This window comes from Mycena indigotica (genome assembly GCF_014461135.1).
Source record: "Mycena indigotica strain 171206Taipei chromosome Unknown Mind.scaff0002, whole genome shotgun sequence".
NCBI lineage: Eukaryota > Fungi > Basidiomycota > Agaricomycetes > Agaricales > Mycenaceae > Mycena > Mycena indigotica.
The window spans coordinates 5,671,946-5,778,230 of record NW_023503001.1 but is presented as its reverse complement, the minus strand read 5'-3'; the positions used below and the strand labels follow the sequence as shown (position 1 = coordinate 5,778,230).

General features: G+C 51.7%; 30 protein-coding genes across 30 annotated transcripts; 17 read left to right on the top strand and 13 right to left on the bottom strand.

Moving 5' to 3' along the window:
- Positions 1–5,281: 5,281 nt before the first annotated feature.
- MIND_00282900 (ATP-dependent DNA helicase) lies at positions 5,282–6,151 on the top strand (the record flags this gene model as incomplete). Its single annotated transcript, XM_037359698.1, has 4 exons — positions 5,282–5,390; positions 5,437–5,487; positions 5,531–6,054; positions 6,110–6,151. The coding sequence occupies 4 exons, from the start codon at positions 5,282–5,284 to the stop codon at positions 6,149–6,151; spliced, it is 726 nt and encodes a 241-aa protein (XP_037224793.1).
- A 4,198-nt stretch (positions 6,152–10,349) lies between these two features.
- On the bottom strand, positions 10,350–11,550 carry MIND_00282800 (actin; the record flags this gene model as incomplete). The annotated part of the gene is made up of 5 exons (XM_037359697.1): positions 10,350–10,545; positions 10,604–10,675; positions 10,723–11,328; positions 11,378–11,443; positions 11,498–11,550. The coding sequence occupies 5 exons, from the start codon at positions 11,548–11,550 to the stop codon at positions 10,350–10,352; spliced, it is 993 nt and encodes a 330-aa protein (XP_037224792.1).
- A 293-nt stretch (positions 11,551–11,843) lies between these two features.
- On the bottom strand, positions 11,844–15,329 carry MIND_00282700 (NB-ARC domain-containing protein; the record flags this gene model as incomplete). The annotated part of the gene is made up of 8 exons (XM_037359696.1): positions 11,844–13,006; positions 13,053–14,016; positions 14,067–14,502; positions 14,550–14,581; positions 14,627–14,740; positions 14,788–14,926; positions 14,978–15,123; positions 15,174–15,329. 8 exons carry the CDS (start codon positions 15,327–15,329, stop codon positions 11,844–11,846), a joined length of 3,150 nt encoding a protein of 1,049 aa, XP_037224791.1.
- A 636-nt stretch (positions 15,330–15,965) lies between these two features.
- Positions 15,966–18,132, bottom strand: MIND_00282600 (uncharacterized protein; the record flags this gene model as incomplete). Its single annotated transcript, XM_037359695.1, has 4 exons — positions 15,966–16,097; positions 16,148–16,658; positions 16,705–17,620; positions 17,670–18,132. 4 exons carry the CDS (start codon positions 18,130–18,132, stop codon positions 15,966–15,968), a joined length of 2,022 nt encoding a protein of 673 aa, XP_037224790.1.
- Positions 18,133–18,743: 611 nt separating this feature from the next.
- Positions 18,744–19,294, top strand: MIND_00282500 (uncharacterized protein; the record flags this gene model as incomplete). The annotated part of the gene is made up of 2 exons (XM_037359694.1): positions 18,744–18,934; positions 18,985–19,294. 2 exons carry the CDS (start codon positions 18,744–18,746, stop codon positions 19,292–19,294), a joined length of 501 nt encoding a protein of 166 aa, XP_037224789.1.
- A 200-nt stretch (positions 19,295–19,494) lies between these two features.
- On the bottom strand, positions 19,495–22,676 carry MIND_00282400 (uncharacterized protein; the record flags this gene model as incomplete). The annotated part of the gene is made up of 5 exons (XM_037359693.1): positions 19,495–19,858; positions 19,904–20,052; positions 20,097–20,526; positions 20,572–20,720; positions 20,769–22,676. The coding sequence occupies 5 exons, from the start codon at positions 22,674–22,676 to the stop codon at positions 19,495–19,497; spliced, it is 3,000 nt and encodes a 999-aa protein (XP_037224788.1).
- A 175-nt stretch (positions 22,677–22,851) lies between these two features.
- On the bottom strand, positions 22,852–23,691 carry MIND_00282300 (Pyridoxal phosphate homeostasis protein; the record flags this gene model as incomplete). The annotated part of the gene is made up of 3 exons (XM_037359692.1): positions 22,852–23,330; positions 23,372–23,438; positions 23,479–23,691. The coding sequence occupies 3 exons, from the start codon at positions 23,689–23,691 to the stop codon at positions 22,852–22,854; spliced, it is 759 nt and encodes a 252-aa protein (XP_037224787.1).
- A 156-nt stretch (positions 23,692–23,847) lies between these two features.
- MIND_00282200 (Protein kinase domain-containing protein) lies at positions 23,848–26,653 on the top strand (the record flags this gene model as incomplete). Its single annotated transcript, XM_037359691.1, has 7 exons — positions 23,848–23,997; positions 24,052–24,205; positions 24,253–24,617; positions 24,668–24,816; positions 24,871–25,024; positions 25,479–25,880; positions 25,931–26,653. Exons 1-7 carry the CDS (start codon positions 23,863–23,865, stop codon positions 26,651–26,653), a joined length of 2,082 nt encoding a protein of 693 aa, XP_037224786.1. The 5' UTR covers positions 23,848–23,862.
- Positions 26,654–31,445: 4,792 nt separating this feature from the next.
- On the top strand, positions 31,446–34,251 carry MIND_00282000 (Zn(2)-C6 fungal-type domain-containing protein; the record flags this gene model as incomplete). The annotated part of the gene is made up of 13 exons (XM_037359690.1): positions 31,446–31,565; positions 31,620–31,636; positions 31,685–32,048; positions 32,095–32,427; positions 32,476–32,633; positions 32,680–32,748; positions 32,799–32,946; positions 32,991–33,108; positions 33,153–33,307; positions 33,357–33,461; positions 33,511–33,707; positions 33,756–34,133; positions 34,182–34,251. 13 exons carry the CDS (start codon positions 31,446–31,448, stop codon positions 34,249–34,251), a joined length of 2,232 nt encoding a protein of 743 aa, XP_037224785.1.
- Positions 34,252–34,496: 245 nt separating this feature from the next.
- On the top strand, positions 34,497–38,697 carry MIND_00281900 (DNA-directed RNA polymerase subunit; the record flags this gene model as incomplete). The annotated part of the gene is made up of 12 exons (XM_037359689.1): positions 34,497–34,565; positions 34,609–34,780; positions 34,835–34,905; positions 34,952–35,128; positions 35,185–35,442; positions 35,490–35,715; positions 35,766–35,919; positions 35,970–36,043; positions 36,096–36,114; positions 36,165–36,218; positions 36,266–36,332; positions 36,382–38,697. The coding sequence occupies 12 exons, from the start codon at positions 34,497–34,499 to the stop codon at positions 38,695–38,697; spliced, it is 3,657 nt and encodes a 1,218-aa protein (XP_037224784.1).
- Positions 38,698–39,182: 485 nt separating this feature from the next.
- MIND_00281800 (FAD/NAD(P)-binding domain-containing protein) lies at positions 39,183–40,456 on the top strand (the record flags this gene model as incomplete). Its single annotated transcript, XM_037359688.1, has 2 exons — positions 39,183–39,218; positions 39,269–40,456. The coding sequence occupies exons 1-2, from the start codon at positions 39,198–39,200 to the stop codon at positions 40,454–40,456; spliced, it is 1,209 nt and encodes a 402-aa protein (XP_037224783.1). The 5' UTR covers positions 39,183–39,197.
- Positions 40,457–41,492: 1,036 nt separating this feature from the next.
- MIND_00281700 (uncharacterized protein) lies at positions 41,493–42,450 on the top strand (the record flags this gene model as incomplete). The annotated part of the gene is made up of 3 exons (XM_037359687.1): positions 41,493–41,799; positions 41,838–42,085; positions 42,133–42,450. The coding sequence occupies 3 exons, from the start codon at positions 41,493–41,495 to the stop codon at positions 42,448–42,450; spliced, it is 873 nt and encodes a 290-aa protein (XP_037224782.1).
- Positions 42,451–43,474: 1,024 nt separating this feature from the next.
- MIND_00281600 (MYND-type domain-containing protein) lies at positions 43,475–44,291 on the top strand (the record flags this gene model as incomplete). The annotated part of the gene is made up of 3 exons (XM_037359686.1): positions 43,475–43,624; positions 43,675–43,940; positions 43,994–44,291. 3 exons carry the CDS (start codon positions 43,475–43,477, stop codon positions 44,289–44,291), a joined length of 714 nt encoding a protein of 237 aa, XP_037224781.1.
- A 281-nt stretch (positions 44,292–44,572) lies between these two features.
- On the top strand, positions 44,573–45,218 carry MIND_00281500 (uncharacterized protein; the record flags this gene model as incomplete). Its single annotated transcript, XM_037359685.1, has 2 exons — positions 44,573–44,825; positions 44,872–45,218. 2 exons carry the CDS (start codon positions 44,573–44,575, stop codon positions 45,216–45,218), a joined length of 600 nt encoding a protein of 199 aa, XP_037224780.1.
- Positions 45,219–45,626: 408 nt separating this feature from the next.
- On the top strand, positions 45,627–47,030 carry MIND_00281400 (uncharacterized protein; the record flags this gene model as incomplete). Its single annotated transcript, XM_037359684.1, has 9 exons — positions 45,627–45,685; positions 45,733–45,788; positions 45,841–45,970; positions 46,018–46,104; positions 46,151–46,287; positions 46,339–46,435; positions 46,485–46,544; positions 46,593–46,679; positions 46,736–47,030. The coding sequence occupies 9 exons, from the start codon at positions 45,627–45,629 to the stop codon at positions 47,028–47,030; spliced, it is 1,008 nt and encodes a 335-aa protein (XP_037224779.1).
- Positions 47,031–63,469: 16,439 nt separating this feature from the next.
- MIND_00281300 (uncharacterized protein) lies at positions 63,470–65,318 on the bottom strand (the record flags this gene model as incomplete). The annotated part of the gene is made up of 3 exons (XM_037359683.1): positions 63,470–64,937; positions 65,004–65,045; positions 65,095–65,318. 3 exons carry the CDS (start codon positions 65,316–65,318, stop codon positions 63,470–63,472), a joined length of 1,734 nt encoding a protein of 577 aa, XP_037224778.1.
- A 704-nt stretch (positions 65,319–66,022) lies between these two features.
- On the bottom strand, positions 66,023–67,527 carry MIND_00281200 (F-box domain-containing protein; the record flags this gene model as incomplete). The annotated part of the gene is made up of 2 exons (XM_037359682.1): positions 67,505–67,527; positions 66,023–67,448 (listed from the first exon to the last, which is right to left on the bottom strand). Exons 1-2 carry the CDS (start codon positions 67,513–67,515, stop codon positions 66,023–66,025), a joined length of 1,437 nt encoding a protein of 478 aa, XP_037224777.1. The 5' UTR covers positions 67,516–67,527.
- A 157-nt stretch (positions 67,528–67,684) lies between these two features.
- Positions 67,685–69,244, bottom strand: MIND_00281100 (F-box domain-containing protein; the record flags this gene model as incomplete). The annotated part of the gene is made up of 2 exons (XM_037359681.1): positions 67,685–69,164; positions 69,225–69,244. 2 exons carry the CDS (start codon positions 69,242–69,244, stop codon positions 67,685–67,687), a joined length of 1,500 nt encoding a protein of 499 aa, XP_037224776.1.
- Positions 69,245–69,912: 668 nt separating this feature from the next.
- On the bottom strand, positions 69,913–70,765 carry MIND_00281000 (Cytoplasmic protein; the record flags this gene model as incomplete). The annotated part of the gene is made up of 2 exons (XM_037359680.1): positions 69,913–69,944; positions 70,000–70,765. 2 exons carry the CDS (start codon positions 70,763–70,765, stop codon positions 69,913–69,915), a joined length of 798 nt encoding a protein of 265 aa, XP_037224775.1.
- Positions 70,766–73,028: 2,263 nt separating this feature from the next.
- On the top strand, positions 73,029–74,299 carry MIND_00280900 (VWFA domain-containing protein; the record flags this gene model as incomplete). Its single annotated transcript, XM_037359679.1, has 7 exons — positions 73,029–73,084; positions 73,139–73,551; positions 73,599–73,651; positions 73,705–73,743; positions 73,796–73,842; positions 73,887–74,199; positions 74,249–74,299. The coding sequence occupies 7 exons, from the start codon at positions 73,029–73,031 to the stop codon at positions 74,297–74,299; spliced, it is 972 nt and encodes a 323-aa protein (XP_037224774.1).
- Positions 74,300–74,393: 94 nt separating this feature from the next.
- Positions 74,394–75,681, bottom strand: MIND_00280800 (Translation machinery-associated protein 46; the record flags this gene model as incomplete). The annotated part of the gene is made up of 6 exons (XM_037359678.1): positions 74,394–74,729; positions 74,778–74,969; positions 75,019–75,098; positions 75,149–75,497; positions 75,553–75,570; positions 75,628–75,681. The coding sequence occupies 6 exons, from the start codon at positions 75,679–75,681 to the stop codon at positions 74,394–74,396; spliced, it is 1,029 nt and encodes a 342-aa protein (XP_037224773.1).
- A 103-nt stretch (positions 75,682–75,784) lies between these two features.
- Positions 75,785–76,548, top strand: MIND_00280700 (uncharacterized protein; the record flags this gene model as incomplete). The annotated part of the gene is made up of 2 exons (XM_037359677.1): positions 75,785–75,997; positions 76,045–76,548. 2 exons carry the CDS (start codon positions 75,785–75,787, stop codon positions 76,546–76,548), a joined length of 717 nt encoding a protein of 238 aa, XP_037224772.1.
- A 2,199-nt stretch (positions 76,549–78,747) lies between these two features.
- On the top strand, positions 78,748–80,274 carry MIND_00280600 (FAD/NAD(P)-binding domain-containing protein; the record flags this gene model as incomplete). The annotated part of the gene is made up of 7 exons (XM_037359676.1): positions 78,748–78,846; positions 78,897–79,022; positions 79,074–79,148; positions 79,197–79,391; positions 79,438–79,702; positions 79,748–80,140; positions 80,192–80,274. The coding sequence occupies 7 exons, from the start codon at positions 78,748–78,750 to the stop codon at positions 80,272–80,274; spliced, it is 1,236 nt and encodes a 411-aa protein (XP_037224771.1).
- Positions 80,275–80,532: 258 nt separating this feature from the next.
- MIND_00280500 (uncharacterized protein) lies at positions 80,533–81,676 on the top strand (the record flags this gene model as incomplete). Its single annotated transcript, XM_037359675.1, has 2 exons — positions 80,533–80,553; positions 80,612–81,676. The coding sequence occupies 2 exons, from the start codon at positions 80,533–80,535 to the stop codon at positions 81,674–81,676; spliced, it is 1,086 nt and encodes a 361-aa protein (XP_037224770.1).
- A 1,176-nt stretch (positions 81,677–82,852) lies between these two features.
- On the bottom strand, positions 82,853–83,534 carry MIND_00280400 (uncharacterized protein; the record flags this gene model as incomplete). Its single annotated transcript, XM_037359674.1, has 2 exons — positions 82,984–83,534; positions 82,853–82,931 (listed from the first exon to the last, which is right to left on the bottom strand). Exons 1-2 carry the CDS (start codon positions 83,517–83,519, stop codon positions 82,853–82,855), a joined length of 615 nt encoding a protein of 204 aa, XP_037224769.1. The 5' UTR covers positions 83,520–83,534.
- A 4,023-nt stretch (positions 83,535–87,557) lies between these two features.
- Positions 87,558–88,421, top strand: MIND_00280200 (uncharacterized protein; the record flags this gene model as incomplete). Its single annotated transcript, XM_037359673.1, has 3 exons — positions 87,558–87,936; positions 87,989–88,158; positions 88,218–88,421. The coding sequence occupies 3 exons, from the start codon at positions 87,558–87,560 to the stop codon at positions 88,419–88,421; spliced, it is 753 nt and encodes a 250-aa protein (XP_037224768.1).
- Positions 88,422–89,704: 1,283 nt separating this feature from the next.
- Positions 89,705–90,210, bottom strand: MIND_00280100 (uncharacterized protein; the record flags this gene model as incomplete). Its single annotated transcript, XM_037359672.1, has 2 exons — positions 90,007–90,210; positions 89,705–89,953 (listed from the first exon to the last, which is right to left on the bottom strand). Exons 1-2 carry the CDS (start codon positions 90,202–90,204, stop codon positions 89,705–89,707), a joined length of 447 nt encoding a protein of 148 aa, XP_037224767.1. The 5' UTR covers positions 90,205–90,210.
- A 126-nt stretch (positions 90,211–90,336) lies between these two features.
- MIND_00280000 (F-box domain-containing protein) lies at positions 90,337–91,916 on the bottom strand (the record flags this gene model as incomplete). Its single annotated transcript, XM_037359671.1, has 2 exons — positions 90,337–91,861; positions 91,909–91,916. The coding sequence occupies 2 exons, from the start codon at positions 91,914–91,916 to the stop codon at positions 90,337–90,339; spliced, it is 1,533 nt and encodes a 510-aa protein (XP_037224766.1).
- Positions 91,917–92,643: 727 nt separating this feature from the next.
- Positions 92,644–94,255, top strand: MIND_00279900 (uncharacterized protein; the record flags this gene model as incomplete). Its single annotated transcript, XM_037359670.1, has 3 exons — positions 92,644–92,842; positions 92,896–93,408; positions 93,459–94,255. The coding sequence occupies 3 exons, from the start codon at positions 92,644–92,646 to the stop codon at positions 94,253–94,255; spliced, it is 1,509 nt and encodes a 502-aa protein (XP_037224765.1).
- A 1,706-nt stretch (positions 94,256–95,961) lies between these two features.
- On the top strand, positions 95,962–97,361 carry MIND_00279800 (uncharacterized protein; the record flags this gene model as incomplete). Its single annotated transcript, XM_037359669.1, has 2 exons — positions 95,962–96,317; positions 96,362–97,361. The coding sequence occupies 2 exons, from the start codon at positions 95,962–95,964 to the stop codon at positions 97,359–97,361; spliced, it is 1,356 nt and encodes a 451-aa protein (XP_037224764.1).
- Positions 97,362–106,285: the final 8,924 nt, after the last annotated feature.

Below are 106,285 nucleotides of genomic sequence, written 5' to 3'. Positions count from 1 at the left end.
TACCTTTAGTCGCGCTGCTCTCAAACAGCACCACCATGGTGTATTGTGTTGTCGGGCCTTGAACGACATATGATTGTTGAAATGGGTGGAGAAATACAACACCACCAAGAACACGGTTGGGCGACTGGAGAACAGAGACGTCGAATGCTGGCCTAATCCAGTCGTACGTGCGCAGATCGTCGAGATGGCGATAAACCGTAGTATGGTCGTCCAAGGGTACCGGTACAATTGCGGGACAGGTTTTAGTGGAAAGCAGCATTCCACAGTACAACGCAGGAAAAGGCTACAATATTGTGAGAAACTATTAGTTCATACAATACCACATACCGGTAACCGATGACTAATTGCAGCAGCGTTCGCAACGATTCTTTCCCACTCGACATTGAGGGCGAAGAAGCGATAACTGATCAAGAGAGCAATCAAAGGGCTAGGCCTGAGTGACGAGAGAGGCGAGCGATAAGAGGGACAAGCGATGTTGCTACATTTCGCCCAAACCCACACAAGGCTGTATTCGGTCGAGTTGAATCGCCGCAAGGCTGCCGTCCCTAGCCCGTCATGGTCGATTTGCGAGTCGATAGGCATGATGAGAAAACCTCGGCCTCCCCTCAAGCGACGGGGATTCGAAAGGCAGCGACCCGGGCAAGGTTTGGTAGAGTTAGGGTCGGTATCGGATGCGTGAACAAGTTCAATACCGCGCGTCGATAAGGAATGGGCCGTCCAGTTGCGGGTATACACAGGATCGCCATTACAGATGAGGCCTTCGCGTGCAACAGCTTGTCGACCACTCCACAAGCGAGGATAGACAAAAATGAGAGTTGTGGGAGTAAGAACGGTTGTTGACAATGTGCTTTCTGCTCCCAAAAGAGTTCGCATGATGTTGGAGTCGCGAGTTTCGGTAATGGTGACACGGCGTCCATCGGGCCCAATGAGGAGCTTAGTCTTGTTTGACCAATGACTGATAATGGGATAGGCGAAAAGAGGGAGGGCGTCATACGAGGTTGCTTGGAATACCATCGGCACGAAGGATGAGATGCCGATAATGCGATAACCGGCAAGGCGGAAGATCGAAAGCAGCTGGTCCAAACCATCTTGAGCGACGAGAATGTTCAGATCGTCTGGTGACCATAGACCATTCGCCGGGAGCACAAAATCGAGTACAGTTGAACCTACGATCCCGCCATTGGCCTTTCCAAGTTCAGTCCAGAAGGTATGGTGCAACACGACAGGCAGATAAGGATTTAGGAAGGTTTTGAATCGATCAGAGAGGGCGAACCGAGCGGCAGCTGCGCCTCTACGGAATGTGCGAGCGATGGTGTGGATGGAGAAGACATCGGCGTGCGATAAACACTCGCTGACGAGCTCAGTGGGAAAGAGACGCATTGCGAATCAGAAGGTTAACACAGGCAAGTTTTTCGATTTATATCGACCCCGAGGAGCCAATCATAGAGTAATTCGTAATGTAGGCCAGGATCTCCATTCCTTGGGTAGAGCATTTGGCATTGTAACAAGCCGACCCAATCCTCCAGCGAATGCGCCGATCTTGTCCGAAGTATGTCGAAGGTAAACGTGGGTCAAAGACAAATGATGCCGTTCCCTTATCGGAGCGTAAACAGCGCCATATACGGGTACATTCTGTACCACATTTGCGATGGAATTCGAAATTTTGCGGGCGGAAGTCTACCATTGGGTGGAAACTAACGCTGTCTTGAATACCGCGATCACGCCATCGCGGTTGAGCACCAGATGACCAACAAGGCAAACTGATCGAGTCGCATCCTAAACGCGGATACAAGCACATCATAGACCCGCCTGAAACAAAAGACATGTCGAGGGTCTGTCGCGCAGCATATAGTGTCGGTAATACTGAGAGCGAGAAGGTCTCAAATATGACGACTATTGCTGCCTGTATAAGTCGTCAACATACACCGCTAGGTCGATGCAAAACATACTCCTCGTTTCAGTTTGATTACAGAAGCCAAACCCCGTAATCGCGCTGGGGGGTCTTGAGCAGACGATCTGGTGCTTGTCAGTATGATCAACAAGACGTAAATGAGACACAAACTCTTTGAAACCCAGGCGGCGGACTAAGAGTTGCATCCATTCTCGGACAAAAGGACTTGGAACCAAGATATCGAGCCGCGCAGTACATGAATCGTCGCACGCAAGATGGAAAAACAGCTGGATAATGGCTGGTCCTGTAAGGACAGCCGACGACAACTGGGTGAGCGCTAAAACTTCACCGAGTATGGTGTCGCTGCTACTCGTCGTCGTTGCCAGCAGCTTTCCTACCGCGTTGACCAAACGCTCGCGGACAATTTGTTGGTACACTGTTCTGATTTGTCTCTTGGTGCCGCTGAGGGGCAGAGCGCTGAACCATGAGCAGTTGAGCAGCAATTGTCGAATGGTAGGGTCGTTGTTGAAGAGGAACGCGGCCATGATGGATGAGGGTAAGAATTGTGAGTGACATACTACCACGTGTACGCTTCTCGTCCTACTAAACGATTATTAACAACACTGTAAAGCTATCAGTTACTTACGGATGCAGTTGACTTCACTTACTACTTGACCATTTCCTTGCATAACGCCTCGTCTTCCAGCGTAATATTCCCAATCCCATCAACACCACTATCCGACCGCACTACCAGAAGATTTCCCCACCATTTTCGATTATCTTCAGCTACAACCTGAGTGACAAAGCGATTTTCGGGAGCCAAGAAGTCGTCTGGGTGCCAGTCGTGAGGTGGTTGTGAAGCCGAAAACACCGTGTAGACGTAAGGAAGAGTTGAGTCGCTGTGTACAGGCCATCGTTTGAATTGATATGAGTTATTGTCCCAGTCCACAGACGACGCATTAGGCCGACATCCAGGTGGAATCCAATGGGTGACATCGAGGTCGTAGACTGATGGATTCGAAGGAGAGCCCAAGTAAAGTGATACTTCAACTAAACGGGTTTGCCATGCGCCAGCTGCAAAGAGCAATCCGCTCCATGAGCCTTTTTCGTACTGCAAAAGGAGTTGTACTAGATACAAAAAACGCATTCAATGGTCCTTACCGCCTCGGTCCGTTCTAAATGCTTTCTCACAACGTCGCAGTTATTCTTGTTGAGAATTGGGAGAGAATCCCCGTAAGGCATGACTGGAGAGAGCAAAGAACGAATGATTCACGTGACAATATTACATAACATAAACGGTGCTTCTCCTCTCGAACTCAAGCGATCATGCGTCGATGCACACACGCGTTGACGACGCGCTGCAACTGTCCTGCACATCCAATTCGATCCTGTTGATGGAGGGTTGGATACTTTTGACGGTTTGCGCGGCTACTGTGAAATACTGACAATGTAAGTCATGCTGCACGTCAACCTGCACGCACTCTGTTTTCGTCCAAACATACTGAAAGCCATTATAGTGGAATGCAATGTGGCTTGAACAACCACAGTCGTCCCAATAGCGAAAGGGAATGCGCGAGGATGTGCAACACCTGAGATTGGACGATATTCTCCAGGTATGCTTAGTCCCAAGTAGTTTGTAGTCCAACTGATTTCTAGCAGTATTTCGTCCTTCGTGGTCCACTCAAATACATAAGGCTGCTGTTATTGGTATTAGAACCACTCGGAGAAGCAGTATTGCACGCACAAGCCCATCTTCGTTGTCCGCCACTCGCGCAAGAAACGCCACTTCTTCCAAAGTGTCGAGTTGCAACTCCCAATCGTGTCGAAAAATGTCCAAGGGATACAGGTAGGCAGTCCAATTCGGCATCTTCAGTCGCACATGATATCCTCCAGAGTCGGAGCGGTATGGCAATGAAGCGATTTCACCAAACAACATGAAACGCGCAACATGCGATGGGTCTGGTGAGTGCTGGACGTTTGTATACGCACTACCCGTATAATTGGTACTCGCAGGACTGAAGAACGTATCTTCAAACTTTGCATTCGCGATATAATCAGCGCCTTTCGACCGCAATATGAGCAGGAGATGACCAGCTTGCAAAGAACAGTCAGGAACAAGAACATCCTTTGGTGCGCGCGAGATGTTGCGATGTTTATGGCGGCTAACGCGTTGAGACTAGCAAGAGACATAACAAGGGGAGGCGTACAGCATTAGTCATGCCAATGTCGTCTCCATCGCTCCAACAATGTCTACAAACGTTTACGGTCCCTCAACTCGTAACATTGATCACCCTGGTGGGCCCTCCAATACCGCGGAAAGTCAAGCGCAACCGCACACAATTACTGGCGCATATTGCATCTTTACCCGACAATCAGCGAGCGCAATTGCTCATTCATGCTTCAACGACCGTCGGAACAAAGAAAATTGCGCGCCAACCAAGGAAAAAGCATCGCGTCAACGATGAACAACATTCGATGACTCATCTCAGACTGGATTCAAACTGGTCAGCTACCCAAGACATACAAGAGGTTATATCGGGTCCTTTTTTGCGACCAGTCCAAGACGAATTGTTAGAGGATTGTATCGTGAGGTGAGTTGGCATAAACATGTACTAATATGCTTACAACGCTACATAGAGGCATTGATCGTACCAGCAACCAAGCGCTCTTAAAAGGTGTTTGCATGAGTTGCAGTCGGGAGCGATTTGTGTCCCAGATGGTCGCTTGCTCGGTGGACAATATTCCAAATGGCGCTCTACTTACTCCGACACATCCCCATCCTGCTCATCAACTTACCGGAGATCTACTGTTGCATAGAGTGCCAAATGCATCGACGGAATATATCTGCGACGAATGTCACAGATCGCTTGTCCGTGGTATCAGGCCAGCCCTATCCCTTTCCAACAATATGTGGATTGGAGATATACCACTGGAATTGCGAATTCTATCCCTTCCCGAACGACTCCTGGTGTCGCTATATTTTCCTGCGGCTTATATTGTCAAGTTGTTCCCCGCCAAAATGCGAAGAAATCAGCAGGTCAAATCTTCCAACCAGGCCCTGCGGGGCAATGTATCATCCTACCGCCTCAACACCGATCGCATCGTACAAATGGCGGATGGAAAAATCATGCCACATCCTAGTTCTCTACTCGCAGCCGTTATTGGAGTCACTTTTGTCGGTACAGTGAACCGTTCCATCGCGGGGTATCCAGACATGCTCTATGTTCAACGGCATCGTGTACTCAATGCGCTTCGCTGGCTCAAACAATATAACCCACTGTATAGCGACATTCAGATATCTAACGAGCGATTGCTGTGGAGCTTCCCGAAAACGACGTACCTGACGAGATTACCAACAACGCTCGTTATTCCGACGACATAGGTGCGGTTATGGACGAGCACGCGACATACGTAACCCCCGACGATCAAAGCGATGATGAAGAAGATGATGGCGAGGGAATGGATGAGGATAGAGGAACATATACGGGCACGTTTCCAGGTAGCGATATCTTGAGTATATACCACGCAATACTGACGACTTATAGACAATCGGAATCACCGATCCGAAGACGACAACGACGACGAGGACGAGCAAGGTACTATCTTAAATCATTATAGAAACATGTTCATAAATTACAGACCCCGACGTTTTTCCTATACAAGCAAGCGGCGTAATCGACACTGTCGGAGACGAGGTTACGGACTCAGACCTATTCTCTCATGCGACAAGCAACTTGCTGGGGGCTAGGAACTACGGCGTCAGACGAGGAAGTGCATTTGTGAATGAGTATGCACGCACTGATAAGCAAGGCAATCGATTCGATGGGGGTCCCGGGGATGCAAATCATATCCTTGGAGCATTTCCATTCCTATTTCCGTATGGCATGGGAGGTTTGGAAGTTGATCGAGAAAGAGATGTCCCATACGAAACGCACGTTCGCTGGGCCCTCCAGTATCACGACCGACGGTTCCGCAAAGATATCCATTTCATGTTTATGACATTTGGAGTCATTGTGAAGCGCCAAATGTGTCGCGCGGCAAGTTTGCAGGTCAAACGGAGTTCGTTTGCTGCGTTCCAAACATCATTCCTATTACTTCAGCCCAAGGATTTGTTGTTGGCGGCCGAAGAAGAAGCGAAGAGAAAGTCGTTCAGCAATCCGACTGTGCGAAACCTTCGCCGACAGATATCAGCCGTTCGCTCAAAGGTTGCCGGGACAGATGAGAGCAGGGTCGCCATACGTGGTCAAATATGGGGAATGACACTCCGGTTCAATCCACCAACAATCTGGGCGACTCTCAATCTGTCCGATGTTGGTGACCCAATCGCTCAGGTTTTTGCGGGTGAAGAAATTGACTTGGATGCATTCAGCAAGACTTCGGGCCCGACTGCTAAGCAACGTCGATATATTATCGCAAACGACCCTTATGCCTCCGCAGAGTTCTTCCACGTTGTCGTCAACATAGTTTTGGAGGAACTATTTGGAATAACATGCACCACAAGAGGCAATATCAAACGCAAAGAGGGTATAATTGGGGTCCTAAATGGGTATATCGGAACTGTCGAAGCCCAAGCTCGGGGCTCTCTCCACTTGCATATTTTATTCTGGGTACGGGGGTGCACCGACAGCAGCGGTTATGAAACAAGCACTTCGAAGCGACGCGTTTAGGGAGAAGATCAGGACCTTCATCGCGAAACATATCAAAGCTACTTCTGGTCCAAATGACGAACATCTCAAATCGATTCCCAAAGTTAAGAACGTTGCATATTCCCGACCAGAAGATCCTCGACTACCGAATTACGCTCAACGACGCGATGAAGCTGAGCAGATTATCGCGCGCGCGCTACTCAACCACACGATTGCTATGACCGCACATGCATGCGAATGCGGAATGGACAATGGGTATGCAAGCGGAGAGCCCCATGGAAAACCGCATCCGAAGCGTGGATAAATGAGAATGGGGAATGGGGTCCGCATCGAGTTTGGTCTCGCATGAATGCTTGGAATCCAACACTCTTACAGTTTGGTCGATGCAACCAAGATATGAAACTGATCACAAACGGTGGCGAAACAAAGGATATCACATTCTACATAACGCTCTACATTGCCAAGAAACAAAACCAAGCGGCCAACGCCTCCGCATTGCTCGCAAAAGGAATAGCATTACATAAGAAGCTGACTGCGCGACAACAACAAGATGTGGACGAGAACAAGCTACTTCTTCAAAGATGCGCCAATACTCTCAGTCGGCAACATGAACTCAGTGGTCCGGAGGTTGTTGGATACCTTATGGGGTGGGGCGATCGGTTTATATCGCACAATTTTGCTCGCATATATTGGGACGAAGTTACTTGGGCTATCAGACAATGCTACACTGGGATCGCTTCTCTATCGTATGCGCACCTATAGCTCGCGGATACTAAGCTGATACATTTCAGATCGTCTTCATCGACCGCACATTCCATACTCAGCGAAAGGGAACCAGGGGTTGAGTGCGTTTAACAATGATGAAATATTACTTACTAGGTACTAGGAACCAGCAGTGAGGGTGTCATATGAGAACGGACAGTTCATTCTCAAGGATCAATTGAAAGAGTATGCGGATAGAGGGCATGAACTTGACGACACCAGCTTCTACGACTTTCACACATTCACCTATCATGGAAGTCTACTATCCAGAGAGTCGGCAGCAGAGCAAGCAGTCGAGAATGAAGATAGTGAGGAAGAAAATGAACCCGTCATCCGAAACGCAGTCGGAAGACCGCCGAGCATTCGCGTACCCTACCTCCCTACGTCCAAACGCACAGGTTGTCGAATCGTGCGATCAGCTGACATGGAAACAGTTGTCAATATTGTTGGGCGGTGGCTCCCTAGTGCAAACGATCCGAATACCGAGTACTACTCGGCCCAAATTCTCGCCCTTGTCAAGCCATGGAGAAAGTTGGAAGATCTTCAAGGAAATTCACATTCGCTGACAATCGCCCTTGAGGAGTTCAAAAACACCACAAGCCAACGCATTCTAGATATCATCCAAAATATCCAATACTATCACGATTGTACTGATGCAGCCAAGGAGCGGCGAGATGCGGACAGCGTTGGTGAGACGAGGCAACAAAATAGTCAACGAGCGGAGGTAGACAGTTATGACGAAGAAACGGACGACCCTCTACGACCATTAACAGAAGCAGACGTAGAACTGGCCCGTCAAAATCGATATGCGGCGAGGGAAGAAGCATTTGGTGCCAGAGCCATGGATATCGCCTTTCGCACTGGAATCTTTTCAGAGACATTACCAGGAAGTCCACCTGAATGGAACGATGCCGAACAAGCGACGCTAGCTCAATCCCGCCAATATGAGACCTGGGCCGAAAGCGTGGCAGCCATGACGAGAAATTCTGGTGTTGTTGACAACAGTGATCTAGTCCTACCGCGGACCGAAGATGTATTCGAAAACTTCACCGCTCAACCGGCCGATGTTGTCGACTTGGGAGATCCATTAACGGCCCCAAACGACAAATACAACACGTTATTGACCATTCTCAACGAGGAACAGCGACTCGCGCACGATATTATCGCGGACCACCTACGCGACACTATTGCCGGCAACCAACCAAGACAACTTCTCATGATGCTCCAAGGAGCAGGTGGGACAGGTAAAACGGTCGTCATCAACGCAATTGCGGCTTTATTTGAATCCCGCAATGTTAGTAACATGTTAGCCAAAACAGCCACGACCGGGGTGGCGGCAAGTCTGTTTGGCGGCCAAACTGTGCATAATTGGGCCGGATTGTCCATCAAGAAAACAACCATTAATCCGAGTCAAGAAACCCTCGACAAACGCCAACGTAACATTCTTCCCACCCAGTATCTGATCATCGACGAAGCGAGCATGTTGACGAAGCGCTTGCTGTTGGAACTTTCTTGCGTCATAGGAGTAGTGAAAGGACATGATGGTCGCGCGGACAGTTCTGTTGCATTCGGAGAAATTAATGTCATCCTATGTGGCGATATGCACCAATTCCCCCCTCCAGCGAATCCGACAGGTGCACTCTACTACATCAACGATGACAAGCAAGAAGGGCGATTGGGTGCAAAGCTATATCTGCAATTCGACACGGTTATTACGCTCACACAGCAAATGCGCATGCGCGACGCAGGATGGATGGAAATTCTGAATCGCTTGCGAACGGGATCATGTACTGCCGAGGACATTCGGGAAGTGGACAAGCTTCTACTGCAAAATCCAGAATGCGATGTTCCTGACTTTTCATCAGCACCTTGGAACAACGCAGTATTGGTAACTCCGCGTCATGGTGCAAGAGTGAAGTGGAACATGGCGAGCTTAACGCGACATTGCTGGTCTACGGCAAGCCGCTTCTATATTTCACCCGCCGAAGATATCATCTCTCCACATCGACGACCACTTACACTGCGCGAGCGGGTTGTAGTCGCGGCAAAGCCTCAAAAGCAGACTGGCAGACTCGAAGAGCACGTGAACATCGCGCTAGGCATGCGAGCGATGGTTCTTTTCAACATCGCAACCGAAGCGGACCTCGCGAATGGGACTCGCGGAACAATTGTGGACCTGAAACTTGATCACAGAGAGCCGTATCCGTTGGTGACCGACGAAGAGGGGAAAGTTAGGCTGCGATTTCCGCCGGCGGTGTTGTTCTTCAAGCCAGACACTAGTACCTTTGGCTCAATCGGTGGCTTACCAGATGGTGTTCTACCTATTGTCCCGTCGGTGATGTCCTTCCAAATTCCTACGGGCGGCACTCCGAAGACAAGAACAGTGAAGCGACGTCAATACGCAATGACTCCAGCATATGCATTTACCGACTTCAAGTCTCAAGGGCAAACTCTCGAATATGTAATCATCGATCTTGGTGACCCACCTACCGGGAGACTGACACCATTCCACGCGTATGTGGCGCTGTCGCGCAGTAGAGGACGAGATACAATACGAATTTTGAGGGGTTTCAACACTGAGCTCTTCACCAACCATCCGTCTGAGCAACTGCGAGTGGAAGATGAAAGATTGGAACGATTGACAGAGCAGACTAAACGAGCTCAAGAATGGAAAAGGTTTGGATTACATCGCGCTTTTGGTGTGACTAATAATCTCCAGACACAATCGCACTCTCGGTGGTCCTCGTTTATGAGCGTATTTGTTTATGAATATTTACATATGTTTGTATATGTTAGGAAATGGCAGATGTGTGTAATTTAGCACTTTTTTGATTGGAAAGATTTCCTAAAGGAGCGAATAACAAAGGTGGGGGACCTTGCCAAAGCAAGGTGATAGCTTACTTGAAATAATTCCTTCCGGACCCATTTCCTCGTACTCCTGCTTCGTCATACAGCTCCGGTGAAACATGCTCTGTTCCGCGAATATAGAACCACCGAGCCATGTCAGGTACTTGCGCTCGGGCAAGGCATGAACTCTGATCTGTGACAAGTTAATGGCGACCCAGAGAACAAGATTTTAAGAACAGTTGACTTGCATGCGAGACAAGATCTGACGGAGCAGAACGCGCAATTTCGTTCATCAAACGGCCGTGGTAGCCGGGAAACAATGTATTGCCACCGGAGAGGACGATGTTACTGGCAAGGTTTGGTTGGATAGACTGGTCAGAAAACGCTAGGGAGGCAAGGCTACCAAGCTTGACGGTCAGAGACTAGAACGGAGGTCGGAGACCAGCGAAATACGCACATGGTGTCGTGAACCGGTGTTTGATTCGATCCCATAAGTGATGGCTGAAAAAGTGCCTCAGGAGCAACGAATCTACCACAAAACAAGCACGAAGCCTTGAGAGGACAAAATCAACTAACCTTGCAGTTCCCATCGTGATAGTCTGGCCGTCAGGCAGCTCGTAGCGAAGCGCGTTGGTATGTTCTCTTGGTTCCAGCTCAGCGCCGTTCGCCATCTCTACAGCAAAGTCCTCAGTGATCAAACACAGCTTCTGCTTCATTTCGTCGATAATGGCACGTTCCCCGCGAGTCTTCAATTCGTATCCGCGGTTTTTAAGAAGCAATACGAGGAAATCAGTGATGTCGCGACCACCATACGCAGCCTTGCGAACTCCTTGCCGAAGCACTTGTCCTTCGTGGACGGGAACAGACTGTGTCATTCCAGCGCCCGACTCCAATACCATGCCCGTTACTTGCCCAGCACCCTGTAGCGCTAGCATTGCAGTTGGTCGAATGCAGAGTGCGGGAACGTTGAAATCTTCAAACATAATTTGCGCTACCTTTTGCCGAATTGGGGTATGAATGTCAACTGGTTCGGTGAGGAGTACAGAGTTATCGCCCATGGCGATATTGAGCTCATGGTCGAAGGCATGCTTCCAGAGCATTTGAGCGTGGTCCCAGTTTGTAATGACGCCTGCTTCGATTGCAGAATGTAGTGTGCCTTCGGAGCGGGAAAGAGCTGCATCGCTAGGTTCGCCCATTAGTAGCGAGGACAGTCGTGAAAGGAGGAAGGAACCCGATCAAGATACCCGTATTGCCAAAGATGTCGATTCCGCCATGACGAGGATAACCTATAACAGAGCTAGAATAATTTGTGAACCCTCTGCTTCTGACAAGTTACGATCGTAGTTCTTACCGAAACACCGAGTGCGGGGCATCGGAACCTAAGAAATTTGAGTGGAAGAGCATAGTGGATGCAGGAGACATCTTAACCAGCAACTGTTGTATTCAGCAGGGCCCTGGAATCATGAGAGAGCCTTACAGCCTGCTTTAATCGTGTCTGAGCCACAGTCCAAGACCTGAGCAAGACTATTAACGTGCTCAGCGAGGGAGGAGTACCACCCACTATTGGAACATCCACCCAGGCCATCGAGGTAGCCTGAGAGAGGATTTGTTGAATGACGAAATTTAAGTACTACACAACAGGACAACCTCGATTGTGACAAGTGATCAAGATCAGTTCCGAACGACAACTTTTCATGTCAAGCGAGTGCAACTACTCTATCTCGGCCACCGTCAGACAACACGAGTTTAGAGAGCGAGGTGTTAATGCGCTCTACCTGGTCCAACTGATGGCAACGCTCAAACAGTGGCCGTGCAGTCCGCCACAACTCTTCCGCCTTCATACGATTGCCCATTCGAAGTTCAAGCCTTGCCAGGGAGCCCAAACACTGTGCTCGACTGTGATGGACGTCCATCGCAGTAAACCCCTCCAATGCAAGTTGGAGCAGATTGAAGCCCTCGGTTCTGTCCCCGCCCCAAATCGCGACCTCAGCGAGACATCGGAGCGCTTGGTGTATTGCCAGTCGATTGCTTTTGCGCTGAGCGAACGCGAAAAACACAGTAGCCCAGCGGACAGCATCCGCCAAGTCATGAAGACGGTTGGTTGGATCGGCCAGTCTCGTGAGACACATGAATGTACATTCCTCGTCGTCAGCACGGAATTCACCAAAAAGACGAGTAAGGGTTTGTCGGGCGTGCAGCTTATTGCCCTCCCGCAATGAGAGGCAACCCTCACAAAGGTCTACTATCTGCGTCCCTCGAAGATCATTCGACCGATGAAGTGGCTCATGGGCAGTCTTGATGTGAGCGAGAATCAAGTCAGGGTGAACGCCAATCTCAATGTCGACAAAAGCAAGGCCTATGACGGCGTATGCGTATGTCTGCGGACTAAACACTGCCGAGGACTGTCGTTCAATTTTCGCATACAACTCGCGTGCTTCTTGATACTCGGTCTTGACTAGATGCATTTCCGCTTCGACGTTCATGAACATACTGTCGTATTGTGAGTTGAGCATATGAGTCCTGATTATCGCTGCGCGTCCTTCAGTTAGGGCCCTGGCGCTTTCCCGGAAATCGCCAATGGCCGTCAGGGCCATTGCACGGAGCCGACTCCCACTGATTTCAGCAATGGTGTTGTCCATTAAATATCCCAATCGCTGTTGCTCCCGCGCAAGACGGATGCATTCCTTATGATTTCCCTGGAACCATTCGAGCAAAGCCAATCCACCAATGGCACGTGCTTGAGGGACCATCTCGTCCGATTTGATGCCCAATACAAGTGCACGTTGAAAGAACAGTCTTGCTTTTTTAGAATCATGCGCGCAGTCGAGATAGTATTCCCCAGCCGCGTTATATAATGCAGCTAGAACAGCAGTCAGAAACTATTTGTAGGGAGGATCTGCACAGACCTTCTAATCTTGGTCGCTCCAGTCTTGGCAAAAGGGAGATTGCAGTCTCAATTAGGTTGTCCGGATCGGCGATTTTGATGAATTGCCAGCTGAGCAGCACCGCGATGTGATACTGCAAAGCGATGAAGTCGTCGTCCAATGAGGGAAGAATGGCGGGTATTCGAGAAAATAATGGAGAGATTCCTCGACTCATCAGCCGGCTGAAGTAATTCAGCCTTAGAATCGTCTGCGCGGTGATTTTTAGGTCCACCGGATCGTCATCCAGACCACGGATCAGTAATTGGTGCATGTTTCCCATGTTCAACGAGAGCCGGAGGTAGAGGTCGGTCATCAGGCTGCGCCGGTGAATGAAGGCATCCCACAACTCCGACAGGATGTGGAAGTGGAGGCGGAGGCGACGTAAGGTAAGAGGCATTGGCGGATGAGCAACTTGGATGTATTCTCGAATGGGAGCCAATACACGCAGCCTTCCTGAAGGGTCTGCATAGGCAAGCGAGGTTCGAATCAAAATAATCTTGTGGGAAAGGACATCAGGAATGGGCAGCCGACTTTGAAGAAGATCAACATCAAAAACCCCGTCAGGTAAGAGTGACACAAGACTGAGAAGCTCTTGTGCGTGAGGAGATGATTTGATTCGCGGACTGGATAGAGATATGCGGATTGAAGTCTCGATATTGGACCGCTTGTCGTTTCCGTCGATCAAAGTTGCTGTCCTCTCTACCTTGAAACGTTCAAGGGTTTTTGCGGAGCCTTCAACTGCGGCAACTCGAGCGACAAGGTTGACCGCAAGGGGGACATTGTCCGTCAGGGCGAGAAGATCATCGACAATTCCGGGTTCATCCTGTTCATCAACAATGTCGAGGAAAGTTTGGCGGGCAGCAACGTCTGACAACGGTTCGAGAGGAGGCATGAATGGCCGCGTCCAAAGCGTCTTGCTAGGCCGCTCGGTACCTCGCATGGTCATCTGTACAAGGTTGTTAGCATATGACCAAGTTCAGCGAGCCATAGGCATACCACAAGGGCCACATGTGGAATATCAGACAAGGCAGAGACAAAATCCTCAACGCCGGGCCTATTTTCTTGGGGTTCCCATGGTGTTTCGAAGTTGTCCAAGACGAGCAAGGATGACGATTTCTCCGTAAGGTGCCGTATGATTCCCTGGCGCGTCCGGAATGCGGGTTCAAGGCCAAGGTTAATGCCAATGATCGTGGTAAGATGGGAAACGGTGAATGCGGAGTCGCATGGAATGAAATGTCGGTTTGGATATTTCTTCACTATATCCTCATCATGCAGTGTGGCGACAGCAAGACTTGTCTTTCCCATCCCGCCGGGGCCTAGGATGGCCACTCGTGCAGCTTGAGTCAAAAGCAGATGGATCAATTGGCGGAGTTCGCGTTCACGGCCATTGAAGAGCTGTGGAACTGGTGGTAATAATGACAGTGACCCAGTACTAGGGAAGCTTGTTAAAACATCAGACTTGGTAGTATTGAGGCTTACCTTCCCGCAGAGTAAGAAAGAGAGAATGGTGCCTGTCTCGGTTTGAGATGAAATATGCGTCTCTTCTTTGTACCTACCGAATAAGAGCTGTCGGAGTCGGAGCCCATTAACTCAATGAGCTGGTCATGTCTTGCTTGAGCGTCTCGAATCATCGATTCCACGTTGGTAGAGACCGCTAATTCAGCGTATTTCTGGGATAAATCAATGGGTCGCTTGTTGTAGATGTTGCTGGGCTCACCTTGAAAATATTTAGAGCTTGTTGAACTCCCTTCTTGCATGCCTGCAGTTGCACAGATTCCTCAGATTGACGGAATAGGCGACGGAGTTTGCTGGTCCGCTGGTAGGCATCGAGCCACAGTTGGAACTTGCTCATTGTCCTGTGGCTATGCCTGAGTCCTCGATAATAGCCAAAGAAGAGAGAAACAGACTCTGCAAACTTCCCAATTTCATGTAATAGCTCGGGTTCAACCATGCTGTCCTTGTCGCGACCAACTTCGAGGGCAACAATACCACTCAGGATTTGTGCCACATCTTTCGCAAGTTGGCCTATCTCCTGCTTGTTGGTTTTCAACGTCTGTGGATGCACAAGTCCTGTGCAGGAACCGGACAAGAAAACCCACATACCTGTAGACTTGCCAGCACGGATTGACTGCTAGACGCGGTTGTCGCAAGAAACGGGGTTGAAGATAAGGAAGCGACTGCTCCTAAAGTCGCTGCCGCAACCTGGGCCGATCGAAGACCGACTAATTGCACGTTCGTACCGGTTAATGCGGAAGCCATGTTTTTTCTCAGCGACAAAGATTGGCAGCGTTATAAACGGGCAAAGGCGGCTTACTGGCTCCACGGTTGTAGATCAGCATCTCATCGGCTGCCACATAACGAGTCAGGGTCTGCAGGCCGGGACCAGGTGTTCAACAGCGGAAGCGCAGAGGGCTAATATTGACCTCCAGGTGGCCAATGGCACGTAGATTGTTTCTGATCCACTGCAATCCAAACGTTAGCAAGGGCCAACCGTAGAGCGTTCTGGTCTGACCTTTCATTGACAACAGGAACAATCGATGGAAAACGTTAAGAAGAGTGTCTAAAAATGCTTTTCTGGTTGAAACCCTTCTTAAGAGACGCGTGTGGCTTCGCAATGATTTGCTTCAAGAGTTGGAAGTGGAAGAGGGAGAAAACGTCAATGATCACATGATCTCGAATTTCCTGCTCTGTCACTGTGGAGCTTTTCTACTAGGAATACTTGCAAGTAAGTAGCATCCAAGGACTCACCCTTGAATGTAAGTCTACTTGCACACTGCCAATGTACCGAAAGACTCCAAGAAAACAAGTCACAGCAGGCTTCAAATTTCTGCTGACCGGTCCTCAGAATTCTGATAGCGTCCCAGCACGATCGGTTAGTATTATAATTTACAACAACTATGCCTGCAACCTCCTCTGCACAACCTCTTTGACAGAGTTGACCACCTTTTGCACATCGACGTTTCGCTGAACGCCGATCTGAACATACTCATTTCCCATCATATGGGCCATATTGTGGAAGTGTTGGTTCTGGTGTCGTAGATGAGCTTCTTAACGAAGGGGAAAAATGACAGACATACCCCGTAAGCGCCCGTTGGCACGAGTTCAATAACACTCGACCGCCCCGTTGGTATGAAGAGCGTCAGGCCCAGTGCCCCAGCATGGACACTGATGACTACATCTGCCCGCCCAACCATTCCTAGCTGGGCAGGAAGGGCCAGCGTTGTCGGGTCAAGGGTGGCGAATCGTAAAGCTCGAGCGCCTGAAGCAGCTCTCTCGGACAACACCGAACGTGGTCGTCGTCTTTCCGGGTAATGAGAATGGTCGGGGGCTGGGGTGAGGTCGTGGCTCAGCCCAAGAGCCTTCGCTTCCCGCCTATGCATGGGGACACCCCACGAACCAGGTAACATATCGGCGTCGGTATATGTGCAGTCTATATTGCCTGCTGCGTGATCAGGCGAAGTAGCGCCAGGGATGTCAGTCGTCGTCCGACATAGTTCCGCCAACCCTTTCCGTAGTCCAATCAGTAGATCGCGCTCATTGTCGATGTGTCGGGCATTTTGCCAAGCTGTAAGTTGTGCATTTTTGTGACTGCAGTCTGCGTCAGTTTGAGGGAAATCAATCCAAAAACGCGCACCGGGTATAGGCATCGAACTTGTCCCGTGAAAGGAAAAGCACTTGCACAGGCTCCGCTCCGCTAAAAGTGCCTTGTAATGGTAGACGAGGCTCCAGCGCCTCTCGTTTGGCCAGCCCTTGAAGGAAAGCCCCACCCGGGACGGTCTTTTCAAGACCCCACATCCATCTCAACCATAAGCTTGCTCCCCAAACCAACTCACTCGCACAATCAAAGTTGTGCCCGACTCCTGTTCCACTGAGTAGCGAGGCCCCAGCTCCGACGGAATGCATCGCATTGGTAAAGCAAGTTGGCGATCCAGAAACACCGAGGGCTTCAGCCGCCTGTCTCCTCGCAGTCCACGCACCTATCCTATCGTACAGCGGCGCAAAAAGGGACTGGGTAGGAAGGTATTCGTCCTGGAAGATAAGCTGGAGACCCGCAGTTGATTCAAGCTCTGTTTCGAGTGTAGCACGAAGTTGGGTAAACTTGGCGTTGTCTGAGGCATACGCTTCCGGAAGGTCTTTCCACAATGAACTCGCCTTCGGAGCAGAGTGGCGGGAGAAAATGGAAAGGGCAAGGAAGGTAGTGACAAGGTCTTCCCCAACATGGAACGGATTCCACCGGTCTTGACGGGGCACAAAGAGCACTGGATGGGTGATAGTTTCGCCACAAGACGGTGGCGCCCCTGCAGATGCCTCGGTGAATTCGGCACCCAAGAATTTCTCCCGACCCATGGCTTTCTTGAGCGCATGACCAGCCTCTGTTATCGTACAGTTCCCGATGAAGTCTCCCCTTTCCCTCAAATTGTCACTGCCCCAGCCAGCATTGTGCATAAGGTTTTGGGAGGCACAGAACGACTGGGTATATGGCCACCAGGCATTCGGAGAATTGGCGGCTCGAACTGGGAAACAGGTAACCGAGGCATCCTGCGTCTGAGCTGCAGTTCATCTTAGTAAAAGCTGAGGAAAGTGAGCAGGATAACACACCTTTTGGCTCACAGTACGACATCGCTGCGTCGATGTACCCGTCCACCATCTTTCCCGAAAGCTTCCCATTGCATGTGTCCAGCCCTCTCGATTTGATTTCTGCTTGGGCCCGCGCAAGGAAAAGTCTGGCGTGCAGCGCTGGATGAGGGTCCCGAAACCATGGCGAGGATGGGTCGTCGGCGAGATTGACATCTGAGTAGCCGCCGTCATTCGGGGCTACCTGTTGTGTTTGCTGCCTCTGGGTCGAAGAAAATATCGGCGAGTTAAATGGAGAAGAAATGGAAGGCGAATATAAGAGGTAGACAAGCAACACTGAACTCGATATGAGAACAGCGGCAAACACGATTAGCCGCCGGACCCGGGTCGGAGGAGCATTAGAAGTAAGTTTGGAAAGGATTGCGTGGCTTGATGGAGGATGGTGGACGTTCGTTGTTGTCGGTAATGGGGAGTAGTTGGCGCTCATGGAGGGGAAAGAGAAGAAAAATTTGGTAGCGGGAAGAGATCACACGGCCACACCGCCCGCAGTTTCGTTATTATGCCAAGATCAAGAATGTGCAGTATGCGTATGCAGTTGTAATTATCTACGGTTTACCACAACAACCGATGAGCGATTCCCTGTTATTGACGCTGGAGGCCGCCAAGGAGGCCGCTCTTTCGGCGCATCAAGCGCATCAATTCATCACGTGAGACCCAAGTCATCGAAATCAACAACCACTTCTCAATGAAGTTCTCATCAAGATGGTCGTTGCAAGCTACCTGTACATGGGATTGTGTGAGGTGGAAATGTAGCCCTATTTCATCCGATAAAATTTCTCAAAATCGACTTGCTATGACACACTTCAAGTTGCAAGCCCAAACGCGGGACAAGAACTGTTGCTTGCAATTGAACAAGTCTAGGACACATTTTCCGCCCTTGCTCGACATCCTTGTTCCCTGATCTCGGCGCTCCTTTCAATCAAGAATCAAGGAGTTCCCGTCCGTTCATGCTGGTACCTAGGACCCTTCAAGATGAAAAGGGGAACGGAGCCAAGCGCCGCACCCATCTCATTCCCTTCCCGCCATATCACACCAACGATGCCAGGCCTCTTTCCACCGCCCGGTCTCTCTCCCCCAAGCCCCCCGAACTCGTACGAGATTGCCCTCAGTGGCCAGAAACCATCAGCAGCTGACGTGCCACCCTCTCCACCGCCCTACAGACAGTCAAAGGCCTTCTCGCCTTTGACCCTTCCTCGACACCCCGCGCAGTTCACAAAGGCACTTGAAACGTACAATTCTCGTCTCTCACTCCCTTGTTGACCACTCACGTCGTTGGCAGAGTTGACGAAGAAGCCATCTCCGAATCCGAGTCCGATTCGGACCATTCCGGTAACACTGACTCCGAGGAGCCAAACACACCGTCAACGAGCACCTACTCTGTCTCCCACCCTACCACGCCTTCCTCGAGTACTTTCCCCCGCGCAAGCCTCCACACCCGAGTAGACACCCTTGAGATCAACTTCGAGCATCTGATGAAACGGGTCGATGGTCTCCGTCGTAAACTTACCGACATGCGACTTGATGTGGGCGGAATGGAGGACACTTTGGAAGGCCTGGAGAAAAAGAAGAAACGGCCTGCTAGTGAATGAGCACATCTTCCAGTCATGTTTACATGCAGAGTATTTATGCTTAACGTACAGTTTCTTTCTTAATTGGAAGTTAACAGAGATGAAAATTCATTTCTCCAGATTCAGCACAACATTCTACGGGAAGTTACAAGAGAGCTACAAAAGTCCCATTACAGACGGAGAATTCGAGCACGAAAAATTCCAAGACGAAAATATTAGTCTTACACCCTCTTCGATATGTCCGTGTACCCCTCCCCATGCTTCCCAGCGCGCTGTTTCCCCACCTGTCGATCATGCTGCTTCTTCAGGTTGCGAATCAGCACGAACATGTAAAACGCCGTGAGGAGGCCGCAAACACCGGCAGAAGCGGAGGTGACGGTGATAGTCGACACACTGGCAATGGAAAACGTCCCATCTTGGGCTCCGTAGACACTGGCGAGCGTGGAGACGACACCAGCGAGCGAGTTGAGCAGGCCGGGCAGGAATATCCGGTTGACCAGCCAAACGTAGTTGGCGTTCCAGCGGAACCACAACCAAAGCATTCCTGCGACACCCAGTCCGGTACAGACCCACGCGATGACGAATCTACAGACATATAAGACCCCAGAATGAAAGAAGGAAGAGGCTTACAGTGAGACGTGCTTGATAACATTAACTGCAGTAATGCCCACCGCACCCAGCTGTGGGTTGTTTTGGAGACTGGTAAAAGTTCCCGGAAACAGCACGAATCCAGCCAGCAAAATCCACGTGAAGAAATTGGTCAAGAGGTTGTAAATCATCTAAAGGGAATTAAAGTGTGTTTAAGGGGTTGCAGCTTACTGACGGGAATACTATCCAGAGCCAATAGCATATTGACATATTTCGTGTCCATCTGGCTGCCGTGTCTGCCTGGTAATCGCGGTCGCGTGCCTGAATACCCGGCCCCGTGCTTTCCCGCATGTTGCTTGCCAACTTGTCGGTCATGCTGGTTCTTCATCATGCGTATCGGCACGAGAAGATAAAAAGCAGCAAGCAATCCGCAAATTCCGGTGACAGCCGAGGTCACAATGACCGTGGACTTGCTAGCGACCGAGAAGGTCCTATCCTGGGAGCCCAACGCACTGGAAAGCGTTGAAAGAAGACCCGCGAGCGAATTGAGAAAGCCAGGGAGGAAGACCCGGTTGACGAGCCAAATCCAGTTATTGCGCCAACGAAGCCAGAGCCAGAGCATCCCTCCTGCACCGATCCCAGTGCAGACCCACGCGATAACATAGCTATAACAGTCAACAGTCGATCATCGAATTACTAAATAAGCTTACAGCGAAACGTGCTTGACGACGTTGACCGCAGTAACACCAATCGCGTTGAGTTGCTCATTTTGTTCCAAACTCGTAAATGTTCCCGGGAAAAGGACGAACCCAGCCAACAAGATCCACGTGAAGAAACTGGCCAGAATGTTCCAAAGCGGCTGAAAACTTGGTCAATGATGCATGGAAAAGCATCGGAAAAACCCCACCGGAATATCATCCAAGGCGAGTAGCATACTAATGTATTTCGTGTCTCCCGGTCCACGCGTGGCCTTGACGGGCTGATGCGGCGTCGTAAATGCCGTTTGGGCAACCTGTTTTGCGGGCTTTTCAGTTACGACAGGTCGAGCAGGCGGATATGTCGTCGCTGGATGCCCATTCGTTGAAGGTTTCGGCTGGGGTTGAGTGGGCCGCGATAATGATTGGTTGGACACGCTCGGGAGTGGTTGTGGTCTCGTAGAAGGTGTTGCTTGTTGCACGGGTGGGCGGTGCTCCTCAGGGCGAAACGGCTTGTTCACATTCGAAGCTACAACTGGTGGTTTCGTCGTTCCCAGCGATGATTGTTGGGGAGAGTGCACGTTTGATGGCGGATTTTGTTGCTGAGGTCGGTTAAATGAGGGAGTGGTGGACTGTTGTTGCAATGGGTGAACACTGGCAGGAGTTGACTGTTGTTGTTGTTGTGGCCGATTGGCTGATAACGAGGTTTGGTGGTGAGAAGGGGAAGGAGAGGAGATTATTGCAGCAGATGGTCGGGAAGACGGTGGCGGAGTCGCCGTAGGGCGAGAAGCAGTAGTGAAAGTTTGTGGTGGTGAAGGTTGGTTATATACTTGTGATTGTCCTTGACTACCCTCCCAAGCGGCGGCGGGTCTCTGAGCACTGCTAGGAGGCGCGGATGGGCGTGAAGATAAAGAAGGCGTGGTAGTAGGCCCTTGAAGCGGTTGAGAAGGAGATGAGGCGCCTTGCGGTTGTCCAGCAGCAAAGTCAGAATGACCACCCACAGGTCTCGGAGAGACGGTGGATGTAGAAGAAATCGTCGGTTGACGACCCTGGCTATGGGGAGTATATGATGGCATTGGTGGTGGATTGCTGGTCGCCTCCCAGGGGTTAGGAATTTGGGCACCAAGTGCAAGACTGTCAGCACCAGAAAGCCCATCGTCGCTGGAGTGGTGTGGATTGGGCATTCCATAGGCTTCTGGCATCGAAGGGGGGCTCATTGCGGTTGGCTGACGAATGGTGCTCTGGTCATAAGGCTCAGGCATAGAGGGCGATTGGGTGTGGAATGCATAATCTCCGTAGTGGCTCCCTTGCTGCCCGTGTTGTGGTTCAGGCATCAAGGGAGTTTGCCCGTACTCGAGTATTGTCGGTTGTCGTATTGGTTCGGGCATTGCAGGGGGCAGCGAAGTGTTTCCGTAATTATAGCCAACCAAGTTGGACGGCGCGGTTTGCTGTCGGCTTGGTTGACCATATCGCGGGTCATGCACCACTGCCCCATGTCCTTCATCTCTAACATAGCCATCCGTCTGTCGCCGCATTGGATGGCGCGAGTCTTGCGTGTCTTCGGTGAATGGGTTGTTAAAGCCATAGGGAGAATTTCCCGTCCTACTTGTTGCAGTTCGCTGTCCAGCGACAGGTAATCTCGATTCCACATCGCTGTAGTTTCCAAGGGCTGCGGTGGAATGTGTTGGGGTCTCCTCTAGACCAGTTTGGAATGACACAAAGGATTGCGTTGCTGAAGACATTTCGGCGTAGGATTGGTGGTCATCAGGTCGGAGAGTGCCACGTCGCCACGCGCTGGGACCTTGTGAGGCAGCCAATCGAGTGTCTTGCTCGTCATCGGCGAGGGAAACAAACGACTGAGATGGAGAGGAGCTTTCGGCATATGACAATCGTCGACCTGTTGCCTCTCCCTCCTCCATTCCTCCTCGTAGTGAGAAAGCAGAAAAGCCCCGGCCAGGCTCGCTTTCTCTCCGCCCAGGGTGTCCCGTGTGTTCCGAATCCTCATTTTCGGTAACCGGAGGTCCCGGATCGGAAAGTCGTTTGCCATGGCTATCTGAAGCTGAACCCTCCGCCTGCGGTATTTGGGTATGTACATATGGGTTGCTGTCGTAGTGGCTCATCGATTAAGGGAATGTGGGTTGGGGAGAGCGGAGAGGAGTAGTACGGAGTGAGGTGGCCGTTCAATATCAAGAAATTTGAAGATGATAGTCAACAGCACAATGCAAAAGTAGATAATAGACCAGCTAAGCACGACGATACTTGACTATACTACAAAGTGGTCTCGAGAAGTCAATTTCATTGTTTTGTTGCTCTAGCTCCGAAAATGCCTGTGCCGACACGAACAATATTACTGCCAGCCTTCAATGCTGCCTCGAAATCGCTCGACATGCCCATACTTAGTAAAAGCCTTCTTTCCGACAGAAAACCATCCTCTTGTAGCTGGAGCTCCAACAGGTCGCGAGTTGTTGTCAGTGTCACAAAATCCGCGTTCTCGTCATCACTTAACGACTGCTCCAGCGCTCCTATCGTCATCAGGCCATCGAGACGAAGTTGAGGACATGAAGTCACGATGTGCTTCGCTAGCTTGACCAAATCATTGTCGTTGTCGTCTTTGGAAAGTAATGGGCTGAGGCCAGATTTAGAGTCTTCCCCAGAGGTGTTGATTTGGAGAAGAACATTGAGGGGGTGTTTTCGTTCTGACGGAAGAGCATTGTTAAGAAGAGTTGCGGTCTTCATCGACGTGAGGGTGTGGATGGAATATAAGTTCGGGATGGCTGATAATTGAGACGCGTCCAAACGGTGATTCAAAACTCACCAGCAAGAGTTTTGGCTTTGTTAGACTGTAGGGTTCCAATAAAATGCCACCGAATGTCTTGAGATAACTAGATAGGGTGAGATAGGAAGACACACGCCACTTCTCACCTCTTTTGCCTTGTCAACAAGTTCCTGGACGTAGTTTTCCCCGAAATCCAGCTGGCCTTGCTCAAAACACGCTTGAATATCCGATGCAGGTTTATATTTCGACACAGCAACCAAAGTTGGTGCTCCAGATGAGGCAGAGGCGACCCGGGAACGAATTTCAGCCAAAGACTCGGCCAACTCTGCTTTGCGTTCGTCGCTTGCTCCAGTAGACATTTGGCAATGGGCTCTGCGTATTCTGTCGTGAAAATGGCGATGTCGAGACAATCGTTGCATACGATATCGGAGATCTTGAGCTTGCTGTTTTTGGAGCAGTCAAAGAGATTGTGTGACCTTCTTTTTGTGACGCGCCTCCCTTCTTGAAGCCGACCACCACGAGGCGGCTGGATGTCGCGGGTGTATGCGGACGCCAACGCAATACGTGGCAAGTCGTGGTACGAGTACAATAAGTTCAAGATAGAATGGTCTGCTCCCGACCGCTACGAAATAATTCGCCGGATTGGTGGTGGAAAGTACTCTGAGGTTTGTTTTGCTTTCTTCTTGTTACGCCAAATGCTGAAACCCTTGTCCGTTAAGGTTTTCGAAGGTGTAGACACGGTCAACAACGACCGCTGCGTAATCAAAGTCCTTAAACCAGTGGCGGGTCATAAAATCAAACGCGAGATCAAGGTTCTCCGTAATCTTGCTGGCGCTCCGAACTGCATCTCTTTACTAGACGTGGTTCGAGATCGTGCGTGCTCTTTCAGCGTATATTGAACTCTGCTTATACCTCCGAAGCCTCACGATTATACCACAGTCTGGTCACCGAGTATGTTGACAACACTGAATGGAGCCAACTCTATACTCGCCTTACCGATCCCGACATTCGCTACTATATGTTCCAGCTACTTGTAGCACTCGATTTCGTGCACTCTCACGGAATAATGCATCGTGACGTGAAGCCCGCCAATGTAATGATTGACCACCAACGTCGTGAACTTCGTCTTATCGATTGGGGGTTGGCTGAATTTTATCATCTGGACGAAGAATACCACGTGCGGGTCGGTTCGCGACACTATAAGTCCCCAGAGCTGCTCGTCGGTTACAAGCGCTATGACTATAGTCTTGATCTTTGGAGCACTGGATGCATGTTTGCTTCGATGGTGCAGTATAGGCTTCTACAGAGGGTATGCCAACTCACTGGAACTTGTAGATCTTCCGCAAGCAACACTTTTTCCGTGGGTCAGACAATGAAGACCAATTGCTCAAGATCATGCGCGTTCTTGGGACAGACAAGTTCGACACTTACCTCAAGGCGTACGATATTCCTTTTGAAAGTGACATCGAAGAACTTCTGGGAAAGTATGTGTCCCCATGCATCTTTCAAATAGCTTCACCGCTCACTTTTACCTCAAGCTACCCCGTCAAACCTTGGTCTCGTTTCATCACTCAAGAAAACCAGCCTCTCGCCCTTCCTGAAGCCGTCAATCTTCTCGACAGGCTCTTACGATTCGATCCACGCGAGCGATTCACTGCCAAAGAAGCGATGGCAAACCCTTACTTCGCCACTGTACGCATAGAAGGGGCCAAGCCCGACGCTGTCAGCGACTCAGGCTTCGCCTCATCCAACTGAGCACGCCCTGGTAATATATTCCTTCCCGATGGTATACGATTAGAGGCTACGTATATATCCCGTCTCTCCCTCTCTTTCTCTCGCGCATATGTATCGTGCTGCTTGTTGCTACCTACGTATTAGACCTGCGGCTGTTGTTCCTCTCTCTGTGTATCGGGTTTTCCATACCTACGTACTTACTAAGCCCCTACTTGACCTAGTTTCCTACCTTCATTTCTTTCCCCTTTTCTTTCCCTTTTATCCAGCATGGTACGCACACCCACTCTACACTCATTCAACATGTGTATATATGATTTGCATTTCTCTCTGCTGCCTTGACCGCGAAATCGGAAGGCGGTGGTCATGTGATCATATTCCCGGGTCACTGTCATTATTACCACCAGTTCCACAGCTCTTCAATGGCCGTGAACGCGAACTCCGCCAATTGATCCATCTGCTTTTGACTCAAGCTGCACGAGTGGCCATCCTGGGCCCCGGTGGAACGGGAAAGACGAGTCTTGCTGTCGCCACGCTCCATGACGAGGACATAGCGAAGAAATATCCAAACCGACATTTCATTCCATGCCGCGACTCCGCATTCACCGTTTCCCATCTTACCACGATCATTGGCATTAACCTTGGCCTTGAACCCGCATTCCGGACGCGCCAGGGAATCATACGGCACCTTACGGAGAAATCGTCATCCTTGCTCGTCTTGGACAACTTCGAAACACCATGGGAACCCCAAGAAAATAGACCCGGCGTTGAGGATTTTGTCTCTGCCTTGTCTGATATTCCACATGTGGCCCTTGTGGTATGCCTATGGCTCGCTGAACTTGGTCATATGCTAACAACCTTGGACAGATGACCATGCGAGGTACCGAGCGGCCTAGCAAGACGCTTTGGACGCGGCCATTCATGCCTCCTCTCGAACCGTTGTCAGACGTTGCTGCCCGCCAAACTTTCCTCGACATTGTTGATGAACAGGATGAACCCGGAATTGTCGATGATCTTCTCGCCCTGACGGACAATGTCCCCCTTGCGGTCAACCTTGTCGCTCGAGTTGCCGCAGTTGAAGGCTCCGCGAAAACCCTTGAGCGTTTCAAGGTAGAGAGGACAGCAACTTTGATTGACGGAAACGACAAGCGGTCCAATATCGAGACTTCAATCCGCATCTCTCTGTCCAGTCCACGAATCAAATCATCTCCTCACGCACAAGAGCTTCTCAGTCTTGTGTCACTCTTACCTGACGGGATTTTTGATGTCGATCTTCTTCCAAGTCGGCTGCCCATTCCTGATGTCCTTTCTCACAAGACAATATTGATTCGAACCTCGCTCGCCTATGCAGATCCTTCAGGAAGGCTGCGTGTATTGGCTCCCATTCGAGAGTACATCCAAGTTGCTCATCCGCCAATGCCTCTTACCTTACGTCGCCTCCGCCTCCACTTCCACAATCTCGCCGAACTATGGGATGCGTTCGTTCATCGTCGTACTCTGGCCACCGATCTTTACCCTCGCCTCACAGCGAATATGGGAACATTCACCAACTACTTCTCCATGGGCTGGACAATGACCCCGAAGATCTGAAAATCACTATCCGAACGATTCTACGGCTCAATTATTTGAGTCGAATGACATCAAGAGGAATCTCTCCTCTCTTTTCTCGAATACCCGCCATTCTTCCCTCGTTGGCCGACAATTACCTCTCTTTGCACTACTATATGGAAGTGCTCCACAGTTGGCAATTTGTCAAATTATCCGATCCAGAAACCGTAATCGACATTGCAATGATGCTCTTATCAGGGTTGAACCGTCCTAGAACAGAGGGTCAGAATAAATCTTCGCTGGAATTGACCTCTCTAATCTTTTTGTAGCCGGATTCTACAATGCTATCGGGGAGTATTATCTTGATTGCGCACGTGACTTCGCCAAAGCGAGATTGTTCTTCCAACGGGCACTTGCGTTGGCCATCAAATGCGATGAAATGGTCCCTCACGCACGTGCACTTGGCGGGTTGGCTCTAGTGGAGTGATTTCATGGGAATTATAGCAAATGCATACGACTTGCGGAGGCGACTAGGGCATTTGATGGAGAGTACTAATGCCGAAATCAGTGGCAGTCGTGTGCGTTCAATGGCGCTAACGGCAATTGGAAATTTTCGAGAAAGCGCGAATATTCCAAAGGCTTGAGCAATTTCACTGCTCGCGCATTCTGCTTCCTCTCTTGTTCACTACGTATGAACTTGAAGTCTCGGCGCGAGTGACAGGGGTTCTTCAGTTGGCATTCAATGAATCAATCAAGTTTTGCGTTGTTTCGCGGCGGACGTGCAAGGGTACGATGAAACCGCTGCAAATATGCTCGTACTAGCTATACTAGTCGTCGTATTCGACGGGTCTACTCCAATGGATATGCACCAGAGCAGGGCCCATGAAACAATGGCGGAAATTCATCTTCGCCACGGAGACGCCAATCAACGCCAGGAGCGTTGGGCCACGGCCATGGATTTGAAGCTCTGCCAGTGAACAACCAGAGCGAATTTCTTACTGGAGGGACATCTCAAGCAATTAGACAGAAGAGACGGAGTTTCCATGTCGGCTTGACAAGAGCATTCTTCGTCTTTCGAAAATGATATTGCTTGGGAAGTTTAATACACCTTCGTGTAGCTATTTTTGTGGGAAGACAACTGCTTGAATTCAATCCACTTGTTGCGAGAACAAGTTGTCTAGACAACTTTTTCGGTTGCATTCCTTCTCCTCAGGCTCACCTATACCATTTCGCGTACAGTTCAGTGTCGGTCAAAGCATAGCCCTCATCGTCCTTGAGCTTACCAACGACACAATCCAGGCCGGTTTGTTTGTGGGTACACGGCAAGAACGGCTTAGAGTGTGTCAATCACCGTCGATCCCGGTTTGCCTCCGACTACCATCGTCGCTGCGCTCTTCCAACCAAACAACGCTGAGGGAGGTTATCTGAACCGTATAATATGGAGCACAGTCAGGAGTTGGGTCAGTACAAATTCCTCAAATGTCTTCGACAAGTGCTGAGCCACCAAAGAAACCACCACGAAAGCGACCGCCCAAGCCCCGAACCGAGCCATTACGCCGCGGGAAGGCGTGTTTGAACTGCAGGTGCGCTTTTTCCACAATTCGAATAATCAGATGGCTGAGCAAGTCTAAAAGGCATTTAAAAATTGTGAGCATCGAAAATAACTTCCTAAAGTTGCTCACAATTTTGCTTTGACCACAGAGATGTGATGGGGTGGTATGTGGTTAGTAGCTACTACTATTCAAGAGTTGACACCTTTTTATTAGCGACCAGTCTGCGGGCCATGTGTCAGAGTTCCAAAGGACGATGAATGCGAATTCACAGACGCAACCTCGCGCACCAAAGAGCTTCACGAAACGATAGCGCGTCTCCGTGCTCGAGTAACTGAATTAGAGAATCCCGGTCATGCCTCGTCGTCATCGTTCATTCTCCCACCTGGCCTCGCTGGTCCATCGAATCTACCACCGAGCCCGAGTGCAGATTCCAGTGCCATATCAGGTATCTTTCTACTCGCCTCCTCTCCTTGTCTTCATAACTATCTAGATGCCTCTGGTTTCAGGTCATCGCGAGACGATGACTCTTTGCTTGGTGTTCAAGAACCCCCGCCTGAACTGCTACAAACGTTGCTGGATGCCTTTTTCCCTCATGCCGTTCAATTCGGGTTTTTTATGCATATTGGGCGCTTTCGCGCGGCTGCTCTGCTTCAATTGCCTCTCGGTCACCCAGCTCGTCCATCGCCAGCAGTACTATGTGCCGTCTACCTCTGGGGTATTCATCTTTCACGATCAGAGCCCATGATCTCCTACGAAGCCATATTTACGCGGCGTGCCCAGCAACATATCGCCACAGAACTGTCAGACACGGTTCCATCGGTGCATCGTATCCATACGATCCAAGCTCATATCTTGCTTGCAACGTACTTCCTCAACACCAAGCAGTTTCTCGAAGCTGAATTCCACACAAATGGCGCAATAACCTTGGCTTTAGGCTACCACCTCCACAGAATTCGATCTTCGCGCTCCCCTTCACCGCCATTGATGGACTCGTCCTCATTCCATCCCGAGACGCTGCCCGACCCACCGCGCGATTCAATCGAGGAAGGAGAACGGATTCGCGGCTTTTGGATGCTCGTTTTTGTCCAAAACACCCTGCTTATGACTGTGCGGACTCCCGGCGCCAATTTCGGAATACTAGAATCTCCTGGCTTGAGCATCGACACGCCATGGCCTCTGGAGCTGACCGAGTACGAGTTGGGAATGTTTCCGCCCGATCTTCGAGGCAGCGATACGGTCCAAGGCTTCGTTACCCATGGAATAACGGGCCCTGGGTCGCCCATTTCGCTGCAAGTCCAAGCGTCTGTGTTGCATCAGCGTGCTGTCCAGCTCTCGCGGAGGTGGTCGCCAGGCAAGCATACTTGGTGTTCTGTGTCAGTATAGTCATGTCTTTTAGGAATGCAACCACAAGCAGCAGCCGCTCACGCTAGCGCAACCACGTGGCTGGAGACTCGTATACAACAACTGGGCACTCAAATACCACCGATCTCCTCATTCTATCAACGGAGCGACGAGGCCCGCGTCCTGTCACTCGCCCATGGGCTGCTCAATGCCGCCGTCATCCAGCTTCACAAGAACGACACTGGCGATACCGGCCCTAGTATTACCGCCGCCCGTCGCATTCTCGCCAATTTTGGAGACGCCAACATTCCGGACTTCCTCTCCGTCGGACCGACCGTAGGCACCCTATTGCTGCTCGCATGTCAGGTCGTGCTGCGGGAGATTGAGAGGACGCGGTTTTTCCGCGCAAGCCTGGGCACGACGTTGAACGTTGATATGGCTTACAACCAAGAGGAGGCTGCGTTGTTGGTGGATTTGCAGAATGGGCTCACGACAATGACGTTGTTCTCGCTGGACAGCCCGCTTGCTCGTGAGTGTTTGCCTCTGGATAGAGGCCTGCTGCTGACTTGAATGAACAGAGCACCAACTGGCGAAGGTGCAGCAAAAGTGTGATGCATTAGGGCTGTGAAATGTGTCTCGCTTTAGTGGATGAAATCCGATGAATGCAATTACAGGCGGTGGTGACAAATTTGTTGGAGAGAAACTGAGTATTAACCAGGTGCTACTCAAGCTTCACGCTTAACTCTCTCCTCATCAAATGACACGAATTGTAAAAGCGCATGGTCAATGTGCTCTACTTGCTCAAGCTGTTGGCAGCGCTCGAAGAGCGGTCGCGCAGTCCGCCATAATTGTTCTGCCTTCACACGATGACCCATCCGAAGCTGGAGCCTGGCCAGCGATTCCAGGCACTGTGCTTTACTGTGATGGACGTCCATCGCGGTAAACCCCTCCAAAGCAAGTTCAAGCAGAATCAGGCCCTCGGCTCGTTCTCCAGACCATATGGCGACTTCACCAAGACACCGAAGAGCTTGGTTTATCGCCAATGGATTAGTTTTGCGCTGAGCGAATGCGAAGAAAACGGTGGCCCAGCAGATTGCATCTTCCAAGTCATGAAGACGATTGGTTGGATCGGCGAGTCTTGTGAGACACATGAAAGAACATTCGTCATCGTTGCCGCGAAGTTCGCCGAACAGCCGAATTAGCGCGTGGGATTTATCGCCGTTACAAAGGTCGAGGTAAGCTTGGGAAATGTCCGCAATCTGCAGACCTCGAATGCTATGCGAGAGACGGAATGTCTCGCGAGCAACCTCAATGTGTGTGTGAATCGAGTTTGAGTCCCCCCTATCTCCACATCAACCAGTGCAAGGTTGATGACAGCATACGCATAGGTCCCAGGGCTAAATGTCGACGAAGTTTTTTGCACAATAGTCGCAAACAGCTCGCGCGCCTCTGTGTACTCGGTCTTGACCAAATGCATGGCAGCCTCGATGTTCATGAACATGCTATCGTGTTGCAAGTTAAGCATATTGCTCCGGATGATAGCGGCACGTCCCTCAACCAATGCTTGTGACAATTTTTTATTGGGAGTGGTCCAGCCCGAGTCCGCAGCTTGTTCTTGGATAAGTAAATCGTGGCCTTGCACATTTATTGAGGGATAATAGACCGGTTGCTCCTTTGTGAAAGAATTTTAGTCCAAAGGCCCGGGTTCGGCTTGAGGATTGATCCGCCTGTTAAATGTGATGTGATCGTCATGATTTTGATTGCCGTGCGGAGACGTGTAGTCACACCCGGGCCTCAACAACAAACGATGTCTTCTGGCGACGAAGGACAAGCCACAAAGCGCAAGAAAGCACATAGGCCATGCGACATGTGTAGGAAAAAGAAGCGTGCGCGGGCATTTCCCCTCATCCTCATATTTACTAACAGAAGAACATAGGTCGATGTACGATGCGACTCCCCCACAAGTCAACACTGAACGCGTACTTCTAGGTGACGGAGAGGAGCCATGCTCCCGCTGCTTGAAGTACGACTTCACCTGCTCATACGAGGAGAAAGCTGCAGTATGTGACAATACTTACCCTTTCTGTATGCTCATTTTGTTGTCATTTCGATAGAAACGAACGTCAAGCAAGTAAAGTACAGCAGTTCTCAGCAACGAATCCTCTAACGACCTTCAAAGCTACGTGAAATCATTGGAATCACGACTTAGAACCGTCGAATCCCTGCTACAACAGCAACAATCTCAGCCACCTGCCCTTCCTCCCCCACCAAAACCGTCAGACTACAAGAAATCCATTGGTCCTGGGGTGCAGGTTGTCACCGAAGTGATTAGAAACCTCAATAGTCCCTTTCCGGTTCCCCATTCCGATGACCTTGCTTTCACCGACATCTCTCACAAGCTTAGCCACCTCAAAATATCCAAAGGGTTCCACGGGAAGTCGAGCCAAGCGATGTTGGTCAAGTCTATTATGGATTTGAAAGGCTGTGGCCAGGGGTGCGCGCCGAGGCGTCAAGTATCTGAAAAGCCTTGGGCAATGAGACCAGTGCGATGCCTCACTTGATTTCTAATAGTGGCTTATGTTGAAATAGTGGAATTCATACAACCCGGCGAAACCATACATATTTCCGGAAGACAACCTCCTTGTCAGCCTCGTCACCTTATACTTTGTGAATGTCAATAGCTTTTATCCGCTGCTCCATCGCGACACGTTTGAACAAAGCATCGCAAGAGGTGGTCATCTAAAAGACGACGTAGAATTTGGAGCAGTCGTGTTACTAGTCTGTGCCCTTGGAGCTCAGTACTCTTCTGATCCTCGCGTGCGAGGCCTGCCGCCAACTTCACCCAATGGCCATATTTGGTTCGACCAAGTTGATCTTGTGGTCTTCAGCCAGCCAACGCTGTCCACGTTACAGTCCTATTGTGTTGGTTCTTCTCAGCGGTGTGCTCCCCCATGCTTATTTTGGCCGCAGCTTGCTACTCTGTATCTTGAGCGGACATCCAGCCCTCGCGCTTGTTGGTCTGTCGTCGGGGCAGGTATGCGTCTTGCGCAAGACATGGGTTCCCACAGGGAACGCATGCATCGCGGTCCGATTTCTCCTGAAATGGAACTGGAGAAGCGAGCTTATTGGTCGGTTAGCATTTGCACTTACGGTTTTTCCTAATGTCTTTAACAGGCTCCTTACCCTAATGGACACACGATTCAGTGCTGCTCTCGGGCGGTCAATCGCCATTCCACTTCACGAGTATGTCTATGCAGCCAACCAAGAATCCGTCTCAAGTTCAACCCACATAGAACGGATCTCGGTCTTCCTATCCGATGCGATGACCAGTACTGGACGGAGGGAGGCTTTGCGCAACCGCCTGAGCTTCCCTCTTCCGTGGATTTCTTCATATTGGATCTTAAACTCCAGAGGATACTGTCGTACACGCTCAAGATATTGGTAAGCCTCAGTTTCCGTATGAATAAGTATTTAAATTCTCGCAGTATACAACAAACCGAAATAAACGGCTAATAGGGCTTAACGATGATGATTGGGAGGAGCCGCTCGTTGTCGAATTTGATTCTGCACTCAACTCGTGGTTTGACTCGATTCCGGAGCATCGTAAGTGCCGTAGAAACACGCTCCGCTTCTCTGAGTAGTCCCAGTTCGCTGGAACCCTCAGGAGTCTGTCGATCCAAACGCGCTATTCCTCGATCAGTCAGCGGCTCTCTACTGCATGTTTTATTTCGCCCAAATCCTCATCCATCGGCCATTCATCCCAGCATCGCATCATGCCAAAGGACCTGGCGCTAAACCGAGAGTGAAGAATACGAACCCATATGATGTTGTCACTCATTCGTTGCTTCCAGACTTTCCCCTCGCTTTCGGTTTGTAACAATGCTGGTCGAGCAATTGCTCGTCTCGTCGATGTCTATACCAGACTTCGTCCCGGACACCCACTCATCTGTGGCCCCGTTCGTCTTGTCCTTTCTACAGTAACTGTGCCTGACATTCATTCCATAGACTCCTGCCTTTACGGCGGGAGTTGGGCTTCTGCTCAATGTCTGGGGCATGGCACGCAATACCAAACAGACCTCTGGATCCGTCGTTGCCAAGGGCGGCTCAAGCGACCAGCAAATGCTTGACCTCATCGATGTTCGCCGTTGTTTGGAAGCTCTTGAGGCTCATGCAGCTCAATGGCCAAGCGCTGCACCATTAGCGTTCGTATCTTAGTCCTCGCAACTTGCTCGCCGACAACTCTGAAATAGAGACACACTTCAGCAACTGCTGAATGTTGATATCGAAAACGCTGTCACCGCCGCTTTTCCGTACCCCCCGCCCTCAGGCCCCACTCAAATAGGTCGAAGCGCCTCGCCGTCCCCATTTTCCGGACCAGCAGTCGACAGTCAGATGGTCAACGACGCTGTTGCGCAGTGGTCAAACTCAAATTCCGACCACACTCATTCCGGTTTCACGCCATCACAGCCTGTCGACGAGGTAGAGCTGATGCTGCAATACTCGTTTGGCCCCGGGGAGGAGCAGGCACACCAGCAACCTACATCCAGCTCTTCCTATGCCGACCTTTTCGCTATGGACGTTGATATGAACACGGTCGCCTTTTGGTCGCAGGCGCCGAGCACCTTTGAGTGAGTTGTGCAACCAATGCCTGAGAAGTTAACTGAAATTCTTTTCAGAGTGTCGGACTGGGGCATGTATTTAGAGGCGATGGGGAATGCGATAGACCACGTATCTACTGAGTACTAGGTAGCTCTTGACTGATCTGATGCTTTTAATGTGATGACCCGTGACTGCTGTGACGACGTGACTGCTATGTCAACGAAGTCTGATATCACCGCCCATTGCTCGTTGATTGCTCGCAACAGAGCGCTGGGTATTTTGTATTCATGGGAGCAGTTATGTTGTGAGCGCTAGACCATTTCTCCCCCTTTATGTTTTTCACTTTGCCAGCCGTTTGTCTGCGCGGAGTCCTCTGTTCTTCTTTTTAAGCCATGACCTTCCCACTTCCCATTCGCAACATTCGCGAAGTCTGCCTCGAACTTCTCTCCCCAGAGGAAATTGTGCGGTTTCTTCGGTCTCTTCCGCTGTCTGACATCTCTGCAGAAGGCGCACTCTGTCGTCGAAATTGAGCATGCGGAAGATATAGACGAGGCTGGTGATCCCCGTTTGGGCCCCGCAAACTATGACTCCGCGTGCCACAGCTGTGGCCGGAAACGACCACATTGTCCGGGCCATTTCGGCCACATCCAGCTCGCGCGTCCTGTTTTCCATCCTGGTGTGTTTCAACCGTTTTTGTGGCTGGCTCAGGTTGATAACCTCCGAGTCTCAGGCTTCCTTTTCATGGTGAAGAAGATTTTGGAGAGCATCTGCTTGAACTGCGCCAAGCTCAAACTAGACGTTGTGAGTTCTTCTTCTTCTTCTCTTGCTGTATCAACTTGTCAAAAAGACCCTTGCGGAGGAGATTGAACGAATTGGCGACCCCAGACGCCGCAGGAACGCTGTTTGGCGACACTGCAAGACCAACATGCTCTGTGAGGCGGGGTATGACGAGAGCGGATGTGCACACCCACAGCCACGAATTTTGAAACGGGGCCTCCAACTCTGGATGAGCCAGACGGATAATGTGAGCTAATGTGTACATTTTCCTTCTTGCCATTTATCTTACCAAGGAACACCAAGGAACCACGCGCCATTTCTCCCTCACAAGTTCGCCAGATCTTGCAGAAGATATCAAATGACGACCTACACCTGTTGGGGTTGTCGGGTACTCGCCCCGAATGGATGGTTTTGACCGTATTACCGGTTCCACCATCACAAGTCGACGAAGGCCATGATCGTTTGGCGCGCAAGCTTTCTGCGATTGTTGAGGTGTCTGCCGAGTTGAGACGATGCGAGAAAGACGGCCTTTCTACAGAGCAGTTGGAGAAACTCCTTCAAGTCCGTAGATAATTCCTGCTGCATAACAATCACTCACCTGATTCCAGTTTCATGTCACCACCTACTTGGACAACGAACTTGTCAGGGTTCCCCAAACTTTGCGCTCTTCTCATATGAGCTTGCGGACCCCGAGTGTGATTGCCAATGGACAGAGCGATATGAAGAGGGTTGAATTTGCGGCTCCGCCGGTCATAACTTCCGACCCCAATCTCGAACTAAACGAACTTGGCGTTCCTTCAAATATTGCCATGGATATAATGTATCCAGAACGCGGTTCGCTTTCTGGGAGATAGAGTCGTTCTTGGAGCTCATCTTTGCTTTAGTCACGCAATTTAATATTGGCCAACTGCGAAATGTCGTCGGCAATGGCGGGGCTTGCTGTCTTGTCAGGGAGACAGGTGAACGTATCGATCCAAGGCGCGATATGGTGGTCGTTGACATTGGTTGGGTTGTCGAGCGATATTTGAAGGATGGAGAGTGAGCATCGTCTGCTTTGCTTGCTTATTTCCCATTGATGTTTGCATTAGCTTTGTTCTATTTGGCCACTGTCGTCATAGGGAACATTTGCAAAGCTACAAAGTCAAACTCTTGCCCTTTTCCAGTTTGTGTTGTCTCAGCCTTATTTGCGTGACATTCGGTAATGATCTTTGCAGCGTTCCATCTGAACCCTGTGTATGGTATTGGCGATGGCTTTCATTTTGGTACTTACCCCAAACGCTTAGAACATTATCGCTACTGGGCTGCCTTGACGCGGAGGAAATGGAAATTGAGATGCAGTCAGCGCCTTGCCATTTTTTTGTATTTTAAATTGATCATTCGACAGTATCCCGCAAGACATTAAGTCGCGAGCCGAACTAACTCAAAACTTGTGGGCTCCGCGTCCATATCAGGTTAAAACACTTAACCCTCGGAAACCAATAAGCTGATTCTGACATATAGCTGGCTCGAAGCAACAAGGCATTCATCGCAACGTGGCGGGATACTATCTTGGGCCTTCGAAAGCTTGCCCTTCGTGACACCTTCCTCGACTGGAGCGAGGTCCAAAACCTAGTGCTGTGGATTCCTCATTGGAACGGTACTATCCCCGTTCCCGCTATCGTCAAACCCAAGCTACTTTGGTCCGGCAAGCAGATACTTAGCATGATCATTCCCCGCGGCATCGATTTCTACTCTCCCAGTTATGATAGCAACAGAAACAGTCCCGAGCTACTCGATGTCGGCCTGCTGATTGAAGACGGGAACATGCTCTGGGGCACATTCGATGCGAAGTCACATAGTAGGCTCTTTGGTGTCGTCTTTCTCGAGAAGGGCCCCGATGCTGCTAGGGAGCTACTTTTCGGTCTGCAGCTGGTCACCAACCATTGGCTCTTCCACACCGGGTTCACCGTTGGCATTGGCGACCTCATTCTTGATAACGACACCATGGTCGTGGTTACTCGGAGGGTTGAAGACTGTAAAAATGATGTTTCCCAGGACATTGAGGACACCACGCACGATCGATTGCGGCGAGCTCCTGGCATGACAATCCGGGAGTCCTTCGAGCAATTGGTTCATTCACGCCTCATTGTGGCCCGCGATTCCTCTGGGTCATTCGCACAGCATCAAATGAAGGCGACCAACAATATCAAACAAATGGCTGCTACCAACTCGACTAGATCCTTCATTGACATTGCGCGGATGTCGGTTTGCGTTGGTCAACAATGGATTGAGAGCCAACAGATTCCAGAGTGGAAGCAGAGTCATGAGCGAATCCCTTTCGGGTTCAAGAATCGGACATTGCCGCATTTTAGTCAGGACGACTTCGGGCCAGCTTCACGTGGTTTCGTGGAAAGTTCGTATATTAATGGTCTCAAGCCTCACGAATTCTTCTTCTCTGCAATGGCCAGTCGCAGCAGTTCGATCGGTCAAGCCAACAGAACGGCGGAGATGTTGCATATGAAGCGACAGTTGGTGGATGCCCTCGAGGACTTGGTTGTCTGTTATGATGGGACGGTGCGGGACTCGGCGGGCAATGTTTTTCAGTTCCTATACGGAGATGATGGCATGGACGTTGTCTTTGTTGAGCGACAAGAGCTTCCTACGTTTGCTTCGAGTGATTCGGACTTCTCCGACGCCCATCGCGTTCCTACAATAGCGCTCAGTTCCCATAACACTGCTTTCGCGCCAGAAGAGGCCAAATATGACGAAGAATACCAGCAGCTGCTAGAAGATCGACAGTTCTTGCAAAACGTCGTACTCCAGGCAAATCAGACGGCATATTTCTACCTTCCAGTCAATGTAGAACGCATTATCAACAACGCCATTCGCACTTTCCGCATCAACTCGCGAGAACCTAGTGACCTCGAACCGGTCTATGTCATCGACACCGTCAAGGCATTGAGCGAGCGACTAGTTGTCGTTCACGGGGAAGGCTTGTTGAGTAGAGCAGCGAACGAGGATGCCGTTTTGCTATTTTGCATATGTTTTCGGTCGATGCTCATGAGTCATCGTATTGTAGAGGAACTGTGTTTAACTCGGGCGGCATTCGACTGGATATTGGCGGAGGTCGAGTCCAGATTTTATCGCTCTGTTGTCAGTCCTGGCGAGATGTGCGGTATCCTTGCAGCATGCTCAATCGGAGCACCTCAAATGGGCACAGAGCCGACATATGTTCCTGGTGCATCGTTGAAGCCAATTCTACTCGGCATTCCTCGTCTCGAGGAGATTTTCAACGTGGTACATGACATCAAGACACCTTCCCTCACAGTCTATCTCGACCCTGAATTGTCGAAAGAGCGGGTGCTTGCTCTGGGTGTCTTCCACCAACTCGAGTCTGTGCATCTACGCGATGTCGTGTCTGCTATGGAGGTATACTATGACCCTGACCCAACCTCAACGATTATTGCGGAAGACTACAGCTTTGTCAGTGATTTCTTTGCCATTCCGGATGCAGAACTCGAGTCTACACTGCATCTGCACTCCCCTTGGCTCCTGCGTCTTGAACTGAATCGGATGAAGATGGTTGGCAGGTTTACGATGGCGTACGTTGCGAGTTGTATTGCTCAGACCTTCAAGTCGGACATGTCTGTGCTTTGGAGTGAAGACAATGCGGACCAACTCGTCATTCGGTGTCGGATCGTGGGAGGATATGAAGAGGAAGAAGAAGACATACTTCTCCAACATTTGGGCAACACCATGCTTGACTCCATTCGTCTATGCGGCGTCAAAGGGATACACAAGGCTTTTTTTGATGCAGTCCGACTTGATCAAGCTTGAAGTGGATGGCAGGCTAGTTTGGCGGCCCAGAGCGGAGTGGATAATAGAAACGGAGGGAAGTAACTTCAAAGATGTTTTGCCCGTAGAGGGTGTCGACTTCAAGCGGACCTACTCCAACAACATTGTCGAAGTCTGCAAAGTTCTGGGAATTGAAGCTGCGCGTGCTACCATATTGAAGGAATTGCGTACTGTTGTGGAGCTTGATGGATCCCATGTTGACTATCGGCACTTGGCACTTATCGCTGACTTCATGACCCAACAAGGGTCGCTCAGAGCAACAAGCTGTCGTGATGTTGGAGAAGCAAATTCTTTCCTTAAGATGGTTGACATCATGGACCTAGTATCACTTCGGGCACTAGTATAGCTGACAATCCTCTTCATCACACTTTCTGTGCCCATGTAAATACCATCCAGATTCCAATTTGTTCCTCGTCATAGATCCCGTGACCGTGGAACATTGACAACGTAATCATTTTCTCTTGCCTCGAACGACAACCCCAATGGCCAACGCTTCGCACATTGTGATTGATTCAAAAACCAAAAGAGCCACTGTCATGCTAAAACATTGCAGCTTCGCCTCCTCCAGCGACTCCAAGCCAAGCCTCAAATGACGAATCCGGATGCTCTCCAGGTGCTGCTCGACATGATAGAGGCCATAGAAGCATGCCCCAAATCAGAGCTGACTGAAAATCTTATCATCGAGGCGACTGTGCCATACCTGGCCCCGACAATTGCCGCACCTGTCCCAATCTCGATTGAACTCCCAGTTAGCAGCGGCACCGTGACCCCTCCTGGACAAGCACAGCCTGAGGTTTCTGGTGCCGCATTGACCATCATACTCACCATTATTCGTCGCTTAAGCAATAGTTCTCCAACACACATTGTTTTCATACCAGACAATGTTACTAAAACTTTGGCCTCATGTTGGCCATTGACGTCGTCCGCGTTGCTTCTCTACGCTCGCGCTATTGTCGCAACGGACGATGACAATCCGAGGCTTGCTCGGCAGGTTGGATCCCCGGGACACGCATTCATAACTATTGTGTCGCTTCTCCAGACCTACGCACATGCCGAGTCCCTTCGAACTTTGGTTCAAAATACGCCAACAGCACTATATCTCGTCGCGTCCATATGGAAATTCGAAGTAAATGGCCAAACTGAGGCTCATGAATTCTATCTGCAACTCAAAGAGCTTTTCCCCCACGGAAATCCCCCCAGTGCCGCCACTCTCCTCCCGCTCTACCTTTTTACATTACCTTCTCCAAAGCTCGACGCCTTTCTTGCTATTGTTGATTATAGCTCAGGTGAAAGTGCGGCGGCAGCAATGGGCCATTTCAACAAGAGCTTGAAGGCGTTGCACTTGGATGCATCTGATTCTGCGGTCATAGGCACCTTTCAAGCAAACTTGGACAATCTAATTGCTTTCCATTCAACGTCCCTCCAGCAGTCATTACTTAAGAAGCGCTCGCCTATCCTGGTCGTGGAATCACTCGTCTGGTTGACATCAAAACCATTCAATAGCACCACGGCCGGACTAGTCGGAACAGCTATTGAGCATATTTGTGTATTCCTCAACAATTACCTGTTCTCAAATGGCATCTGGGGCTTGGTCCTAGCTTTGGAGCAAGGACTGGGTATTGGTTTGTTTCGTGCTTGTGCTTGGATAGACTCGCTCTCTCCAGCCTCACCAGCCCTGGAAGAGTATAGGCGACTCGCCTATACTCTTCCAGGGCCGACTACTACGACAATACTTGCCTAAATTTTTTGTGTATCTCTCAGTCTTGCGCCGAATGGAGAACGTACTTGACCTTGTTCAAGGAGCCCTTTCCAATCCCTGGCATCAAGACAGATTTCCATCGCCCACCTCACCATCTGCCACCATCTGGCAAGATTTGTTACATGATGCTCAAAAGCGACGTGACCATGCAATTTCCAGCGAGCTCCGTCAAGATTCTTGCAACTTATATGAGGTCCTACTCCAGATTATGAGATGATTCACCGCTGACAATGCATAAGTGTGTCAAACCCGCGATACTGCGATGTGGAGTTTGTTTAACAGTGAATTACTGCTCTAAAGAATGTCAGAGGATCGATTGGACGCGCAAGCATGGCACAAAGTGTACACCTTCCCCTACTATTACGATTGGTCAGCGTATTGATGCACATTATCACCTGGTCTTCTGACGTTCCATGACACAGCTTCAAGTTCAACACAGCCAAGTCACAGTCTAACTGAAGAAGACCTGCATTTCGCTTCACGGGTCCTGCAGCATGATTTAATAGACAGATTGGAAGATCTGACTCGAGGCTGGACGCAAAAGCGGACACTCCCACTCCGTGCATCATTCAATTATGTGAATTTCCCATTGAACATGACTCTCTCCCATCCGCCCTCCGGCTGGCCACCTGCTACTAGTAGGTCTAGCAGCATAGCTGTTTCTGACACGGCTTTGGGCCTGATTTTTGTGATACTTCCCGTTGGTGGTACTCACAGTAGTCTAAAAGGACTTACCCTCGTTTGGAATCTTGGCCTCGAGTCGATGGTCCGGGCTGCAGCAGTTGTCGATGGCAAAACAGTTTCCAATTTTTTACACGTTGGCCAGGTGATATCGGCTGCAGCAGAAAGGCTTCGAACGGCGAAGCCGAAGCTCATTGCACTCAGAACATGATTGCGTTGTTGACTTGGTTTCTGGTCAGAGATTATTCATGTTGTTGGCACTCGTGACCGTGTTTGATCAATTGATCGATTGTATCATGATTTGCTCAGCAGTCGGATTGTTTCGACTCGAACACCGATGTCGTCTGTTGACATTCTTATTCTCGGAGCGGGATGGACATCGACGTTCCTTGTGCCTCTCTGCAAGAAATCAGACATCACTTTCGCGTCCACGACGCGCAGCGGGGCCTCTTCGACGATAAAATTCGAATTTCAGCCTGACTCGGAAGACGAAGAACCCTACCGACTCCTGCCGGACGCAACGACTGTCTTGATTACGTTTCCTATAACGCTTCGCGGCGCGTCGGAACGACTTGTGAAGCTCTACCTCGCCACAAGGCACACATTGACACCAGCGACGGGGTTCATCCAACTCGGCGCGACCAGTATCTGGGACTCTGCAAGTTGGATTGAACCTTTGGAGCACGTATTTCATTGATTGTACCCGCCCAGAATTCTGTCGCCTCCGCTGTAACCACTAACATTCTGGACCGACACTCACCAATTTCGCTCACGGGCCGCGCCAACGCAGAGGAGGAGCTTCTTGGCCTGCATTCGAGGGGTGTTGCATCCACGACTGTGCTCAATCTTGCTGGTCTCTGGGGCGGCCAACGCATACCACGGAACTGGCTCGGGCGTGTTGCATCTACCAAAGAGGCTTTGGCAGCCAAGGTGAGAATGCATACTCGAAGGCAAAAAGCTAAAAAAATGTACTACAGGGAAGTCTACATCTGATACACGGGGAAGACGTTGCGCGTGCCATTCTGGCCATCCATAACGATTTTGCAACGGCCGCCGGAGAACGGTGGCTTCTCACTGACGGGCGTGTCTATGATTGGTGGGACCTGGCAAGTGCGTGGAGGGCGGGCTCGGCGCCACCGGAAGATGCGCCAGCAATATGGGTCCGCGAGCTGATGAAGGAGGCAGGAGTGAAAGTTTTACCCCGAGACAAAGCGGATCTTGGACGGGTGCTCGATTCCAGCGAGTTTTGGGACACGTTTGGGCTATCGCCAGTCCACGCGCGAGTTTCGAGTTAGGAGCAACAAACGGTAGCAGTTTACAGACGATGATAGCATCTTTTGGAGGTATATCGAACCACAATCCACACTGGCAGGACACACGTCGACAATCTTCCAACCGCAATGGCCGCTGTTTGAAATTTACCCAAGAATAGGCGAAACAACGATGAAACGAAGGAAAGAAGAGATTCCGTTTTGTCTCCATCTTCGAGCGCTAGTTGAATGCGAATTAGTGGCGTCTAATCCTCCTAGTTTGAAGCCCTGGCCAATGGTCGCTGGGCGGTTTTTTGCTATTTTGGCTTGTAATCGCCGGGTATCAGAGGCCAGGTTCGCTACCGAGTGATTGTTGGACACTGGGGAGCTGATCACAGAGCGAGTTGGACCAGAACAAGACGAGCGCTTGCGATATTTGGAGCAAGAAGCGCTTGACGACAGCAAAGCAAAGCGCTAGCGACGTTGAGTGTTCGGCAAACTTGATCAATATCTCAACAAAGGATGTAGAACGTGTTGTCGGTATCGCCCAAGCCAGGGATAGCCTCTTTGTGTGAAAGAGAAGAGCTCAACAGGTGCTGTATGACGCCACACAGGGGTGTCTCGTCGAAAGCCTTCAAAACCCGCGCAAGCGCCGTTGTTTTTTTGCGGCTGAGATGAAAGCAGTGAACAATTAGCGTGGAGAGGCGGGTGTGCGAGTCGGCCTGCTTTCAAATTCCTGGATTGGGAGGACCCGTGGATGCTGATCTGCAGCTTTATTGTGGAAATTCTGAAAAAGGGAATTTGTGACGTGATCTCTTCTTTTGTGTCTCTCCCTCGTATTGTTTCGTCTGCGCGGGGTTATAACTTCTGCCATGCTGGCATCTCTCAAAATTGGCTTCCTCCAGCTTGAAACAAAAGGACCTCGGCTGACGGAACCTCTTTTTTTGTTCTCCAACTCGATCAAGCGGTGCGCCATGGACAGCACTCGATTCGTTATAAAAGCGATTCCGACAATTGGCGATCTTCAACGAGTCATTCGACCCAATCGACTACTCACCGACGAGTCACCATGGCCACCTACTACGCCCAGCCTGCTGCCGCCAACTACCACACGCCTCCCACTCATGCCTCCATGCGCCAACGGGGTTACCGGATTTGCGACCAATGCGGAGCCGTCGAGACTCCCACTGTTTCAAAGTTTAGACTATGTGGTGGATGCGTATGTCGCCATTTGTTTCCGGTTGGACCTTTTTGGCTCATCACTAACAGATGACAACACAATACTGCTCACCCGCCTGCCAAAAGGTCCATTGGCCATCGCACAAAGCGATCTGCCAACATACTGTCGAGCAAGCATCCGGTTTTGGAGGGGATAATGTTGCGAAGAACTTGCGCAAATTCACTTCTGCCCATGCCGCCCTGTTTGGTTGGGCCGGCTTCCAGGCCCTCCAACTCAAACGCATTCCCGCCAACATTCGGCAAAATGCCCTCCTTATTGAGCTCAGCCCAACGGCAAATACCGAGTCTCATCGTCGGTGCGTTTCGAAAATTTTGTTGTTCGTTACTCGTTACTGATTCCCTCTTGAAGATTCTCGATTGCCGCAACCCACATCGTTCCCCGAACCTACATCTGTGATCCACTCGTCATTGCAGACATCCAACGTCGGGAAGAGCGGTGTCGCGCTGCTGGTGGAATCGGTACCGCCGTTATCATTATCCAATGCGGCTCTGTCAGCCAGGTCATGCCCGTCGAAGTCGACCCGCCTTCCAAGATTACTTGGGACATCCGCGACGACTGGGCACGGGTTGTCTCCCACTTTATCGACTCTGGGCGAACGGACTTCCAACCCATATCGACCACTCCCCGAGGCATTTACTACGGATGATATGTGTCTCTACTCTTTCGCCCTTCGCCTTCGACAAACTCACTGCATCCTGGAGATGGATTGTTGCATTCCTCAGCATCGCATTCGTGTAAAATTACCGCACTCACTCACCTTCGTCATTCACATTTCGCACGCTCTCACCATACCCAATAACGCGTCGCTACTGCTTTGCTCTGTACTGTAATTCAGATGTATATAAATGCAAATAACTGGAACGAACAACTCTTGCAGTCTTGTATGAGTCACAGTCACATGACTTTTACTTGTCTTCGCCAACCACAATGGCTGTAGCAACTCGACGTCGACCCAACACAAGCGCGCCGGGAGATGGCTCGCGCACCATGACGATTACCAGCGCACCGCCACAGGAGGAGGATGGTTCCGGAGAAGTAAGCGACAGTGGAGAGGGACCAAGTGAGGTCGGAACATTGCGGCTCCGTGGCGAGCTTCCACCACGGTCAGCGGGCAGGAGACGGGTTGTGTGGGATGCCGATGTTGTTGACAACGAAGGTTGTGGACGGAAATCATCCAAGAGTGCGTGTTTCTACTTGTGATACCTTGTCGCTTACCAACCCCAAAGTCTGCTGCATCTACCACAAACCGCGCAATTTCGACGAGTCCTCCTCAGAAAGCGACTCGTCTGATTCTGGAGACGACTCGTCAGGAGAGGAGTATGATGCGAGAATCGCAGCGAGACGGAGATTAGAGCAACGACAACACGAACGATCCCATCCTCACCCACATTCCGACTCTGATGGCGCCGCTGAAATTGATTCAACGATCACACAACTGGAGCAGCCACCGCCCACCACGAACGCCTACGAGAAGGCTCCACCGTCTTCCTCACGCAAAGGCAAGGCACGACGCAAATCTGGCAAGTGTTCCTTCGTCGCTTTAACTTTTGCCAATCTATTCCAGGTTGATTAGAGCAGAAATTCTGTTTATGTATCTTTCTTGTACCACTGGAATCGCACTTTATATGTCTTACTCAATCGCAAGCTACCAATTCACCATTTGTGTTGCGGCAACACTTTCGTTCCTGGCTCGTCCTATCCTCTGTCTCTCTATTGTCTTGATTGTGTTTGCAGTCCGACGGACACTTGGTTCCTCAGTTCGGCCCCTTTACCTGTCTCCCCATGAATACTGTCAACCGAGGCAGACAAACCAAAGCGAAATTCCTCGGAGCATCTAGACCTTTTCTCAAACCCCTGCTCGATCGAGGGCGAAGGGAGGCAATCGCGCAACGTCGGTGCAAGGAGGTTAGCTCGGTCGAATAAAAGCAACTGCGAAAGGCTTCGAATCCATCCTCATTCCGTTCACCCCTCTGTCCCCAAAATGGTCCAGCCTGACTTGACAATTGGATGTCTCTTGATTGCCTCTTGGATCAACACGGCGTAATGCTTCGCCCTCGCGTTTGGTCAAAGCTAACCAAATACTGTAGCCTTTACACTCTACAGATCACTCAAACGATCCGGTACTTCATCAAGTATTCCAAAGGTAGAATTTCTCGACTTGCGCTCTCAAAATCTGATTGGATTTGACTCTATAGACCAATGGTTCAACAAGGCTTGCGTTCTCGGTGCCCTTGTCTCTGATACCGTCACCACCGTTGCGGTCATGGTGTCATGCTATCTTTACACCGTTACGCATTGGGGAAACGAAGCATATCTAGGAATACAGTAAGCTCAACCGAATGAGCGTAATTTCAAAGCTGAAAGAACTCTAGACCTTGGTGTATGCCTGCCTATGTCCTGGGCACGACCCTTACCGCCATGATTGTTCAAGCCTGGCTGGTCAAGATGATCTACACCTTGTGAGTTTTTCCCGCGTTTGAAACCTCTGTCTCATCAAGCCTCCAGAACGAGACAGTGGTTCTGGCTCCCCATCATTGTCCTTCTCGTCTTGACAGGCGTGGTGGGCGGTTGTTTGGTCGCTTCCCACTTGATCAATGACCCAACCTACGTGGGACGTGATTCTCTGGTGCGCGAAGTGACCAGTGAGTACCATCTCCTCCGGACTATTATAGAATAACAGCGCATCACTATAGTCTGGTTATCCGGCGCCGCTGTCGCTGATCTCCTCATCACTGTGCTCCTTGTGTGGAAATTCAGGTCCCTACGATCAGACTTTGCAGACACCAAAAAGTTCGTTGTCGATTGCTAGCTTGGGCTACTTCACTCAACGTTTTGATAGCTTATTACGCCGACTGACCATCGCATCCCTGCGGAACGGAACTCTCACGACACTCCTCACGTATGTCTTATTTCCTCGCTTTTGGAGCCGTTTTGACATGGAAAACAGCGTAGTCTCGATCATCGTCTTTCAAGCGCAGCCAGAGCTCAACACTGCCACCATGATTGAGATGACCCTTGGACGGATATATACTCTGTGCATGACCTTCCATTCCAATGCTTTTTTTTCTTATGGACGTCTCCGGAATCTAGGTCCATGCTGTCCAATTTGAACAACCGCGCATTGATGCCGGGCAACTCGGCGCAGTCAACCACCTCCAACGCCCGCAAGACGATTCTCAGCCACGACCAGTCGCCGACAGTGCTGCGCATCCGCCAGGACGTCGAGACACACTATCAGTCGGACGCGGACTCTATCCCGATGGACAGCACGGGCTTTGGGCGGCGGACGAAGGAGGATCTGGAGAGCGGGGACGGAAGCTCGGAGGTCGTGCTGCCTGTTGTTGTTACCGTCAGGCAGGAGAAGCATTACCATACAGATTATTGATGGAGGCATATGGGACAAGCAGGATTGGATTTGGATTTTCTTTTTGGGCAAAATAGGATCAACTGTACTACTAGTGGTATACTATTGACTTGTGATTTCCCAGGGAAGTTGAGGGTGATGCAAGATACAAGATACAAGATGCAAGATTTGTTCATGCTCAGTAATGCCAACAACTTCAACTTGTTTGGGACAAATAAAGCCAGTAAGAGTCCAGACACTCTTGAACATATTATGCTAGCATAGCCTTAGAAATAGTGTTGCCCAAAGAAGGATATGATACGAAATTTGGCATATCATATTGTATATATATTGTATTGAGGGCTTATTTAGTGTATTATATTCATATTTTGTTTATAAAATGATCTAGAATAAGCTTTAATCACAGTGGAAAGGTATACAGTGTCCAAAAACTCACACAAGTAGCCATTTCGGACCTAGAAGGTATGATAAAACCTTAAATATTGGCACTTGCTATCTATTAAAACGATATGATATGATACGGACACTGATTCTACATATCGTATCTGTACTTATTTTCCATGTTATATGTGTATTCCGTAATCCATATCATATCTTTGGACAATACTACTCAGAAAGAAAACATATTTGGAAAGTGACTGAACTGCTTTGGAGTATGAAATTTAATGAGGGGGGATAAGGCCGCAAGCGGCAGAGAGCCGAACTGTGACCTTGCTAGACATATGTCATACTTCTTGCTGTTCTCAGACTTGAGATTTACTCAAAGACTACAAGTACATATGGATATTTCAAAGTACATATGGATATTTTATTTTTATGTCATACCAACAGCTCAACTGGCTGCACTGTAAGGGCAACCCCGGAGGCCTGAGATCAAGGTCCTAGCAGGGGAGGATCCAAAGCGTGAACATTGGTAAGCGAATACAAATGAAGCTGACCTAGCAGGGGAGGATCCAAAGAGAAGAAACTCTAAGGGTCCGCCGGACCGCCTGCTAGGTAGCTGACTATATACTGCTTGTCCGTAGCTGCCGCTGTCGGGCACAGAAGGCTTGGGCGGCGTCGCAGGCAAGGTCCCAGGGCGACCGTCGGGAGGGTGTTGACGGATCGGTGATTGTGCGGGCGAGATGGAGGGCCGGACCGGAGTCGGAACCGGAGTCGGACCGGAATCGGGCGCGTCTCCGGGCCAAAAGGGAGGTTCCCCTGACATCACCCCCCCCCTTTGAATGCGGCGTCCCGACGCATAGACCGGAACGGAATCGAGTCGAAGGTCGCGGAGGCGATGTGTCGTGGCTTGCCAGGGTACTTACGATAGAACTCCGCAATTTTCTCCGGGGCGAAGACGCGGTCGAAGCGGACCCATTGGTCGTGCGATGTGTCGTAGCCTTTCCATCTGACAAAGTAGTTCAGCCGTTTATACCTCACCCTTGCGTCCAGGATTTCCTCTACTTCCCACTCCGGGACTCCGTCCTCGAGGTCCGGAGGGGGCTGGTCGTAGCCGGGGCGTCCGTCGAAGGGGTCGTCCTGGGCGAGCTCGAGCTTGACGACGGGGAAGACCGGGTGGAGCTTCGAGTAGCGCGGAGGGAGGTCGAGCTTGTAGGCACCTTTGCTGATCTCCGCGACTATCTTGAACGGTCCGAGGCGGCGATGGGAGAACTTTTCCGAGGGGCGAGTCGTCCTGATGTCAGAGGCATCCAGCCAAACACGGTCGCCAACCTTAAACTCCGGAGACGGAGTCCGTCTCCGGTCGTAGTAGCGCTTGTACTCCTCTTTGGCCTTAGTGAGCGCGGCCTTGGCTTCAGCAACACCAGTGGCGATCCGGTCGCGGAACTCGTTCACTGACTCCATGGCGGAACGGACTCCGGGTTCGAAGCCCATGCGCGGGAGCCGTCCCGTGTCCGTCATGAAGGGGACCTGCTGCGTGGAGGAGTGAACATGGTTGTTGTAGGCGAACTCCGCGGCCGGAATCAGCTCATCCCAGTCGTCCTGCTGGTAGTTGGTGAAGATCCGCAAGTACTGCTCCAGCTCCTGGTTGACGCGCTCTGTCTGACCGTCTGTCTGTGGGTGGTACGCGGTGGACGTGGCGGGCTTGATGCCGATTAGACGCCAAAGTTCTCGGGTGAAGTCCGCGATGAACTGCGAGCCGCGGTCGGAGACGTACTTCTCCGGAGTCCCGTGGTGCCGCCAGACATTCCGGTAGTAGAGGCGGGCTGCCCCTACTGCATCGACCGTCGTATGACACTCTGAGAAGTGGGCGCGCTTTCCGAGGGTGTCAACGACGACCATGATCGCGTCGTACCCATGGGCTTCAGGAAGCTCTACGATGAAGTCGACGGAGATGGTATGCCAGCGTTCCGGGGGCGTTTCCGTGGGGTGCAGTTCTCCGTGGGGCAGTCTCCGGAGTGCCTTGGTGCGACAGCACAAGTCACAGGTCGCAACATACCGGCCAATATGGCGAGACATCTGAGGCCACCAGTAGTTCCGGGAGACCAACTCCAGGGTCTTGAAACGACCTGCGTGTCCGGCGACTCGGGTGTCATGGCAGAGCTCAATGATGCGTCTCCGGAGGTCCTTGTCCTTTGGTACGACAATTTTTCCTCGGAAATGGAGAAGACCGCCGGAGACGGCCCACTCGTCAGAACGTGAGGAGCGGGGGCCTCGAGCTTGACCTTGAACCTTAAGAAGTTGCCGGGCCGCTAGTGCGACGGGCTCCTCCAGGTCAGGCTCACCGGAGAGGGCATCACGGATGTCGCGGAGGAGTTCAGAGCCGGGACCGGAAACGGAAACGCCCTCGAGTGCGCGGACGTGGAAGAGTTCAGGCCGCAGAAGGACGACATCGGAGTTGTCGGAATCGACTCCGTGGTCGGGTCTCCGGGAGAGGGCGTCAGGCCGACCCATATCGCGGCCAGGCTTGTGGTGCAGCGTGAAGTCGAACCGGGAGAGGTACAGAGACCACCGGGCCTGTCTCCGGTTGAGGTGCTGCGTCTTCCTGAAGTACTCCAAATTCTTATTATGGTCAGTCCAAATCTCGACAGGGTGCGCGGCGCCCTCGAGGAAGTGTCTATACTCCTCGAGTGCGCGGATGATCGCGAGCATCTCCTTGTCGTGGATTTCGTAGTTGCGCTGGACATCATTTAAGCTTTTGGAATAGAATGCTACAGGGTGCCACTTCCCGTCCGGGGCGGATTGTGAAAGAACCGCCCCCGTCGCATAATCAGAGCTGTCCGCCTCGAGTCGGAAAGGCCATGCGTCGTCCGGAATCGCCAGGACCGGTTCCGAGGTGACCGCGTCCTTGATCACTTGGAACGCGGAGGCCTCCGCGTCGCCCCAAGTCCATTGCTGGTCCTTCTTGGTGAGCACGAAAAGAGGGCGTGCAAGGGTCGAGAAGTCCCGAATGAACCTGCGGTAGAAGTTAGCGAACCCAAGGAACTGCTGAATGTCCTTCTTGTTTTCCGGAGTCGGCCAAGCGGAGACGCCTGCGACCTTGACGGGGTCCATTTCAACGTGGTTGTGGGAGATGATGACTCCGAGGTACTCGATTGACGATTTTTCAAAGTCGCACTTCTCCGCTCGAAGGTACAACTTGTGCTCCCGGAGTCGCCGTAAGACCTCCTGGACATTGTGGACAATCTGCCGGTGTTTCCGGAGGTCGGAATGGGCGATCAGGATGTCGTCAAGGTAGATCATGATGTTTTCGGAGAGGATGAGGTCCTGGAAAATGTCATTCATCATCGTTTGGAACGTCGCGGGAGAGTTTGTCAGGCCGAAATACATCACCAACGGCTCGAACAGGCCTCGGTTAGTCCGGAAAGCCGCTTTCCACTGGTCACCTTCCTTGATCCGGACGTTGTTGAAGCCCCAACGGACGTCGAGTTTGGTGAAGTAACGAGCGCCTTTGAGCCGGTTGATGAGGTCGTTGATCAGCGGAAGGGGGTACCGGTTTTTGACAGTCATCGCGTTGAGAGCACGGTAGTCCTGGACGAAGCGGAGTCGGCCGTCCTTCTTCTTGACGAAGAAGACCAGAGACGCCATCGGAGACTTGGAGGGGTGAATCTGGCCCGTCGAAAGCCCTTCCTCGATGAACGCGTCGAGCTCGCGTTGCTCGAGGGGCGAGATGGGGTACACCTTGCAGTTGGTGGGCTTAGCGTCGGGGACGAGTTCAATGGCGTGGTCCCAGGCTCTCCGCTCCGGTAGCGTGTCGAAGGACTCCTTGTTGAAGACGTCCTGGAACTCCTTAGCCCAGTCCGGGATCTCGGAGGGCGGAGGGGCGGAGTTCCTGGCGAAGGCTTTGGCCAGGCGTTGCGAGACAGTACTGCCAGCGCGTATCTCCTCCGAGGGGCAGAACGAGGTGTAGAAGATGCGGTCACCATCTTCAAGCTGACCATCGTCATCATCATCGTCGTCGGAGTCCGGTGTCAGATCAGGCAGGCCGGAGTCGTCACCGGAGACGGAATCGTCTCCGTCATCAGACCCAGAAAGGTCCATGGCGCAGACCGAGGGGAACGGGCCGGAGCGGAGACGCTTCTGAAGCGACCGGAGTCGCCGCAACTCGGTCCGTTCGACGCGCTCTTCCTCACGGCAGGTCGAGCAATTGCGGGGGGCACCGTGTCATCTTGACCTCCTTGGTTTCCCAATTGATCTCTGGGTTATGTTTCCGCAACCAGGAATACCCCAGGATGAGGTCTTGCTTGCCAAGATGGGTGACGGCCAGCTGAACTCGTTCGGCATGGCCCTTGTAGCGCAGGACCAAGTCCGCGATCTGTTTGATGGAGCCAGCGTCATTGGGGGTGCCATCGACATTGAAAACCGGAATCGGCTGATCGAGGGTGCGGACCGGAATGCCATTCCGAGCAACATAGTTCGTGTCAATGAAGTCGGAGGTGGCACCACAGTCGACAAGCCCAGAGAGTGAGAGCTTCAGCGCCTGGTGGTGGACTCGAGCTCTAACGGGAGGTGGAGGGAGTTCGCCCCAGGGGCAGCGGCAACGGTGTACTGCTTGGGCAGTTTCTTTTCCCAGGCAGTGAGGCGGCGGAGGACGATGACCGGAGTCGCGGGCGGAGTCGGAGACGGAGTCGAGGCGGGGGCAGGAGAGGGTGTGTCTTTCGTTTCGGGCTCATTGTAGGGCAAGGAACTGCATTCATCATACAAAGAGGCAAAAGGATTTATAGACGCGAACGAGGGCACACCAGTCACTCGTCGCGGGGACAAAATCCTCTCCGGCCATCGACTCCGCTGCCGTCTCCGGCAGGGCAGCTGTGTCCGTGTAGCGGGCGATCAACTCCGCTAACATCTCGTCACCGAGTTGTTGGATCACCTCGTCGAGGATGTCCATCGAGCGGACATCGGCGGGGGGGCAATCCCGGCGAGATGAGTTGGGTCGCCGCACCTGAAGCAGGCGCGACGAGGGGCACCCCGAGCCCTAGTGCGATCCAACTCCATGGGGACGGGAGCTGGAGGCGCCGGAGCGGGGCGCGGGCCACGGGTGGCACGACCGGAGCCACCGGGCGGAAAGGGGCCGGAGCCGGGATGCGGTTGACCGGAAACGGAGTCCGAATCAAACCGCCAGGCGTCTTGGGGGCGGCTGACTTGATCAGCTTGGCCCGGACCAGGGCCTCGTATTGACGGAAGGCCCGGGTGCACCAGCTAAGGTAATCCCGGAGGTCCGGGGGGTCGTTCGAGGACGTGATTCCGTTATTGATCAAGGGGTCAAGTCCGTGGCGGAACTTGGTCACCTTGACCAGCGCGTCTTCGAATCCGGCGAGGTCTATCAGGTCCTCGAAGTCGTCGGTGTACTGGTAGACATCCTTTATACCCATGTGATAGGCGGAAGTCTCCAGCTTGGAGAGAGCGTGATCTTGCTCGTTCTCCTCGACGAACCGGAGTCGAAACTCGAAACGAACGAGCCCCAGGACGGAAACGGAAACGGGGCTTTGCTTCCGTGGCGCTCCGCCCATTGCTGAGCGGGTCCTTCTGCCATAAACGACATGGCATAGCGGACAGCCTTTTCCTCGCTCGCCTCTCCGTTGACCACGAAGGCCTCAGGGGCAAGGCGGGCGTAGGTGCGGACCGCGTAGAGGAACGCGCGGCCGCGTTTCCGGTCGCCGTTGAAGGTGAACGGGGGGTTTGGTCCCAAGACCAATTTTGAGGCGAGGTTGATGTCGCCAAAAAGGGCTTCGGAGTCGCCCTGGACCGGAGTCGGAGTCGGAATCGACGTCTCCGGCGATGGTGTTTGGGGTCCGCCAGCATTATTAGCGGCGGCAGCGGCAGCGGAAGCCTGGTTGGTGAGTAAAGCAAGGGCCTCAGTTAGGCTATCGATTTTCGCCTCGAGTGAGTCCAGCCGGGCGTCTGCGGTAGGAGTGACTCCGGACGGCATGACGGGTGCGGGGACCACAGGAGTAGAGGAGGAGGGGACAAGTGGCAGGGGCGGTGACGAGGGCGGAACGGACTCGTATTCCGAGCCTGAGTCAGCGCCGAACCTAGCAATCTTGTCCGGTTGATCCCGTAGAGAGTTTCTTCTGCTGTAAGGGCAACCCCGGAGGCCTGAGATCAAGGTCCTAGCAGGGGAGGATCCAAAGCGTGAACATTGGTAAGCGAATACAAATGAAGCTGACCTAGCAGGGGAGGATCCAAAGAGAAGAAACTCTAAGGGTCCGCCTGCTAGGTAGCTGACTATATACTGCTTGTCCGTAGCTGCCGCTGTCGGGCACAGAAGGCTTGGGCGGCGTCGGCAGGCGAGGTCCCAGGGCGACCGTCGGGAGGGCGACCGTCGGGAGGGCGTTGACGGATCGGTGATTGTGCGGGCGAGATGGAGGGCCGGACCGGAGTCGGAACCGGAGTCGGACCGGAATCGGGCGCGTCTCCGGGCCGAAAGGGAGGTTCCCCTGACATGCACCAGGATTAGTGAGTGTCAAGATGGCAGGTCAATATAGCAAGAGACTGCAGTTCCCACCAGAAGATGTAGCCTAACCCTGGTATAAAAACTGCAAATGAGCTAATCTCCGTTGTCTGGGTGGTGGATAGGATAGGATAGGATACGATAGAATTACCATGGTGTTAACAATGTTTTGGAGCACCAGGAATACAATTTCTGAGTCTGTGAGAAGAGGTCCAATTAATGACGTAGACTGCGGCTGAATGAATTTGCTCAATATCAGTCTACATTATAGACACTGCCTCATAGGCTGTCAGCAGTGATGACATATTTTGGTCATACATGCTCTACTCAGCTACCAAAATTACCTTTTGAAGACTGCTTATTTGTTCTCAACACTTTAGATGGTCTTATGAAAAGGTATTTGTAAAATGTGCATTAGTGTCTGAGCAGTCCATCAAACTAGTTTTGTGTAGAAGTTACAAGTTTATGCAAAACCTGCACACCCCAGGTACTTATTACCAGAGGCATGGACAGTTGGTTGTTGCCTAAAGGCTCCAGAGGCTGAGCATGCACCCCGTTCCTTCAACCCCCTGCTTAGTGTGGTCAAAGGGTGGTATCAGTGGTGTGAGACTCTATTATGCACTTAATTGGCATATGCTTTGTTAATCCATAGTTGTAGCTTTGTTAACCCATAGTTATGGCAAAGCAGTTGTTATGAATTTGGAACAAACTACGGACATCCTGCTCACAGTAGTCAGTGATACTAAGCAATTGCCAGCTAGCTATGGTAAGGCACAAGCCATAGCTAGCAATAGATAAGATGGCAAGCGACATGTGTAAAGTGGGCAAAATACTGTTTATTATAAGGTAGAGGGCGTGGGAACCCCGCACGTTGACTAATCCATCAATTGATGGGATCAGCGACAAAAATAAGGGATCCGAATTTTTTTTCAAAAAATTTAACTGTTGGAGCATTCAAAATAGCAAATTATAAGTTATCACTACTTTTGTAATGTAGCTACATCAGCCTTAACCATTATGACCTCTGATTTCTATCCATTGTGACTTTTGTGTCACACTCACTTTGATACCAAATTTGACATGTCTTGCTTTTCCACTCTGCGGCTGCTGCATTTCAACCCACCCACCTTCCCCTCACATGGCTTTGGGGTGGTCTGTCTCCTGCTATGATCCAGAGTTGTGCCGAGTGGGGCTACCATGACCACTCCTGATCCGGCCTTTGGCCCGGGTCCTTCTTCTGGTTTGGTGGTATATATTCAGAGGAAGCAGAGAGAAAAGATAACAGTCCAAATTGATTGGTGTGGCAACATTATGTGACTGCGTCCCAAAAAGGATAATTAAAAACACTGCCACTCCCAATTTGGGGTTGCTGGTTTTCATCTTCACATAGAGAGCCGAAACTTTGGTTTGGCAATAAATGGCCAAATATTAAGAGAGAGGATTAGTACTAGGATGCAATCTATAGCTAATGAAACTCTAAACTATAAAGGGAACTCCTCAGCCTTAAAGAGATCAACTTTTCAGCATTTTAGTGTCAGCTACATGGTAGATGATTTGGAATATGTGAAATGAAAGATGTCTAAAAAATCCTGTGATTTAGACCAACATGTTATCAAAGCTGCAAACAAACTTCAAAGGCCAATTTCACTATAATCTGGACCTTAATTCTGGTGACAGCCTTGGTGTTGGTAAGGCTTCCAGGGATTCAGAACATTTTTCAATATCTGTAAGATATTCCAAATTAATAAAATACATAATCAATGACTTATATTGATAAATTCAATACTTCAACATGATAAAATCCTGAACAATAAAATAAAATAGATAAATTAGCTATTGGCTGCCAAGTAGTACAAAATTAGTACTGGCCTATAATAACATTATTATTGTAAGGGCAACCCTGGAGACTCCGACGAAAGCCTAGCAGGGGAGGATCCAAAGCGTGAATAAAAGCTACGGAAACACACGGAGGGACCGACCTAGCAGGGAGGATCCAAAGAGAAGAAACTCTAAGTGTAAGGGCAACCTCGCGAGGCTCGAAATCAGAGTCCTGAGCAGAGGGGGAATCCTTAGTGAACTACTACAACAGGAAGGGACGCTACAGACTCACCTGAGCAGAGGGGGAATCCTTAGAGAACAAGCCAAGGAGCCCTCTGCCCAGGTGCACTACTATATACTAGTGACCGGAGTAATGATAGAGTGACTGCGTAGCGACGGATGACGGGTTGGAGAAGTCAGGTGTCGCTAATGGACCCTAGGTGAGTGTCGAGTAGCCCTCGAAGCTCCAGAGAGGCAGGTTTGGGACTGTGATGCCAAGGGAGGGGCCCAGGCATCCCTAGAAGGCCCAAGAAGGGCTTCGGGAGGTCCAGGCTGCCTCTGGGCGTCTCCGCTTGTGACCGTGACGTGACAACCGGAATCGGAATCGGAATCGGAATCGGAATCGACTCCGGGTGTGTGACCGTGACGTGACGGCCGGAAACGGAGAGGGAAGGCGTGGAGCGGAAAGGGAAGGAGTCTGGTCTAGCCCAAGGGCCGGGGAGTGTCGAAGAGGACCAATGGGAATGGCGGCCAGCCATGACCACTGGAGGGTAGCGACAGGGGTCACTCGGAGACGTCCCCGGACGTCTCCAGAGAGGTGGAGGTGTGAGGGCGTGCAGCCTGGGGCGCTGCAGTAGGCACGAGCCTTAACGGCAATAGGCCTCACCCAGGGGAAGACCCGATGACGGGGGCCGTGGTGGCGGAGTAGAGAGCGGAGCCATGGCAAAGCTCAGCCATCCGAACGTAAGCCCGAATGCTGACATAGGTTGGGGACACCCAAGAGGTCCAGCGGATAGAGATGGTAGGGAGACCTTGATAAGTAACAGCCCAGAGAGGCTAGAAGGCCATAAGCTCAAGGTCTCGGAGGGAAGTGGTGCATCCACATCCGGAGAGGTCTCCGATGGCGTTAGTGATCCATGATGGTGATTCCGGATGGACTTCCGGAGGGGAGTGGCCAGGGAAGTCGAAGACTCGGGATCACTGGATGTGGGATGTGGTGCAGGCAGTGGAGGGAGGGAGAGTGTTAGGGTGCGGAGATGCGGAGACACGAGCGGAGACGCGGCGCTTGATGGGATCAAGTGACGGCATCAGGGGTTCCCCTGACACTAAGGGTCCGCCTGCTAGTGTGCCAACTATATACTGGTCGTCCGTAACTGCCGACGTAGAGCGCAGAAGGCCTGAGCGGGCGACGCAGGCTCTGTCCCAAGGTGATCATTGGGAGGGTCTTGACGGATCGGTGATTGTGCGGGCGAAGGAGGCTGTGGACAATGGTCGGGGTGGGTCGGAGCATCCGAGGGGGGCGCCGGTCGGATGCGCCTCGGATATGTTCGGAGGGTCCGAAGGAGGCCGAAGCAGGGGTTCCCCTGACATCACCCCCCCCTTTGAATGCGGCGTCCCGATGCATAGTTCGAAAGGGCAAGGAGTCGAAGGTTGCTGAGGCAATGTGCCGTGGTTTACCCGGGTACCTCCGATAGAAGTCCGCAATCTTGTCTGGCGCAAAGACACGGTTGAACTGAACCCACGAGTCGTGTGAAGCATCGTAGCCTTTCCACCTGACGAAATAGTTAAGACGCTTATACCTTATCCTGGCATCCAAGATTTCCTCGACTTCCCATTCGGGGACTCTGTCCTCTAGCTCAGGGGGCGGTTCGTGAATCGTCGTAGCTGGGTCGTCCATTGAAAGGGTCGTCCTGAGTGGGCTCGAGCTTAATAACGGGGAAGATGGGGTGGAGCTTGGAGTAACGCGGGGGGAGGTCGAGCTTGTAGGCACCTTTGCTAACCTCTGCGAGCACCTTGAACGGTCCGAGGCGCTTGTAGGAGAACTTCTCGGAGGGCTGAGTCGTTCTGATGTCAGAAGCGTCCAGCAAAACCTTATCACCAACTTGAATATTCGGAGTGTCCGAACATTTCTGATCGTAGTACTGTTTATACTTGTCTTTGGCTTTAACGAGCGCGGCCTTTGCCTCGGAGACGCCGTTAGCTATCCGATCGCAAAACTCGTTCACCGACTCCAACTCTGAGTGGGCGCCTGGCTCGAAACCCATTCGGGGGAGCCGACCAGTGTCCGTCATAAAGGGTACCTGTTGAGTGGAGGAGTGAACGTGGTTGTTATAGGCGAACTCAGCGGCAGGGATAAGCTCGTCCCAGTCGTCTTGTTGGTAGTTGGTGAAGATCCGGATGTACTGCTCGAGCTCTTGGTTAACGCGTTCGGTTTGTCCGTCGGTTTGCGGGTGGTAAGCCGTAGAGGTAGCCGGTTTGACGCCAATTAAGCGCCAGAGTTTGCGCGTGAGGTCAGCGATGAACTGCGAACCATGGTCCAAAATGTACTTCTTGGGGGTTCCATGGTGCCTCCAGACATTCCGATAGTACAACCGGGCGGCTCCGACCGCGTCTATTGTCGTATGGCACTCAGTGAAGTGAGCACGTTTGCCAAGAGCGTCGACGACTACCATGACGGCGTCGTACCCATGAACGATGAAGTCCACTGTGACGGTGTGCCAGCGTTCGGGGGGGACTTCGGTCGGGTGTAGCTCTCCATGCGGGAGCCTTCGGAGGGCCTTCATGCAGCAGCACAAGTCGCAGGTCGCGATGTAGCGTCCGATATGGCAGGACATCTGTGGCCACCAGTAGTTGCATGAAACCAGCTCTAGGGTTTTGAACCGCCCGGCGTGTCCGGCGATGTCAGGAACAGAGCCGGCCCGGGCCCACGTGACGGTCTCCTGCCAGTCTGACAAGTGTGGGAAAGATGGTTCAACCCCCATAGCTGGGTGGTCGGCAACCAGGCAGCGTAGATGGTGCCACTGCTGCAATAGAGAGCAGGGTAGGGACAGCTCGGGGCGACTCGAGACGCCCCGCTGTCACGTTGTGTGACAGCGGTGTCACAGGATACGAGTAGTCGTCTAGAGTGTCCTACCCCTGCTGAAGGGAACGAGTCCATAGCCAAAGAGTGCTGCCTAGTAGAGTTGGTGCCCAAGGCATAGGCCGGGCCAGTTGAACAAGCCGTTCGGGCGGGGCGTGACGTAACGCGGTCACGCCCGACGGTTCGGGGGTTCGAGGGGAGTCGCCCCGCAGCAGGGGCTGCGGGCCCGAGACCCCTAGAGCGCTTGAGAAGGGTTGCCAGTCCAAGGGGCGACATATCTCCTTTCCTGGAGAAACGAGTCGCTGTGGCTCCTAGACACCGCGTGACGGCGCGGTGTGACGCGTGACATGCGGGCCCGATCAGGCCCGCACCCTCCCATCGCCCCGTACCAGGGGAACCCAGAGCTTGAGGCCAGAGAGCAAGAAGAAGTGGCTAGGACAAGGGTGAACATAAGAGACAAGAGCCTGAGCTGTCCAGCCCAACCAAGGGCTCAGGTCAATGAGGCAAGCTAGCCCGGAGTGTTGGAAGTCGTCTAGACGCCCCTTTCCTGGGGTATGGTCGCAGCAACCCCGCTCTAGGGGACCAGGCCAGAGTAGGGTTCAAAGGAAGAGACTTCAATGCTAAACCTAAGGTACAGGAGTAATACTGTAGTCTTTATATACTGTGGGCGCTAGGGGCCGATCGGGCCCGCTGAGGGTCGATCAGAAGGGAGCAGGGGATGTCTCTGGTCGTCCCTGGTCGCTCCGCTAGGAGCCCAGGGACCATTCCTCTGGAAAGGAGCCATGCCAAAGTCGACACTAAGGAGTGTTTGGCAATGCAACAGTAAGGAGCTCCCTCCTGATCCCTGTGGTTGTCTGGGGCCGATTGGGCCCGCTGTCAAGGGCGTCCGGCGGCGCATCATGATCCCTGATGGCGGGTCATGATGGCTTGATGGCTGACTAAAGCGTGATCCGTGATTATGTCCCTTCTCTGGGATATTAGTGTTGTTGCTCAGTGCTTTGAGCTTGTGAATATATGAGGGCTTGTCAAGCCCTAGGGCTCTAAGGGTGGTGAGGGCCCGTCGGGCCGTATAGGGCCCGACGGCGCGACCCGAACCGTCACAGGCGACTCACATATCGTGGCAGAGCTCGATGATGCGCCTCCTTAGGTCCTTGTCTTTGGGGACTACGACCTTGCCGCAGAAGTACAAGAGATTGCCCGAGACGGCCCACTCGTCCGAACGTGATGAGCGGGGGCCCCGAACTTGACCTCGGACCTTTAAGAGTTGCCGGGCCGCAAGCGCGATGGGCTCCTCTAGGTCAGGCTCACCGGATAGCGCTTCCTTAATGTCGCGGACAAGTTCGGACCTAGGCCCAGAGACAGTGACGGCCTCAAGCGCGCGAACGTGGAAAAGCTCAGGGCGCAAGAGGGTGACGTCCGAGTTGTTTTCGGAGATGCCGTGGTCAGGCCGGCGGGAGAGAGCATCGGGGCGGCCCATCTGGCGACCTAGGACGTGGTGCAGCGTGAAGTCAAACCTAGAAAGGTACAACGACCATCGGGCTTGCCGACGGTCAAGGTGCTGTGCCTTTCGGAAATACTCCAAATTCTTATGGTTAGTCCAGATCTTGACCGGATGCGCGGCGCCCTCGAGGAAATGCCGATACTCCTCAAGTGCGCGGATGATCGCGAGCATCTCCTTGTCGTGAATCTCGTAGTTGTGCTGGACATCATTTAAGCTTTTGGAATAGAACGCTACAGGGTGCCACTTCCTGTCCGGGGCAGATTGTTGTGAAAGAACCGCCCCCGTCGCATAATCTGAGCTGTCTGCTTCAAGTCGGAAAGGCCGAGAGTCATCCGAGATCGCTAAGACGACCGCGTCTTTGATAGCTTGAAAGGCGGCGGCTTCGGCGTCTCCCCAGGCCCATTTCTGGTCTTTCTTGGTGAGCGCAAAGAGAGGCTGCGCAAGGGCCGAGAAATCCCGAATGAACCTGCAGTCGAAATTAGCAAACCCCAGAAACTGCTGGACGTCCTTCTTGTTTTCGGGCGGAGGCCATGCAGAGACTCCAGCGACCTTAACGGGATCCATTTCGACGTGGTTGTGAGAGATGATAACCCCCAGGTACTCGATCGACGATTTCTCGAAGTCGCACTTCTCCTTGCAAAGGTACAGCTTGTGCATTTGGAGTCTCCGAAGGACTTCGCGGACGATCTCGCGGTGCTTACGGAGGTCCGAATGTGCAATAAGGATATCGTCAAGGTAGATCATAACGTCTCCTGAAAGAATGAGATCATGGAAAATGTCATTCATCATCATTTGGAAAGTCGCGGGGGAGTTTGTCAGGCCAAAATACATCACCAAAGGTTCGAACAACCCTCGGTTAGTCCGAAATGCCGCCTTCCACTCGTCTCCTTCTTTAATCCGGACGTTATTGAAGCCCCAACGAACATCGAGTTTAGTGAAATAACGGGCACCCTTGAGCCTGTTGATAAGGTCATTAATCAACAGGAGGGGGTACCGGTTCTTAATCATCATTGCGTTGAGGGCACGGTAGTCCTGGACAAACCGAAGTCCTCCGTCCTTTTTCTTAACGAAGAAGATGGGGGAAGCCATCAGAGATTTCGAAGGGCGGATATGGCCGGTGGCAAGTCCCTCCTTGATGAACTTGTCAAGTTCGCGCTGTTCGAGGGGGGAGATCGGATACACCTTGCAATCAGCGGGCTTCGCGTCGGGAACGAGTTCGATAGCGTGGTCCTAAGCCCTCCGCTCTGGTAACGTGTTGAAGGACTCCTTGTCAAAGACGTCTTGGAACTCCTTGGCCCAGTCCGGAATTTCCAAAGGCGGGGGGGCCGAAGTTACGGGCGAAGGCCTCTGCAAGGCGTTGGGACACGGTGCTCCCAGCGCGAATCTCCTTGATTGGGCGAAAGGAGGTGTAGAAGATGCGGTCACCGTCTTCAAGATGCTCATCGTCGTCGAGATCTAGTGAGGGACTCGGAGGGTCCAAAGTAGCTCCGAGTTCGTCGTCAGCATCGTCTGGACTGGCAATATTGATAGTGCAAACAGTGGGGAAGGCGCCCGAGAGCAAACACGATTTGAGGAGTCGGAGGCGCCGAACCTCAGCGCTCGCTCGGTCCGTTCCTCGTCATGGCAAGTGGAGCAGCTTCGGGGGCAGCGACTCATTTTCACCTCTTTCGTTTCCCAGTTGATCTCGGGGTTGTGTTTCTTGAGCCAGGAGTATCCGAGTATCAAATCCTGTTTCCCAAGGTGGGTTACAGCCAGCTGAACGCGTTCGGTGTCAGCCCGTCCTCCGCCGACTACAACCATCTTGCAGCGCGTGTCCCACCAGACCAAGTCTACCCACGGCCATTCACCGGCCTTAAGGAGCACGACGCTCGACCTGGGCACCAGGCCGAGTCTACCCCACTTCCGGCCCAAGGCCAGCCGTTCGTCCCCATCGACAGCGCGCCCGGACGTCCGTGCAAGCATGCTGGCCTATTGCGCTCGGCTTCAGCTGATGTGGATGTGGGCGGACACAACTCACCGGCCACCCCCGCCCCCTCGCTATTCTCGCCATCATTCAGCGCAGTCCATTGGGCTGGTAAGCTCAGTGTCGGAAGGAGATGTCTGGTTGTGTGTCAGGGAAAACGACCAGAGGGAGATGGTGGGGGTTGCAGAAAGAGAAGTGGTGGGGTGTTGTCACATTGATTGCCACCGTGATGGCCTGCATGATCTTACCTACAGGTTCATGTTTCTTGTATCCTACAGGTTCCTGTCTCCTACAGGTTATGGGAACCTACAGGTTACAGGAACCTACAGGTTACAGGAACCTACAGGTTACAGAAACCTGCAGGGTTACAGAAACCTGCAGGGTTACAGAAACCTGCAGGTTACAATGCCCATGGGTACGTGCACAGGATCAGAGTCGGTCTCAAATTTCCATGATAGAGGCAAGAAAATAGTTTATTCAGGGGTCCTGACCCTCTGAATAAATCTAAAGACTTTTGAGGTTTATTGGAGACCCAAATGGGGATTTCAGTCCGATGGGGTCCTGATGGAACCGCCGGCATCTTGGCAAAGGGGTTTATTCATGCAAAATCCATTAAATTTCCAAGTCACCCATTTTATATAATGATTATTCGGCTTTTTAGAGATCATTTTTTCTTTCCTCTTCCATATTACAAAACAGAAAAAGGTTCTTTGTGAATTTATATCACAAAGAGAAGTGCAGTGAAAACCACATAGAAAGGTCAACTTTAAATACCCTTTCAATTCTTTCTAAAATATATTCTTGTTTTACACTATTAAGAAAAACATGTTATATGTTCTGTCTATGGAAACATGTGTCAAAATGTGTTCAATCCATATTGGAATGGGAAGGAAGTTTTTATATTCTCCCTATATATAGTACCTAGTATCATTATATTTGGACCTTTATATGATATGGGTAAACCCTATTCTATATCCACACAAGAACAAATCTTACACACAAGTGGTTCCAGAGAGTGTACATTATTTATCTACATCGAAGACATGAGTATATTTTGCGCTGGTATCGATGGAGAAAGCAAAAGGAAGGAGAGTTAGTTGAGTGGGTTAAACTAGAGATACAGCTAAAATGAGAGTTGTTACAGAATCAGTGATCATCATCATGATGCGAAACCAGAACCGCGAAAGTAAAGAAAGAAAGAAAGGCTTCACATAAACGCCACCTCCGTCATCCGCCGCGTCTCGTCGTCCTCGATTTTGCTCGTTTGGAACACGATGCTAGCCCCGTTGTGTATTGTGGGATTGATGCTTGACCGCCGCGACTGCTGTTGCGCAAACTCGACGGGAAGTGTGGGCGATGGCGGGAGGAGGGAAGGATCGAAAGAACTGGGGGCACCAGCCGCGGACTTGCGTCTGGTGGCGGTAGAGTTGGCCCGCCCAAGGCCGACCGAGCGCCGGAAACTGAGCAACAGACTTTTCCTCCGCTCTCCACCAGCAACCTCGTCAGGCGCTGTCCCGCGTCGTTTGGGTGGAGGCACGAGTGCCAGCGTTGGCGTGGCTGTGCTGAGTGCCACAATTTGCGCATCAGGCTCGGGACTCTCCGTCCGGATGACGGAAAACGGGTCTTCGTGCTCTTCAGCAGGTGTTTCGACGATAACCTGGAAGGCGCGATGCTCAGGCTCGATTTCGATCGTGCTATTGCGGACGTTAACGCTGCGCATCCGACCAAAAGCACCATTGTCCGCGTTGCTGCTTGCCGACTCTGAAGCAGTGTCTGGCATAAGGGAGGGAACACCCAGACTTGACTCGCCGCTCTCTGAAGCATATCCGCCGTCCATACGAGGCAGACTTGTTTCTCGTGTTGGGACATCACGAAGTAGTGGTGATGGCGGTAGAGGCAGGAACTCCGGAGACACAGGGGTAAACCCCGCATCCACAAGTGGGGTTGGCGCAAATGCAGATATGAGGGATGAAAAGGGGGATTCGACGACAGGGGAAGGCGACGGTGGAAGGGGGAGCTGAGTCGGGTCAGGTGGAAAGTCTGACCATGCTTGGAGCAGCGGTGGAGACAGATTGCGGCCACGGGAAAGATTCAGTGTTGGAGGGGGTGCCCTTGGGACTTTTGTCGGCGTCATACTCGCCTCGTCGATAGATTTCTCGTCGGGGGACGGTTGCGGAGTTTCGACCTCGACAACCGCTTCCAGGCTCATGGGAAAAGACTCCTTCAACGGTGAGGCAGCGGGCGAATTCCCCCCAAATCGGAACTCCGTCAAGCGCGCTTTGACATCTGCCTCCCGGTCGTCTTTCGAGGTCCGGTTCTTGGCCTCCCATTGATCTTTAATGCGTGCTGCCTCTGTTGGCTGTCGAGCCAGCGTTGATCGTGGTTCAGGCTCCGGTGAAGCGACTACGGCAATCTGTTTGTCCTGTTGGGCTTCCTGGACACTGAGAGGCAGGGCAGGTAGCAGCCCTCGCTCGCGTAAAGCCGCATTGCGTGCTGCAGTGTCGACAGCAAAAGAGCGCTTCCTTGCTGGCGGCGGTGAAGTCGAACGCGGCCGACTACGGGTAAATTTGGTCGTGAGTTTCCTCAATAGGGTGGTGCGGGGCTGAGGTTGGGGCGGCGGGGCCATTAGAGGACGGGCACGAGGGGGAGGAGGATCTTTTCGCTTGGATGTCGACCTAAACCAAATTGCGGTTAGCACGGTAGTAGGCTAAAGGTAAAAGGCTGCGTGCGGAGCAACGAACCCTGGCGGTGGGCGGTAAGCCGGATCTTGGTCTTCAGACGTCCTGAATGAAGTTGGCAATGATGCCGTTGCGGTAGGCATTTGCAACTCACCGAGAAAGCAGTTTTTTGCTTAGTATGGCAACGTCCAGCACGGGGTCTGGCTGCTGGTTCCGCCGTCCAAGCAGACTGGGAAGGCCGAATGCTTTTCTGCGTGTCGAATTGCCCCCGATCGAGGGTGGGCTGGAGGTGCTAACGCGGTTGACTAACTTGAAGGAGCGGATGCTTGTTCCAGCGCGCGCAGCAAATGGACGGACTGGAGGGTGGAAGTCAGCCATGGTGGTGAGCAGAGAAGAAGCATCAAGACGGCCGACGCAACAGAAAATGACGGACCTGGCGCTTCGCTTGGCGAACCTGGGGAAAAAGAGGGGGTAATATATTCTATCCAGGCAAATGTCACATCAACTAGTCACGGTATCAGCAGGTCAACAGGCTAAGTCATATGCTATTGCCCGAGTACAAACGCGGAGGAAGCTCAATGAGGACCTGTGAGCGGAATCTAGTGGAATCCGCTCTCTATCCTGGTGGAGCTGGCGGAAAGGTCGCTACTTGTGACTACCTAGAAGTTTTCATACGTCATGATACGATCGAAAAGTGATCGCCGGCGGCAGAAAAAAATTTGGAAAAATTAGCCCCTTTTTGGCCACATGAGAAATATGCCCCCTAGGAGTCTAGGACGACCAAATCTTGGACTGTTTAGAAATTAGGAGGATCATGGAAGAAAATTCTTCTTCACGACTCCATGGTATACGAACAGATACGAACGGAGGTTTTGCGATTTCAAAGCCCAGCACTTAGGCAAGATCAATTATTCGGTCGCTCTCCAATGGACCGTCCGTACGATGCATCAAATATGAGCGCAAGGGCCACACATGCAAATAAAGCATACTTGTAAAGATGACTGATAAAGGAAGTCTATCGAGTTCCGGGTATAAGTACAACAGGCTCCAGCACATTAAAGTTTAATAACAGCGGTCTACGCCTACCACCAGCCCATGTCGTATGACCTTACGAACTCGACGCCATGGTCGTGCAATGCCTCTATAGACTTCTTGGAGAAGACAGGCAACGCCCCCTCGATCCACAGCGACTGCAGAACAGGGTAATGGTGGGCCGCAAACATGAGCAGGCGACGCTCCCCATCGTACCCGTCATCCATGTAACCTCTTAAAGCAAGGGCCCGCAGGTTGGGGAGCGAAGGGAGCGGGAGATGCGGCGCAAGCTGCCACGTGCTCGGAATGAGCGCGAGGGACTTGACGAGATGGTTGTTGGCAGAATGGTAGGAGTCAAAAAGTTGGAGGTCGAGATCGACGAGGCTTTCGCCATGTGACGAGTTGAGGAATGCGAGCAGCGAGATCGTGGAGGTGACATCAAAGTCGGGAACGTTGGAGATGCTGGGCAAACCCAGCGCAAGGTGGGTCAGTGCCGCAGAAGAGCGGGTGAGCATCGCCGAAAGAGTGTCAAATGGCTCCCGCTGGTACTGCCAAATGGCTAGTCGTTTCAGAGATGGCGCGGTTGTGTTATTGAGGACTTCGGTGATATACATGTCGTTGCATTGGTCGAACGACAGCGAAAAGATGTGGCATTCTTCGACGGGCTTAAGCGACTCCAGATCACGGGCAAATAGTCCGGAAACGATGGCAAGGCGGGTGCCCGGAAGGAAATGCGGCATAACGAGTAGAACATCATCTACAACGCAATGCTTGAGCTCGCAGTTGTTGAGACGATTCCAAACAGGAACGAGAGAGGGCAGCCACTGTGGCCGAAGTTGGTCAACGAACCGCAAATCCTCCAAGGCGGTAAGTCCTTGAAGTAACTTGGGTATAGCTTCATCTTGCTCATCTGTCGACGCGATCCGTAGTCGTTTCAGCGCCGGAAAACCAGCCTTGTGCTCCAAGAAGCGCTGCATGAGGTTGTTGTCGAGTATGAGAATGGCAGATTCGAGCCGATCGGAGGAGGCCAGGAGGCGAGCAAAGATGTCGTAGGTTAATGTGGGTGCCGGACCGGGTATGAGCTCCAGCGTCAACGGGGCTTGAGCAGACCGCGACACCTGCAATTCTGTGCGATTGACTGCCCGCGAGTAGTTGGAATGCGTCGAAGTCTTTTCGATGTCGTCCGCTATCCAATCTCGGCAGTTAATGTCGCGCCAGAAACGCGGGTCATGGACAGCTATTTCCCTCCACCGAACACACACTTTCGTCAACGCCCACACCGGATTTCTGCGGTTGAATGTGGAGAACCACGGGTCAACGAGATGGGAGAATATCTCGCTGAGGAGCTCGTCGGGCAGTCCCAGGATGTGTGGAACTTTGAGTTTGGGGAGAGATAGGCCGGCATGGAGATCATGGACGGGGCGGAAAACAGCCGCAATGAAGGATTTGCCGGAACATAGAACGGTCATCTCGAAACTGGAACGTTACTATTAGCGCGACAAACAATGGAGAGCGTCTGGACCCATTCTTACAGAGACGACATGGCGGTTGTTGGCAAGATTCAGTTGCCGGAAACTGACAGCGTGTCGTGTCTTGCATCATCGTTCGGGCAAGGGTCGGCAGTCGATGACGAGTGGTGATTTTAGTCATAGATTGGTAGATTCCTTATCTGATTCACAAACTGTCTATGTACCGATATATGTGACTACGAGCTACGATGCTTCCAGTAGCGAATCACTCTCACTATTCCAAGTGACTTGCAGACCCCGCGCCATCAAACGGTTCACCCGCTTTTCCGACTTCCCGTCCTGGCCCTCGACGGGAGGGCTGGCCATAATGACCTGCTCCAGAGTGGACCCCCGATAGCGATGGAGGGCTTCCAACATGTTGAGTGAAATAAGGTGGGGCGCGTACCAGAGTTCCAACCTTTGCAAACTAGGCACAACCACCGTCTTCTCCTGATTAGACTGGCTAGCTCGAGACTTGGTCCGCCGGGAAAACTCGCAAGCCACGTTGTCGAGATGGCTCCTAATGCAGAAACCGGCCAAGACTAGCACGGAAATGGTGCGGACAGAGGGCAGACGAAGTAACCGCATGACATCGACGAGTTTGTATGAAGCGGGGCAAAGTTGGAGAGTTTCAAGTGCACACCCACTGCGCTCGAAGAATGGCAAAAGTTCTAGGTCCCGGAGAGTGTCGCACGAAGCGTCAATCAAAAAGGAAGTCAGCAGTGGTGCAGCGCCGATCTTGCGGAGGACGGCAGTGGAGAAAGCAAAGCAGCAGTTGTAAAAGTCGAGTTGCGATATGGAGACGACGAATGGGGGCCTCAGTGTCGCGTCACTCTCCAGACCGCTGCATTTGAATAGGGAGAGTTGCGAACCAGGGCCCAGTACTGAGAGCACTGTGAGAGCGTTGTCCGCATCGCACTCCCAAAGATGGCAGATTCGAAGCTGGGAGAATGTAATCATATGGAAGAGGGGATGCTTGAATAGCATGGTAGAGTCATCATACACTGTCAACTCTCGAAGCTGAGGGAATGATGTGTATTCTGGGTCTGCAAGATAACCCTGCAGTCGTTGCTCGTCTTCTGGTGGAATTTGGATGAAGTAGGTCCACTCAGAGACACTTAGTTCAAGTTTGTGGAGTCGGGGAAAGGGCCCGCGGGACAGGATTAGAGCCAGCCCTAGATGTGACAGGCTAAGTTGGGCGAACGCCCATTGGTGAGCTTGCTCCAAGGAAATCAGCAAAAAGTAGACTGCATCGTGGTCTTTCCAGACGCCCATCCGCACGTGCATGTCTCCCGCTTTGAGTATAGCTAGCTGTTTCCTGACCGTGTAGACAGGAGCCACCGTGCGATCGTTGTGGCACAGGTATGGGACGAATTCTCTCCACAATTTGGGGATTGCGACTGCGACATTGCGCCATCGACGACACACTCGGATGATGCTGTAGAGTGGGTGGTTTTTGGTGAAATAGATCGACGGCGGATTATCATGGACGGCGAACTCAAATATAATGGCAAGTAGCTCAGTAGGAAGGGCGCGCAGTGCGACACTTGGGGGAGCTGGGCTATCGGGTTCGAGTTTTTGAGGTGGAAATTCACTTCCAGTCGCGTTCGTACTGAGGAGGGTGTTATTCGAAGGTGCATCGTCCTCCTCCGAGTCATCTGAATTGTCAAAAGTATAGATATATCTGACGAGAATGCTCATAAGAAAAAGTGCACAGAGCAAAAGTAAAACGATTTAGACGCACTCTGAGCCTGTTGAGGGCATATTGGGATGTGGTGGCACAGAGGAAACTTTCGTGAGTGTGACGGTGAGGCCAGTTGCGTTTTTGAGTCACGACCTATTTTGTCATTGCTCATTGTTGACCCGAATGAGTCGTATGTGGGTCCAACTAAAGCATTCCACGAGTTTTCAGCTCCTGACACAAGGCCCTGTAGACGTCAGAGCTTACTGGATGGATTTGACCGTGAAATATTAATACGCCGCAGTATTCATGGGTTCCGGCGTATTCGAAAGAGGCAACTCTATTTGCTTGTCTCGGAGTGAGCATGTGTAATGTGTCATAGTAAAAAAGCGCGCACCTGATAAGCTTGAGCCATGAAGTTCGTTATGACAGAATCAAGTTATAAGCACTCCGTGTGGAGTGGGCTGGAGAACATGGAAGGTCCGAGTGAAAGCAATTGCAACAGAGCTGGGAGAAAGAGAGTTAGGTGTCACAGTGATGAGTAAAACTACCAGTATGATGCGAACAGTTCGCGGGCGGCCCCCTTTAAAAACAGCTATTATTTACTACTTGCTATCGTCCACTACTTCTTTCGTATCATACGGTATTGGCGGAGGTCAACTGGAGTACTGTTTGACCACATGCTTTGCGAGGAAGATGATAAAAGTCGTTGCAGGCAGGATTTTAGTAGGCTAAAAAGCACCACAGACTTTCAATCCCCCGAGTCCTTTGAAACCAAGACTTCTGAGAATTGTGTTGGTCGATTCCACCTTATCTATTAGAAAAGCGCAATACGCACCAATACCCCGAGACTTAAGGATGGCGATACATTCTTCCACATAGAGACGGTGACCATCCTCGATATTCAACAGTTCGAGTTCCAAGCCCGTGTCTGCAACGTCTGTTGCCAACAGCGCACATAGCAATATCGGGACCGCCTCCCCACCATCGACCTTGAACGCTTTCCATGATGCAGGCATGGAGAATACAAACTTGAGCCGCCCCATCGACGAGAAGTGGTGGTGGAAGTAGTACTTGAGGAAACGAACGTCCACAAGCCCCAAGGACGCGAGTCGTGGAAATACGCTCGTGAAGCGAACACAATGGTGAATATCATGGAAGGTCGCGTTGTTCAATTCCAGGGCGGAGATGTTTTTCATCGTTTGCGCCAATGCGCCTTGGACTTGTCTTTGTTCTTCTAGCGGCAGTTCGGTGAGATCCAGATTGCGCAACGACACATGCTCGACGAATGAGAACGGTTTAACTGGAAACTTGGACGCGATGGTCGTGACGAGTGTGTGAAGCTGGCGAGTTGATGTAATGTCGAGAGTGAGCCGTTTTGTGCAAAACAGAATACCAGCGGATGAAGTCGACGCAAACAACTCGAGGAATCGTTGCCAATTGGAGTCCGAGATCCGCACGTCCGAATAGAGCAAAAATTCGCTCCTTCGTGACCACCTCATGCAGACCAAACTGCACACTCCAAGAGCCTTCGAGTCGCCTTGGGCAGAGAGGTCGTCCATCACGCGCTCCCAGAGCTCAATCGGAAGTCGCGAAGGAGGCATTAGAGTAGTTCAAGTCAGCCTTTCGGAACTTGCTGTTATATGTTTTGCATGGCGGTAGTGATTCTCTTGAGTTCATGCCGTTCATTTCAGCGCTCAAAATGCAAGCTGTCGAGCGGCGTTGTGGGGTTTGGCGGCCAGGTGACCAGGTTTTTTTGTCCATGCTGGCACACTGTCGTACAGCTTCACTTCAATCTGCGCGCGACCTCTCCATCCGGCGCCCCCGGCTATGCTCCGCCCCATGTAACGTGGAATGCGACCGTTCCCAGCGCCGCGCTACTTTACGCAACGTAAATAGACGTGGGGTCCAAGTGGAGCTTGAGGGCCAAGACGAGCGGTAAAGCTGCCTCGACGTGAGAGATTTACATCGTTGACATTGTTGGTTGTGGTCAAGTTGGGAAAACATCACGTGCTTGATCGGTCTGGTAAGTAAGTACTACTCTACTCGTACTGAACGCTCACTGGCAATAAGTGGCACGGTAACGGTACACTGTACAGTACAGTATTTCCATCGCACATGACAAGTCATCAAGTTGAAATACTTGCGGATGAGTTCATTGACAGGAAAGATTTCGTTGCTGAAGCCACGATTCGACCGGGCCGGCGACCCGGTCCGAGGGGTATCCTTGAATGGTGGGAAGTGTGCGCAGGCTGTCGACTTGGGACTATAGATATATGGTAGTCTTGACTATCATTGTAGTATTACTCTGTGCTCTTCTGAGTGAGTCCCTCCCCCAAAGATTCACTGCTTCAACGTTGCGATGCTGCACACCAAAATGTGTGCTTGTTTTTGCGTTTTATAGTGATTGATTTTACGTCGAAACAAGCTTTATACTATGCTTCTTCAGAGCAGAAGCTTTCCCTGAGTTTGTCTCATCTAAAACTAGGTGATTCAATTCCCCTCCGAACTCTCCGGTTCTCCGATGCAAAAGCTAAGCTCTCAGACTGCTTCTTCTTCTTGCCTCCCTCCTCCACTGCAGTTTCGCTCTTTCACTGCCGAATCTCCCTCGAGCAACCTGAAACCCCTCAGCCTCAACATCTCCATGCTCGTTCTGGCGTCTCGACTTAGAGCGGTATTGCGGCGTATGATCCCCTGTAAGTGCGGAATCCGGTTTTCTTTCCATCCCTCCAAGTTTCCCTGGCAAGTTCCTGCGATTGCCATCCCCGCTCTCGACCACTTCTCAGGTTAACCTTTCTTGTTTCTTTTGCTTTCCTCCTCCTACCGATCGACGCTCATCCATTTGCGACACAGCTACTCATGCCGCGCAGCGGGGAGTCCGAGGACTTGCCTCAACCTCAAATTCGAGAAGTCGAACGTGTAGATCTGACGCGGGTGGAGCCGACTCGTTGCCCACATGTTTGAAAGATCGCCAGCCGGAGATGTGAGTGCTGGCGAGAGGCGACTGTGACCGTTAACGATGATATGCAGAGCTTTGGGGAGCAAAAAGCGGCCCAAGAAGCGTCCTCTGGTAGAGAGACCAAGCCGCCACCGGCGCGCATCTTCTGTTTCGTTTGTTTCTATTCCGACCGCGCATTGAATGCCGCAAATGTAGAGCCTGTTGGGTATTATTGAACCTAGCGAAGCGTATGGGCTTGAAAAGTCGAGAGTAGCCCCAGCAGAGTCTTGAAAACAGTATAGACTTTGAAGATGAAAAGTTCAATCTGCATGCAGACAAAGTGGACTGTGTTCTGGACGAGTGAAGCTATTTTTGGATGGGTCAATATGGGGATGACGACAATGGTTCTTAACAAATGTAGTGGAACATTTTTGGTGGGCTGAACGTTGAGAAGGGAAGAGGCTCTTGATTATGAAACCATCATTTTCAATTCTGCATCCATTCATTGCAACTCCCGAGCAACTTCGTCCCCTCCCTATAGCTCTCTGGAAAAGGACCAAAATGATTCCGAGCCTACCAACTTCGACTCGTAACCACTTACAGTGGAACAAGGTCATACTGGTGACTGGTCCAACCGTGCGACGGGCATTCGCGTTGTCAACACCTTGTGCTTGGCTGAACATTACGAAGACTCGGGAAGTCGAACTTCCCGACAAAAAGACTTTAGATTGGTTGGGCAAGCTAGGGTTCGAGTGCAAGTAGCGTGAAATGTGCGTTCATGCTGTCCAACTTTTGATTGCGACTGAGCTCCCTGTCTTCTCGACCCCAGACTCAGATGGGCCGATGGGCATTATAGATAGTATATAAACCACGAAGATGGGCTGTTGTCGACTCATTCCCCTCCAAGTTCACCCCCATCCTCAGACAAGATGCCGGGAGCTCTCAGAAACATGCCCAACCCTAATAACCAGAAGACTCGCAACATGTACCGTGTCTCCCTTATCATCTTAGCGATCTCCGATTGAGCCACCTCCTACAGCGATGTAGTCTTTGTTCATGACTCCACCGGAAGCCAGCAACCCTACCTCAACGCTGCGACCCAAGAATCTCGCAACTACGTCCAGGCATTTGCGGACGAGCTTTCCCGAAAGGGCGCTCCCGGAACTGCTCGCTACCGCGTCATCGCTTTCCGGGACCATCGCGAGCAGGGAGATCTGTGGACCGTCAACGCCTCAAACGATTTTACGGACAAGCCAGAACAGTTGCGGCAACAGTTCAGCAGTCTTGTTGCGGAAGGAGGCGGAGATGGGCCTGAAGCTCAGCTTGATGCTCTCGATGCAGCTCTGACTTCCCCTTGGAGACTGAATGCAAGACGAGTGGTGTTTCTCATCACCGATTCACCCCCGCACGGTGTTGAACCTGGCGACGAACCCCCAGCCAGTCATCCGAGTTGTAAGCTGCCGTCGTTATTCATTGGAGAGTTATCTCATGGCAAATAGACTTGACAACTAAATACCTCGTCGACAACTTCAAGAAACAAAAGATCAAACTTGTAAGTCATTTGCTTCCCTCTTATCCTTATCCTCATTCCAACGCCCACACCAGTTCGTGATCGGCTGCATTCCTACCATTAACAAATATAGAGTATTACTTCTTCCCCTTGACCTCCAAGCTGCCTTGGTTGACTTTCCTCCAGAACGCAGTATCCTACTACGAGAAACTGGTGAAGGACATCAACGCAGGGTGCGCTAATCATCCTTAGTTTTCCTTGCTCACTAATTCCACAGAGGCATTTACCGAACCCTCTCCCGTCCCACAACCGACACTACACCTTTGCGCAAACTTGTCGTTGGCTCCACGCTCTATGCCTCTGACGTGTTCCATATTGAGGACCGATGGGAGGACTGGATCGCTGACCATGCTGATCACGGTCACGACACGATTGCACACGCAATGCATACCAAGTTGACCACGGAGGGCGAGACATGTCATGAGGTCGACCACGGCGATCATGGAATCGATTACCACAAGGCGCCGATTACCCGCGCTCGTGTTGACGACATTGTTGGTCGGACTCTGGAAGCTCGGGCTGCTCGCAAGGTAAATTCCGACCCTGAGCCCATACAAATCATCATTGACAACTGTTTAGGCTGACCCCATTATGTCTTCTATCTTTGGCGATGATGATGACGATAGCTGAAGTAGTTAACCTCAACTCGCAACGTGAAATCCACGTTATAAAGCTTTGTCTCAAATCCGAGAAGATTGTTCGTGTTCGAATGCAAGGCAGTTTACTATTGTCCGTTGTCTGGTATTGGCACGCCTTCCACCAGAGACAAATTGGCGATGCGTAATGCCTCCTCTGCGGCATCTTCGTCCTCCTTTTCTTTCCTATACCTGTCCAAATCCCACCCGTCATCCTCCTCATCCTCTTCATCTTCAAACCACTCTGGGTTGTACTCGAATAGATCTCGTCCACTGAGCCCAGTGTTCTTGCCCGCAGCGTTCTGCGTTTCTTTCGCTTTCTTCAGGGCTTCTTGCTCGGCCAGTTTCTTGTCCATTCTTGTTTTCTTCCAGATCGCGAAAGTTTCTGGGGTGACAGGGGTAAGATTGGAGCCCAATTTGTGACGCTAGATTCAAGTTAGTCGTTGTTCGACAACGAGCAATTCCAAACAAACCTCGACTTCGAGGAACTCTTCCAGTGAGATGACGTTTGCCTTGGCCGCTTCTTCTGCCGCCTTGCGCTCTGACTTGAGCACAAATCCAGGCGGTAGAGCGTGTCGGTACATGCACTGATCGCCGTTGGGGCATTCCCAGAACCACCCAAATCGCTGTGTTTCGATGGCCTGGATGAAATGTTTGCAGACGATCTGAAAGGGAAATGAACAAGTAAAATGCGAGGGGGGAGAGTTAACAAACATCGGTCGTCGTCCGCGGGTTGCCGGCCTTGGAAAGAACGACTTGTTGTAGCTTTTCCTGGTCCCATTTGTCCATCGTGTCTGCCAGGCATGTCGTTTGGCGGCCAGAAAATAGTAGGAACGCAACTTACCCGCTAGCTTCTCCTCCCGGCTGTCCTCGTAGAGGTTCTTTTTCTCGACCTTCCTGTCGACATCGCGGTTGTGGCTGAACTTGCACTTGTTGCCCTTGTCGCAATGGCCCGCCTTGTAATATACGCAGAGCACAGTCTTGGGATCGACACCGAACGGAATCTTTTGCACGGCCTGGACGGGCTTGAACAGCTCAGCCTCCTCCTTCTTCCTTTTCTCCTCCTGCAATTTCTCCTTCGCCCGCAGTTCCTTCTCGCGCTCTTTGGCAAGGGTCTCTTTCGATTTACCGGCCAACGCCGACTGCTGCTGAATTCGCGCAACTTCTTGCTTGACCTTGGAGGATTTGTTTTTCTATGGAACGGCCAGTTGAGTTTGAGTTGAGGTGCGGGTCGCCAGATAGACACACATTTTTCATCCCGAAAGTCTATCGGGCGGTTTAGGGTTTAGCGATCGTGGTGGAAGGGCTCCAGTGAGGACACACCTTGTCCTCCTTGACTTTCGAGGAGCTTGCTTGCTGCTGCTTCTTTGGCGGCATCGTATGGGTTTAGGTCGTGGAGTAGGCGGTGCTGGTCGATGGTCACAGCTCGTGACTTGCTCGCTTCCGGCGCCCACGACTCGATTTCTTGCGTACGGCCGAAATGTCCTTATACCCTCGTCCGACGCTCCCTGAACTGCCCAGTGGCCGTAGTGAATTCGAGATTCTCAAATCCTCGCATCGATTTCTACGCGAAGACCAAGACCAAACCCAGCCCAAAGCCGCTTCGTGGGATGACCAGCTTGCTGAAAAGTACTATGAAAGTCTCTTCCGGGAGTTTGCAGTCTGCGACTTGAAGCACTACAAGTCCGGGAATGTGAGCTACTCCCTGCATCACAGCTATTTGTCTGAATGACACTCTAGTTTTCTCTTCGCTGGCGGACCGAATCAGAGGTTCTGTCCGGCGCTGGGGAGTCAACATGTGGCAACACGCGCTGCGCTCACCACAACCCCAGGAATGAAGACAAACGTAAACGTGGACGATTAACGACCCTAGAGCTGCCCTTTTCGTATGAGGAGCAGGGAGAAGCCAAAAGCGCGCTCGTCAAGACGGTCCTATGTGAAAAGTGTTTAGGAAAGATGATGTGGAAACGCCGAAAAGAGAAGGAGACATCGGGAACTGAGGAGAAAAGGCCTGTTGATGAAGACGACGAATACGGGCCAGTGGCCCCGACGACCTCCACAACGCCTAAAAATCGAGACCAAGATGAACCAAAGCTCCATATTTCCCGTTCATCATCTCCCCCTCAACACAAACCTCGTTCCCATTCACGGTCACGCTCCCCAAGACGACGGGACCATAACGAAAAGCAGTCACGACACCGTTCTCCTACTCGATCCACGAGATACCACACTATTCATAAATAACGCGTGCAAATGCAACCCCGCTCCGTTCAGCTAAAGCCCCATTGATGTTGTTTCCATATCAAAAACCACCCACCAAAAACCACCCCCGCTCTCAGCACTCTACCCATCCCAAACTCACGCCATATGCATTCCAACGACCACAGACACCCCATCTCGTCTCAGCTCGGAGAGAAAACTAGCGGTCTGGGTATCGGACACATCCAGGCGATCCACTCCCAGCCTTTCCAACCGCCTCCCTCTTTTATTCCGAGCGCGGCTGTCTATTATCGCCAGAATGGCATCGAGCTTGAGACATTTGCATCTAGTCAGACTGAGCTGGTGAAGATTAGGAACTACATCGTCTTCCGCAAGCATTTCTAGAGCGGGTGTTGGATCTACCATTGCGGATAGTCCAAGACGAAGACGTGCGAGATTATGGCGAATATGAGGGGAGCCAAGCATCGATCTTAATCTTTGGGTAGTGTCAGCGTCGGCGGAGGAACCGCTCGTCTTGGACTTCAGAAGTAGGATGGCGAGGTCTGTGAGGTTGACGAAGCAACCTACACAATCCATTGTAACACTGTTCAACAAATCCGGCTCGCCGCTTATCGTCAGCTTCTGCAGCGACTTGATGGCGACACATTGCAAGACAGTCGAAATGTAGTCGGGGGTACATCTGGAGAATTTGAATGCGATTTCGGTAGTGACGGGAGGCAGGAATTTGTCTTGCCAATAGGCAAACTCGACGAATGAAGCCAATTCCAGCGTGGTCTTTGGATCACCGTACAACTCACAAGTCCTGAGTTGCGGCAAGATGTTCTTGAAGGAGTCCGCGGTGTGTTGCAGAGCCATCGAACGGAAATGTTCAAGACGCGGAAATAAATAAAGAAACATTGGGATCGTCGTTGCGTCTGACTCCGGCGCATAACGGAACAGCGACAGAGCGCGTACATTGAAAAATGGTTGATCCGCTGTGAGGATTGTCAGCTCTTTGACGAGAATATCAGGCAGTCTGAGGGTGAGCGAGATTGCGCGTTTCATAACATGGGGAAGGAGAGCTGACAGAAATCGACAGAGGTCGTCCATCTTTGTGTCTTCGCGGAGCGGCGCTACGTTGATAGAGAGTGAAAATGGGGCAGCACCAGTCGCAAGAACTTGATTCAGTGTCGTTTGCATGCGGCTGCGGCTGCGGCCACGTGCTTTACAGACCGGGTGGCTGATGTGAAGGGCTTCGATTTGGCGGGGAATACGCTGCAGAATCTGTCGCCAGCGACGACAAGTTCTTGCAAGCGCCATCAACTCATCTGGCTTCCCATGCGCGGAACAGGGGGAGAGGTAGGAGGCGATCTCGAGGCAGAGCTCGCAAGGCAGGCGACGGATGGGGGCAAGGATGCGGAGGTGTGATTTGATGAATTTGCGGAGGTTAGCACGCTGGAAAGAAGCTTCGCCTTGACACCAGCCAGGACCCGTGGTTTCAAGCTGTTCGAGTTTGCCTTCGGCGTTGTGAATGGCCAAGCGTATGGCGGTTGTCTGCATGTCGGTCGGTGCAATGTTGTTCATCAGGAGCTCTGGAGTCGGACTTGTTACCAAGTCGTTGTTGCGGATATTGGAAAATGGGTCGCTGCTATGGAGAGTCAAAAGGGTGTCAAATTCCTTCAGAGCGAGTTTTTCACGAGTACCTCGCCATTGTTCGAAGTCGATGGATGGAAAGATTCAAAGAAATATTTTGATCGCGGAATCAAAATTGCTGACGTTATCACGGCTTAACTCGGAGACTGGAATTGCTTCAACGTATCCTCCTTGAGATAGCAGCGCTGCCGGAGCGGTCGACAAGGAGTATGGTAAAGCCGTTCCACAACGAGCAATTAGCGAGAAAGTCGGTAGGAACGAGACAGACATCGGTGCCATGAAGGTCCACTGACAGTCCTGATATCGTAGTCGATTCTGCATTCAACTTCATTCTAGACCACTAACGCAGGTTACAATAGATAATGATGACAAGGTCTAGATGTGCTGCTGCGCCGAAATCGTGGGTTGTGTCCGAAACCGCTCGTCATTCGACCTGATCTAATACAGCTGCTACAAACCTTCTATCCCAGGCATGCCTGAGCTACTCGCCTAGTTGTGGCAATTCGGAAGTTACACGGAAGATGCACGGAGTTCTACCGAGGCTCTTATATTATTTGCTGCTTCTCATCTCATGCCAGTTCAACCTGCCAAATGAGCCCAGCCACACCACTGCGCGTCTCCGTAGTTGGAGCTGGTATCGGAGGACTGGCCGCTGCGATTGCGCTTCGCAGAAGTGGACATCTGGTCCAGGTATCGTACCGTTTTCGACTGCGTGCAAAGCCACTCAAGCGCCGTCTTAGATATTCGAAGCTTCGGAGGCAAAGAGGGAAGTTGGAGCTGGAATCGGTTTGCAGGTCAATGCGTTGCGGGTACTCGAGCACCTCGGTGTTAGAAGGGAAAACCTCAGAGGCGTCGACTATGACGGGGTGAGTCTCTTCTTATCGCCGCTAGTTTACTTGCAGATTTACATCCGACAGATCACAAATTTTGATTCCGAAACTGGGGAGGGCGCCGCTCGGCCATGGCTCATCGCAGACGTTGACCAAAACCGCGTGAGCTTCTCATAAAGTCGCTCTTGTTCCGTTTAAGGCGCGTTATAGAGCATCCTATGCCATCGCGCCGATGTCCATAATGAACTCAAACGCATTGCTTGCGACAACCCTGGCCCAGGAACTCCAGCGGAGCTTCTTCAGGGTAGGAGGGTTATCGACTGTAACCCTGACACGGGTTCGATTACCTTGGGGGATGGCTCAGTCGTGGTTTCAGACCTTGTTATTGCGGCAGACGGCGTTCATGTGCGTTTGACTACGCACATTAGCTTTGTATTTTGACTTTTTGCAGTCAACTTTGCGTGCCAAGGTCCTCGGTTACCCCCAACCTGCCTTGGCATCTGGCATTTCCTGCTTCAGGACGGTCTTCGATGCGAGGAAGTTGGACACTCTCTCCGACCCAGAGTGGTTTACTGCAGGTACCGGTGTCTCTGGTCTACGAGGGATCCTCGTCAAGGACTCCATCAGTTATAAACTGATTGCCGCTTATTATTGTCGCGACAAGACTGTGGTGAATGTCGCGGCAGTATACGAGGATCCAACACAGGACGCTCCAGGTTTGGCCTATTTCTCCGCCATGTCATCCTGACAGTATTGAACAGAATGGTCTCCAGCGGGCTCGAGCGCCGAGCTGCTTCAGACATACCCGACCCTCCACCCAAAATTCCGCGCGTTCATCGCGCTAGCAGAACACGACCAAATTCTCAAGTGGCGGCTTCGCGTTCTCCCAGCGCTGCCTACCTGGACTCGGGGCCGGACGACGCTGCTCGGTGACGCAGCCCATGCGACCCTCCCCACGCTTGGACAAGGTGCCGCTCTCGCAATCGAAGAGGCCGGGGCACTCGGGTGTTTATTCCCTCCGGGAACGCAACCGCAACATGTCCAAGAGAGACTCAAGGCCTTTCAAAAACTCAGGAAGCCGCGCGCCGACTTTGTCAATCGGGAGGCAATCTCGCAGGTCATGGAACCGGAAAAGCGGGGGTTGTATCTTCGGTGTGCGTCTCTGATTTGTCCACGAATTTTCTTTTTTTTCATCGACTCTACAGCCCCCGAGTTGCAAGCGTATCTTGTTAGCCACAATGCTATCAAAGAAGCACAGGAATATTTTGCAACATTGTCCAGGTTATAAACTTCAAGCTGAAGCCGACAGTGTTCCGTCGCAAACATCCTGCGTAAATATCTCCCATAGCAGCAATTAAATACACGTGCCTACATCTTGAGACAGAAATTTTTAGCGGCGTTGTTTGGTCGTGTTGTCGAATGCCATCTGATGGGACATCAACGCATCTTTTTCATCGTGACATAACGTCTGACTCATGTTCGGCCTTTTCATACGAACGATTTGAGCAACCTCGATCCTTGAATGGGCTCCTCTCGTGGTTAAGTCATGAACGACCTTTTGGATGCGGTAATCATGATGGAGACCCAATGTTTTGCCACATTTTTCGCTCAAATTGAATCCGTAGCTCAACGCGGGCCCACAGAATGGCACCGACTCGAATTCTCCTCAAATACTACTCGATGTAATAGAGGCTGCAGATATGTGCCCTAAAGCAAAGTTGGCCGAGCTTCCCATAATCGAGGCAGTCGTCTCACATTTGGCATTGCCAACGATCGGTGGGGATTTTTCAACTGAACTTGGGCCCGAAGTCACCAATGACGATGTCTTCCAAACACAAGTTTCAGGTGCTGTGTTGACTATTATACTCACTGTTATTCGTCGATTGAGCGCCGCTTCCTCAACGGATGATATCTCCATCCCCAGCAATATTTCCCACTCTCTGATCTCGTCTTGGCCTTTGGTATCACATGGATTGTGGCTCTACGCCCGTGCCCTCAGGCGTCTCGGCATACATAATGGCCCTATTCACCAGCTTGGATCCCCCGCACACGCCTTCACAACTATTGTGTCTCTACTGCAGACCTATGCACACATCAAGTCCCTTCGAACTTTGGTCCAAAACACCACAACAACACTCTCCTTGGTTGCCTTCCTATGGAAATTCGAAGTTCAGGACCGTCGGCTCTTCCTACAACTCCGCGAACTTTTTCCTTGCGGAAGCTCTCCGAGCGCCGCAGATCTCGTCCCACTATACTTTTTCACCCTGCCTTCTCCAAAGCTTGAGAAACTCCTCACCTTGGTCGATAATACTCGAGGAGAAAGCGCCATGGTAGCGCTCGGCCATTTACGCAAGAATATCGCGGGCTTGCGCTCAAGTGGAGGCGATTTGGCGACGCTCAGTGCGCTGCAAGTGAATTTGAACAACGTCATCGGCCTCCATTCGACATTTCTCCGGCCGCTGTTGCTTACGGGGCAGTCAACGATCATCGCAGTGGAAGCACTCCTGCACTTGACTTCAAATTCATTGGAGAAACACCACATGCGGCCTTGTCCGCAGTATCATCGAGCGCATATGCAGATTCCTCAGCAATTATGTGTTGGCAGACGGTGTTCGGGGTCTGGTCCTAGCGTTAGAGCACGGACTTGCCGTAGGTTTGTTGCAAGCTCACCCTTGGATGGACGTCCGTGACGCTGCGGTCTCAGCACAACTTGAAGGGTACCACTGGCTGGTGCACCGTTACTTACCCGCGTTCTTCTCGTACCGTTCAGTTCTACGCCGGATGGCAAACGTACTCGCTCTGGTTGAAGAAGCGCTAGCAAGAACAACTCCACATAAGCAAATATTATCGCCATCCGCCTCCTTGAAGTCTGCCAGAACATATGCCATCATCTGGCGGGATGTGTTACGCCACGGTCAGAATCTGGCTATTGTCGGAAAGCTCGAACTGCGTTCAGACCGTTGTAACTTAGATGAGGTATGGTTCAGTTGGTATCATCGGATGGATCAAGTACATGCTAACGATGTCCAACTGAACTTGAAGTGCTTGCAAGTGGCCACGCTACGATGCGGAGTTTGCTTGACGACCAATTACTGCTCAAAAAGATGTCAAGCAATTGACTGGAAACGCCAACATGAGACTCGCTGCGCTTCTCATTCTCCCACGCTGGCGGTTGCAACAGGTCAGTAAATTTTCTGTCAAGACTTGGAAATCAAGCTTGACGGCCCATCCTGTAGACACAGCGGCCATCAAGTCCAACGGGCTGAGTCTGGCGCCAGAAGACTTGGAATTTGCGTTGAAAATAATTAAGCACGACCTGATCAATAACTCGACTGCGCTTTTCGAGTATTGGATGCAGCATATGACGTTCCCACTCCGCGCCTCGTTCAACTACATGCTTTTTCCACTCGAAATCACCTACTCTCCTCCACCTTGGCCCTCATCGGCAGCCACAGCCGTGCCAAAGTCCGCATTTGGCCTGATCTTTGCTATATTACCCGTGGGCGGCGTTTCGAGCGACCCAAAAGAAATCACGCTCGTGTGGGATCTTGAGCTCGAGTGCGAAATGGCCGATATCTCACCTTGTACTCTGGATGTCAGCGTGGTGATATCAGCTGCGCGACACAAGCTTCAAACATCCGAGCCAAAATTCTCTACATTTAGAGTTTGAGACTGTACATCATGTCATATAAGTGCTTTTGTTGCTCCTGCTGTGTCTAATTGATTCCATCTCAAGTCAATGTTGGGGACAAGGAGTCGTACATTTGACAGTTTACAATACAAAGAATGGGAAGTAGGTGGGTATAGCGTAAGTATCCGAATCTTAAGCCACTGAATCGACAAATCGTACGTAGTTGGTCGATGGCTCAGCCATGTCTGCCCAATGCGCGTGCAGCTTTCCCGACAAGCGAAGCTTCTGTGCGTTTGGCTTTGGCACGCATAGACCTGTTGTTCGTATCGTTAACATCAGGCTAGACCAGACATAAGAGCAACATACTCGTCTTTCGCCTCTTCCTCCAGCTCCTTGATCTGCTCCATCGCGTCTCTCACCCGCGCACGTGCATGGAGCACGGCGCGGTCCGCAGCGGCCTCAGCCTCGTGTGCCCGTGCGACTTTTTCGCGGGCGAGAATGACTTGGGGATCGCGGTCAGCAGTGCGGGTGAAGTTCTTGAGTGTCATTGAGCCAAACAAAGAGGCGGTGGTCGACTGGGAGCGGACGGAGGTGGTGTCGTGGGGCTTGACACTGCGGAGAGAAGGCTCGGGTTCGGTTGGCGGTGAAGCCGTCATCTTGTGTGGCCGGAAAAAGAAGGAACTGCGGGTGGACATCCTGTCGTCGTCAGACGAGGAGGAAGAGCCAGAGCGCGCGGAATGGTAGGCGGTATTTCCGGTGGTTGGCGTTGGCAGTGGCTCGGGAGACGCAACGCGACGGAGAGAGCCAAAGTCGAAAAACCCAGCGGTGGGTCGACGGGTTGCTGGGTCGGGAGAAGGGGGACGGACGGGTGGTGGGTCGGGGTGGGATTTGAAAAGCGGCATGGGTGGTATTGAGGTGGTATTGGGTTGAGTGGAAAGCTTGACGTTGCCTGCAGCGTTTTGAGGTGGGGTTGTGGGATGAGGTCATGGTGGAGTCTTCGGACCGAACGAAAGCGATCATGATCTGCCTAACCCTGAATGAAGGAAAACATGCACGTTTTGTTGACATTGGCGAATGCGAAGAAAAGACGGATGGCTGGTAGGTGGCTGTTGGTGAAAAGATCAAGTGAGACTGGTGTGACATAGTCTCAATGCCAAAATGATTTTGACCTCTTTCACGAAAGTTGGCGAACTTACGATGTCCCCAGAGCCAGCAACCTGAACCTGAACAACAAGAGCTTACGAGCCCGAGAATTCTTAAAGTTTGGTGGTGGTCTATATTCAGAAGTAGCGCTTGTCGCCGAATGTTTCTTTGGGCATACTTATATGCACTTGGATGCTGAGAAAAGAACCAGTCTCTATTTTCCATAATCCTACTTGGCTACATTCCCGAACTTGAACCACCCATATTCTATCAGAGCTGAGGCTCAAACATCGACACCCTGTCGGTATTCCATCTCTGCGCAAAAGCGACGACCTTCAACCCACTGCTCTCCAACTCTGCCAACACCACGGGCAGCAACAAGCTGGTCGCATCTACTATCAGCTTCTCCAGCTTTTTGCGTCCCCCGAGGCAATGATTGCGGTTCTCGTTGATGGCTTGAATGGTGGTCTTGTCGAGATATCTGCACCCCGTGAAGCCTAGAACGCGAAGATTGGGAGCGACGTTGCCGCTTTGAAAAATCTTCAGAACCGGCTTGGGGTTGACCAAGCCCGTGAGGCCGAGTCGAAGGTACGTTAGATTTCTCCGAGCGGTGGGTGTTCGGAGAAGCCCTTGTAGCTCTGTGACCAGAGAGTCGCTGGGAATCTGTATCCTCGTGATCAGCGTGAGATGCGTCAGGCTCGGAAAGCGGCTCATATAATGTGCAATGACTGTGAGGACCATGGGGGGACTATATGGGTCGAAGGGTGTGTATGCCGCATGGACAATATCGATAGCCAGCCTGCGCAACGGCTCTCTCTCTAGTGTTCCCAGAACAGCGGAGACAAAAAGCGGGTGGCATGCTTCAAAAACGATCTGACGACTGCGGAAGTTGAAGCGTCCTGGCCGCCAAGGCAGTACATCCTGACATACGACAAATGTGATGCCCTCTAACAGAGAAGGTGGCAAGGATGCATTTGAAGACAGCATCAACAGATCTTCCCAGTGACTAGACTTGATTTCACAAGTGCGAAGGCGCGGTAACACACTCCAAGGTAGCGCCTCATTTTGTCCCGGTTGCAATATGGTACCGAAATGGGTGACTTGGGGAAATAGCGACAAGAAATTCGCAATGAGCGGCACCGTGACATCTGGGCCATTACCAGGTAGAAGCGATAGCCACTGGACATGAGTAAAAGGTCGACCTGCTGCGAGGGAGTTGATTCGTTCCAACAAACCCCCTGAGATGTTGAGATTGAGCTCGACGGCGCGATCGATGGCGTATGGGATCACTTCGCAGAGAAAGGGATCGATGTCATTCATAGTGAGTTTTGCACTGAGTAAGGTGAGGGAAAGAACGAATCCAGCGACTCCAGTTGCGCGGACCTGACCCAGGGTCCTCCGCATTCCAGCCCGGCCGTCCATGATAGACGTATCAAGGGTGATTTGCAGGGGGTGTATGTATCTCGTTATGCCTTGCAGAACATTCCGCCAGCCAGCACATGTGCTAACTAGCGCCCAGAGTTCGTCCGGGCCCGTTTCGGTGGACCGTGGATTGAGATAGGACGCGATATTCAGGAGCATTTCCTTGGGTATACGACGGACGGCAGAAATAACCCGCTTGTGGGAATCGATGAAATCCTGCAACCTGTCACGTTGGAGAGCGAACTTGGCTTTTGGGTCGGCAGTCTCGAGGAGCTCAAGAATAGCGTGCGCCTGGCGGATCGCTGAGCGAGCGGATTCCTCTTGCTCAGTAGTCGGCACTTCGTTGCTGCGCAAAAGCTCAGGGACCGGACTCTCTGGAAGCGCACTGTGACAATTGGAGCTTGACACTGGTGTCAGCGCAGAGATATGCCTACGAAGATGGTCAGGTTTCGAAAAAAAGAGATAGTCGTAGTACCCATTCATTCTGTAGCGTCGGCTGGTGGAGAGAAAAAACACACGGGGCGTTGGAGATTGTTTAGTTCGAGCACGACTCTCGGACAGGCTCTGAGAGCACTGGCGCCAAGTAAATATCTGTTGTGTGCGTCAACATCACCGTTGAAGTTCAAAAGTATCACCCACGTTCAATTTTTGTTGAGCAGGTGAGTGAGTGGTGTTGGTGAGTGTTTGTTTGTTAACGGCAACTGTGAGTCACAGAGCCGTCAGTCACAATCACCACTTGCAAGTTTCAACCATCCAACACCCTCCACCAAAAATAGACACCAGCGACTAGTAGTATCTTGCCAGCCCGGGATTCCCTCGATGCTAGAACCATCTACGGTCCTCAATTGCTTCAACTTCGTTCCTTCATGGTCATTGGTCACTTCGACTCACTTGACTCCCTGCTGGAGAGTGTTATCCATCAGGGTCGCTCGTCGATACTGCAGGGTCAGCTTCAAGTTGCGAACACATTCGACCGGGATACAAATCAATTGCAACCCACGACTCGGATAACACATGTCTTTCGAGCGGCTCCGCATTCCTTCTCGAGGACAAAGCAAAACGTTCAATTTTTCACGAGCCTATAATAAGGGCTCTCTGGTTCTGTGGTGCGTCGAACAGGAACTCGCCGCTTCTCGCCGTGCCGAATGTTTCTCTCTCGGCATACTTATTGCGTTCAATGATGATGAGAAAAGAAGAAGCTTCTATTCTTTCGAAGTCAATGGTCGACAACTAGCTACGCCGTGGCCACTAGCTAGGCCGGTCTAGCTTGTCCAGGCAAAACTTCGGTGAGAGAGTCAATGTCTTTCGAAGCGATTCAGCGTATATTTAACCAACTCTGTGTTAGTTTTGTCCCCGACCTGGATTCGTCCAAGTCCGACCCTCCAAGCGTCTTCAGGTTGCCTACGGTTCTCAAGCCCGTCTTCGCATCCCCTATAAAGCTTCTTCATCTTCCAATTCGATTCGACGGTAGCCTCATTGCCCAGACGCCACGGCATCAAAGATCGTAGAGATGGTGATGAAGCACTATACCTGACTGACGATAACTAGGCCGCATTAAATCCCCTCCCGTTTAAATCGTCCGTGGAAGCCATGCATGGGTCTGTCGACATTGTCCACGTTATCAGGCCGACCACCAGAGTACCACCTCCGCCAGTCAATTTGATATCTTTGCGCGACAGGAATTCAATCGAGGGTGGCCCGTGCGCGTGAACTGGATATTCGTCGATACACCAAGCGGAAAGCCAAAATCGCTGTGCTCGTGTGAGGAGACTGCTCCCCAGCCTTATCGCCGCTGATTTAGGTGGCTATTGGTGTCCACAACACAGACTTAATTGGCCAAATTCGAAGCTGCGAAACGGGGAGGTCCGATCAGCTGCCAGACAAGAAGGGAAGAATTAAATCCGCGACGGCAAAGACACTGCCTTTGAGATCGCCGAGTTGGTCAGGTGAACAGAGACGTACCCTTTGTCATTTTCAAGCGAAACAGGAATAGATTTAGCTGCAGGGTCGAGGTTGAGTTAGAGCGCCGTGATAAGACATCAGCTTCAGCTCAAGAGTGGATTCACGACCGCTGCAAGCTTCCGCGTAACTTGAAGTAAGTAGTATCCAGAAATGACCGTCCGACTCAATGGCGTGTTATCGTGGCACGTGTTTTCCACTCTGGGGTAGCAATGCGGGGTAAGTGAATAATGATGCCCGCAGATCTAAGATCCAGGGGAATGATAAGTAACCACAAATTCCATCCCATCTCCTCTCGTTGGCTTTAGCGACGACAAGTCTCTTCGTGGGGGCTCTAGTGGAGCCTGGCTGAGGGGCCCACGGAGGTATCTATGCCAGCAAGATTATTGTGGAGTCGAGAATCGAAGCAGAATTTGATGCTGACAAATGCTGATGACGCAAGCGATATAAACGGCTCTTGGCGCCCCACTCTCCCGCCACAACTCTTTCTTTCCTTCGCCACCACCACCATGTCCAGCTCCCGTCCAGACAGACTCCCTCCTGCCACCCAGCCAATTCCTATCGCTGGCAAACCCCGTCCGCGGTCGATGTCAGTGTCGTCTAGCGACTCACGCTCTACTGGCTCTCCTAGCTCGCCCACAACTCCCCCTTCTGTCTCTCCGTCGACCAGAATCAACATCCCTTCGCCAGCATCGTCGCCCATCTTGTCGTATTTCCTCGCCCAATCGCCCACCAAGACACCTGGTTCGTTCCCTTTCCGCAAGTTTGGCGCCGCACCACCAATGGTCTTTGAAGGTGTGTTGTTGTCTATCGTATTCGTTGATAAGCTCACTCACGGCCAATGCAGAAGACGAAAGCGATATCAAAGAAGTCTCCGCTACCCACCATGCGCGTCGTGCGAGCACCGCAGTTGCCGAGCGTCTGGCCCAGCCAGGCAACCCCTCTCTTCCTGATGCCCACCATGAGCGTGGCCAAGGCGTCATGCGTCGTCTTTCCCTCAGCGGTGCTTTCATGAGCGTCAGTCCATCTGCTTGTTGGTCGAATATAGTGACACTCATCCGCTCTTCCGAATATAGCCCGACCCCACGAAACGCTCTCGCTCCCCACCCACTGTCCCACCCAACTCTGCCGTCAGCCCTACTCAAAGTCTGCCCTTCGGTCGTGACAACACCCTGCCTCGCCGCTCCGCCACGTTGAGCGCAGGAGAAGGCAGACCCCGTCGTGCCCCTTCCCCTATGGGCGAACGCATTCTCAAGGGTCATTTTGACGGGTTCAATTGATTCTTTACCTCCTTCTTGATCCATGCATTCGTTCGCTTCCTCCTTGTAATCGTCCAGTCGCGGCAACATACCCAGCAACCGTCGACCCTCTGGACTTGTAACCACCACCAAAAAGAAAATCATCAAGCATAGTGTGTCTGTATCTACTGGTATCCGTATCATCTGGTGGGCTGCCAAGTCGCCACCGCTAAAGGTATGCATGTTGACTTGTGTGTTGGCACCATACTAACGGTTTGTAGACCAAAAAAATGTGTAAAATGTAGAGTTAGCTTTAGACGATGTCGCTTCTGTTTAGTACAATGGATAATGAATACAAGAATTCTTGTACAATGCTGGGCATTGAGCAAATTCTCCAGATTGCTTTGCTGGTGGGAACTTCACCCCCAGACCTTGCTGCCCCTGCTACAGGAGAGCTTAGATATTGATTACTTGGCAAATACTATTATACTGCTAATAAATTAGGTGTCAATTCTGCGAGACGGCAACTTTTCACAACGGAGAAAGCTCTAAGTGTCCGTAGCTTGGTGCCTGTATAAGTTGTACATACCCTGCTGTTCCCGGTTGGGACCATGCAGTGAATAATAAGTGACAATAATAAGTCAAATAATTTCAGGCAAAATCTTATCAGCCACTGCCCCCAGCCGCGTGACTGGAGATCTGAGACCTAAATTTCTCTTTTGTGGCAGGCGTCATTGGCTCTCATTGGCTCTCACCTTTACTTTGATTACGTCGAAAGTACATCGGAGTAAGTAGAAGTATCAAGAGTATGATCCGGCAACACACCAGAAATGGTCTAAGTTGTGGAGTCTGCATGCTTTCCTCTTCCTCGTTGGTGGACTTTATGGCGCGATGATCCTTGGGTGGAGTTACTTATCGGGAATGGACTATCTCTAGCTCAGCTTGTCTGCCTTTTGGGCGGTCGAGAGATGCACCAGAAAACCGATTATATGTGGTAGCAACTGTCGAGGTCATGCTGCTTGTGATGTTCCAGGCGATGCCTAGAGGGTAGTCGACGTAGGAGTAGCCTCGAGAGGAGAGTCGCGAGCAGAGCGGGAATTGAAGAAGAACTAAGCTTCAAGCTTTCTGGGTCCGGTCACCCTCTCATGCATCGAACAGCTGTGGAGCAGGCTATCTCCAATGTCCCACTTGACTTGTAAAGGAGGAGGATGACCCGCAAGAGGCGTCATTTTCGCTGGCAGTAGCGAGTTTGATAAACAGGGATTCGTGGGTGGAGCGCAATGGTCGAAAAAGGATATAGTTTGAGAAGGCACGAGTGGTTTCTTCTACGCTGGCCTCCCGACTATCGGCGTGGGCCGTTTTGAAAACACGATTTTGCGCTTGATCAGTGCAATCGCATCCCAGCCGGTTGTCGTCTGTGTTTCGGACGGCGCAGGCTGCTCTTCACCGCCGTCCACGTCCATATTGTCCTCTTTATGGCCGTCTAAAACGCGCTGCAGAACAGCGAGCGGCTTCGCGAGCTGCACGACCTTGCCCTCCAGAAGGTGGTGGCCAATCCGCAGAGTTGCCGTTTTCTGTCAAGAAAACGCGTGAGTTTCTCATCGGGTGGCAAAGAAGAAGACCGAACCCCCGCATCGTCGATGCCAAGACGACCGACAAGCTTCCCGTCGCGCTCAGACGGTTTGGCGGAATGGATTTCGAGCGCGCCTTGCAGTTCGACCAGCACAACTTCGGCGTGGGAGATGCGCGCTAGGGTCGGTGGCAGAGGATAGCTTGTGGCAGCGGCGGATGTTGAAGGAGAGTTGAAGGAGATGGGGACAATCATGGTCGAGGAGAAGACGCGTTGTTTGGTGATGCTTGGCCAGCTGACACGTGACGTATTGAATCTCTTCTTGACTATGTACAACGTTAACAGATACAGACAGCTACACGACGACGCGAACAAACGAAGCCAGCACTAGTAGAATGGTGATTCCTTCTCCATGAAGTACCCCACCTCCAACCCGCCAGCTCTCAAAACATCCCGGGTGGTGTCTGATATCATGGGCGGTATGCTGGGGACATCCGACATCAACCACAGCTCATGCAAGACTCCCTTCCGCTTGGTGTGCAGATCCAACAAACAAACTTCGTCCAAGTTCTGGCAACCGCGAAACGCCAGCGTATGCAATCGGGGAGCTGCGTTGGCCCATTTTGTCAGGGACTGCATCAGGGCCGTGGACATCAAGCCATTGCATTTCAGTTCCAGGTCGATCAGTGACTTGGTATTTGGGGAGTCGAAAAGAACGAAGAGGTCGGTCATTGCAAGGACCGTATATGGCAAGTCCAGCGCAAGATGCGTGAGACCATTATCGGAGCGGCTCAGCAGAGGTAATAGTAAATCTACGAGGAGCCCGGTGTTTGCGAAGCCAGATACGGCAAGTCGATTCAGAAATGGCGTCGTCAGAGATCGCATAATGGTCGCTACGAAGTCTTCGCCACATTCTTCGAATGATAGGGAAGAAACAAGGCAGTCGAGGGGAGTTTCCAGCAATGGGATGGCACTGCCGTGAATTTGACATGATAAGAGAGACACGGATGCGTGGGCTGCTAGCGCAGGCAGCGCTTGGAGAACATCATCTAAAAGACAAGCACGCAAAACGCATTTACGCAAACGACCCCATATAGATTTCAGCGCTGTTGGGCCACGGTTCCAGTTCATGTGTAGTGCGAGCTCTTGAAGGGAGTGGAGGGAGCGAATAAATGGGACGATTTCATTCGAATGCAATCCATAAGGCCGGATAAAAGCAATCGAAAGGCATTTAAGTTGAGGTAATTCAATTGCTCGGCCAACAAACAAGTTGTCGTATAGCTCGGCTTTGATAGTGAGGGTGGCGGACCCCCATCGTTTGGATTGGGAGAGCAGCGAACTAAGCAGCCTGCCAGAGCCTGAAGTTGATGAATACGAGTTGATCTCGATATTCAGAGGGACGGAACTAGAGCGCTGCAAAAGGTGCCATGTCCTTGTCTCGCAAAAGCAGTACCCAGGGTAGCAGTTGTTGGAAGCACAATCAACACGGAGGGTCCGCCACAATCGAGGGTAGGTTGAAGCAATGTCGCGCCATCTGCGGCAAACGGAAGTGAATGGGGTAAAGTTGGTTTGCTGATATTTCCCAGTCGACACCACATAATGAAAGAAGATTTCGCAGAGGACTTCGCTCGGAAGTCTCCGGACCGGCGCAATAACGGGTTTGTGCATGTCAATGAAGTTGTAGAGGACTATCTGGCGGGTTTCGAGGCGCTGGATGGTGGACTGGAGTTGTGCACGCTCAACGTCCAGACAGAATATCTCTTGAAAAGCGTCCCCGATGCAGCGCTGGACGTCTTTGGTCAGCGCCTCTGTCGGCGCTTCGTTGCTGTGGAGGAGATGTGGTGGGCATACGTTGAGAATGGCCTGGTGATGGGGTGGACAGTGGTTCGCGCATGGAGAACTACAGTAGGACCTGTAAACAGTACTTCAGGCAAGTCGCGAGGATGGAAGATAGCGTACAGACTCATGGTGGCTAGTAGCAAAGAGCCTCACAGCTCAATCACTGGATAGGCGCTTAAGACCAGCCTGAGAACCCTAGATGGCCCCACGCCTCCCGCACGCATTACACTGCTCGGTCAGTGGTGGTCATGGACACTAGGCAAATACTAGAAAAGTCCGGGAAGTCCGAGTGTTATTTTGGTGCTGAATCCGAGTCTGAGGCAAGAGGCGTCACGCAGTCACGGTAAATGTTCCGCGAATCAACACTGATTACGTCATATTCTCAGCTTTTCATCTTCCATATCATGCGGCAACGGGAAAATGCCTTCAATGGTCTGACGCCACCGGCCCCGAATCGCTGCCTCTGCCAATGAAGTTGCGCCATTTGGGACTACAGCTTCTACAAATGATCACACCTGCACAATTTCAAGTTGAATCAACGTCTTCCTGACAGGCTACAGCGTACTTACATGGGGTAATGCGACCTGCATCGCTATGACGTAAACCCAGGAGTCAGTTTCATGGGGCATCGCTGTTTGCAGGTGACCCAATGCAACTCAAAATCGTTGCCAGCTCGGGTGAAAAAATACGCAGCCTGGGTACCCAGCGAAACCGTCGACTTGGATGCGCTGTTGTATGCGGGACCCACGCTCCCGAAATTCTCAGGCCAACCGTGTTGGCAGCCTTCTGATACAAGCCCCGTCTTAACAGCTCGGAAGTGTGACGCTCGCGCTGCTTGGTCTGTCTCTTCGCGCAATGGTCGCTTCAACGGCGCTCGAGCCCATGAGCATCATCATCGACGATGCGGACTTTCCAACCCAATCGAAAGGCTTTCCTGGCGGACTTCGTACGCCCATCGACAGTCCATCGTATCCGTCTCGCTTCAACGACACCTTGACGGTCTTTGATCTCTCGGGCCTTACCCTGGCTGGGCCGTGGACTCTTCAGGCAGATGGTACGCATGTACCCAAAAACACTGGAATAGCTTGACTAACTAGTCTTGCACAGGGATTTCTATGGCGCTCTATGGAATGACGCCGCCAAATTTGCCTTACTTCAACGGCAAAAACTTCAATCAGACAATCTTGGTCGGCGATTCGACTCGCTCTGGCTCAAATACAAGCGATGCTAAAACCTTTACATCATACCCATACCCCGCTCCTGCTTCCCTCGGACTGATAGTTTCTACCGGAAATGCAACGGTAGCAGGTCCGATATCGCTGGGGCTGATGAATTTTCTGGGCCTGACAGTCGACTACATGGTTGTTCAAGTCGGAGAGTTCACCAACATCGAGGGGAAGACCGCGTTCGTCGACGATACAAGTGGGGAGATTCGATGGAGTGGATCATGGGCTATCAAGCGCGACTACCAGCTTCGAGGCGACTGTTTCCTCCCCCCATTCCCGTTCACTGACCCCTCAAAACCCAGTTCACCGAATTTCCCGGTGACCTTCTACCCTCACGGTAACTCGACACATACGAGCGCGACAGTCGGAGACTCCTTCCAGTTCCTCTTCTCTGGTTCGTCGCGGCACTCTTGATTATGTTGTCGCTCACGTACTCCATGACAGGCACTTCAATCGCCGTCTATGGCATCTCGCCTGGAAGCATCGCCACAGACGACTGGGAGCTCAACATGACGTTCAACATCGACGGTACCACTCACACCACATCGTACACTGCGTCTATGCAAAATGGTTTCGTCGCCCCGCAGTTCTTGTACTTCAGCACGACAGTCTCACCAGGGAACCACACATTAACTGCAACGGTTGTGAATGTTGCCGGGAGCGCGGCACCTTCTGCACAGATTGACTATATCACTTATACGCCGGATTTCGGGACGCCTCATGAGAGACCCATATTGGCCTTCCCACCGAGTCCGTCGTCAAGCTCATCGCTATCACCAACCAGTGCAAGTTCACCGTCATCTTCTGCCACCCCCACACACAGAAAAAAGGCCTCTGCAGGCGTGATTGGGGGCAGCGTTGTCGGCGCAGTCGTCGGACTGGTCCTGGTCGCAATTGTCGTTTGGCTATTGTGGTCCAAGATGAAAAGGAAACGCGTGGCGCAGCAGCGGGAGGTCGAACCAGAGCCGTTTGTGACACCCAATATTCCAGCAAGGCGAGAGAAAGTACCTCCTTCGGAGGCAACTTCGACTTCTGGCGCGGGCCGTAGCTCCGGGTCTGTGGCGGACTCATCGTCCGCTGCAGGAATGCAGGAGGGGGCGGCCTCCATTGACGAGCGGATGAGGCAGATGCAGATCGAGATAGAAGGTTTCCGGCATCAAGTGCGCGCTAATCGTCGGGGTTCACTTGTCTCGACGGCGCCACCAGCTTATACAGATGGTGAACGGGTGGAAGAGCGATAACCTTGTGATTGTTTTGAATACTGTAGAGTTTTAAATAAAGTCAAGCTCAAACTTGTGGTTGCTGGCCGGTACTACTGGTTAGTACTGTGACTATTACTGGTTTTTTTCTGGGGTGTTTGGAGTAATGAACTTCAGTCTGCAGAAGCATTGCAAAGTATATCTGCTGGGTACACTGGGAATTGCAACTTGTAAAATGCTGTGAAGTAACTCTCAGGGGGAAATGCCTTCATACACAGTTTAAAACCAGTGTAGGATGCCTACTATTGTGTGGTTCATCCAACACTTTTCTTCCAGGGTAGAATACCCACTAAAACCCCTTCTCATTTATCCAGTTATCCTGCAAGGATTCTTCATCCAGCATTTTGCATAGTGCTGGCCATTATTATATTACAATTTACTAGTATAATCATACCATATTATTATTATGATTATATTATATGTAGTAGCCAGAACCAATATTATGCTATATTACAATATTATTATATTATTATTATAGCTCTAGCATAATATATCACTCCAATAATTTAAATGTCAGCTCTAAACTTTGGTGTCACCAAACACTTGTACTACTTCTATTCTTGTCCTAGTTGTATTTATATACCATAAATAGTCTTATTGCATATATTCATAAAACTAGTTGCTACCTGTTCATGATAATAGTGTCAGTTGAGAAAGACTTATATAATCTAACTATCAATGACTAGGGTGAGAGAATGCTTGGCTTGAACAAACAATACTATCATTATATACTGTTAATATTGTAATGTGGTCATAGTTTCCAAATAAGGCAATTCACTACAGATATGTGACTGAAAGGTCTTCTCAAAGTTCAAACACAATCTAACAGAGGGATTGAGAGTTATAAAGCATTGCATAATATTGCTACCAAATCATATACTGAAAACCAAGATTGAAAATGTTAAAGGTTTGTTGCAGAAGGTAATAAAATTATAATATAATATTTTACATAGTTATCATTATATTATATTATAGATTTATTATGCTCCTCAAGACCACATTATTGTATTATGCATTTGGCATAATTGTCAGGGGAACCCCTGCTTCGGCCTCCTTCGGACCCTCCAAACGCATCCGAGGTGCATCCGACCGGCGCCCCCTCGGACGCTCCGACCCACCCCGACCATCGTCCACGGCCTCCTTCGCCCGCACAATCCCCGATCCATCAAGACCCTCCTAATGATCACCTTGGGACAGAGCCTGCGACACCGCTCAGGCCTTCTGCGCTCTACGTCGGGCAGTTACGGACAACCAGTATATAGTTGGCGCCCTAGCAGGCGGACCCTTAGAGTTTCTTCTCTTTGGATCCTCCCCTGCTAGGTCGGTCCCTCCGTGTATTCCCGTAGCTTTTATTCATGCTTAGGGAATGGCATGAGTAAACCCCTGGGTATCGCAGGCCCTACTCATACCCGTACCCGCACAGCCACCATACCCGTACCCATGGGTATGGGTATGCATGGGTTGGGTAAACCCATGAGTAAACTGTTATATTTTGTATATAAAATAATAGTAGTAGTACTTTAATTGATTAATACTAATATGACCTTCCTATAAATTCACTTGAAAGGCCATAGAAACCCATGGCTTTGAATAAATTCAAAGTTTAAAACAAATTACATACACTGACTGCTTACTCATATTGCATGACTACATACCCATGGGTCCATGGGTAACTGACCCAAGGGTCCATGGGTAGGTCTGACCCATGGGTTGGGCCAACCCATGCCATTAGATTCGTTGCGCAGCCAGCGGTTGATGCGGTTCAACCGCTGATCTGTGTTGCGCAAGCGAACCGCTCCGGATGGACCGGATCAATCAACCGCTACACGAGGATACAACTCTCGGCTAATTCTGGCACTGTCTTTCATCCACCATCGATAATGGAGGCTCACGTCCTTCAAGCTGACTTGGAATTCCAGGGAATGCTGAGCATGGTGGCTCAGAGGGAGGAAGACCGATGGGACTCACGGCTCAGTAACCTTCGTGATGGCGGGCCAATTGACGTGAATTCTCATGGTGACAATTGGTGGTTGGAGCATTTCCGGTACGCCCAATCAGCTCTTTCACTGAGATTGATGACTGCATCAGGTTTACTCGGCATGAGACGGAATCTCTAGTGCTGGCACTCGATCTTCCAGAATATATCATATGTCCTGAATCACGCAATCGCGAGGACAGCAAAACAGCTTTGTGCATGCTTCTTGCCCGACTCACCCACCGCTCACGACTGAACGACATCGAGATGCAGTTCGGCTGGGAAAGATCAAGATTTTCACGGTTCACACGTCTCATGGCCAGCACCATCTACTCGCGATGGAAGCATGTTCTTCGATTCGACCCCAATCGACTTACACGTGAAAAGCTAGCCTACTTCGGGACTGTTATCCACAACAAAGGTGCACCCACAGACCAAGTTGTTGGGTTTATCGATGGCACTATCCGCAGGATTGCCCGGCCAGTTCGGAATCAGCGGCTGGTGTATAACGGATGGAAGCGCACTCACTGTCTCAAATACCATGCCATCGTTACACCGGACGGTCTAATTTCCCACATCTTTGGCCCCGTGGAAGGCCGACGCCATGACGAGACACTGTATCAGCAGAGCGGCATTGCTCCAATACTGGAGAAGCATCTGTGGTCTCCTGATGGTCGGCGATTGTGTATCTATGGTGATCCTGCCTACGGAGTGTCAGGTCATGTTCTCTCCCCATACAAAGGCACCAATCTCACATCAGCAGAATCCCGATTCAACGCGAAGATGAGCCGCTGCCGCGAATCTGTTGAATGGGGATTCAAAGAAATCACAAAACAATTTCCATATCTAGATGTTGTCCAAAATCAACGACTACTACTATCACCGTGCGGCCTATACTATCTTGTCGCCGTCCTTCTTATCAACGCCCACACGATATTCCACCGCCCCCAAATATCGAACTACTTTGGATGTGCACCCCCAAGTCTTGAAGAGTATTTTCATGGAGAAGCAGTACTTGACGAAGAACTGGATGAGTGGTGTATGCAAAGCGCGTTCGAAGAGGACTCACAGGAAGAAGATGACGAAGAGATTGAATCTATAGATGATATATAAGATACTTGTGCGGCGACGTAGTACTTACCAAGGTTTTTGAAGCATGGACAAGAGTTGGATGTGTCGTTCTGCATCTTGGAGGCGATGGCATGTCTCATCTTCCTTCTGTTGCTTCTGTAGGTCGACGAAGTTCGCCCAGGAAGTTTGCAACACGGTCGAGGTTGGTAGTGAGCTGATCATGCCGCTCCCTGTCAAGGTTGCGAGCATCTTCGAGTCGGCGGGCGCTTGTACTTGCATATGATTCGATCGCCTTCGCAAGCGTTCCTTGATGACGGCTGCGTTTGGGTTTCAATTTGCTAGCCTCCGCATCGTTCTCCTTGTCCGATTCCGACAAGGCACGCCTAGAGCGAAGCTCAGTGTTATGCAGCGGAGCATTTGATATGACACGCACTTTCGTTTCCGTTGCCCCTGCTTCTCTCGCAATGAGGCGCCCTCCAACTCTGCAATATCGCTCAACTCTTCCCGACGAACAAGCCCCCGCATAGCACTGTCCCGAATTTCGAGGGCCGCCCGCTTTTCAGCGTCCACCTTTTTGCGCGCTGCATCGGATTTGGCAGTTTTCTCGAGCTTCCCGGCATGAACAAGCTCGAGTATCGCTGTCAATCGCTAAACGTAGCGTCCAGAAACGCATGGACCAGTGGCCCGGGGCAATGACATACCTCCACATGTGCATCGACCTCCTCATTCGTCCCCGTCTTCTGTTTGGACCGTGTTTCATCCTTCTGGTGTCATTTGAATAGTTGTCCAATATGAACGACGATTCAACACACCTGGTGAAGCTCCAAGAGCCTCGCAAATCGCGCTTTACATGCGGCCCCCGTCCTGACAATCTCCGTCCCTTGAATCTTGCTGTCCGTTGAGAGCTGGGCAGCTAGATCCTCCCAGGCCGCCCTCGACGCTGCACCTCGCCCAGCCTCGAATGGGCGCAGATTCTCCACCTCCTGAATGAGCAGGCGGTCCTGCCACGCCAGCCACTGCGATCCTCGAGCATTTTGAGAGTGCTGGGAGAGCACTACGACCTCGTCGTGGTCAGACTCGGGGTCGGAGCCATTTGGTGATGGTGCCTGTGTAGGTTCATCTTCGCTCGAAGGGGTCGGGCTGTGAGACGGCATATATGGGCTCTGGGAACGCGGTCGGGGGTGACTCCGCAACCTGCGCGTCTGAGATTGGGGTGGGTGTCCGTGGGGGTGGCTTTCGATGCCTCTGGGCTGGCTTCCTCTGCGCTTTCTTGGCTCGTGAAGCGGCTTTCCGTGGGCTGCCCGCTGCTTGGGTGGTCTTTCGATGTTTTGACCGCAGCTCCATGTCGTGGTTGGTGGTCAAGATGTGCTGATGGCGTCATTGTGGAGCGGTTGATTGATCCGGAGCGGTTCGCTTGCGCAACACAGATCAGCGGTTGAACCGCATCAACCGCTGGCTGCGCAACGAATCTATTGCCTATGAATCATGCTTTAGATCCTCCCCTGCTAGGCTTTTGTCGGAGTCTCCAGGGTTGCCCTTACAGCAGAAGAAACTCTCTACGGGATTAACCGGTCAAGATTGCCAGGTTTGGCGCTGATTCAGGCTCGGAGTACGAGTCCGTACCCCCCTCGTCACCACCCCTGCCACTTGACCCCTCCTCCTCTGCTCTTGTCGTCTTTGCGCCCGCTATGTCTACCGGAGCTGCTCCGGACGCTGACGCACGCATGGACACACTTGAGGCGAAACTAGACAACCTCACCAATATCCTCACCCACCTTGCTTCCCAGGCTTCTGCTGCCGCACCACCTTCGGCAGCTCCCGAACCGCCTTCGGCATCTCTGAATGCCCCCGACGCGGATGCGTTATTTGGTGACATTACTGTCGCCTCAAAACTGGTCTTACGGCCAAACCCCCCGTTTGCGTTTAACGGAGATCACAAACGCGGCCGCGCCTTCCTATACGCGGTCAAGACTTACGCCCGGCTTGCCCCGGAGGCCTTCGTGGTCAACGGAGAGCTAAGCGAAGAAAAGGCCGTCCGCTACGCCATGTCCTATATGGCGGAGGGACCTGCCCAGCAGTGGGCAGAGCGTCATGGAAGCAAAACCCCTTTACCCTTCCCTCAGTGGAACCTATTCCTCTCCGAGTTTCGCCTTCAGTTTGTTGAGGAGAACGAGCAAGACCTCGCGCTCGCCAAGTTGGAAAGCGCGGGTTATCATATGGGAACGCGGGACGTCTACGGATACACCGACGACTTCGAGGACCTAATGGACCTTGCCGGATTCGAAGACGCGTTGGTTAAGGTGACCAAGTACCGCCATGGACTTGACCTCCTGATCAACAACGGCATCACGTCCTCGAACGACCCCCAGACCTCCATGACTATCTGGGCTGGCGCACTTGGGCTTTCCGCCAATACAAAGCCTTGGTGCGAGCGAAGCTCATCAAAGGGACCACCCCGCGGACGCCTTCGGGGGCTCCGCGTGGCGCATTCCCTATCGCCCATTCGGCAACTCCGTTCCCCATCTGTCCGGTGGCCGCACCTGCGCCACCCCGCGGCCCGCGCCCCCGTCTCGGTACCTCCGGCTCCCGTCCCTATGGAGTTGGATTGCACTTGGCTCAGGATTGTCCGCTCCCCGCCGATGTTTGCCATGTGGACATCCTTGACGAGGTAATCCAGCAACTTGGCAACAAGATGCTGGGAGAGCTGCTTGCGTGGTTGTCCGATATCGCGGCTTTAGCGGAGGTGCATTCGGAGGCTCCGGCAGAGGATTTTGTCCCCTGCGACGAGTGACTGGTGTGCCCTTGTTCGCGTGCATAAATCGTTTCACTTGTTTGTATGATGAATCAACTCCCTTGCCCTACAACGAGCCTGAAACGAAAGATGCACCCTCTGCCCCCTCCGAAGCCCCCATTCGGATTTGCCGACTTGCCTGGGAGAAAAAGCTACCTGGCAGCTATACCATCTCTGCCACTCCTGAGGTTAACTCACTCCACCTTCCTCTCAAACTTGAGTCCACTCCGAACGCGCTCAAGCTCTCCCTCTCAGGTCTGGTCGACTGCGGAGCCACTTCGGACTTTATCGACACAGAATACGTCAACCGAAATAACGTGCCAGTCCGAAATCTCTCAGTACCCATACCGGTCTACAATGTCGACGGCACCCCCAATGATGCTGGGTCTATTCGCCAAATTGCGGACCTCGTTCTACGGTACAACGGACACTCCGAACACCTGTAGTTGTGCACATTTGACAACTGCACTGAGTGCACTGAGTGCACTGAGTGCACTGAGTGCACTGAGTCAACCTGGTGTCAAATCCACTAGCTCCACTGAGGCCTGAGTCCAGTTAGTGCATTTGTCTTCTGTTCCCCTATAAGACTGATCAAACTTTGATATAACATCAGTATGAATAATTATTACACTTAATAAATAAATGTTAAGTTCCTTTTCTTCAGGCCGAAGACCCGTTATATAATTTGGAAGACTATATATATAGAAAATAATTCATAATCGCCCTGCTCAGTGTATTTGACAACTGTTATGCTAGCTGCAGCTAGTTGCATTTGTAAAAATATAACGCCTATGGCTCGGGCTGAGCAGTGAGAGCTTGTGTAGCCAGTATACCATTATTGACCTGTAGATTTGTGCGTATTAGAATATATATCATCAATATACACTTAATTTCTGGCGCTGACTGGGCAGCCGCTCACAAACATTGCCAGCACCCAATCACAGGCTATAGTAACCTACAGGTTCTTATAACCTACAGGCTATAGTAACCTGCAGGCTATAAGTTACTGTAGGTTGATGTGACCTGCAGGTTACTACAGCCTGTAGATTATTTGAACCTGCAGGCTTTATGAACCTACAGGCTGCAGTAACCTGCAGGTCCATAAGTTATCTTGCAGGGTTCAGTTTAATTGCATTTTTCAGGTTTTATAATTTTGATAGATACTACAGGTCCATATAAGCTACAGGTTGACATGACCTGCAGGAAACAAGAACCTGCAGATTAAAAGACCCTGTAGGTTCTTGTTTCCTGCAGGTGAAACACGTGAAATCGAAAGTGGGGAGGAAATGAGAAAGCCAATCAAGGCAAGTGGAAAGGAAGAGGGGATGAGGGAAGGGAAGCAATGGGGAAGGGAAGGATGACTAGCACCCAACTAACACTAACACTCACTCACAACCAATGAATATCGCGGACGATCTCGCGGTGCTTACGGAGGTCCGAATGCGCGATAAGGATATCGTCGAGGTAGATCATGACGTCTCCTGAGAGAATGAGATCCTGGAAAATGTCATTCATCATCGTTTGGAAAGTCGCGGGGGAGTTCGTCAGGCCAAAATACATCACCAAAGGTTCGAACAACCCTCGGTTGGTCCGAAAGGCCGCCTTCCACTCGTCTCCTTCTTTAATCCGGACGTTATTAAAGCCCCAGCGAACGTCGAGTTTGGTGAAGTAACGGGCGCCCTTAAGCCTGTTGATAAGGTCATTAATCAACAGGAGGGGGTACCGGTTCTTAATCGTCATTGCGTTGAGGGCGCGGTAGTCCTGGACAAACCGAAGTCCTCCGTCCTTTTTCTTAACGAAGAAGACGGGGGAAGCCATCGGAGATTTCGAAGGGCGGATACGGCCTGTGGCAAGTCCCTCCTCGATGAACTCGTCAAGTTCGTGCTGTTCAAGGGGGAGATCGGATACACCTTGCAATTAGCGGGCTTCGCGTCGGGAACGAGTTCGATAGCGTGGTCCCAAGCCCTCCGCTCTGGTAACGTGTCGAAGGACTCCTTGTCAAAGACGTCTTGGAACTCCTTGGCCCAGTCCGGAATCTCCGAAGGCGGGGGGGCCGAGTTGCGGGCGAAGGCCTCTGCAAGGCGTTGGGACACGGTGCTCCCAGCGCGAATCTCCTCGATTGGGCGGAAGGAGGTGTAGAAGATGCGGTCGCCGTCTTCAAGATGCTCGTCGTCGTCAAGGTCTGGTGAGCGCTCCGGAGGGTCCGAAGGAGCTCCGAGTTCGTCGTCGGCATCGTCTGGGCCAGCGATATCGATAGCGCAAACGGTGGGGAAGGCGCCCGCAAGCAAGCGCGATTTAAGGAGTCGGAGGCGGCGAACCTCAGCGCGCTCGGTCCGTTCCTCATCGCGGCAGGTGGAGCAGCTTCGGGGGCAGCGGCTCATTTTCACCTCCTTTGTTTCCCAGTTGATCTCGGGGTTATGCTTTTTGAGCCAGGAGTACCCGAGTATCAAGTCCTGTTTCCCCACCCATAGCTGTAAGATCTAGGCAGCCCTTCTAGTAGCTGCTAGAACCCCCATTGCCTAGAAGGCTAGATCCTGCTAGTCTAGCTACTGCTAGCAGAACTAGGCTAGATAGTGCTTACAAAGTCATCAAAAATCAGTATTGATACATCAAATTGATTGATATGACTAAGATATTACTATATATGGAAGTTTAACTCCTTTTCTTCAGGCCGATGACCCGGTATATAGTGAGAAAGGCCTGTATCAATTACTATCCTAATTGGGACAGAAATAATGTGGTATCATAGAGCCATAAAAATTAGTGATGGCTATCAAAATTGGTTCCACAATCAAAATAATACTCAGATAGCATCACTCCCATCACTGACATAATACTAGATAAGGAATAATAATATTAATAAATAATAGTCACACATGTCACAATAAGTCACGGTGGGCTCTAGTAAGAGCCAGCAACATGCTAGCTAAAGGCTGGCTAGCAGAAGCTAGACATTTAGGCAATGGGGGTGCTAGCAGGCTGCTAGCAGATTTAGCCTAGATTTTACCACTATGGCTCGTTTCCCAAGGTGGGTTACAGCCAGCTGAACGCGTTCGGAGTGTCCGTTGTATCGTAGGACCAGGTCCGCGATTTGGCGAATAGACCCAGCATCATTGGGGGTGCCGTCGACATTGTAGACCGGTATGGGTACTGAGAGATTTCGGACTGGCACGTTGTTTCGGTTGACGTATTCTGTGTCGATAAAGTCCGGGTGGCTCCGCAGTCGACCAGACCTGAGAGGGAGAGCTTGAGCGCGTTCGCAGTGGACTCAAGCTCAAGAGGAAGGTGGAGCGAGTTAACCCCAGGAGCGGCAGAGATGGTATAGCTGCCAGGTAGCTTTTTCTCCCAGGCAAGTCGGCGAATCCGAACGGGGGGCTTCGGAGGGGGCAGGGGGTGCGTCTTTCGTTCAGGCTCGTTGTAAGGCAAGGGAGTTGATTCATCATACAAACAAAAGTGAAACGATTTATGGACGCGAACGAGGGCACACCAGTCACTCGTCGCGGGGACAAAATCCTCTGCCGGAGCCTCCGAATGCGCCTCTGCTAAGGCCGCGGTGTCGGACAACCGCGCAAGTAGCTCTCCCAGCATCTCATCGCCAAGTTGCTGGATCACCTCGTCGAGGATGTCCATATGGCGAACATCGGCGGGGAGCGGACAGTCCCGAGCCAAGTGATTGGGGTCGCCGCATCTGAAGCAGGCTCGACGAGGGGCGCCCCGAGCCCTAGTACGATCCAACTCCATAGGGACGGGAGCCGGAGGTACCGGGACGGGGGCGCGGGCCGCGGGTGGCGCAGGTGCGGCCACCGGGCGGATGGGGAAACGGAGTTGCCGAACGAGTGATGGGGGAAGGCGCTGCGCGAGCTCCCGCGGTCCGGGGTAGCCGTTCCCTTAATGAGCTTCGCTCGCACCAGGGCCTCATATTGTCGGAAAGCCCGAGTGCGCCAGCCCAGATAGTCACGGAGGTCTGGGGGGTCGTTCAAGACGTGATGCCGTTGTTGATCAGGGGGTCAAGTCCGTGGCGGTACTTGGTTACCTTAACCAACGCGTCTTGAAGCCAGCGAGGTCCATCAAGTCCTCGAAGTCGTCGGTATATCCGTAGACATCCCGCGTTCCCATGTGATAACCCGCGCTTTCCAACTTAGCGAGCGAGGTCCTGTTCGTTCTCCTCGACGAACCGAAGGCGAAACTCGGAGAGGAACTGGCTCCACCGAGGGAAGGGGAAGGGGTTTTTGCTCCCATGACGCTCTGCCCATTGCTGAGCAGGTCCCTCCGCCATATATGACATGGCGTAGCGGACGGCCTTTTCTTCTTCGCTCGGCTCTCCGTTAACTACAAAGGCCTCCGGGGCAAGCCGAGCGTAGGTTTTGACCGCGTATAGGAAGGGCGCGGCCGCTTTTGCGATCTCCGTTAAACGCAAACGGGGGGTTTGGTCGTAAGACCAGTTTTGAGGCGACAGTAATGTCACCAAATAACGCATCCGCGTCGGGGGCATTCGGAGATGCCGGGCGGTTCGGGAGCTGCCGGAGGTGGTGCGGCAGCGGAAGCCTGGGAAGCAAGGTGGGTGAGGAGATTGGTGAGGTTGTCTAGTTTCGCCTCAAGTGCGTCCATGCGCGTCAGCGTCCGGAGCAGCTCCGGTAGACATAGCGGGCGTAAAGACGACAAGAGCAGAGGAGGAGGGGTCAAGTGGCAGGGGCGGTGACGAGGGGGGTACGGACTCGTACTCCGAGCCTGAGTCAGCACCAAACCTGGCAATCTTGACCGGTTAATCCCGTAGAGAGTTTCTTCTGCTGTAAGGGCAACCCTGGAGACTCCGACGAAAGCCTAGCAGGGGAGGATCCAAAGCGTGAATAAGACTACAGGAAATACACGGAGGGACCGACCTAGCAGGGGAGGATCCAAAGAGAAGAAACTCTAAGGGTCCGCCTGCTAGGGCGCCAACTATATACTGGTCGTCCGTAACTGCCGACGTAGAGCGCAGAAGGCCTGAGCGGCGTCGCAGGCTCTGTCCCAAGGTGATCGTTGGGAGGGTCTTGACGGATCGGTGATTGTGCGGGCGAAGGAGGCCGTGGACGATGGTCGGGGTGGGTCGGAGCGTCCGAGGGGGCGCCGGTCGGATGCGCCTCGGATGCGTTCGGAGGGTCCGAAGGAGGCCGAAGCGGGGGTTCCCCTGACAGATATTATATATGCCCTAGAAACATACACTTACATATACATATGGCTAGTATGAGAAATGTAAAGCTGATTATTGTCAGGAACAGGGCCGGCCCGGGCCCACGTGATGGTCTCCTGCCAGTCTGACAAGTGTGGGAAAGATGGTTCAACCCCCATAGCTGGGTGGTTGGCAACCAGGCAGCGTAGATGGTGCCACTGCTGCAATAGAGAGCAGGGTAGGGACAGCTCGGGGCGACTCGAGACGCCCCGCTGCCACGTTGTGTGACAGCGGTGTCACAGGATACGAGGAGTCGTCTAGAGTTTCCTACCCCTGCTGAAGGGAACGAGTCCATAGCCAAAGATCGCTGCCTAGTAGAGTTGGTGCCCAAGACATAGGGCAAGGCATAGGCTGGGCCAGTTGAACAAGCCGTTCGGGCGGGGCGTGACGTAACGCGGTCACGCCCGACGGTTCGGGGGTCGAGGGGAGTCGCCCCCCAACAGGGGCTGCGGGCCCGAGACCCCTGGAGCGCTTGAGAAGGGTTGCCAGTCCAAGGGGCGACATATCTCCTTTCCTGGAGTAACGAGTCGCTGTGGCTCCTAGACACCGCGTGACGGCGCGGTGTGACGCGTGACATGCGGGCCCGATCGGGCCCGCTCCCTCCCATCGCCCCGTACCAGGGGAACCCAGAGCTTGAGGCCAGAGAGCAAGAAGAAGTGGCTAGGACAAGGGTGAACATAAGAGACAAGAGCCTGAGCTGTCCAGCCCAACCAAGGGCTCAGGTCAATGAGGCAAGCTAGCCTGGAGTGTTGGAAGTCGTCTAGGCGCCCCTTTCCTGGGGTATGGTCGCAGCAACCCCGCTCTAGGGGACCAGGCCGGAGTAGGGTTCAAAGGAAGAGACTTCAATGCTAAACCTAAGGTACAGGAGTAATACTCTAGTCTTTATATACTGTGGGCGCTAGGGGCCGATCGGGCCCGCTGAGGGTCGATCAGAAGGGAGCAGGGGATGTCTCTGGTCGTCCCTGG